Consider the following 144,179-nt stretch of genomic DNA (forward strand, 5'->3'; position numbering starts at 1 on the left):
AAAAACAACAAGTGGCATTGGGCACCATGTCAATAGGTTAGTCCCAAAAAATGATATAAAGTTTCGATAAATTGATCATAAAACATCCAAGAATGATAATATAACAACATGGAACAATAAAAAATTATAGATACATTGGTGACGTATCAACATCTCCAAGCTAATTCATGCCCGTCCTCGAGTAGGTAAATGATAAAGACCGTTTTTTTATGTGGAATGGTGCCTAACATGTTCATCATATTATTATTTTTATTTTTAGAATGGACATATGGACTTGTAGATGATGCAAAGAATATTCTATAATTAGAAATGAAAACTTCAATATTCAAGCATATCAACAAGCAACCAAGTCTTTCAAAATATCAACGCTAAAGAACACTATCCCTAGCCCATCATGCTCCATCATTGATTCTTTCATGTAACACACCCAAATATTAACTACATCCAATGCTCAAGTATCATAATAGTGTTCCTTAGTTGGTGCTTTATAAGAGAAGATGGAGACTCAAATTAAAAATAAAAATTGCATAAAGTAAATAGATAGTCCCTTCACAAAGGGAAGCACAGAGTTGTAGATGTGCCAAAGCTCAAAATGAAAATTTTAGAGATAAAATATTTTGGGTGGTATGCTTTTCCTGCCAACAAAAATGACTAAGGGTTTCCAATATCTCCAATGCTAACCAAATCATAGGAGTTTCCCAAACTGAAAATAAAATTTATTCCTTTTTCCACCATTCTTTCACATTCCACTGCTAGCCGCATCCACGGGTACCGTCCATACCAACACTTCCCAAGGAATTTATTATTTGATAACGTAAAATAAATTTTCTTTTGCATTTTGGGGCTGGGCATCCCTATTACCGCCATGGTCTCGTGCAATGACAAGTGATTGAAAAATCATCCTGAGAATAACCTATTTAACATCGAAGATACCGGTCAACCCTCGCGGCTTCATGAGCGGTATGGGAACACAAAGTAGAAATTTATTTTGAACATTAGAGTTGGCACTTGCAAATTTACTTAGAACGGTGTTGAAATACCGTATATAGGTAGGTATGGTGGACTCATTTGGCACAGCTGTGGGTTAGGATTTGGACGCACAAGCAATATTCCCACTTAGTACAAGTGAAGGCTAGCAAATAGATTGAGAAGCGCCCAACCAAGGAACGAAAATCATCATAAGAGAACATTAAACATAACTAACACTGAATAATGCAACACGAGTAGGATATAATTTCATAGCATGATTACTGACTTCATGTGCATGCATAGGGAATCACAAACCTTAACACCAATATTCATACTAAAGCATAATTACTCATCAATATAACTCTCATGTCACTATCTTCATATCACAAAACTATTGCAAAGAATAAAGTTTAATATCTATTGATCTTCATGAAAGTTTTTATTATATCTCCCTGGATATCTATCACTTTGGGACTAATTTTATTTAAAACAAACTGCCATTGCAAATAACAAGCTCTCAAACAAATATAGGTGAATAAAGAGAGTGCAAGTTTCTTTAAAATTTTCAACTCTCAAAATAATATAAGTGAAGCAAGAGAGGATTTCTTAAAAATTTCTACTAACTCTTAAAATAATCTAAGTGAAGCATGAGAGAAAATTTCTTCAAAAGAACAGTACCACCGTGCTCAAAAAGATATAAGTGAAGCACTAGAGCAATTCCATGGATCTAAAAACAACTAAGTGAAGCATAAAGAGTGATTCTAACAAATCACAACATAATTTAGCTCTCACAAATAGGTGTGTCCATGAAGGTTTATTATGACAAACTAACCAGCACAGCAAGCAAAGACTCATATAATACAAGACGCTCCGAGCAAAACTCATGATATGTGACGAATAAAAATAAAGCTCCAAGTAAAATTACCGATGGTTGTTAGAAGAAAGAGGGGATGCCTTTCGGGTCATCCCCCAGCTTAGTTACTTGGTACTCTTTGGATTTACCTTGGGGTTCCATTTGGAATCCTCAAGCTTAGGATTTTATCACTCCTTATTCCTTCATCCATCGCGATCTCACTCAAAACTTGAAAACTTCAATCACACAAAACTCAACAAAACCTTCGTGCGATCCGTTAGTATAAGAAAACGAAACCTTACTTTAGGTACTGCTGAAAACCTATTCAAATTTTGTTTTTGGATCATACCTATTGTATTCTAAATTTACCATGGCTCATACCCCCCCGATACAAATCATAGAATCGTCAAAATAAGCATATAATGCAAAGAAAAAATAATCTGTCAAAAACAGAATAATATGTAAAGATTTGAATTTTACCCATACTTATGTAAGTCCAAAAGTTCTGAAAAATTAGGACAAAGTAGGGAATTTGTATATACATTTTGTGTAAAACAATCACACACTTTCGACGCTTCTGTGATATTTAGAATTTTTTCTGATGAATGCAAACGTTTCTATTTTTCAACAGGATTAAAGAAACTAACACCCCACATGATCCTAAAGATTTTACTTGGCACAAACGCTAATTAAAACAGAAAAACACAATAATAACAGTAGGATAATTGTGCAAACACTGAAGAATATGAATAGAAAGTGAAAAATAAATTTTATTCATTGGGTTGCCTCCCAACAAGCACTTTCTTTATAGCCATTAAGATAGGCTTGAGATTTTGTTGATGCTCACATGAAAGATAGTAGTTGAAACAGAAAGAGAGCATCATGTATAATAAGACAAACACATTTAAGTCTAACATTCTTCCCGTGAATTGGCATCACATAAGCAAACAAATTATCAAGACAACAAATATCTAACATATGTATGGAAGAAGAAAGAAACAATAGAAATCTCAACATGAAGAGAGATCATTTAGTAACATGAATTTTATATAACCATATTTCAGTCTCTCATAATAATTACATGTAGGATCATATTAAAATTAAACAATATATCTATCACATAAAATATTCTCTTCATGATCCACATGCATAAAGTCTTATAGTCTTCCAAGGTAGTGGGATTAACATTAATTAAAGTCATGACCTCTCCAAACCCACTTTTATCAAAAAAATCATGAGCAAGATAATTCTTCAAAATAGTGGGATCATTGTTACCTAAAGTTGGCACTCTTCCAAATCCACTTTCAGTACTATTGAAAACATTACCATCAATATCATATTCATCATGAGGATTAAATAATTTTCAAGATAATAAGAAGCATCACCCAATCATGATCATTATAATTAGTAGTGGACATGACAAAATTGGCATCCCATATATTATTAGCACAATTGACATTAACAGAATTTATAATAACATCATTGCAATCATGCTTTTCATTCCAGGAGATGTCATGAATCACTTTATAAATTTCTTCTTTTAACAATTCATCACAATATTCAGATTCACAGTTTTCAAGCAAAACTTCACAAAAATAAAAGAGCACTAAACACACTAGGAATTGGTTCATGATAACTATATCTTTTGAGAATGTTAGCAAGTGGATGAGGATCCATATGTCTTTACTTTTCCTGTTTATTTTTCTGTTTTCGGGTGTTGACATGAAGGCAATAGAAGCAAGCAAGCAAGAAAAAGGAAAATGGGAAGAAGGCGAATAAAAAGGCAAATACTTTTGTGAAGTGGGGAGAGGAAAACGAGAGGAAAATGGAAAATAATGTAATTTCAAGAAAATGAGAGTTTGTGTGTAGGAACCTAATACATCTTGACATGATCCTCCCTCGCAACAGCGCTAGAAATATTGACTCCCCGCTGATTTGCGTTGGTTTCCCTCCAAGCTTAAAGGGTGATCTAGAACAACGACGACAATTATTTCCCTGAGTTATGAAACCAAGGTATCAATCCAGTACAAAGATCCACAAGACTATGTAAGCGGTACCTGCACACAAATAACAAATCCTCGCAACCCAACGCGTGTAGGGGTTGTCAATCCCTCGTGGGTAAAGTAAAAGGATAGATTGATAGATGCAAATAAAGTGATGGAAAATAAAAGCAACAAGGTATTTTTATGTTTTTTCATAATATAGAGCAAATAAAATGGGAACACGAATAGCAAAATAGAGATTGCAAATAGATGATGTAAAACAGACCCGGGGTCGTAGGTTTCACTAGTGTCTTATCTTGAGAAAATACCAAATGGTGGATAGACAAATTACAGTTGGGCAATTGATAGAAGAGCAAATAATTATGATGATATCCAAGACAATGATCATGTATATAGGCATCACGTCCAAGACAAGCAGACCGACTTCTGTGTGCATCTACTTCTATTACTCCACACATTGACCACTATCCAACATGCATCTAGTGTATTAAGTTCATGGAGAAACAGAGTAACGCTTTAAGAATGATGACATGATGTAGACAAGATCTATTCATGTAGGAATAGACCCCATCATTTTCTCCTTAATAGCAACAGTACATGCATGCCAAGTCTCTTTTTGTCACTGAGATTGAGCACCGCAAGATCGAACCCATCACAAAGCACCTCTTCCCATTGCGAGATAAAGGATCAAATTGGCCAGACAAAAACCAAATATCAGAGAAGAAATATGAGGCTATAATAATCAAGAATGGAATTTAATTTCATCGATCTAATCATAAACTCACAATTCATCGGATCCCAACAAACACACTGCAAAACATTGAGTTACATCAAATGGATCTTCAAGAGACCATTGTATTGAGACGCAAAACAAGAGAGAAAGCCATCTAGCTACTTCCTATGGACCCGTCGGTCTGATATAAACTACTCACGCATCATTGAAGGAGCACCAATGAGGATGATAAACCCCTCTGTGATCGTGTTCCTCTTTGGAACGGGCTCTAGATTGGATTTCGTGGCTTCTGGAAATTGCGGCGACTAAAACAATTTTTCATCGACTCCTCTATGGTTTCTGGAATATTGGCCACGTATTAATTGAGCTCACATGAAGTGGAGAAGGTGACGGAGTCTCCCACTAGCCACCAGGCGGCGCTAGGGGCCCTTGGTGCACCCTCGTTCTTAGTGGGCCGCCTGGGCCTCCTTTGGTGATTATCCTTGACCCCCAAGTTTCCCTGTGGTCCAAAAAAATCTCCAAAAAGTTTCGCGGAATTTAGACTTCATGTGGTGTTGATTTTCTGTGAAGTAAAAAAGAGAAAAATAGCAACTAGCACTTGGCCCAATGTTAAAAGGTTAGTCGGAAAAATGATATAAAGATGTTATAAAATGATCGTAAAACATCCAAGAATGATAATATAAAAGCATGGAACAATAAAAAAATATAGATATGTTGGAGACGTATCAACCAACCACTAACATGCCATCAGAGGTAAGGACTTGGCTCCTTTGTTCATCTTTTATTATACTTGCTAATGGCTCTAATCTCGAGGGTGATGCCAAATAAAGCTGGGCCAAACATGTTGAGGTAATTACCGTTTCTTCCGGCTCAGAATCCTTGTCTCCAAGGAAAACAAGGCGGGTCATTCGGAAAGTAATTTTTCTCACGGGACGCTTACTTGGATCCCAATTTTATTTTGAAGAAAACTCAGCATGCACGCGGCATCATACTCGGAGTAGCTCTCGGGACCTAGTTACTGGCTTACCCGACAAGTCTACCGCTTGTAAATGGTAGAATGAGGTGCCTCACAGTCAAATTCCTTTTCTTCCAAAAGCTGGCCTTATTCGGCAACATCTTACACCTTCTAATTCAAATTATCAGGAGTCGCCGCCTGCGTTCGGAGACTCTACTGCTACAAATCTGCCACCCCTTGTTATCAATCATGGGTAAGTATTTGCTTTTTGTCATGTATTGCCTATCCATACCCGACTTTACCCATGCTTCTTTCTGATGTCTTGTTTGCAGGGCCAAGTCTAAGAAAAGGAAGAGTGGAGATTCGTCCATGAACCGTGAAATTCCTGAGATGGAAGATCCACCTTTGGTGAATCCTGAAGCTCATAGTGAACACCCTGAAGATCAACCAGACGATCGACAAGAACCACCCCAACATACTAAGCCCCGAAACCACATATGTTGAAGCTATCTCGGCAAATGAACTTCATCCGCCTAGTCCTCGTGTTGCAACTCACAATGTTCCTTCTCCTGAAGGAACGAAGATGACATTACCATCATTGGACGAGTTACACAGCTCTAGAAGACTCCACTGTGGTGACCAAGCTTGCTGCCAAAAATGAGACGCCATTGCTTGACAAAGGGAAAAGGAATCTTGGGATTCCCAATTATGAAGACTTCACTGATGAGGAATTTCATGCCGGCTATATAAACCGCCTCACTAAATTCGGGACATGGAAGTCATCGTGGTTAACATGATGAAGAAAAAATGCGAGGTATATTCAACCTTTACTTTCTCTTGTATATATCCGTATAGCCCCAAGGGCCAGCTCATCTCCATGAGGTGAGTCCGGTCTTGTAAAAATAAAACCTCAGCAAAATCAACCTAGAGCCCCCAACGGACACCTCATCTCCATGAGGTGAGTCGGGTCTTTCAAAAATGAAACCTGTGCAAAATCAACCTGTAGCCCCCAAGGGCCGGCTCATCTACATGAAGTGAGTCAAGTATTTTCACCAGAATAATTTTGTAGAGCTAATCTATAGCCCCAAGGACCGACTCATTTTTCTAAAATGGGTCGGGTATTTTCACCAGAGTACTTTTTAAGAGCTAACTGGTAGCCCAGAGGGCCAGCTCATTTTTATGAAGTGAGCCGGATATTTCCACACCATTTGTAGAAAAAATTTAATATACATTAGCCCCCAAGTGCCAATTATATTCCTTGCAATCGGCTTGGGACTTTTAGAATTTATACTTGTCATAGCCCCTCAAGCAATAATCAGCACCAAGCCGTCGGCTTAAAAATAATACTGGACATTATATCCCTCATTATGTAGGAGGTTGTAAGAGCAATCGAGTCAAATGTGGCCGGCTTTGAAAAAGAATTTGAGATGGAAGAAGCCGCCCGAACCAAGGATGAATTGAACGTGCAATCTTCGTTAGCAGAACTCGGAAAGGTCAAGGCAAACTTTGAAGCCACAAAAAATACTTTCAACACTCAAAGAGTTGGCTTCATCAAGCGCGCCGAAGACACCGATAATCAGTTGAAGACAATTTCCAAAGAACTGAGCCGCCTAAAGCAGCATATCTTTCACATGATCCAAGCCATCTTTAGTAAGTTTTTGTGAACTTGTGATAACTTCCTCTTATGCACTGCACCAATCTAGACCCGCATGGCGGCTCACACATTGCAATTTTTGCACGCATCCGTACTCGCAATCTTGAAGAGAACAGCCTGATGTAGCTAAAGGTTGTATACTCTTTGACTGAACAGTTGTATGTTGGCAGCCTTTGTACCATCAAAGCTGTTATGGGTGATAAAAACCCAGTGAAGTTCATCAAGGATGCACTCAGATGATTATCCACTATCCCAAAATAAATGTAAGAACTGAAAAGGTCAGTCGCCCGAGCAGGTGCAATAACATCTTTAAGCGAGGTCGTGTCTTACTCACTAGACCTGGACCCTGTAGAGATGGTTGGACGGTTTTCTCGGTACAAAGTTGACGAGTCAAACATTACTGAAGTTGATTACCTATGCTGTGTAAGGGCAACTCGAGTATTGGCCAACCAATTGGTTGAAGAGATGGACTTGAAGAGCTATCACGCAACTTACGATGATAAGAACTCGTGAGTTTAATGATACGTCTCCAACGTATCTATAATTTTTGATGGCTCCATGCTATTATCTTGTCTAACTTTGGATGTTTTGTATGCCTTTTATATCTTTTTTCGGACTAACTTATTAACTCAGTGCCAAGTGTTAGTTCCTGTTTTTTCCGTGTTTTTGACCATTTCTAGAGGAGAATGTTAAACGGAGTCCAAACGGAATAAACCTCCGAAAAGATTTTTTTTTCGAAACAGAAGATACGCAGAGAGCTAGAGAACCAAGGCACAGGGTACCAGGGGAGACCACAAGCCCCCTAGCCGCGGCCTGGGGGCGTGCCTAGAAGGCTTGTGAGCCCCTTGTGGCTCTTCTGCCCTACTTCTTCCGCCTATAAATCCCCGAAAAATCTGAAACCACGGGAGAAAGCCACGAAAATACTTTTCCGCCGCCGCAAGCTTTTGTCTCCGCAAGATCCCATCTGGGGCACGTTCTGGTGCCCTGCCGGAGGGGGGATTCGGACACAGAGGGCTTCTTCATCAACACCATTGCCTCTCCGATGATGCATCCATAGCTACCAGCTAGATGGCTTCTTCTCTCTCTTGGATCTTCAATACAAAGTTCTCCATGATCTTCATGGAGATCTATCCGATGTAATCTTCTTTTGCGTTGTGTTTGTCGAGATCCGATGAATTGTGGATTTATGATCAGATTATCTATGAATCTTATTTGAATTTCTTCTCATCTTGTATATGCATGATTTCATATCCTTGTAATTCTCTTCGAGTTGTGGGTTTCGTTTGGCCAACTTGATCTATAATTCTTGCAATGGGAGAAGTGCTTGGTTTTGGGTTCATACCGTGCGGTGACCTCACCCAGTGACAGAAGGGGTAGCGAGGCACGCATCATGTTGTTGCCATCAAGGGTAAAAAGATGGGGTTTATATCTATTGCATGAATTTATCCCTCTACATCATGTCATCTTGCTTAAGGCGTTACTCTGTTTGTCATGAACTCAATACACTAGATGCATGCTGGATAGCGGTCGATGTGTGGAGTAATAGTAGTAGATGCAAAAAGTATCGGTCTACTTGTCTCGGACGTGATGCCTATATGTATGATCATTGCCTTAGATATCGTCATGACTTTGCGCGGTTCTATCAATTGCTCGACAGTAATTCGTTCACCCACCATAATATTTGCTATCTTGAGAGAAGCCTCTAGTAAACACTATGGCCCCCGAGTCTACTTCACATCATATTTTCAGCCCTACACTTTTACTTTGTTAAACTTTTCGCCTTCAGATCTGACCTTGCAATCAATCGTGAAGGGATTGACAACCACTTTGTAGCGTTGGGTGCAAGTTTGCTGTTTTTGCGTAGGTACTTTGGAGACTTCGCTTGACACTCCTACTGGATTGATACCTTGGTTCTCAAACTGAGGGAAATACTTACTGCTACTGTGTTGCATCACCCTTTCCTCTTCAAGGGAAAAACCAATGCAAGCTCAAGAGGTAGTAAGAAGAATTTCTGGCGCCGTTGCTCGGGAGTATCAAGTCAAGAATAGTCTTCCTTCAACGTCTGAATTTTTGGCGCCGGGGACTATTCTAAGTGAAGCTTATCCAAGTAACTGTCGCAACCTCATCTCTTGCATTTACCTTTTTTTCCTTTTGCCTCTCGTTTTCCTCTCCCCCACTTCTGAAAAACAAAAATTACAATTTTTTTGCCTTTTTTGTTTGCCTTTCCTTTGCTTGTGTGCTATGTGCGTTCAATATGCTTGCATCTTCGCTTGCTGGAAATCTATTGATATGGATCCTCATCCACTTGATAATCTCTTTAAGAGATCCAATTATGTTGATCCAATTGCTAGTGAGTTGAGTGCACTTGACTATCTTTATGAAGTTTTGCTTAAGATGCGAGAATCTAAAAATTGTGATGAGAAATTTATGAAGTGATTCACGAGGGCTCCTTGGATGAAAAGCATGATTGCAATGGTTTCATTATAAATTCTATTAATGACAGTCATGCTAAAAAAAATGCAAAACCCTAAGCTTGGGGATGCTAGTTTTGCTATGTACACAACTTGTTGCAATGATCATGATTGGGGTAATGATTTTTTTTATGATCTTGAAAATTTGTTTAAGCCTCATGATGATTATGATATTTGCAATAATATTGAAAGTGGGTTTGTAGAATTCATGACTTTAATTGATGATAATCCCACTATTTTCGAAGAGCGTCAACTTGGCATGCATGTGGATCATGAAAAGAATATCTTATGCGATAGCCATATTGTCGAATTTGAATCTGATCCCACATGTAATTGTTATGAGAGAGGAAAATATTGTGGTAGAAATTTTCATATCACTAAATCACCTCTCGTTATGTTGAGATTTCTATTGTCTCTTTCTTCTTCCTTGCATATGGTCGTTATTGCTTGTCTTGATAATTTGTTTTCCTATAAAATGCCTATGCATAGGAAGTATGTTAGACTTAGATGTGATTTTCACATGCTTTATGATGCTCTCTTCGTGTCCGATTGCTATCTTTTATGTGAGCATCATTGAATTATCAATGCCAAGCTAAAGGGCGTTAAACAATAGCGCTTGTTGGGAGGCAACCCAATGAATTTATCTTTGCTTTGTTGCTTTCTTTTTTGTTGCGTCCACACCATCATAATTCTGTTATGATTGTGTTTTTGTGTTTCTTTTCTGTGTTTGAGACAAGTAAAACCTTTATGACTAGTTTTGGTGATGGTTGTTTGATCATGCTGGAAAAAGACAGAAACTTTTCGCTCACAAAATTATTTTTCATTTTTATCCAGAAAGAGATTTTGAGTTGATTTTTTTTGCTTCTGGTTGACATGCCAATTGCCCAAATTTTCGAAATTGTTCAGAATTTTTAAAATACTATAAGTATACGAAGTATACATATTGCTATAGGCTGGTCTGTTTTCGACATATTCTGTTTTTGTTGTGTTGATTGCTTATTTTGATGAAACTATTGATAGTATCGGGGGGTACTAGCCATGGAAAAGTGAGAATACATTAATCTAACACCAATATAAATAGAAATCAAGTTGGCTAAAATACCTAAAAAGGTGGTAGTTTGTTTTCTTGTTCTAATGATATCACGAGTTTCTGTTTAAGTTTTGTGTTGTGAAGTTTTCAAGTTTTGGGCGATGTTCTCATGGACAATAGGATAAAGAGTGGAAAGAGCTCAAGCTTGGGGATACCCAAGGCATCCCAAGCCGAATTCAAGGACACCAAAAATCCTAAGCTTGGGGATGCCCTCGGAAGGCATCCCCTCTTTCGTCTCCAATCCATCGGTAACATTACTTGGAGCTATATTTTTATTCACCACATGATATGTATTTTGCTTGGAGCGTCGTGTATTATAGGAGTATTTTCTTTTTGTTGCGACACAGTCATCCTTGCTACACACCTTTTGAGAGAGACATGCACTCATCGTGAATTTGCTAGAATACTCTTTGAGCTTCGCTTATATCTTTTGAGTTAGGCAATTTAGCTCACATGTGCTTCACTTATATCTTTTGAGCTAGATAACTTTGCTCTAAGTGCTTCACTTAGATCTTTTAGAGCACGGAGGTGTCATATTTTGGAGAAATAAGAACTCTCGATCTTCACTTATATCTTTTTGAGAGTGCTCTTATTGAGTAACTTGGTAGTTGGCTTGTGCTATGAAAGTAGTCCTAAAGTTGATACGCATCCAAAGAGGATACAATAAAACTTCCATATTATTGTGCATTGATTAGAAAGAGAAGTTCGATTCCTCTCAATTAGTTTTGAGACATGGATTTGGTAATATTAAGAGTCATGTTAGTAGGGTGTTGTGAATCTAGAAATACTTTTGTTCAAGTTAGTGATTCTCGTAACATGCACGTATGGTGAACCGCTATGTTAGGATGTCGGAGCATAGTTGACTTATTGATTGTCATCCTTTGTGTTGCGGCCGGGATCGTGCGATGGTTAATACCTACCAACCCTTCCCCTAGGAGTATGCGTTTAGTACTTTGTTTTGATTACTAATAAAAACTTTCGCAATAAGTATGTGAGTTCCTCATGACTAATGTGAGTCCATGGTATAGATGCACTTTCACCTTCCACCATTGCTAACCTCTCTAGTGTTGCGCAACTTTCGCCGGTACACAAAACCACTATAGACCTTCCTCAAAACAGCCACCATACCTACCTATCATGGCCTTTTCATAGCCATTCCGAGATATATTGCCATGCAACTCCCACCGTTCCGTCTCATGACTTGTGCCGTTACTTTCATATTGCCATTGCATGATCGTAAGATAGCTAGTGTGTCATACGACAAGCTAGATCGTTGCACATCCCGGTACACTGCTCGAGGCATTTCCTAAAAGAGTCATCATTGTTCTAAGCATTGAGCTGTGAGTAAATGAAAGTGTGATGATCATCATTATTAGAGCATTGTCCCATGTGAGAAAATAAATAAAAAGAGGCCAAAGTTGCCCACAAAAAAATATGGAAAGAGGCTAAAGAGCCCAAAAAAGAGAGAGAAAAAGAGAGAAGGGACAGTGCTACTACCTTTTTCCACACTTGTGCTTCATAATAGCACCGTGTTCTTCATGATTGAGAGTCTCTTGTTTTGTCACCACCATATACTAGTGGGAATCTTCATTATGTAACTTGACTTGTATATTCCAATGATGGGCTTCCTCAAAATTGCCCTAGGTCTTCGTGAGCAAGCAAGTTGGATGCCCACTAATACGTCCATTTTGCATCATGTTTTCATGTTGATATTTATCGCTTCATGGCTGTTATTTCATTTCACGGTACAATTCGTATGCCTTTTCTCTCTTATTTTGCAAGGTTTACATGAAGAGGGAGAATGACGACAGCTGGAATTCTGGCCTGAAAGTGGAGCAAAGTTGAGATACCTATTCTGCGCAACTCCAAATGCCGTAAAAATCAACGAGGATTTTTTTCCGGATTTATAAAAAATACTGGGCCGAAGAAGCGCCAGAGGGGCGCCAGGGGTTGGCCACAAGGCTGCACGGCACGGCCACCCCCAGGCCGTGCCATGAGGGCTTGTGGGCAACCTGCTGGCCCACTGCCCCCCTCTTCTGCTATATGAAGGGTTTCGTCCAGGAAAAAATCAGGGAGGAGCTTTTTCGTGGATTCGCCACCGCCACGAGGCGGAACTTGAGCAGAACCAATCTAGAGCTCTGGCAGGACGATCCTGCCGGGGAAACTTCCCTCCCGAAGGGGGAAATGTCGCCATTGACATGAGGAACACTCCTCTCGTCAGAGGGGACTCGTCAGCATCAACATATTCATCAGCACCATCTCATCTCCGAACCCTACTCGTCACTTGTAACCAATCTCCGTCTCGTGACTCCGATTGGTACTTGTAAGGTTGCTAGAAGTGTTGATTATACTTTGTAGTTGATGCTAGTTGGATTACTTGGTGGAAGAGTTTATGTTCAGATCCTTCATGCTACTCATTACCTCTCTGGTCATGAATACGATTATGCTTTATGAGTAGTTACTTTTGTTCCTGAGGACATGGGATAAGTCATGCTAATAGTAGTCATGTGAATATGGTATTCATTCGGTAATTTGATATGTTGTATGTTGTTTTTCCTCTAGTGGTGTTATGTGAACGTTGACTACAAAACACTTCACCATTATTTGGGCCTAGAGGAAGGCATTGGGAAGTAGTAAGTAGATGATGGGTTGCTAGAGTGACAGAAGCTTAAACCCTAGTTTATGCATTGCTTCGTAAGGGGCTGATTTGGATCCACTAGTTTAATGCTATGGTTAGACTTTGTCTTAATTCTTCTTTCGTAGTTGAGGATGCTTGCGAGAGGGGTTAATCATAAGTGGGATGATTGTACAAGTAAGGGCAGTACCCAAGCGCCAGTCCACCCACATATCAAACTATCAAAGTAACGAACGCGAATCATATGAACATGATGAAAACTAGCATGACAGAAATTCCCGTGTGTCCTCGGGAGCATTTTTCCTCCTATAAGACTTTGTCCAGGCTTGTCCCTTGATACAAAAGGGATTGGGCCACTTTGCTGCACCGTTGCTACTTTTGTTACTTGTTGCTTACTACGAATCATCTCACCACACAATCACTTCCACTACAAGGAATATGCTAATACACGACGCTATTTTTTCGTCGCTACATCGTCACGGTTTTTAATTTACGACGATCTCACGACGAAAAACCAAGCGTTGAAAACGGAGAGTCACAAATGAACAGCAGCGATGTTTTGATCAAAATCGTCATAACTTTTACGACGATTCCTAGATTGTCGTAACCTTTACGACGATCCTAAATCTTCGTTGGCAATCAAACCCAGTCCTACGTGGAAAAATTACGACGAAATCAAAACATCATGGTTGAAATCAGCCCAACCCATTTCAATTGATCACATGGGCTGGTTTTATTTTTTTGGGCTTTTTCTTATTGGGCTCCTTTTTGGGCCTTATCCTATTTATAGCCACTTTAGTATTTTTTTTCGATTTTTTATCATTATAATTTGGGTTGTGGCCTTTTAGTGCGCAAATATATTTGGTCCAGTTCAGTTTGGCCTTTTTATATTTTTGGTTTCATTTTATTTGTTGGGCCTTTTCAGCCAAATTATTTGTCGAGTATTAAATCCAACTATATTTCATATTCAAATCAAGAAAACTCCAAGACAAATTAAAATCATCCATCATATAACATCACATAATACATCTCCCAGGTTTAATAACACAATAAGTCATCTCTTGAATACATTTCCTTACACAGGAATATAGCAAGAACAAACCGAATTGCACAATAGAACAATGACACATATGCACAATAAAATGGCACATCAGCACTCAGGCCTTCTCCTTGTCGCTCAGGCTCTGCTGCAACTTCTCCTAGGCGGAGCTGATCCAACCCAGCCCCAGCCTCGATGGTGCTGATCCAGCACAACACTAGCCCCAGCCCAAGGTGCACCACCCCCAGCCCGAGGCAGTCGCATATGTGTGCTTGTCTAGGCATGGCCCTTCTCCTACAAATGCAATTCAGAAGCACACTCTTAGGAAATTTTCTCAAAATAAGCAGTTAACTGAAAATAGCTGTAAAATATAGTAGAAGTAAACATAATCAAGTCGTTACAATCCCACGAGGAGCAAAACATTAAGAATTGTGAGTGCATAATATAATAGTCAATAACTATGAGATTTAGAACTATGAGACTAAATAAACTGATGTGTTGGATTTTCACTTTACAGATTCATTGCATGAGAACAACAAACTACTAGCTTCAGAATACCAACTCTTCCAGTGTTATTCCTTAACATTCAAGTAAGTACAGTGACTTATCAAGCACATTCAAATAAGTACAGTGACTTAAAAGGAATAAGTGCAGTTACGAAAGTACACTGGATTTATCATTTGCACTTGCTCAGGCAGGTCACTGTAGAGCGTAAACTGCGAGAGTTGAAGGCGTAAGTGAATGTCTGCTCGGCAGCAGGATGCGGAGGTGTACATCATTTTGCTCCAGAAAGTTTTAGCATCACAGAAAGGACATGGGGAAGATCCAGTTTGATCGAGTACCACTGCTCACTATAAAACCCTCCCTTGATCTCCTGTTCAAGCGGCTGTGGGATTACCTCCGGAAGATCATCAGGATAGAAAAGCCCGAAACACGGCAGCCCCATCGATAATAACTAGCCGATCGAATATTGACCCCCCCCATTCCCCAGGTCACATGCGCCGCTGTACGAAACAGCAAGTGTCACACAGCATGTAAACACAAGTGCCCACACACTGGCTACCCCAACTCGAGGGGAATCCTATGTTCTGGACTGCTGGTGGTACAAGGCGGCAGCAGCGCAGGCACGTACTCGATGGGGCGAAGAGGAAGGTGGAGCACAGAGGTTGCAGAAACTGGCAAGCAGCCACAAAAAGAAAAGAAAAGAAAACCGAGAGAGACCGCATTGTCACAGTTGACTATGCCCAGCAAGCAAACAAGGGAGGCTTTGGATGCCATGCCACTACCAGGCAGCGAGCATCCAGATCACCTGTGGAGAACCAGAATACTAATAATAAACAATAAACCGTGATCACCCGCCCACTGGTGAATTTTCAATGGGACATCTGCAGACCATGTCAAAGGATAAAAGACAGGCGCGCCGCGAACAAAGGTAAAAAGAAATCAGGGTGGCCAGTGACAAAACCACCTACAAAACAAGCTGTCAGCAGCAGCCAGCAGCCATAGGAAGCCTGCCGAGACACCTAAGGCACATTTCAAGCGACACATCTAGTCCAGGTGAAAGTGAAACGTCCTAGGAGGCAAAGGAAAAAAATCAATTTGACCAGATACTTTGCCTACCATCTTCATTTTTTGGGTGTTCCTGGGTCCTCGCTCTGCATATGCAGCGCTGGATTTCTCCCATGCCATTTATATCAGACAGCTTCTTTACACACCATAAATTCAAGACCGGGTCTCAAAAATATAACATATATATGCTGCTACCACTAGTCTGCATAGCTGTCACGGAGAGAAGCAACTAAGGAACAGACAGACAAGATGAGCCCCATTCCAGCCTATGTCACGGTGGAGCTTATCAGCTAAGATAGCATTGTGGGGGCAGCAAACCAACCAAAAGGTTCATTCACTGCAAGAAATGGTTAACTGATCTTTAATACGTACATGTTTACCTTCAGAATAGATGGAGTCAGAGAACTTGGGCCCCTAGATGAGAAGTATGCAACTTCAGGGCCTATCAATTCTCCAAGAATTGTTTTTGCGAAGCTAAACTGAACTGTTGGGTTCCTGTGTATGTAAAAAACTAATGTCAAGACGGCTCAACACACAGCAACATCATTGATTTAGTTTCTTCACAATCACTGAATCATATATAATACTTTTTAAGGACCTCTTGCTAGTAGTATCGTCACTACTAGCATGGCATTTTCTGGAATGAAGGCTCAAAACTGTCATCCTCCCAGAAAATGTCATGTTCTTCTGAAGAAACTGACATTCCCGATACAACTAAAACTGCCACGAAAAATGTTCAAAATGCCATGCTCTCCCAACAAACGGTCGCCATTTACTTTTCCAAAAGGAAAACTAATTCGATCGCCATATATGGAAAGTATCATCCAAGTCCAATAAGGAAAAGTAAAATGAGTTTGATTGCCATATATGGGGTGTCAATGTCCTTACAACTGCTTCATATGCTCACATGTATATGTATTGCCTTGGATAGTAATAACAAAATAATAAATCGTACACAAAATGGTTACCATGTCCAACTTTCCATCATTAAATTTGGATAGTGCTAACCAATGAGTACAAATCAGCGGCTGCATAATTAAGTGAGATATGCTGTAACAGAAATACCTTCTTCCACAACAAAGTGTTTCGTCTCTCTCGGGTAGACAGTAGATGATCACGCAACCAGGAGGTGACCACCCAAGGCTCGCATTCAGAGTTGCCAACCTTTGCACTTACGGCATTATCTTCAAGGATCTCACATACCTACAAATTTTCAACAAAAGTTCATAGAAGCAGAGAAAATGTATATGCAACAGTAAATGATTCCCCAAAAAAACTTTGGATACACGAAAAAAAAAACTGTAAGTCTCTCCACTTCCACCACCCACTCACGCAGTCATAGTGGGGGAGGTATGCTAGAGGAGCATGTGGAGGAAGTGCTAGTAATTGCACTAAAATAAATGCTAACAGTATAGCCACTCAATCAAACAAGAACATATAAAGCGTATAGTACATTCCCTATTTTGTTATTTACCCCACGTAAATTTAATCTGCTCATCGTGGTGACTTGAAGTATCCTTTTCTCAAATAGCGTGTTGCAGAAGCATAGGGGCAGAGAGTTTCCGTGTCGGATTGAGGATATTGATAATGTAATTGGAGCAATACGCTTGGATATATCAATAGAATCCAAATTCAAATAAATCAAATTTGATTGAAATGGTTCATATGTAGTCTTGGATTAATGATTCAATATATGCAACAAAGGAATCATATAAAACTCTGAAATGTATTAGTATTAGTACTGGGGCGCTGCGGGTTTCGTTGAGAGATAAACCTGTACAAACTACCAAGCAGTAAACTACTACAGGCAGCTGTTGTGTACAGGTCATTGTCCTTTGTCCACTATTTCAGGGATATAGTGGCAGTGGGGATACATGAGACAATTTAAAAACAACGACCATTAGCCTATTCTTAGTACCGTGTTTACCAACGGTACATGACACTACACAACATACTGCATTTACCAATAACACATTGCATCGAATCATTGTAATGCAGAGATCTGGAACAAATGATACTTCAGCGGATAAACACCTGAAGGAATGAAAGAGCAAGTAGGGAAATCACACCTGCTCATATATTTTCTCGGCTCTCTTAGACAATGCGTGTCACATCCCTGACATCTTAAGCAAGTTAGCTTTGTGATCATGTTTTCCTTTGCATTGCATCTAGGAAATTTCCAACAAGAATAAAGCAAGTGATGAAGGAAAATGCTAAAACCCTAGCCACTTCTCAAAATGAAGGAAAATTCAAACTAGTTAAAATTCAAACTATTTGAAAACAGCCCAGTCTTGTCAAAAGAGCCAATATGACCGTCATCATAAGGCTGTGACCTTTGAAGTTGACGAGAAGGCTTACCTTCGGGTTACACCTTTGAAGGGTACCCATCGATTCGGTATCGAGGGCAAGTTGGCTCCTCGTTACATTGGTCCTTTTCGCATTCTTGCCAAACGAGGAGAAGTTGCCTACCAGTTGGAACTTCCTCCACATCTTTCCAAGGTTCATGATGTCTTCCACGTCTCGCAACTCAGGCGTTGCTTTTCGGATCCTATCCGTGAAGTGGACCACGAAACGCTTGATCTCCAAGATAACCTTTCATACCGAGAATACCCCGTGCGTATTCTTGATCAAGCTGAGCGTACCACTCGACGTCGAAACCTCAAGTTTCTTAAAGTTCAATGGTCAAATCATTCTGAAAAAGAGGTAACTTGGGAAAGAGAGGATCGCCTCCGAATTGAATATCCTGCGTTATTCCCGACGACTTCTAAATCTCGGGACGAGATTCTTTTGAGTGCGGGTGAGTTGTCACATCCCTGACATCTTAAGCAAGTCAGCTTTGTGCTCATGTTTTCCTTTGCACTGCATCTAGGAAATTTCCAACAAGAATAAAGCAAGTGATGAAGGAAAATGCAAAAACCCTAGCCACTTTCGAAAATGAAGGAAAATTCAAACTAGTTAAAATCAATGAACCCAAAATGGCCTCAAGAAAAGTTCAAACTTTCTGATAAATCATGAAAGTAAATAAGCAATGAAGAAAACCTTTTTCTTGACACTTTAAGCATTTTAAATAAATGCAAAAATCTACTGGTTTCAAGTTTTAAATTTGAAATCGGAAACTTTAAACTTTCAAAAATATTGAAAACTTTGGGAATGGTTGGAAATATTCCAACAAATATTCTGGTGTGTTTAAAATAGTTTTTACAAACTATTTGGGAGCTGAAATAAATAGCAAGTTAATGAAATAGCAAAACAGAAACAAATCAAAAAAAATGGGAAAACTCTTACGTGACGCTTACCTGGCCCAGCCCAGCTCCCCTGTCGTCTTCCTCCTCGCAAGTAGGAGCAGGAGGTGGCCGCCGCGTCGCCGCGCGCCTCCACACACCTGTGCGCCTGCCTGGTCGCCGCTTCGCACTGGCAAGCACGGGGATAAGCTCCCCGAGTCCGTAGCTACCCATTCCTGTGCGCACTCTTCCCCCTCTCCTCTCGGTTCTCCCGATCCTCTCTGCCGCTATTGACAGGAGCTCGAGCTCGAGCTGCCCGTGCCCCTAGCCATAGGATCCTCATTCTGAGTGTGCCGTTAGCTTCGCCTCGACGAACTGGTCCTCCCTGCAAAAGCCGAAGCCTCCCCGAGCCCTGCAACGGCCACGGCACCGTCATCTTCAACCTTCGGCCGCCGGCGAGCTCTGCTCGATTCGTCGCCCTCATTGCTTCCCCGAGCCGTCTAAGCCCTTCTCTGCACTCCTCGTGAGCTTGCGCTTCTTTCCCCTAAGATCTTCCCGTCGATCCCCTCCTCTAGGCTTAGTTCCATCGGAGCCCGACGAGGACCGCCGCTGCAGCTCGTCCCCTCCGGTGAAGTGTTGGTCCGTCTGAGGCCACCAGCAGCCTCAGGACATCATGTACATGCTTTAGGTGCCCAGCCCCGCGCGTTTTGACCCCGTATTCGATGGCTTCGACGATGGCCGAACTTTGTCGCCGCCAAGCTCGTCGCCGGCGTTGATTCCGGCCACCCCAGCCCCTGGGGCTTGTCCCATCATGCGCGCCGTCGAGTGGTCGTTCTTCCCGTGGTCTCTGCCGTGAGTTTGGCCATCGGAGGCGAGTTTCCGATGCCCTCCACCGTACTGGTGGTCGCGGGAGGCTCCCCGCCGGCGAGGACGACCTCGCCGCCGGTGGATCTCAGCTGGCCTGAGCCACTGACGTGTGGGGCCAGCCTCTGGATAGTTTAGAAATAATAAAAATAAATCAATTAAATTGATAAGTCACTGACATGTGGGTCCAGTGAGTTTCATTAACTAAATAAGATTAATCCTAATCTAAAATTGACCAGAGACACTGACCAGTGGGTCCCACTGGTCAGGTTTGACTTTCAACGGCCAGTTGGACCTGCTGATGTCATGCTGATGCAGTAAAAGGATTTTCCAGTATAGAAATAATTCCAGAAATGTTTAAAACTTCAAAAATCCATAGAAATTAATCTGTAACTCCAATGAAAATAATTTATATATGAAAAAGTATCAGAAAAATTCAAGGAACCTGAATATGCCATTTTCAAACATGTTTGAAAATGTTACAGAACCCAAACATGTAGATTATTGAATAAGTCAATTCTTAGAAATACTTTATAAATGGAATATGGAAAATATTTGAATTTCACTATGATTGACAAGATCAAATACTATCCTAATTACAAACCAGCAACCTAACATGTCATTCCATGCATGTTAACATCAAGTTGATCTGAGCATCAGGTCGAATCAATTAAAATGGTATCCGAGAATACCTCGTTTGAAGTGATATCTGAATTTGATTCAAATCAACTTCAAACCTAAAATATGCTATCTATATTAGGTTATCGCCGTGCATCCTCATGCCATGATCATGCATCATCTTGATTGCATATGCTTGATATTGATTGATGTCATTCCTTTCGGTAGGCTCCGCTCCCCCGGATTCCACCGAATATCCGTCTGAAGGATATTGTCACTCCTCTGAGCAACAAGGCAAGCAACCATTTTGATCAACCCGATAAATCCCATGTTCTTGCTCCCGCACTTCCTTATTGCATTAGGATCAAATGCTTCAACTGCTTTTGCCACGTTAGTCAAACCCACTTCCTTTGCATGACCTATCCTTGTCACAGTAAATAGCCGAACCTTGCAACCTAGCATACCTGGTAGTTGCTTGAGCCATGATGTGTCTTATCCTGCTATGCATGCTATGCTTAGAGTTGTGTATGGTCTGTCATCTGGGAGATGAACAGAATTGTGAGAATGTGTTCGGTAAGCAAGGGCTGTGTGTTGAACCTGATTTGGTAAAGGTACCGGCGAAAGGCTGTGTAGGAGTACATGGCGGGTTGTTTCATTGGAACCGTCCTTAGGAACTGAGTTCCGTGTATGTAATCCAAGGCTAGATACTACCACATGCTGGGCCCTGAAATATGACCCCGCTCGACTTATTAATCGCTTAGTACTCGGTCCAGGAGTTGTTAGTAGTTTCTGGTGTTTATAGTCATGCTGGAGGCCGTGCATGGTGCTGACTTGAGAGGTGGGCTGTGATGCGGTAGGCAGTGGCACGGTGTACCAAGTGGCACCCGGATGGTGGGCTTGGGAACCCTGCGCACATCGTTTGAGGCCGTGGCGGAAACCTCGGCCGGACTTCCGTGCGGGTTAACCTCAGATAGGCGATAAACCTGGACTAGGTACTAGTGTGGTTAACGGTCGTGGCCGACTCCCTCGCTAGGCTTCCGCTTGAAGGTTGCCGAGGTGCATGACGTGCACATGGTGATAAGTGGCGGGAGCATGTGTGATGAAGTACCCCCCCCCCCTGCAGGGTAATGATCTATTCGAATAGCCGCGTCCGCGGATATGGACTACTTGGAGACATATGTTGTTCATAGATAACCTCAATGGCTACTCATAAAATTGTCAAGATAAGCGTTAGTATCGTGGACGGCATTTCCGTATGGAGACGAATGATTCCACGATGGTGTATTGTTGTGGTGTTAGTGGACTCATGTGCGAGAAATCAAGTTGTCAAAATTATTTAAAAGTGCAAGTTGTCTAGCCACGAGTCAAATGCTGGCTTTCCGCATGAAACCCCACCATACCCTGTTGATACATTGCATGAGTAGTTAGTTATCCTAAAGTCTTGCTGAGTACCTTCGTACTCATGTTTGTTTAATAAATGTTGCAGAGGTTGCTAATGACCCTAATGGAGGGTTCTTCGTAGACATCGACGACGACGAGTAGCTGGTGTCCCAGCTACGATCTGGCCCTAGGTTGGGTCTGCAGTATAGTCAGGCCATGTGCCTTTTTGTTGCACCTGTCTGTACTCAGACAGTTTTAAATTCTTCCGCTGGCTTGTAACTGAATGACTGCTATTATGGGTCGTGAGACCCTTAATGTGTAATATTATGTGTGTGGCTCTTCCGAGCTTCTTAAATAAAGCTTGTATGTTTATGGTTATGTTGTGATGCCATAGATGTATCTATACATATCGGTATGCCATGCGTACGTGTGTCGTACTTGATATGTATGGGGTTCGATTACCTAGTCGTGAACTTTAGTAGCACTCCTTACAAGGAAATGCCCCTTTGTGATCCAACGAGCCTGGGTAGCTCGCTACTGCTCCGGAGACATTGGTTGACCGGCATGTGTCCTTCATAGCTGTTGTGTCTGTCCCCTTTGGGGAAATGTCACGCGATGTAATGGAGTCCTTGTAGCTTGCTACGACTCGTCTACATTCGCTGGTGACCGACACCTGCTTTGTTGGGTCATGTATGCCTGTGCTTGTGCGGTACTGCCACTTTGGTTTATGACTAGACTTGTTGATCCGGGTTCTTTGACATTGGAATGCTAGCGACACTATTGCATACGTGAGTCAAAAGACGCAAACGGTCCCGGCTAAGGTAAGGTTGCAGCCGTGGAGTTAACCGTGCATGAGACCGCAAAGGGATGCGATGTGTTACAGGCTGGATTCCTATGGCTTAGGATCGGGGTCCCGACAATGCCCATCTCTGGTAAATGCTCCATAGAATCCTGAGCAATGCTGCAGACTAAGGATTCAGCATCATTTGAGCTGCATTTGAATGGATGCTTCTTTAACACGATAATGTTACAAGCATACCAGGACACAGAAGGTGATCACAAAGAGGATATTGCTAGAGATCCAGTGACGAGCTTGATAAGAAATGGATTCAAATCCCCACTTACTAACTAACGAGGTGGTTAATGCAGGTAAACCAGACCACATTTTTCTAACTGTCCATTACGTATGCCATCATGGAGAATACAAATTCAGAAATTCTCCAACATCAGAAGACGCAAGTTTTGTCCCAAGCCATTATCTATGGTAGCCGAATTATCACTGCTCGTTAGTAGGATGCTACAGGATCAATCTCACAATTCACCATAGATAACAATTTTGGGATTGCGCACATGTAGGATTCTGCACCCAATAAAGACGAGGTTGAGTTCCTACACATTGAGCACCTCTGCGACAGGGGTGCGTACGCAGCGGCCAAATTAGTGCTAGCACAGTACCGCAGTAGTGTTGCTGCTGCTCCTCCTGGCTACCACTGCTACGGGTCAGTGTACCACTGCTACACGCCGCAGAGACAAGGGGAACCGCGCGGTGGGCGGCAGCGGCGGTGGAGCAGACAGGCGGCTCCTCACGCGGCGGAAATCTGGAAACCCTAGACGAGACTGTAATAGTGGGGAGGGAGGCGGGCGGGCTGAGGAGGGGGTGGGGGGTGGGGGCTGTGCGGTACCGTAGTGGTGGAGGAGGGCGGGCGCAGCGCCAGCCATGCCTTGGGAGGGACGCTCGGAGGAGGAGCTCGCGTCCGAGGGTGGCGGCGGCGCTGGTGACTGCCGCTGAGAAGAGAGGTGAAGAGGAGGGCCACAGGTTGTCTCCAGGGAAGCGAAGTCGTTGCCCTCCGTAGTGGCCACCATGCCACCGGCGCCGTTGCCCTCCTGGGCAACAACATCCACATAGACGACGTGATAACTCTACGGAGCAGCACTCCTCTCCGCATCGCCGTCGCGGCCGCCCTGGGACAGATCACGGTGGCGGCTAGGGTTGGTCGATCCGTATCGGGTGGGATCGGGGGAGAGAGGGAGGCACCGACTAGGGTTAGCGCAGAGAGAGGAAGAGGAGGGCACGATGGGTTGGGTGAGGTTTGCTGCGGGTGGATGGATGGCCGGATGTTTGCCATGTCAGCGATCCATGTCAAAACTCATTCCACCAATCAGACTTAAGCTTGTGTAATTTTCTCTTTTCCTTTTGTTTCTCTTATATTTTTCACCCTATTATTCGGGGTAAAAATATAGTTTGTCAAAATTAATCAATATTATGCATATGTGTCTACTTTGGGATGACAAACAATGTGATTTGGGATATTTTCATTTTCTTATAATTCGTGTGAAAACAGATTGTGTGAAAACAGAATTTTATGAAAACAATGTGATTTGGGATATTTTCACAAACTAGGATGAGGTGGGATAGAATGGACCCACGAGTGACATGTCAACATAGCTAGAACATGTTACGCCGTTTTTATAATCGTCGTAAAAGTTATGACGATCTCATCTTATGCGGTTACGACGTTTTTGACTCACATCGTCGTAATTTATATGTAGATTTGCTCCCCTCAAACGGCTTACGACAATCTCGGATGAAATCGTCATAGATTTATGACGAATTCATCAATGATATTTTAAAAAACGTCATGTATGAGCATATTTCTTGTAGTGTTGTTACTGACAATTTCAGTGCCTGCAGATTTTACCTTGCTGAAAACCACTTGTCAGATCCTTCTGCTCCTCGTTGGGTTCGACACTCTTACTTATCAAAACGACTGCCATTGATCCCCTATACTTGTGGGTCATCAAGACTCTTTTCTAGCGCCGTTGCCTGGGAGTGAAGCGCCTTTGGTAAGTGGAACTTGGTAAGGAAACATTCATATAGTGTGCTGAAATTTGTTGTCACTTTTCACTATGGATACTAATCCTTTGAGGGGCTTGTTCGTGGTATCTTCACCTCGAACGGAAGCACAAAGAGTTTCTCCTCAACCTTGTGCACCTACTGAAAATATTTGCTTTGAATTTCCCTCGAGTATGCTTGAGAAACTGCTGGCTGATCCTTTTACAGGAGATGGAATATCACATCCAGACTTGCATCTAATCTATGCAGATAAAGTTTGTGGTTTATTTAAGCTCGCAGGTTTGCCCGAGGATGAGGTCAAGAAGAAGGTATTTCCTTTATCTTTGAAGGATAAGGCGTTGACATGGTATAGGCTATGTGATGATACTGGATCATGGGACTACAATCGGTTGAAATTGGAATTTCATCAAAAGTTTTATCCTATGCATTTAGTGCACCGTGATCGGAATTATATTTATAATTTTTGGCCTCAAGACAGAGAAAGCATCACTCAAGCTTGGGGGAGGCTTAAATCAATGTTATATTCATGCCCCAATCATGAGCTCTCGAGAGAAATTATCATTCAGAACTTCTATGCTCGGCTTTCTCAAGATGATCGCACCATGCTTGACACTTCTTGTACCGGTTCTTTTATGAAGAGAGATATTGACTTCAAATGGAATTTATTGGAGAGAATTAAACGCAACTCTGAAGATTGGGAGCTTGAAGAAGGTAAGGAGTCAGGTATGAATTTCACGTTTGATTGTGTTAAATCCTTTGTTGAGACAAAAACGTTTTGTGACTTTAGCGCTAAGTATGGATTTGACTTTGAGATAGTAGCTTCATTGTGTGAATCTTTTGCTGCTCATATTGATCTCCCCAAAGAGAAGTGCTTTAAATATCATCCTCCCATAGTAGTCAATGTAGTTAAACCTAATCCAGTTGAAGAGAAAGTCATTGCCTATAATGATTCTATTGTTCCCAATGCTTACATTGAGAAACCACCTTTCATTGTTAGGATAAAGGATCATTCTAAAGCTTCAACTGTGATACGTAGAGGCTACATTAGAACACCTACACCCCCTGAGCAAATTAGAGTTGAACCTAGCATTGCTATCATCAAAGATCTTCTGTCCGACGATGTTGAGGGACATAATATTCACTTCTCTGAAGATGCTGCTAGAATTGCTAAACCTCATGCAAGAGACAAACATAGGCCTGTTGTTGGCATGCCTCTGGTTTCTATTAAGATAGGAGATCATTGTTATCATGGTTTATGTGACGTGGGTGCTAGTGTTAGTGCAATACCTCAATCCTTATACGATGAAATCAAAGATGAGATTGCAGCTGTTGAGATAGAGCCTATTGATGTCACTATTCAGCTTGCCAATAGAGATACTATCTGCCGTGTGGGAATTGTTAGGGATGTTGAAGTCTTGTGGGGTAAAATGAAGTATCCTGCTGATTTCCTCGTTCTTGCTACCGCACAATATAGGTTTTGTCCCATCATATTTGCAGAACCCATTGATGTCACTATTACGCTAGCTAATAGAGACACTATCTACCCTCTGGGAATTGTGAGAGATGTAGAAGTCCTGTGTGGTAAGACGAAGTATCCTACTGATTTCCTCGTCCTTGGTACTGCACAAGATAGCTTTTGTCCCATCATATTTGGTAGACCCTTTCTCAACACAGTCAATGCTCACATTGATTGCATTAAGCAGACCGTCACTATTAGTTTCGAGGGTGTGTCTCATGAATTTAACTTCTCCAAGTTTGGAAGACAACCCCATGAAAAAGAGTCGTCTGGTAGGGATGAAATCATTGCTCTTGCCTCTATTGTCGTACCTCCTACGGATCCTTTAGATCAATATCTGCTTGAGCATGAAAAATGATATGCATATGGAGGAGAGAGATGAGATAGATAAAATTGTCTTAGAACAATATCCTATTCTCAAGAATAATCTGCCTGTTGAACTGCTTGGGGATCCTCCCCACCAAAGGGTGATCCTGTGTTCGAGCTTAAACAGTTGCCTGATACTCTTAAGTATGCCTATCTTGATGAGAAGGAGATATATCCTGTTATTATTAGTGCTCTCCTCTCAGAGCATGAAGAGAAGAAGTTACTAAAAACTCTGAGGAAGCACCGTGCTGCTATTGGATATACTCTTGATGATCTTAAGGGCATTAGTCCCACTCTATGCCAGCACAAGACTAAAACTGATCCTGACTTCAAACCAGTTGTTGATCATCAAAGGAGATTAAATCCTAAGATGAAAGAAGTAGTAAGAAAAGAAATACTAAAGTTCCTGGAAGCGGGTATTATCTATCCTGTTGCTCATAGCGGTTGGGTGAGTCCGGTGCATTGTGTCCCCAAGAAGGGAGGCATTACCGTTGTCTCTAATAATAATGATGAGTTGATCCCACAAAGGATTATTACTGGCTATAGGATGGTGATCGATTTTAGGAAATTCAGTAAAACCACTAGGAAAGATCATTACCCTCTGCCTTTTATCGACCAAATGCTAGAAAGGCTATCTAAACACACACACTTCTACTTTCTAGACAGTTATTCTGGTTTCTCCCAAATACCAGTTGCACAATCTGATCAGGATAAAACCACTTTCACCTGCCCTTTCGGTAACTTTGCTTATAGACGTATGCCTTTTGGCTTATGTAATGCACCTGCCACCTTTCAAAGATATATGATGGCTAAATTCTTTGACTTTTGCAAAAAGATTGTCGAGGTTTTCATGGATGACTTTTCCGTTTGCGGGTCTTCTTTTGATGATTGCCTCAGCAATGTTGATCGAGTCTTACAGAGATGTTAAGACACCAATCTTGTCTTGAATTGGGAGAAGTGCCACTTTATGGTTAATGAAGGCATCGTCTTAGGACATAAAATTTCTGAAAGAGGTATTGAAGTCGATAAGGCTAATGTTGATGCAATCGAGAAAATGCCATACCCCACAGATATCAAAGGTATAAGAAGTTTCCTTGGTCATGCTGGTTTCTATAGAAGGTTCATTAAAGAATTCTCTAAGATTTCTAGGCCTCTTACCAATCTCTTGCAAAAGTATATTTCTTTTGTTTTTGACGATGATTGTGAGGAAGCCTTCAAAATACTTAAGAGGGCTTTGATAACTGCACCTATTGTTCAACCACCTAATTGGAACTTGCCTTTTGAAATCATGTGTGATGCTAGTGATTATGCTGTTGATGTTGTTCTATGGCAAAGAGTCGATAAGAAGTTGAATGTTATTCACTACGCTAGTAAAACTCTAGACAGTGCCCAAAGAAACTATGCTACTACGGAGAAGGAATTTTTAGCAGTCGTGTTTGCATGTGAAAAGTTCAGGTCTTACATAGTTGATTCCAAAGTTACTATTCACACTAATCACGCTGTTATTAAGTACCTCACGGAGAAGAAGGACGCGAAACCTAGACTTATCAGATGGGTTCTCTTGCTACAAAAATTTGATTTGCACGTTGTCGACAGAAAGGGTGCTGATAACCCAATAGCAGATAACTTGTCTAGGTTGGAGAAAGTTCTTGATGACCCACAACCTATTGATGATAGCTTTCCCGATGAGCAATTGAATGTCATCAATGCTTCATGTAGTGCACCGTGGTATGCTGATTATGCAAACGATATCGTTGCCAAATACATACCACCTAGTTTCACGTACCAGCAAGAGAAGAAATTCTTCTTTGACTTGAGACATTACTTCTGGGATGATCCTCACCTTTATAAGGATGGAGTAGATGGTGTTATTAGACGTTGTGTACCTGAACATGAACAGGGACATATCCTACTGAACTGTCACTCCGAGGCCTACGGAGGACACCATGCGGGAGATAGAACTGCACACAAGGTATTGCAATCAGGTTTCTATTAGCCCACTCTCTTCAAGGATGCCTGCAAGTTTGTCTTGTCTTGTGACGAATGCCAAAGAATAGGTAATATTAGCAAACGTCAGGAAATGCCTATGAACTATTCACTTGTCATTGAACCATTTGATGTCTGGGGCTTTGATTATATGGGACCTTTTCCAAAATCCAATGGGTATACTCACATCCTATTTGCTGTTGATTACGTCACTAAGTGGGTAGAAGCTATCCCCACTAGTAGTACTGATCACAACACCTCTATCAGGATGCTGGAAGAAGTTATCTTCCCTAGATTTGGAGTCCCTAGATATCTAATGACCGACGGTGGTTCACACTTCATTCATTGTGCTTTCCGTAAAATGCTTGCTAAGTACGATGTCAACCATAGAATTGTGTCTCCCTACAACCCTTAGTCCAGTGGTCAAGTAGAGCTAAGCAACAGAGAGATTAAACTGATTCTGCAAAAGACTGTGAACAGGTCTAGAAAGAATTGGTCTAGGAAGCTCGATGATGCACTGTGGGCTTATAGAACTGCCTATAAGAATCCCATGGGCATGTCTTCGTACAAAATGGTGTACGGTAAAGCATGTCATTTACCTCTTGAGCTAGAGCATAAAGCTTATTGGGCAATCAAAGAGTTCAACTTTGATTTCAAACTTGCCGGTGAGAAGAGGTTGTTTGATATTAGCTCGCTTGATGAATGGAGATCTCAGGCATATGAGAATGCCAAGTTGTTCAAAGAAAAGGTTAAGAGGTGGCATGATAAGAGGATACAAAAGCGTGAGTTTAATGTAGGTGATTATGTCTTGCTATATAACTCTCGTTTAAGATTCTTTGCAGGCAAGATTCTCTCTAAATGGGAAGGTCCCTATGTTGTTGAGGAAGTATATCGTTCCGGTGCTATCAAGATCAACAACACGGAAGGTAATTGTCCGAGAGTTGTAAATGGGCAAAGAATCAAGCATTATATCTCAAGTACTCCCATAAATGTTTAAAGCAATATTATCAATACCATAACTCCGGAAGAATACCTAAGGGATATTTATCATCTTGTTTCAGACTCCGAAAACGAACAGATATGTGATTCGGTAAGAAAACAGAGTCCAAAACTTTTCGAGTAGGAAATTTTCTCCGTTTTGGAATATTTGGAAAAATACAAAAATTGGAAGTAGTCCAGAAAGTGAGCGAGGAGGCGACAAGCTTGCACGGTGCGGCCCCACCCCCTGGCCGCGCTGTGAGGGCTTGTGGCCACCTCGTGCGCCTCCCGGACTCCGTTTTCGTGCACGGTACTCGTTCTGGTCTGGAAAAAAACATTATATATACTCCCGTTTGGTCTGACCTTTGTATCACGCAGATTTCCTCTGTTTTTTGTTTCGAGCCTGTTTTCTGCCGCAGATTTAGAGCAAGATGTCTTCTCAAGATTCAAAGGGGGGAGCTTTGTGGAAGATTACCTTGATAATCACAAGGTCTACGGGGACTTGGATTCATATGGCTGGACCACTGATAAGGAAGAAGATTATGATCCGAAGGAGAAGGAACAAACAAGTCCGATGAAGAGGAGGCTCCTCTACCTCAACCTGGACACACGCATGTGGAGTGCAAGAAGTCGAGCCTCCCTGACTCAAGGAAGAATTCTAAGACTTTGTTTGTCCCTTCTCGTTTCTTGCAGGAGAGTAAGCAGGAATTATGCCAAAGGGTGTTGAAGCTTGAGGAGGAAAATGATGATCTGAGGCAGCAAAATTTTATGGTCAAGTGGAAATTGAACAAGCTCAAGACCTCTGCAACAACTCCTCCACCATCACCACCAAAGGAAGACAACTGAGCATTGCTATGGGCAATCCCCTTGGCTTGTGCCAAGCTTGGGAGAGTTGCCCCGATATCGTATCACCATCACATCTTTTGCCTTTACCTTTGTTTTAGTTTTCCTTTTCAGTTTTCTCTTTCTCTAGTAGTTAAAAAGTCTTAGTGTTTTAGTCTTGAGTTTTGCTTTGTGTCACCCCCATTGTATTCGAGCTCGTGAGCCATACAATAAAGAGTGTCTTATTTGAAGGGCTTTGCCTCTTGCCATGATCAAAAGACTAAGAATAGAACAAAAGCATGAAAGATCATGTAATGATCTTATGGGAAGTGATGGTTTCACATATAAAAAGAATGAGGATTGAAACTTGTTGAGGGTAGGCAAACGTAGACCTTGGTCATTGTTGCAATTAATAGGAAGTGATAAAGAAGGAGAGGTTCACATATAAATATATCATCTCTGACACCATATGTGATTGTGAACACTCACTAAACTATTGCATGCCTAGAAGTAGATGTTGGACAAGGAAGACAACATAATGAATTGTGTTTGCTTAGCTCCGAACAATGTTATATGATTAGAGATCCCTTAGCATGTGACGATTGCTTCCACCTCACATTAGCCAAACCTCCCGCACTATGTAGAGATACTACATGTGCATCCATAAATCGTCAACCCAGTATTGCCATGTGAGTCCACCATACCTACCTATGGATTGAATAAGATCCCTCAAGTAAGTTAGTTCTCATCGGTGCAAGCAATAAAATTTGCTCTCTAATATGTATGATCTATTAGTGTGTGGAAAATAAGCTTTGTATGAAACTGTGATGAGGAAGGCATAAAAGCGACAGACTGCATAATAAAGTTCTTTATCACAGGAGGCAATATAAAGTGACGTTCCTCCGCACTAAGAGGACACGCATCCAAACCTCAAAAGCGCATGACAACCTCTACTTCCCTCTGCGACAGGCCTATCTTGTACCTTTACTTTTTGCCCTTGAAAGAGTCATGGTGATCTTCACCAATTCCCTATCTCGCCTTTATCTTGGCTAACGTCATATGCTTGAGAAAGATCTATATTCATATGTCAACTTGGAGGTAAGTATTCATGAATTATTATTGTTGACATTACCCTTGAGGTAAGCAGTTGGGAGGCAAAACTATAAGCCCCTATCTTTCTCTGTGTCCAGCTGAAACTTTGATCTCATAAGTACGACGTGAGTTGTAGCAATTGTAGAGAACGAAAGAATGATTGAGTATGTGGATTTTCTTTACAAGCTCTTATTTGACTCTTTCTGATGTTGTGATAAATTTCAATTGCTTCAATGACTAAAGGCTGTCGATTGTTACTTCTTGGTAAGGTTCTTGATCCATGCTTTACTTTGTGTAGGAATTATCACTTTAGCATGAGAGATTATATGTTGGTATTGCTGTTCTGATCATGATCATGATGCATGCATGTTCATGTCTTGTTTTGTCGACACCTCTCTCCCTAAACATGTGGACATATTTATTGAGCTAGGCTTTCGCTTGAGGACAAGCGAGGTCTAAGCTTGGGGGAGTTGATACGTCCATTTTGCATCATGTTTTCATATTGATATTTATAGCTTCTTGAGCTGTTATTTCACTTCGCGGTACAATTCTTATGCCTTTTATCTCTTATTTTGCAAGGTTTACATGAAGAGGGAGAATGCCGGCAGCTGGAATTCTGGCCTGAAAGTGGATCAAAGTTGAGATACCTATTCTGCGCAACTCCAAACGCCGTAAAATAAACGAGGATTTTTTTCCGGATTTATAAAAAATACTGGGCCGAAGAAGCGCCGGAGGAGCGCCAGGGGTTGGCCACAAGCCTGCACGGCTCGCCATGAGGGCTTGTGGGCAACCTGCTGGCCCACTGGCCCCACTCTTCTGCTATATGAAGGGTTTCGTCCAGGAAAAAATTAGGGAGGAGCTTTTTCGTGGATTCGCCGCCGCCACGAGGCGGAACTTGAGTAGAACCAATCTAGAGCTTCGGCAGGACGATCCTGCCGGGGAAACTTCCCTCCCAGAGGGGGAAATCGTCGCCATCGTCATCACCAACACTCCTCTCGTCGGATGGGACTCGTCACCATCAACATCTTCATCAGCACCATCTCATCTCCAAAGTCTAGTTCGTCACTTGTAACCAATCTCCGTCTCGCGACTCCGATTGGTACTTGTAAGGTTACTAGTAGTGTTGATTACTCTTTGTAGTTGATGCTAGTTGGATTACTTGGTGAAAGAGTTTATGTTCAGATCGTTGATGCTACTCATTACCTCTCTAGTCATGAATATGATTATGCTTTGTGAGTAGTTACTTTTGTTCCTGAGGACATGGGATAAGTCATGCTAATAGTAGTCATGTGAATTTGGTATTCGTTCGGTAATTTGATATTTTGTATGTTGTTTTTCCTATAGTGGTGTTATATGAACGTCGACTACATAATGCAAGCAGTCCCCGGCAACGGTACTACAAGAATGTTGTTGACGAGCCCCTGACTTGATGCCTTCGCGACAACAAAGCCATAACTGCTCCCAGTTGCTCAACAATTAGCAATTGTCTTGCAATGGCCCACCACCGCGTGGGTTCGCGGCAGTTTTCGAGGGTAGAGTATTCGACCCAAATTTGTTGGTACGCCAGTTAGGATGTGAGAGAATACTCTCGAGTATTAGCAGCTGAATATGTCAGATTCAACCACACCTGAAAGATTAGTATCTGCAACCAAAGTATCAGCAGCAAAGTAAGATGATAACAACAGTGTCAGAAAGGATCTGTTGACGGCAGACTATTCCTAACTGTCGTATCAATGGCGCCAGAAGTTGCCCGTTGACGAAAATTGTCTTTTTCCGTCAACGCCGAGCAAACCAGAATTGTAGCAAGTAGCAGCAGTGTAAAGAATAACTGCAGTATCAAGGAACAGCAGTAGTTACAGCGGTAGCAAGTAGCAACAGTAGCAAGTAGCAGCTGTAGCAAGCGACAGTAGTAACAGCAGTAGCAAGTAGCAACGGTAGTAACAGCAGCAGAGCAAAACAAGTAACAACAGTAACAGCAGTAGAGCAAAACAAGTAACAGCAGCAGAACAAAACAAGTAACAGCAGCAGTGGGACAAACTCGTAGGCAATGGGTCGGTGATTTGTTTGGATGATATTCATCATGCAACAGTTATAACACGGAGAGATATGTGGCTAGCTCCCGTTCATCAATGTGATGTAGGCATGCATTCCGTGCGTATTCATACGTGCTTAGGGAAAAGAACTTGCATGACATCTATTGTCCATCCCTCCCATGGCAGCGGGGTCCAAAAGGATACTACAGGATATTAAGGTTCTCCTTTTAATAAAGAACTAGAACAACGCATTAGCACTTGGTGAACACATGAACTCCTCAAACTATGGTCATCACCGGGAGTGGTTCCGGTTATTATCACTCCGGGGTTGCCGGATCATAACACATAGTAGGTAACTACAACTTGCAAGGTCGGTTCTAAAACACACATGTATTGGTGACAACATAATAATTTCAGATCTGAAATCATGGCACTCGGGCCCTAGTGACAAGCATTAAGCATGGCAAAGTAGTAGCAACATCAATCTCAGAACATAGTGGATACTAGGGATCAATCCCCGTCAAAACTAACTCGATTACATGATAGATCTCATCCTACTCATCACCGCCCAGGGAGCCTACGAATAGATTACCCACGAGCGATGAAGAGATTCATGGAAGTAGAGAGGGAAGAAGGTTGATGATGACGATGGCGATGATTTCCCTTCTCCTCAGCCGAAAACGGACTCCAGATCTGTCCTCCAGATGAAGAACAGGATGTGGCGGCGCCTCCACATCGCAAACGCGATGAAATCTTCTCTTCTAATTTTTTCTGGGCGAAAGTGAATTTATAGAGCTGAGTTTGGGGGTGGTAGAGCCACGTGGGCCCCACAAGCTTGGTTGCAGCGGCCAGGGGGGAGGCCGCAGCAACAGGGCTTGTGGCCCACTCGCCCATCCCCTCCGGTGGATCTTTGCGCAGGTATTTTTCATATTTTCGAGAAAAATTCTCCATAAATTTTCAGGACGTTCCGAGAACTTTCATTTCTGCACAAAAACAACACCATGGCAATTCTACTAAAAACAACGTCAGTCCGGGTTAGTTCCATTCAAATCATGCAAATTAGAGTCCAAAACAAGGGCAAAAGAGTTTTGAAAAGTAGATACGATGGAGACGTATCAACTCCCCCAAGCTTAAAACCTTGCTTGTCCTCAAGCAACTCAGTTGACAAACTAAGAGAGAAAGAAAAACTTTGACAAACTCTGTTTGATCTTGTTGTTGCAACTATGTCTAACTCATAACCAGAATTTCAGCAAGATCACAAGTTAACCACATAAGCAAGTGACACAAAGGTCTCGCGGTAAACTAATATCAATGGCATAATCAGCTAGCGAGCAAATAATAATGAGTTTCAGATACCAACAATTCAATCAAAACAAGCATGAAGCAATATGAATAGGTGGTATCTTGCTAGCTCTTTCTGAGACCGCAAAATATAAATGCAGAGCACTTTGAAAGATCAAGGGCTGACTAAACATTGTAATTCATAGCATTGAAGATCCAGTCACAGTCATACTCAATATCAATCAAAAGCAAAGCATAAAAATGACAGAGGTGCTCTATAATTGGTGCTTATATAAGAAGAGGATGACTCAACCGGAAAATAAATAGACAGGCCCTTCGCAGAGGGAAGCATTGATTTGCAGAAGTGCTAGAGCTCAAACTTTGAAAATAGAGATAATAATTTTTGGGTGGCATGCTTTCATTGTCAACGCAATGACCAAGATTTCTCAATATCTTCCACGCTACTCATGCTATAGGCGGTTCCCAAACAAAAAAGTAAAGTTTTAACTCCCCCACCACCAATCAATCACACTCCACGGCTAGCCGAATCCTCGGGTACCGTCCATACTAACATCAATCCGGGGGGAGTCTTGTTTTACAGTTATGTTTTCGATTTAAGCTTGGAACTGGGCATTCCAATTACCGACCCCTTTCCCGTGAATGACAGTGAATAAACACATGTCGAGGATAACATGTCTAACATGGAAGATATCAATAGCCCCCTGTCACCACATGAGTGGTTCGGGCATGCAAAACAGATTATTTCTTGAAGGTTTAGAGAATGGCACATGCAAATTTACTTGGAATGGCAGGTAAATACTGCACATAGGTAGGTATGGTGGACTCTCATGGAAAAACTTTTGGGTTTATGGATGGGTGCACAAGCAGTATTCCGCTTAGTACAAGTGAAGGCTAGCAAAAGACTAGGAAGCGACCAACTAGAGAGCGACAACAGTCATCAAGATGCAATGAGTCTGACTAACATGGAGTGCAAGCATGAACGGGATATAAATCACCATGAACACGAACATCATAGAGGCTATGTTGATTTTGTTTCAACTACATGCCTGAACATGCGCCAAGTCAAGCCACTTTAATCATTCAAAGGAGAATACCATCCTATCATACTACATCATAGTCATCCCAAAATCTATGTTTGCATTCAAGACAAACCATTATAAGATCCTAGCTAAATAAGCATGGCATCATAAACTATGATCTCTAGGTTGTCATTGCAAACATGGTTCTCTCACAACAAAGCTTAATCTGGGACGACAAGCTAGTCATATTTACAAAACCAAAATAGATAGAGTTCAAACCAGCTTTTCCAGTCTCAGTCACTTCATCATATATCATCATTATTGCCTTTCACTTGCACGATCGAACGATGTGAACAATAATAAGAGTGCTTGTGCATTGGACTAAGCTGAAATCTGCAGGCAAACACAAAGGGGAAGACAAAGTAATATGGCTCTTTGAAAGCTAAATAGGTATGCATGCAAGAGCCACTAAACATTGTAACCAATATCTTCTACCTTGACCCAAAGAAAAGACAACTATTTACACGGGAAAGCTCCCAACAAGCAAAAGAAGAAAGGAAAATCTTATTGGGTTTTCTCAATAGGACACAAAACAAGAAAACAAGAAAACGAAAATAAACTAGCATGGATAATATAGTGGCAAAGTGTAAACATCGGCTAACAAAGTAAAAGCATAAGCATGAATGTAAGGTCGGTGAGAACACGTACTCCCCCAAGCTTAGGATTTTGGCCTAGCTTGGTCTACTCCCAAGGACGGTCCTGGCGAAACCCAAAATCATAATCGGGGTTATACGGGAGCGCTGCAGCCAATGCCTGAATAGCTGTTTCACGAAGACGAGCAGCCGTCGCCTCCCTCTCATACTCCTCTGCTTCTCCTATGGTTATGTAGTATCTCCGTTTTACCTGAAAGTCAAAGAAAGTAGGAGCAGTAAGGGTAATATGGAAGACACGCTACCGGTTAAATATCAATCGGTATAGGAGGGATTCATCATCCCTCTCAAGGAACTGGTAGCGTGTCAAAGCGACGCGGTCAAGGAAAGCTGTATGGAGCGGGGGATCTCCTGCGCGGATGGGTACTCCAAGAAAATTTGCTATGCGAGTGGCATAGATGCCGCCAAAGAAATCTCCCTCAATAGCGTTCTTATTCAGCCTCCTTGCTATAATAGCTCCCATGTTGAAGCTTTTGTCACCCGTAACTGCGCTCTTAAGGATAGTAAGGTCGGATGCGCACATGTGACAATGTTCAACTTTACCGTTAATGCATCTACCTATGAAGAGGGCAAAGTAGTGCAAGGGAGGGAAATGAATGCTTCTTATGGTAGCTTGCGTGATGTCTCTAGTTTCTCCAACAAATATACTAGAGAAAAAAAATCTCTAACCGAAGATTTAATAGGATCTTTAAGATTACCCCTATCGGGTATTTTGCAAATCCTATTAAAATCCTCCAAATCCATGGCATAGGATTTATGATACAAATCACACGGTATGGATGAGTCACGGCCAACTGAAAATTCAAATCTACACACGAAAGAGGCAGTGAGCATAGCATATTGTTCACATTTATCTGATAGGAATTCTTCTAACCCGGCATTGCGGACAAGTGTATCAAACTCATCCTTGAAGCCTGCTTCGATCATGAACTCATCGGAAGGCCATTCACATGGTTGCACCGGTGCGTCGGTTAGTTGATAAAGATCGGGCTCCCGAAAAGAAAGACGGGGACCCTTCTTACTTGAGGAACCACCATGAAACTTCCTCGTGAACATAATTTCTCTTTGCTGAAATTTTGAAGTTCAAGAGAAAAGTGAATAAAGACCAACCACACCTTGTAGCAACCGAATCACGCGCCTAGAGACCGAATCACGCGCTAAAACTACTTGGGACCAGCTAAAATCAACATTTCAAGCTCAAGAACAGGGTCACCAAGGTAGCAAGAATACGTGAAGGATAAGGCATTAGAGCAAAAAACTAATTGGACCAATGGAGGAGTCACTTACCAAGGAGCAATTTCCCCAAAACGGTTTGGAGAATGATGCTTTGAGAAAGGAGATCGAAAATCACAGCCCAATGAGCAAGAACACGGGTTTGAGCTGCGAAACAATTTTTTCTAGAGGAAGAAGAAGAGCATGGGAGCTGGAATGAGTGGTGGGGGGCCCTGTGGGCCCCACAAGCTTGCTTGCCGCGGCCAGGGGGGTGGTCGCGGTGACAAGGCTTGTGGCCCACTGGGGTGGCCCCCAGGCCAGCTCTCTGTCCCAGAATTTTTCAAATATTCCAGAAAAAAATCATACTAGATTTTCAGGACCATCGGAGAACTTTTATTTTCGGGGTATTTTTCTCCGGAACGGTAAAACACAAAAGAGGAAAAACTAAACTAACCCTATCATTTTTCTTCTAAGCAACAGAAAGTGAAAGCCTAAAACAGAGGTATGTGACTCTTTGATTCATCCATTTCATGGTCATAGAAAGAAATCCGTCAATGGGGTTAATCAAATCCTTATGACAAAACTTTCTCGAATCGCAAGAGAGAACGGAGAATTTTCAATAGCCACTAAGTCACCTCAATGGGGATATGAATCTCCCCAAGAAGCAAATCATACTTCATCTTGACACGAGGAATAGGGCATTCAAAGCTCCCAATAAGAATCAATGAAGTCTTTTCGATAGCATTGATGCAATGTACTTGCTATCGTTTCTTTGGAAAGTGCACGACATGCTCATTACCGTTGACATGGAAAGTGACATTGCATTTGTTGCAATCTATAACAGCCCCTGCAGTGTTTAAAAAGGGTCTTCCGAGGATGACAGCCATGGCATCGTCCTCGGGAATATCCAAGATAACAAAGTCTGTTAAGATAGTGGTGTTAGCAACCACGACAGGCACATCCTCTCAAATGCCAACAGGGAAAGCAGTTGATTTGTCGGCCATTTGCAGAGAAATTTTAGTGGGTGTCAACTTATCCAGTTCAGGTCTACGATAAAGAGAGAGAGGCATAACACTAACTCCGGTTCCAAGGTCACATAAGGCAAATCTTACATAGTTTCCTTTAATGGAGCAAGTATAGTGGGCACTCCAGGATCAACAAGTTTCTTAGGAGTTCCACCTTTGAAAGTGTAATCGGCAAGCATGGTGGAGATCTCAAGATATGGTATCTTCCGTTTATTGGTCACGATATCTTTCATGTACTTGGCATATGGAGACATTTTGAGCATATCAACTAACCGCATCTGCAGAAAGACGGGTCTTATCATTTCAATAAAGCGCTCAAAATCCTCATCATCCTTTTTCTTGGGTGGCTTAAGAGGAAAGGGCATAGGTCTTTGAACCCATGGCTCCCTTTCTTTACCATGCTTCCTAGCAGTGAAGTCATTCTTCTCGTATCTCTTAGGTTGTGGGTTATCCGTATTAACCGTAGGTTCAATCTCCACATCCTCATCATTTCTAGGTTGAGCATCTTTATGAACATCGCTGTCCACATTGTCACCATGTTCATGTTCATCACCAGATTGTGCTTCTGCATCAGACGCGGAAATATCATTTGGTTCTTCAGGTGTAACAGTATTTGGTGAACTAACATGCAGGTTTCTATCATCCTTCTTCTTCTCCTTAGGATGAGTGGGTGTATCAGCATTAATTCCTTGAGAATCTTGATCAATTCTCTTAGGATGACCCTCAGGATACAAAGGTTCCTGAGTCATTTTGCCTCCTCTAGTAATGACTCTGACAGAGTTGTCATTTAATTCATTGAGCAAGTCATTCTGGGCTTTAAGTACTTGTTCTACCTGAGTAGTAATCATAGAGGCATGTTTACTCAGAAGCTTCAGATCATTGACATTTCTGTCTACAGAAGCACTTAAATGACTAAGCATACGAGTACTTTGTTCCAAATGTCTGCTAACATAATCATTGAAACTCTGTTGTTTGGCAACAAAGTTGTCAAATTCATCAATGCATAGGCTAGTAGGTTTATCAAAAGGAATATCACTCTCATCAAACCTACACAGAGAGTTTACTTCCACTACCTGTATCGGGTTATCGAGACCATGGATCTCTTTGATAGGTGGTAGATTTTTGACATCTTCAGATCTAATGCCTTTCTCTTGAATAGATTTCTTGGCTTCTTGCATATCTTCGGGACTGAGGAATAGAATACCTCTTTTCTTCGGAGTTGGCTTAGGAGGTGGTTCGGGAATAGTCCAAGCATTATCGTTGATCAAGATGTTATTCAGTAGACTCTCAGCTTGTTCTATAGTTCGTTCCCTAAAAACACAACCGGCACAACTATCTAGGTGGTCTTTAGAGGCATCGGTAAGTCCGTTATAGAAGATATCAAGTATCTCGTTCTTCTTAAGAGGGTGATCAGGCAAAGCATTTTGTAGCTGGACGAGCCTCCCCCAAGCTTGTGGGAAACTCTCTTCTTTGAGTTGAGCAAAGTTGTATATTTCCTGCAAGGCAGCTTGCTTCTTATGGGCGGGGAAATATTTCTCACAGTAGTAATGGACCATATCCTCGGGACTACTCACACATCCAGGAGAAAGAGAAGCAAACCAGGCTTTAGTGTCATCCTTTAGAGAGAAAGGAAACAGCTTAAGGATATAGTAGTGGCGGATCTTCTCCTCACTAGTGAAAAGGGTAGCTATATCGTGTAGTTTGGTAAGATGGGCTACGACCGTCTCAGACTCATAACCGTGGAAAGGATCAGATTCGACTAGAGAGATTGTCTCAGGATCGATGGAGAATTCATAATCCTTGTCGGTGATAAAGATAGGTGAAGTGGCAAACTTCACGTCGTATTTCCTCCTAGCTTTCAGAGATTTTTCCTTCCACTTGAGAAGTAATTTCTCAGCGTCATAGGCATCCTTACACGCAAGAAAATCCTCAGCTATCTCTCCCTCCATAACATAACCCTCAGGTATATTAGGCAATTCATATCTAGGAGAGCTAGATCTAGCAGGAGTAAAAGCAGGTTCTATCTCAATAGTATCGGCAGTTTCAAAAGCATCACGAGCATTGGCAGTAACTCTAGCAATATGAGCATCAAAGAATACCCCTAGTGGCATATCAGGCAAAGTAGTATCTCTAGCAGTATCAAGCATAGCATCATCAGGCAAAATAGCATCTCTAGCATCATCAGGCAAAGCAATATCAGGCATAGCATCTCTAGCAGTATCAGACATAGCATCTCTAGCAGTATCAAGCATAGCATCTCTAGCAATATCAGGCATAACATCTCTAGCGGTATCAGGCATAGCATCATCAAGCATAGGCGACATATCAAGATTTCTAGCAGGAGGTGATGTCGCCAACTTACTCATAACTGAACGTGAATCAAGTGCAGAGCTAGATGACAGTTCCTTACCTCCCCTCGTAGTTGAGGGCAAGACTTTGGTTTTTGGATCCTTCAGATTCTTCATAATGATCAACAGATATAAATCCCAAGTGACTCGGAGATTATAGCAATACCTGCCCGGCAACGGCGCGAGAAAAATGCTGCTAGCAGTCCCCGGCAACGGTACTAGAAGAATGTTGTTGACGAGTCCCTGACTTGATGCCTTTGCGACAACAGAGCCAGAACTGCAACCAGTTGCTCAACAATTAGCAATTGTCTTGCAATGGCCCACCAACGCGTGGGTTCGCGGCAGTTTTCGAGGGTAGAGTATTCGACCCAAATTTGTTCGTACGCCAGTCAGGAGGTGAGAGAATACTCTCGAGTATTAGCAGCTGAATATGTCAGATTCAACCACACCTGAAAGATTAGTATCTGCAAGCAAGGTATGAGCAACAAAGTAGTATCATAACAACGGTGTCAGAAACGATCTGTTGACGGCAGACTATTCCTAACTGTCGTATCAATGGCGCCAGAAGTTGCCCATTGACGGAAATTGTCTTTTCCCGTCAACGCCGAGCGAACCAGAATTGTAGCAAGTAGCAGCAGTGTAACGAGTAACAACAGTAGCAAGGAACAATAGTAGTGACAGCGGTAGCAAGTAGCAACAGTAGCAAGTAGCAGCTGTAGCAAGCGACAGTAGTAACAGCAGCAGAGCAAAACAAGTAACAACAGTAATAGCAGCAGAGCAAAACAAGTAACAACAGTAACAGCAGCAGAGCAAAACAAGTAACAGCAGCAGTGGGACAAACTCGTAGGCAATGGGTCGGTGATTTGTTTGGATGATATTCATCATGCAACAGTTATAACACGGAGAGATATGTGGCTAGCTCCCGTCCGTCAATGTGATGTAGGCATGCATTCCGTGTGTAGTCATACGTGCTTAGGGAAAAGAACTCGCATGACATCTATTGTCCATCCCTCCCGTGGCAGCGGGGTCCAAAAGGATACTATGGGATATTAAGGTTCTCCTTCTAATAAAGAACAGGAACAACGCATTAGCACTTGGTGAACACATGAACTCCTCAAACTATGGTCATCACCGGGAGTGGTTCCGATTATTGTCACTCCGGGGTTGCCGGACCATAACACATAGTAGGTAACTACAACTTGCAAGATCGGATCTAAAACACACATATATTGGTGACAACATAATAATTTCAGATCTGAAATCATGGCACTCGGGCCCTAGTGACAAGCATTAAGCATGGCAAAGTAGTAGCAACATCAATCTCAGAACATAGTGGATACTAGGGATCAATCCCCGTCAAAACTAACTCGATTACATGATAGATCTCATCCTACTCATCACCGCCCAGCGAGCCTACAAATAGATTGCTCACGAACGATGAAGAGCTTCATGGAATTGGAGAGGGAACAAGGTTGATGATGACGATGGCGACGATTTCCCTTCTCCGGAGCCCAAAACGGACTCCAGATCTGTCCTCCAAATGAAGAACAGGATGTGGCGGTGCCTCCGTATCGCAAACGTGACGAAATCTTCTCTTCTGATATTTTCTGGGCGAAAGTGAATTTATAGAGCTGAGTTTGGGGGCGGCAGAGCCACGTGGGCCCCACAAGCTTGGTTGTCGCGGCCAGGGGGAGGCTGCGGCAACAGGGCTTGTGGCCCACTGGCCCATCCCCTCCGATGGATCTTTGCGCAGGTATTTTTCATATGTTCCAGAAAAAATCTCCGTAAATTTTCAGGAAGTTCCGAGAACTTTCATTTCTACACAAAAACAACACCATGGCAATTCTGCTGAAAACAACGTCAGTCCGGGTTAGTTCCATTCAAATCATGCAAATTAGAGTCCAAAACAAGGGCAAAAGAGTTTGGAAAAGTAGATACGATGGAGACATATCACATAACACTTCACCATTATTTGGGCCTAGAGGAAGGCATTGGGAAGTAGTAAGTAGATGATGGGTTGCTAGAGTGACAAAAGCTTAAACCCTAGTTTATGCGTTGCTTCGTAAGGGGCTGATTTGGATCCACTAGTTTAATGCTATGGTTAGACTTTGTCTTAATTATTCTTTCGTAGTTGTGGATGCTTGCGCGAGGGGTTAATCATAAGTGGGATGCTTGTCCAAGTAAGGGCAGTACCCAAGCGCCGGTCCACCCACATATCAAACTATCAAAGTAATGAACGCGAATCATATGAACATGATGAAAACTAGCATGACAGAAATTCCTGTGTGTCCTCGGGAGCGTTTTTCCTCCTATAAGACTTTGTCCAGGCTTGTCCCTTTCTACAAAAGGGATTGGGCCACTTTGCTGCAGCATTGCTACTTTTGTTACTTGTTTCTTGCTATGAATCATCTCACCACACAATCACTTGTTACTGACAATTTCAGTGCCTGCAGATTTTACCTTGCTGAAAACCACTTGTCAGATCCTTCTGCTCCTCGTTGGGTTCGACACTCTTACTTATCGAAAGGGCTGCGTTTGATCCCCTATACTTGTGGGTCATCACACACCCACTAGTTCTCCTTTTGAGCTTTCACACACTTATAGCTCTTAGTGCATCCATTGCATGGTAATCCCTACTCTTTCACATTGATATCTATTGATGGGCATCTCCATAGCCCTTCGATATGCCGAGTCAATGTGACCATCTCCTCCTTTTTGCCTCACAACCTCCACCACACTCTATTCCAACTATAGTTCTATATCTATGGCTCACGCTCATGTATTGCGTGAGAGTTGAAAAAGGTTTGAGAAAGTAAGAGTGCGAAAACAATTACTTGGCCAATACCGGGGTTGTGCATGATTTAAATTCGTTGTGTGGGGACGATGGAGCATAGCCAGACTATATGATTTTGTGGAGATAACTTTCTTTGGCCTTGTTATTTCGAAAGTTCATGATTACCTTGCTAGTTTGCTTGAAGTATTATTGTTTTCATGTCAATAGCAAACTATTGTTTTGAATCTTACGAATCGGAACATTCATGTCACATGAAAGAAGTTACAAAGGACAAATATGCTAGGTAGCATTCCACATGAAAAATTCAGTCTTTATCACTTCCCTACTCGAGGACGGGCAGGAGTTAAGCTTGAGGATGCTTGATACGTCCCCAACGTATCTATAATTTTTGATGGTTCCATGCTATTATCTTGTCAAACTTTGAATGTTTTGTATGCCTTTTATATCTTTTTTGGGACTAACTTATTAACTCAGTGCCAAGTGCCAGTTCCTGTTTTTTCCGTGATTTTGACCTTTTTTAGAGGAGAATATTAAACGGAGTCCAAACGGAATAAAACCTCCGAAAAGATTTTTTCCGGAACAGAAGATACGCAGGGAGCTTGAGAACCAAGGTAGAGGGCACCAGGGGAGACCACAAGCCCCCTAGCCGCGGTGGGGGGACTGCGCCTAGCAGGCTTGTGGGCCCCTTGTGGCTCCTCTGCCCTACTTCTTCCGCCTATAAATCCCCGAAAAATCTGAAACCACGGGAGAGAGCCACGAAAATACTTTTCTGCCGCCGCAAGCTTCTGTCTCCGCAAGATCCCATCAGGGGCACATTCTGGTGCACTGCCGGAGGGGGGATTCGGACACGAAGGGCTTCTTCATCAACACCATTGCCTCTCCGATGATGCGTGAGTAGTTCACCATAGACCTTCGGGTCCCTAGCTAGTAGCTAGATGGCTTCTTCTCTCTCTTGGATCTTTAATACAAAGTTCTCCATGATCTCCATGGAAATCTATCCGATGTAATCTTCTTTTGCGGTGTGTTTGTTGAGATCCGATGAATTGTGGATTTATGATCAGATTATCTATGAATATTATTTGAGTTTCTTCTGATCTCTTATATGCATGATTTCATATCCTTGTAATTCTCTTCGAGTTGTGGGTTTCGTTCGGCCAACTTGATCTATAATTCTTGCAACGGGAGAAGTGCTTGGTTTTGGGTTCATACCATGCGGTCACCTCACCCAGTGACAGAAGGGGTAGCGAGGCACGCATCGTGTTGTTGCCATCAAGGGTAAAAAGATGGGGTTTATATCTATTGCATGAATTTATCCCTCTACATCATGTCATCTTGCTTAAGGCATTACTCTGTTTTTCATGAACTCAATACACTAGATGCATGCTGGATAGCGGTCGATGTGTGGACTAATTGTAGTAAATGCAGAAAGTATCGGTCTACTTGTCTCGGATGTGATCCCTATATGTATGATCATTGCCTTCGATATCGTCATGACTTTGCGCGGTTGTATCAATTGCTCGACAGTAATTCGTTCACCCACCGTAATATTTACTATCTTGAGAGAAGCCTCTAGTGAACACTATGGCCCCTAGGTCTACTTCACATCATATTTTCAGCCTTACACTTTTACTTTGTTGCACTTTCCGCCTTCAAATCTCACCTTGCAATCAATCGTCAAGGGATTGACAACCCCTTTGTAGCGTTGGGTGCAAGTTTTCTGTTTTTACGCACATACTTTGGAGACTTGGCTTGATACTCCTACTGGATTGATACCTTGGTTCTCAAACTAAGGGAAATACTTACTGCTACTATGCTACATCACCCTTTCCTCTTCAAGGGAAAAACCAACGCAAGCTCAAGAGGTAGTATTTAACCGCCTACCTTTGAAGCTGTAGACATGACTCTGCAATGTCGTTATCATATTTTTCCCTTGATGTTGACCCGTCCCCCATCTTGAATGAAGAGGCTCTTTTCAAAGCTTTAACCAATGTCAACTGGGATGTGCACAACCTTCAGATCCAACACCCAGAAGAGACGCACAAGATGACCCGGAGGCAGCACCCGTGAGCAGTTAGCCCAGAGCTAACCCGGATGGTTCAACAGCCGGGTCACATAAGGAGATCCTTTACTCATTTTTAATGTTTTGAATTCTTGCTCAGTTTGAAGCCATGTAATAACTTTACAAATAGTTGGCTGCCTGTGTTGTGCCTTCATGTACGTTATATCTTTTGACCCATCTCAACTTGCTTTTGATCTTGGTTTGGATCTTGTGCAACTTGTTGCTTGCACGTATGTTTGATAAACCGACTTGTAGCAATATTAAAGCACAAATTGCATACGTGCAAAATAAATTCCACCCAAGAACTCTTTGAAGTGGAAAGACCGGTGAGTAATCAATATGGAATGAATTATAAGTCATCTTTTGTGATGCTCAAATCTTACTTCGATGAAACTAGCATGCTAGCCACTAGTTTGCCCTCCCTTTCTGTATGTTGGCCCTCACTTGACCCAATTGATGTTTTAACCTCGTAAGTTTGGATGCGACTTATTGATAGTACACGAGGTCGTAGTAGAAGCTTGCGAACAGGCAGGTTTAACCAGGTTTCTAAGAACGCGGCTCATAAGGCCAAGGAGTATCCTTGCTTTCTGTTTTACCGGCACTCACGTGACACATGTGTGGTTTAACTTGGATAAAGTTAGGGTCCCAACGAATTGACTTATCGAGAGTACACGGGGTCACCTTTTTGGAGAAGCATCTTGCAAACAGATAGGTTTAACCATAAATGTGGCATTGCGTCAGCTCAAGAGGGTAAGAAAGATAAACTTGATGAGTTGGAAGCCCCCAAGTGAACCATATATTGTGGCATTGCGCCGGGTCAAGAGGGTAAGAAAGATAAACTCAATTAGTTGGAAGCCCCCCAGTGACCAATGTATTGTGGCATCATGCCGGCTTATGAGGGTAAGAAAGCTAAGCTCATTGAGCTGGAAGCCCCCAAGTGAACCAATGTATTGTGGCATTGCGCCGACTAAAGAGGATAAGAAAACTAAGCTCAATGAGCTTGAAGTCCCCAAGTGAACCATGTATTTGTGGTATTACACCGAGTTAAGAGGGTAAGAAAGCTAGGCTCAATGAGCTGGAAGCCCCCAAATGACCAATTTATTGTGGCATTGCACCAAGTCAAGAGGGTAAGAAAGCTAAGATCAACGAGATGAAAGCCCGCAAGTGACCCATGATCAGTAAAAGAAGAAATCCATGTATAATTTATGAGATGAAACGAGAGAGGCCTCGAGTTGTGGGGATGTCAGCTTTATTTTTGCTTGATCATAAAAGGTACATGATATAGGTATGTACAATGATTGAAGCCAATGGCTTTTAAGTGTAGTAAGGATGAAGATGAGCAATGTTCCACGGTATGTCGGTATCCACCTCACAGGTACGTGATTTGATGTGCTCACGTATGTCGATCAGATAATACGGTCCATTATGGAGATTATTTCCAACCAAAAAGGGCCCTTCCCAAGGAGGTGAGAGCTTATGCATGCCTGTCTGGTCCTCAATCAAACAAAGCACTAAGTCGCCCTCTTCGAAACTGCGGCTACGAATTCTTTGACTGTGATAACGACGAAGATCGTGCTGATAAATTGTTGACCGAGCCGTTGCGAGATCACGTTCCACCTCCAAGGCATAAATTGAATTTTGTCGAGCCGTCTCATTCTATGTCTCAATGTAAGCTCTGCACCATACACCATGAAGAACGGCGTATAGTGTGTTGACGTGTTAGGAGTGGTCCTTATGCTCCAGAGGACGGTAGGGAGTTCTTCAACCAAGCAACGCGGAGTACGAGCCAAAGGAACAATCAGCCGGGGCTTTATCCCTCACAATATTTCTTGATTAGCACGATTAGCCTGGCCATTAGAGTGTGGATGAGCCACTGCTTAGACACCAAGCTAGATATGCTCTTTTTGACTGAACTTCTACATAGCACCCTTTGACAAATTTGTCCCATTATCAGCGGTGATACTATGAGGGTAACCAAAACGAAAGATCTTCTTTTTCACAAACTGAACCGCCCTTGCCGCCTTGTAGTTGCTTACTCGCTCTGCCTCAACCCACTTGGTAAATTTATCAACTCCTACTAGAAGGTTAGTCTTCTTATTTTTGGACCTCTTGAACGGCCCAACCATATCAAGCCTCCAGACCGCAAACGACCAATTTATTGGAATCATCCGTAACTCTTGAGCCGACACGTGAGCTTGGTGTGCCAATTTCTGACACCCATCGCACTTGCGAACAATGTCCTTTGCATCCGCATGAGCTGTCAGCCAGTAGAAACCATGTCAAAAAGCCTTGGCCACCAAAGACCTTGACCCAACGTGATGACCACGGTCACCTGCATGAATTACATACAAGATCTCCCTGCCTTCATCAGGGAACACAACATTGGAACACGCCAGTTACACTACACCAATGTAACTCGCCATTGATGGTAGTCGTGGACTTAGACCGCTGGATGATCTATCGAGCGAGTAGCTCTTCCTCCTGGAGCTCACTGGTCTGTCTCCGTCGTATCTACTTTTCTGAACTCTTTTCCCTTGTTTTGGACTATAATTTGCATGATTTGAATGGAACTAACCCAGACTAACGATGTTTTCAGCAGAATTGCCATGGTGTTATTTTTGCGCACAAATAAAAGTTCTCAGAATGACTTGAAAACTTATGGAGAATTTCTGTGAAATTTATGAAAAATACTTGCGCAAGAATCAGCAGAAGAAGTGGAGCTGTGAGCCCACAAGCCCACCAGGCGCGGGCCCCCCTGGTCGCGCCTGGCAGGCTTGTGGGGCCCACAACACTCCACGGCCTCCAAATCCAGCTCTATTTAGTCCGTTTCGTCTAGAAAAAAATCAGGGAGAAAAGGTCATCGCGTTTTATGATACGGAGGCGCCGCCACCTCCTGTTCTTCATCTGGAGGGCAGATCTGGAGTCCGTTCTAGGCTCCGGAGAGGGGAGATCATCGCCATCGTCATCACCAACCTTCCTTCATCGCCAATTCCATGATGCTTTTCACCGTTCGTGAGTAATCTCATCGTAGGCTTGCTGGACGGTGATGGGTTGGATGAGATCTATCATGTAATCGAGTTAGTTTTGACGGGGATTTATCCCTAGTATCCTCTATGTTCTGAGATTGATGTTGCTACTACTTTGCCATGCTTAATGCTTGTCACTAGGGCCCGAGTGCCATGATTTCAGATCTGAACCTATTATGTTGTCGCCAATATATGTGTGTTCTTGATCCTATCTTGCAAGTTGTAGTCACCTACTATGTGTTATGACCTGGCAACCCCGGAGTGGCAATAGACGGAACCACTCCCGGAGATGACCATAGTATGAGGAGTTCATGTATTCACTAAGTGTTAATGCGTTGGTCCGGTTCTTTATTAAAAGGAGAACCTTAATATCCCGTAGTTTCCATTAGGACCCCGCTGCCACGGGAGGGATGGACAATATACTTCATGCAAGTTCTTTTCCCTAAGCACGTATGACTACATACGGAATACATGCCTACATTGGATTGACGAACTGGAGCTACTTACATATCTCTCCGTGTTATAACTGTTGCATGATGAATAGCATCCGGCATAATCATCCATCACCGATCCAATGCCTACGACTTTTTCCTACTGGTCCTTGCTACGTTACTTTGCCACTACTGCTGTCACTGCTGCTACTGTTACTCTGTTATTACTGCTGTTACTTTGCTGCTACTGCTGTCACTTTGCTGCTACTGGTTATTGTTGCTACTGCTGCTATCATACTACCTTGCTACTGATACTTTTCTGCAGATACTAACTCTTTCAGGTGTGGTTGAATTTACAATTCAACTGCTAATACTTGAGAATATTCTGTGGCTTCCCCTTGAGTCGAATCAATAAATTTGGGTTGAATACTCTACCTTCGAAAACTGTTGTGATCCCCTATACTTGTGGGTTATCAAGACCTTTTTCTGGCGCCGTTGCCGGGGAAGCACAGCTATATTCTCCGAGTCACTTGGGATTTACGTCTGCTGGTCACTATGAGGAATCCTATAGATCCAAGAACTAAAGTCTTGCTCTCAACTACGAGGACACGTAAGGAACTGCCATCTATCTCTGCACTTGACTCAACTTCAGTTATGAGTAAGTTTGCGACACCACCTCCTGCTAGAAATCTTGATATGTCGCCTATGCTTGATGATGCTACTTCTTCTGCCCATGATGCTTATGATGATGCTATGATTGATACTGCTTTGTGATGACCCACAAGTATAGGGGATCAATCGTAGTCCTTTCGATAAGTAAGAGTGTCGAACCCAACGAGTTGCAGAAGGCTCTGATAAACGGTTTTCAACAAGGTAATAACTGCAAGCACTGAAAGTAGAGGTAGCAAGTGATGGTGTAGTGAGGTGAAATGAAGCAAGTGAAAAGTAAAAAGTAAGAAGACTAGCAACAGTGCAGCAAAGTGGCCCAATCCCTTTTGTAGCAAGGGACAAGGCTGAACAAAGTCTTATAAGAGGAAAAACGCTCCCGAGGACACACGGGAATTTCTGTCATGCTAGTTTCATCATGTTCATATGATGCGTTCGTTACTTTGCTAGTTTGATATGTGGGTGGACCGGCGCTTGGGTACTGCCCTTACTTGGACAAGCATCCCACTTATGATTAACCCCTCTCGCAAGCATCCGCAGCTACGAAAGGAGAATTAAAACAACGCCTAACCATAGCATTAAACTAGTGGATCCAAATCATCCCCTTATGAAGCAACGCATAGACTGGGGTTTAAGCTTCTGTCACTCTAGCAACCCATCATCTACTTAATACTCCCCAATGCCTTCCTCTAGGCCCAAATATGGTGAAGTGTTATGTAGTCAACATTCACATAACACCACTAGAGCAAAAGACAACATACATGATATCAAAATACCGAACGAATACCAAATTCACATGACTATTAATAGAAAGACTTATCCCATGTCCTCAGGAACAAAAGTAACTACTCACAAAGCATAATCATAATCATGATCAGAGGTGTAATGAGTAGCATCAAAGATCTGAACATAAACTCTTCCACCAAGTAATCCAACTAGCATCAACTACAAAGAGTAATCAACACTACTAGCAACCTTACAAGTACCAATCGGAGTCGCGAGATAGAGATTGGTTACAAGAGATGAACTAGGGTTTGGATATGAGATGGTGCTGATGAAGATGTTGATGGAGACGAGACCCTCCGATGAGAGGAGTGTTGGTGATTACGATGGCGACGATTTCCCCCTCCGGGAGGGAAGTTTCCCCATCAGGATCGTCATGCCGGAGCTCTAGATTGGTTCTGCTCAAGTTCCGCCTCGTGGCGGCGAAGAATCCGCGAAAAAGCTCCGTCCTCATTTTTTTCCGGACGAAACCCTTCATATTAATAGTGTCCACAAGCCCCGTTGCCGCAGCCAGGGGGCAAACCGCAGCCACCAGGCCTGTGGGCCCCTGGCAGCTCCCGTGTGGCACTTCTTTCGCCCAGTATTTTTATATATTCCCAAAAAATTCCACGTTGATTTTCAGGGCATTTGGAGTTGCGCAGAATAGAGGACTCAGACTTGCTCCTTTTCCAGTCCAGAATTCCAGCAACCGGTATTCTCCCTCTTCATATAAACCTTGCAAAATAAGAGATAAAAGGCATAAGTATGGTAACACAAAGTATAATAACAGTCCATAAAGAGATAAATATCAACATGAAAGCATGATGCAAAATGGATGTATCAACTCCCCCAAGCTTAGACCTCGCTTGTCCTCAAGCGAAAACCAAGATCCATAAACATGTCCACATGTTTAGGGATGAAGGTGTTGATAAAACATAATACAGACACGAGGGCATCATGATCACACATAGAATAGCAATATATCATAAAGATTCTTATGGGAAAGTAACAATTCCTTCACAAAGCAAAACATGAAACAAAAACCTTACCGAGAAGTAGCCAACAACAGTCCATAGTCATTGAAGCAATTGCAATTTATCCTAACATCACAAAGAGTCATATAAGAGCTTGTAGAGCAAATCCACATACTCAATCATCTCTTTTGTTTTCCACAATTGTTAAAACTCACGTGGTACCATGGTATCAAAGTTTCAGTTGGACACAGAGAAAGATAGGGGCTTATAATTTTGCCTCCCAACCATTTACCTCAAGGGTAAAGTCAACAATAATAAAGCATAAGTACTCATCTCCGAGTTGATATATGAATATTGATCTTTCCCAAGCATATGACGGTAGCCAAGATAAAGGCGAAATAAGGAACTGGTGAAGATCACCATGACTCTTTCAAGGGCAAAAGTAAAGGTACAAGATAGGCCCTTCGCAGAGGGAAGCAGAGGTTGTCATGCGCTTTTTAGGTTTGGATGCGTGTCCTCTTAGTGCGGAGGAACGTCACTTTATATTGCCTCCTGTGATAAAGAACTTTATTATGCAGTCTGTCGCTTTTATGTCTTCCTCATCACAGGTTCATATAAAGCTTATTTTCAACAAACTAATAGATCATACATATTAGAGAGCAATTTTTTATTGCTTGCACCGATGAAAACTTACTTGAGGGATCTTATTCAATCCATAGGTAGGTATGGTGGACTCTCATGGAAAAACTGGGTTGAAGGTTTATGGATGCACAAGTAGTATCTCCACTTGGTGCGGGAGTTTTGGCTAATAAGAGGTGGAAGCAATCGTCACATGCTAAGGGATCTCTAATCATATAACATTGTTTGGAATCAAGCAAACACAATTCATTAATTTGTCTTCCTTGTCCAACATCTACTTCTAAGCATGTAATAGTTTGGTGAGTGCTCACAATTATAGAAAGTGTCTAAGATGATATATTTATATGTGAACCTCTCTTTCCTTATTACTTCTTATTAGTTGCAACAATGACTGGGGTCTATGTTGGTCTATTCTCAACAAGTTTCAATCATCATACTTGTTATATGTGAAGCTATCACTTTCCATAAGATCATCTCATGATCTTTCATGCTATCGTTCCTTTCATACTTTTGATCACGGCACAAAACAAAGCCCTTGACTAAGATACTCTTTATTATATAGCTCGCAAGACCGAATACATCGGGGGAGACACAAGGCAAAAGACTCGAACTAAACACTAAAGACTTATTCCACTAAGAGAAGAAATTAAAACTGAAAAGGAAAGAACTAAAACAAAGGTAAAAGCAAAAGATATAATGGTGATACGATACCACGGCAACTCCCCCAAGCTTGGCAAAAGCCAAGGGGATTGCCCATACCAATGCTTAGTTGTCTTCCTTTGGTGGTGATGGTGGTGGAGTCTTTGCAGAGGTCTTGAGCTTGTTTAATTTCCAATGGAGCATGAAATTCTGCTCCCTCAAATCATCGTTTTCTTCTTCAAGCTTCAACACCCTATGGCATAATTCCTCCTTACTCTCCTGCAGGAAACGAGAAGGGATAAACAAAGTCTTATGCTTCTTCCTGGAGTTGGGGAGGCTTGACTTCTTGAACTCCACATGGGCGTTTGCAGGTTGAGGTAGAGGAGCCTCCTCCTTGTCAGAGCTTGTTTGCTCCTTCCCCTTTGGTTCATGGTCCTCTTCCTCATCCGTGGTCCAACCATAAGGCTCTAAATCCCCATAGACCTTGGGGTTAGCAAGGTAATCAGCCACATAGCTCTCCCCCTCTGAATCCTGAGAAGACATCTTGACCTAGATCTGCGGCAGAAAACAGGCTCGAAACGAAAACAGAGGAAAGCTGCGCGATACGGAGATGAAAACCCTCGGGCGTATATATAATGATTTTTTCTGGACCAGAAGGAGTGCTCCGCAAGAAAACGGAGTCCGGGAGGCACACGAGGTGCCCACAAGCCCTGTCGCCGCGGCCAAGTGGAGGCCGCGGCGACCAAGCTTGTGGCCACCTCGTGCGCTCTCCGGACTTCTTTTTATTTTTCTAATTTTCCATAAATTCCAAAATGGAGAAAATTTCCTACTGGAAAAGTTTTGGAGTCCAATTACTTACCGAAACACATACCTCTTCACTTTCAAAGTCTGAAACGGGCTGATAAACATCCCTTATGTACTCCTCTGGAGTTATGATATTGATGATATTGGTCTCAACATTTATGGGAGTACCAGAGATATAATGCTTGATTCTTTGTCCATTTACCACTCTAGGAAAGTTACCTTCCGTGTTATGGATTTTGATGGCACCGGAATGATATACTTCCTCGACAACGTAGGGACCTTCCCATTTGGAGAGAAGCTTGCCTGCGTAGAATCTTAAGCGAGAATTGTATAGCAGGACATACTCACCTACATTGAACTCTCGTTTTTGTATTCTTTTATCGTGCCATCTCTTAACCTTTTCCTTGAACAACTTGCCATTCTCATATGCCTCGGCCCTCCATTCATCTAATGAGCTGATATCAAACAACCGCTTCTCACCGGCAAGTTTGAAATCGAAGTTGAGCTCTTTGATTGCCCAATAAGCTTTGCGTTCTAGCTCAAGAGGTAAATGACAGGCCTTACCGTAAACCATTTTATACGGTGACATGCCCACGGGATTCTTATAAGCAATCCTATAAGCCCATAGTGCATTGTCAAGTTTGCTAGACCAATTCTTTCGAGATCTATTGACAGTCTTTTGTAAGATCAATTTGATCTTCCTATTACTCAACTCCACTTGACCCCTAGACTGAGGATGATAAGGAGATGCAACTCTATGGTTGATATCATACTTAGCAAGCATCTTGCGGAAAACACCATGAATGAAGTGTGAACCGCCATCAGTCATCAGATATCTAGGGACTCCAAATCTTGGGAAGAAGACTTCTTTAAGCATCTTAATAGAGGTGTGGTGATCAGCATTTCTAGTGGGGATAGCTTCTACCCACTTAGTGACGTAATCCACAACAACTAAGATGTGAGTGTACCCATTGAAACTCGGGAAGGGTCCCATATAATCAAAGCCCCATATATCAAAAGGTTCAATGACAAGTGAATAGTTCATAGGCATTTCCTAACGCTTACTGATGTTCCCTATTCTTTGGCATTCGTCACAAGACAAAATAAACTTACGGGCATCCTTGAATAGAGTGGGCCAGTAGAAACATGATTGCAATACCTTATGAGCAGTTCTATCTCCAGCATGGTGTCCTCCGTAGGCTTTGAAATGACACTTCTGCAGGATCTGTCCCTGTTCATGTTCAGGCACACAACGTCTAATAACACCATCTACTCCTTCCTTATAAATGTGAGGATCATCGCAAAAGTAGTGTCTCAAATCAAAGAAGAATTTATTCTTTTGCTGATAGGTGAAACTGGGTGGTATGTATTTGGCTACGATATAGTTTGTGTAATTAGCATACCACGGTGCACTATGTGAAGTGAGGATGACATTCAATTGCTCATCAGGAAAGCTGTCATCAATAGGTCGTGGGTCATCAAGGACATTCTCTAGCCTCGACAAGTTATGTGCTACACGGTTATCAGCACCCTTTCGGTCAACAACGTGCAAATCAAATTCCTGTAGCAGGAGAACCCATCTGATTAGCCTAGGCTTAGCGTCCTTCTTCTCCATAAGGTACTTAATAGCAGCATGATCAGAGTGAATAATGACTTTGGAGTCAACTATATAAGATCTGAACTTTTCACATGCAAACACGACTGCTAAAAACTCCTTCTCCATAGTAGCATAGTTTCTCTGGGCACTGTCTAGAGTTGTACTAGCGTAGTGATAAAAATTCAACTTCTTGTCAACTCTTTGTCCTAGAACAGCACCAACAGTATAATCACTAGCATCGCACATGATTTCAAAGGGCAAGTTCCAATCAGGTGGTTGAACAATAGGTGCGGTTATCAAGGCCTTCTTAAGTATTTCTAAAGCTTCATCACAATCCTCATCAAAAACAAAAGGAACATCCTTGTGCAAGAGGTTGGTAAGAGGCCTAGAAATCTTAGAGAAGTCTTTAATGAACCTTCTATAGAAACCAGCATGACCTAGGAAACTTCATATACCTCTGATATTTGTGGGGCAAGGAATTCTCTCAATTGCATCAACCTTAGCCTTATCAACTTCAATGCCTTTCTCAAAGATTTTGTGTCCTCAGACGATGCCTTCATTAACCATGAAGTGGCACTTCTCCCAGTTCAAGACGAGGTTGGTATCTTTGCATCTCTGTAAGACTCGATCGAGGTTGTTGAGCCAATCGTCAAAGGAAGAACCGTAAATGGATAAATCATCCATGAAAACCTCAACAATCTTTTCACAAAAGTCAGAGAATATAGCCATCATACATCTTTGAAAAGTGGTAGGTGCATTGCATAAGCCAAAAGGCATACGTCTATAAGCAAAGTTACCGAAGGGGCACGTGAAAGTGGTTTTCTCCTGATCCGATTGTGCAACAGGTATTTGCAAGAAACCCGAATAACCGTCTAGAAAGCAGAAGTGTGTGTGTTTAGATATCCTTTCTAGCATTTGGTCGATAAACGGCAAAGGATAATGGTCTTTCCTGGTTGCCTTGTTCAGTTTGCGGAAGTCTATCACCATCCTATAGCCAGTAATAATCCTCTGTGGGATTAGTTCATTCTTATCATTAGGAACGACGGTGATACATCCCTTCTTAGGTACGCAATGTACTGGACTTACCCAATCACTATAAGTAACAGGATAAATGATTCCTGCTTCCAGAAGCTTTAATATTTCTTTTCTCACGACCTCTTTCATCGTAGGATTTAATCTCCGTTGATGATCAACAACTGGCTTAGAATCAGGATCGGTTTTAATCTTGTGCTGACATAGAGTGGGACTAGTACCCTTAAGATCATCAAGAGTATATCCAATAGCAGCACGGTGCTTCCTCAAAGTATTTAATAACTTCTTCTCTTCGTGATTCGAGAGGTGAGCACTAATTATAACAGGATATATCTCCTTCTCATCAAGATAGGCATACTTAAGTGTATCTGGTAACTGTTTTAGCTCGAACGCAGGATCACCCTTTGGTGGGGGAGGATCCCCAAGCAGTTCAACATGCAGATTATTCTTAACAATAGGATATTGTTCTAAAACAATATTATCTATCTCATCTCTTTCATCCATATGCATATCATTTTCATGCTCGAGCAGATATTGATCTAAAGGATCCGTAGGAGGCACGACAATAGAGGCAAGAGCAATGATTTCATCCCTACCAGACGACTCTTTTTTATGGGGTTGTATTCCAAACTTGGAGAAGTTAAATTCATGAGACACACCCTCGAAACTAACAGTGACAGTTTGTTTAATGCAATCAATATGAGCATTGATAGTGTTGAGAAAGGGTCTGCCAAATATGATGGGGAAAAAGCTATCTTGTGCAGTAGCAAGGACGAGAAAATTAGTAGGATACTTCGTCTTACCACACAGGACTTCTACGTCTCTCACAATTCCCACAGGGCAGATAGTGTCTCTATTAGCTAGCGTAATAGTGACATCAATGGGTTCTAACTCAGCAGGTGCAATCTCATCTTTGATTTCATCATAAAGGGACTATGGTATTGCACTAACACTAGCACCCATATCACATAAACCATGATAACTGTGATCTCCTATGTTGACAGAAACAACGGGTAGGCCAACTACAGGTCCGTATTTGTCTTTCGCGTGAGGTTGAGCAATTCTAGCGGAGTCCTCGCAGAATTTGATAACATGCCCGTCTATGTCTTCGGCTAAGAGATCTTTGATAATAGAAACACTAGGTTTAACTCTAATTTCCTCAAGGGGTGCAAGTGGTCTAATGTAACCCCTACATAACACAGTTGAAGCTTTAGAATAATTCTTTTTCCTAGCAGGGTAAGGTGGTTTCTTAGTGTAGGCACAAGGAACAATAGGATCATTATAGGCAATGACTTTCTCTTCAACTAAATTGGGTTTAACTATGTTGACTTCTACAGGAGGATGATACTTAAACCACTTCTCTTTGGGAAGATCAACATGAGCAGCAAAAGATTCACATAGAGAAGCTACTATCTCAGAGTCAAGTCCATACTTAGCGCTAAAATCTCTGGAAGTGTTTATTTCAACAAAAGATTTAACGCAATCAAACTGGAAATTCATACCTGACTCCTTACCTTCTTCAAGCTCCCAATCTTCAGAGTTACGTTTGATTCTTTCCAATAAATTCCACTTGTTGTCAATATCCTTCTTCATAAAAGAACCGGTACAAGAAGTGTCAAGCATGGTACGATCTTCATAAGAAAGCAGAGCATAAAAGTTTTGAGTGATAATTTCTCTCGAGAGCTCATGATTGGGGCATGAATATAGCATTGATTTAAGCCTCCCCAAGCTTGAGCTATGCTCACCCTGTCACGAGGCCAAAAGTTATAAATATAATACCAATCACGACGTACTAAATGCATAGGATAAAACTTTGGATGAAATTCCAATTTCAACCGATTGTTGTCCCATGATCCAGTATCATCACATAGCCTATACCATGTCAACGCCTTATCCTTCAAAGATAAAGGAAATACTTTCTTCTTTACCTCATCCCCGGGAAAACCTGCAAGCTTAAATAAACCACAAACTTCATCTACATAGATTAGATGCAAGTCTGGATGTGAAGATCCATCTCCTGTAAAAGGATTAGCCAGCAGTTTCTCGAGCATACCCGAAGGAATTACATAAAAGATATTTTCAGTAGGTACCTTAGGTTGAGGAGCAACTCCTCATGCTTCCGTTCATGGTGAAGATACCCCGAACAAATTACTCAAAGGAACAGTTTCCATAGTGACAAGTGACAATAAATTTTAGCATAGTATATAAATGTTTCCTTACCAAATTTGACTTACCAAAGGCGCTTCCCTGCCCGGCAACGGCCCCAGAAAAGAGTCTTGATGACCCACAAGTATAGGGGATCAATCGTAGTCCTTTCGATAAGTAAGAGTGTCGAACCTAACGAGGAGCAGAAGGGTCCGATTAACGGTTTTCAGCAAGGTAATAAGTGCAAGCACTGAAAGTAGTGGTAACAAGTGATGGTGTAGTGAGGTGAAACGTAGCAAGTGAAAATTAACAAGTAACGAGAGTAGCAATGGTGCAGCGAAGTGGCCCAATCCCTGTTGTATCAAGGGATAAGCCTGAACAAAGTCTTATAAGAGGAAAAACGCTCCCAGGACACACGGGAATTTCTGTCATGCTAGTTTCATCATGTTCATATGATTCGCGTTCGTTACTTTGATAGTTTGATATGTTGGTGGACCGGCGCTTGGGTACTGCCCTTACTTGGACAAGCATACCACTTATTATTAACCCCTCTCGCAAGCATCCGCAACTACGGAAGAAGAATTAAGACAACGTCTAACCATAGCATTAAACTAGTGGATCCAAATCAGCCCCTTACGAAGCAACGCATAGACTGGGGTTTAAGCTTCTGTCACTCTAGCAACCCATCATCTACTTACTACTCCACAATGCCTTCCTCTAGGCCCAAGTATGGTGAAGTGTTATGTAGTCGACGTTCACATAACACCACTAGAGAAAAATACAACATACAACATATCAAAATACCGAACGAATACCAAATTCACATGACTATTAATAGCAAGACTTATCCCATGTCCTCGGGAACAAAAGTAACTACTCACAAAGCATAATCATAATCATGATCAGAGGTGTAATGAGTAGCATCAAAGATCTAAACATAAACTCTTCCACCAAGTAATCCAACTAGCATCAACTACAAAGAGTAATCAACACTACTAGCAACCTTACAAGTACCAATCGGAGTCGCGAGACGGAGATTGGTTACAAGAGATGAACTAGGGTTTGGATATGAGATGGTGCTGATGAAGATGTTGATGGAGACGAGTCCCCTCTGATGAGAGGAGTGTTGGTGATGGCGATGGCGACGATTTCCCCCTCCGGGAGGGATGTTTCCCCGACAGGATCGTCTTGCCGGAGCTCTAGATTCGTTCTGCTCAAGTTCCACCTCGTGGCGGCGAAGAATCCATGAAAAAGCTCCGCCCTCATTTTTTTCCGGACGAAACCCTTCATATAGAAAAAGAGGGAGGCCAGTGGGCCACCAGGGTGCCCACAAGCCCTATTGTCGTGGCCAGGGGGGCAGGCCGCGGCCACCAGGCTTTTGGGCCTTGGCAGCTCCCCTTTGGCACTTCTTTCGCCTAGTATTTTTTATATATTCCCAAAAAATTCCACGTTGATTTTCAGGGCATTTGGAGTTGCGCAGAATAGAGGACTCTGACTTGCTCCTTTTCCAGTCCAGAATTCCAGCTGCCGGTATTCTCCCTCTTCAAATAAACCTTGCAAAATAATAGAGAAAAGGCATAAGTATGGTACCACAAAGTATAATAACAGTCCATAAAGCGATAAATATCAACATGAAAGCATGATGCAAAATGGACGTATCACTTTGCCACTAGGTGCATTCCTTGATGCACAAATTGCTAGAGTTGCTGCTAGATGTGATGATACTTCTGAAACTGCAGATACTATTGAAGTAGAACGTGCTATTTTGCTTGCTAGAACTAGCTCTCCTAGACATGAATTGCCTGATATGCCTAAGTGTTATGTTATGGAGGGAGAGATAGCTGAGGATTTTCTTGCGTGTAAGGACAGCTATGATGTTGAGAAATTATTGCTCAAGTGGAATGAAAAATCTTTGAACGCTAGGATGAAATACAACCCGAAGTTTGCTACTTCGCCTATCTTTGTGACCGATAAGGATTATGAATTCTCTGTCGACCCTGAGTTAATCACTCTGGTCGAATCTGATCCTTTTCACGGTTATGAGTCTGAAACGGCTGTAGCCCATCTTACCAAACTGCATGATATAGCCACCCTCTTCATGAGTGAGGAAAAGATCCGCCACTACTATATCCTCAAGCTGTTTCCTTTCTCGCTAAAGGATGATGCTAAGACTTGGTTCACTTATCTTGCTCCTGGTTGTGTGCATAGCCCCGAGGATATGGTCTACTACTTCTCTGAAAAATATTTCCCTGCCCATAAGAAGCAAGCTGCCTTGCAGGAAATATACAACTTTGCTCAAGCTAGAGAAGAGAGTCTCCCACAAGCTTGGGGGAGGCTCGTCCAGCTACTGAATGCTTTGCCTGATCACCCTCTTGAGAAGAATGAAATACTTGATATATTCTATAATGGACTTACCGTTGCTTCTAGAGACCACCTAGATAGTTGTGCTAGTTGTGTTTCTAGGGAACGAACTGTAGAACCAGCTGAGATCCTATTGAATAACATCTTGTGCAATGAGAACGCTTGGACTATTCCTGAACCACCTCCTAAGCCAGCTCCAAAGAAAAGAGGTATACTATTCCTCAGTCCTGAAGATATGCAAGAAACTAAGAAATCTATGAAAGAGGAAGGCATTAAATCTGAAGATGTCAAAAATCTACCACCTATCGAAGAGATCCATGGTCTTGATAACCCGATACAGATAGTAGAAGTAAATTCTATGCGTATGTTTGATGAGAGTGATATTCCTTTTGACAAACCTGCTAGCTTACGCCTGGATGGATTTGATAACTTTGTTGCCAAAAAAGAGAGTTTCAATGATTATGTTAGCAAACAATTGGAACAGAATGCTCGTATGCTTAGTCATTTAAGTGCTTGTGTGGACAGAAATGTCAATGATCTTAAGCTCCTGAGTAAACGTGCCTCTATGGTTACTACTCAGGTAGAACAAGTACTTAAGGCTCAAAATGACTTGCTCAATGAGTTGAATGACAATTCTGTCACAGTCGTCACTAGAGGCGGTAGAATGACTCAGGAACCTTTGTATCCTGAGGGTCATCCTAAGAGAATTGAACAAGATTCTCAAGGAGTTAGCATTGATGCACCTAGTCATCCCAGAAAAAAGAAGAGAGATGATAGGAACTTGCACGCTAGCAACCCAGATGCTGATACACCTGAGAGTCCAAATGATGTCTCTGTTTCTGATGCCGAGACACAATCTGGTGATGAACATGAGCATAATGAAAATATCAATAGTGATGTTCAAGTTGATGCTCAACTTAGCAATGATAAGGATGTGGAGATTGAACCTGTTGATCTTGATAAACCACAGCCTAAGAATAGAAGATACGATAAGAATGACTTCGCTGCTAGGAAGCATGGTAAAGAAAGGGAACCATGGGTTAAGAAACCCATGCCCTTTCCTCCCAAACCATCGAAGAAAAAGGATGATAAGGATTTTGAGCGGGTTGTTGAAATGATTAGACCTGTCTTTCTGCAAATGCGTTTGACAGATATGCTCAAAATGTATCCGTGTGCTAAGTACATGAAAGATATTGTGACTAATAAGAGGAGGATACCTAAGGTTGAGATTTCCACTATGCTCGCTAATTAAACCTTCAAGGGTGGTACTCCTAAGAAACTAGGTGATCCCGGAGTGCCCACTATACCTTGCTCCATTAATGGAAACTACGTTAGAACTGCTTTATGCGACCTTGGAGCCGGTGTTGGTGTTATGCCTCTCTCTCTTTATCGTAGACTTGAACTGGATAAGTTGACACCCACTAAAATCTCTATGCAAATGGCCGACAAATCAACTGCTTTCCCTATCGGCATTGGCGAGGATGTGCGTGTTGTGGATTCTAATGTCACTATCTTAACACACTTTGTTATCTTGGATATTCCCGAGGACGATGCCATGGCGGTCATCCTCGGAAGACCCTTTTTAAACACTGCAGGGGCTGTTATAGATTGCAACAAAGGCAATGTCACTTTCCATGTCAACGGTAATGAGCATGTCGTGCACTTTCCAAAGAAACGATATCAAGTACATTGCATCAATGCTATCGAAAAAACTTCATCGATTCTTATTGGGAGCTTTGAATGCCCTATACCTCCTGTTAAGATGAAGTATGATTTGCTTGTTGGGGAGATACATATCCCCACTGAGGTGACCTAGTGACTATTCGAAAATTCTCCGTCTTCTTTTGTGATTCGAAAAGGTTAGTCAAGGAGACTTGATCAACCTCATTGACGGATTTCTTTCGATGACCATGAGATGGATGAATCCAGGAGTCACAAACCTCTGTTCCAAGCTTTCACCTTCCGTTGCTTAGAAGAAAAATGATAGATTTAGTTTAGTTTTCCCTATTTTCTATTTTAGCGTCCCGTAGAAAAGTACCCCGAAAATAAAAGTTCTCCGAACGTCCTGAAAATCAAGTACGATTTTTTCTGGAATTTTTGAAAAATACTGAGACGAAGAGCTAGTCTGGGGGCTACACCAGTGGGCCACAAGCCCTGGAGGCACGGGCACCCCCTGGCCGCGCCTACCAGGCTTGTGGGGCCCACGTGTTCCCCCTCCACTCATTCTAGCTCTCATCTGCTTCTCCTACCTCCAGAAAAAATCGTTTCGCAGCTCAAACCCGTGTTCTTGCTCTTCTTGCTGGGATTTTCGATCCCCTTGCTCAAAGCACCATTCTCCGAACTGTTTTGGGGAAATTGCTCCTTGGTAAGTGACTCCTCCATTGGTCCAACTAGTTTTTGCTCTAGTTCCTTATACTTCGCATATTTTTGCTGCCTTGGTGACCATGTTCTTGAGCTTTGCATGCTAATTTTAGCTGGTCCCAAGTAGTTTTGATGCGTAATATGGCCTCTAGGCACTTGTTGGAGTAGTTGCTACAAGTTTAGTTGAGCTTTGTTCACTTTTCCATAGAGTCACTAAAAATTTCAGAAATTTTGACAGATAAAAAAGGTATAAGATGAGGAGGTTCTTAAGAGGCTCTTCAAGCCGTGACCCCAAGGATGATGGAAGTGAGAAGAAGCCCAAGTACCTGGTCCCTCGAGTTGCAGAAGTTCGAGCGTGCGAGTGGCCAAGCGATGTGTTCTTACGACCCGCCAGACTTTATGAGGTCTTTTACTACTTGAGTGAGAACGCATGCCTTACTGCCTTCGTTGAAGACGAGTGTCCGCAATACCTCCTCCTCACTAATATCTTCGTACAAAGCTTTAACTTCTATCCGACGAAGAATCCTCCTATGGGTGAGTTCAAACTTTATGATATCCCCTAGCGCATGTCACTCCAGGATTTTTGTAATGTCTGCAAATTACCTTACGTTGGGGATATTCATGAACCTCGTCCATGGGACTTGGAAGCTTTCATCGATACTATTGCTGTAGGAGAGGAGAGAGGAGTGTCTTGCGCTAGAGCTGCTAGCATACATTTTACCGTGCTTCGGTACTTCTCACTTTTTGTGGGAAAATGTTTGATTGGCCGTGGGAAAGCTGGGTCCCTAAGCTCCCCAGATCTCGCGGTCTTGCGCGAAGCCCTTTATAATGATAAAACTTATAGCTTGGGCGCTATAGTAGCTCAATGGTTGAACACGAACCATTCTAAAGGCGTTGTCTATGGAGGTATCTATGCTACTCGTCTTGCTAGACATTTTGAGATACCTATTAGACTGGACGAGGAAGAAGAGATTCTTCTTCCCGAGAGATATATAGGTTATGATAGCATGGTTCGCCATGACTTTCTTGATAGAGATATAAATAGAAGGATGATTTATAACCTGGTATTTAGTCAGGGTACACGTGAGACTATTACTTTGCCTGCTCCTTCTTTGTTCAATCTTCATGCAGGCAGGCACATTATTATGCCCTCGGACATCTACGCATATTGGGGCTTAGCCCAACCACAGGTGCCCGTGCCCGAGCCACCAGTCGTGTACGAGACGTCAGTTTATTAGTGGGAGCCAGAGGAGCTCACACAACAGTGGCATCCTCAATCCACTCCGGAGTACCCCGGACCTGGTTATTTCACTCCTTGGGAGTATACCAACTTAGGCCAAAAGCCTAAGCTTGGGGGAGTACGTGTTTCTCACCGACTTTATATTCTTGCTTATGCTTTCACTTTGTTTGCCGGTGTTCAAACTTTGCCACTGTATCATCCATGTTGGTTTACTTTCTTTTTTGTGTTTTCTTTTCGTGTGTCTGTCTAGTTTGAGAAAATCCAAAAAGATTTCTTGTTCTTCTTTTGCTTGTTGGGAGCTTTCCCGTGTAAATAGTTTTCTTTTTCTTTGGGTCAAGGTAGAAGACCATGGTTACAATGTTTCGTGGCTCTCGCATGCATATCTGTTTATCTGTTAAAGAGTCATATTACTTTGTCTTCTCCTTTGTGCTTGCTTGGAGATTCCAGCTTAGTCCAACGCACGAGCACTCTTATTATTGTTCACATCATTCGGTCGTGCAAGTGAAAGGCAATAATGACGATATATGATGAAGTGACTGAGCCTGGAAAAGCTGGTATGAACTCGATCTATTTTGTTTTTGTAAATATGACTAGCTCATCGTTCCTGATTCAGCTTTGTTGTGAGAGAAACATGTTTGCAATGACAACTTAGAGATCATAGTTGCTGATGCCATGCTTACTTAGCTAGGAGCTTATAATGGTTTGTCTTGGATGCCCACATGAATGTTGAGATGACTATGATGTAGTATGATAGGATGATATCCTCCTTTGAATGATTCAAGTGGGTTGACTTGGCGCATGTTCATGCATGTAGTTGAAATAAAATCAACATAGCCTCTATGATATTCATGTTCATGATGATTTATGTCCTACTCATGCTTGCACTCAATGTTGGTTAATTTCAATGCATATTGATGACTGTTGTCGCTCTCTAGTTGGTCGCTTCCCAGTCTTTTGCAAGCCTTCACTTGTACTAAGCGTGAATACTGCTTGTGCATCCACTTCCATAAACCCAAGTTGTTCCATATGAGTCCACCGTACCTACCTATATGCGATATCTACCTGTCGTTCCAAGTAAATTTGGATGTGCCATTCTCTAAACCTTCAAGTAATAATCTGTTTTGCATGCCCGAACCGCTCATGTGGTGACAGGGGGCTATCAGTATCTTCCATGCTAGGCGTGTTATCCTCGATATGTGTTTATTCACTATCATTCACGAGAAAGGGGCCGGTAATTGGAATTCCTAGTTCCATGCTCAAATCGAAAAGATAATTGCAAACAATACTCCCGCTGGATTAATGTTGGTATGGACGACGCCCGAGTATTTGGCTAGTCGTGGAGTGTGATTGATTGGTGGTGGGGGAGTCAAAACTTTACTTTTCTGTTTGGGAACCGCCTATAGCATGTGTAGCGTGGAAGAAGGTGAGAACTGTTAGTCATTGCGTTGACAATGAAAGCATGCCACCCAAAATTATTATCTGTGTTTTCAAAGCTTGAGCTCTCGCACCTCTGCAAATCGATGCTTCCCTCTGCGAAGGGCCTGTCTATTTATGTTCCTGTTGATTCATCGTCCTCTTATAAAAGCACCAATTAGAAAGCACCTCTGTAATTTTTATGCCTTGCTTTTAACTGTGTTGAGTATGACTGTGACTGGATCTTCATTGCAATGAATTACAATGTTTAGTGAGCCCTTTGTCTTTGAAGGTGCTCTACATTTATGTTTTGCGGTCTCAGAAAGAGCTAGCGTGATACCATCTGTTCGTACTGCTTCATGATTGTCTTGATTGAAGTGCTGACGTTTCAGACTTATTATTATTTGCTCGCTTGTTGATTATGCCATTGATATGAGTTTACCATGAGACCTAGATGTCATTTGCTTATGTGGTTAGCTTGTAATCTTGCTGAAATTCTGGTTATGAGTTAGACATAGTTGCAACAACAAGCTATTTGTTTCAGAAAGAGAGTTCCTAAATTTTTTTCTTTTGTTTCTTCCAGTTTGTCAACTGAATTGCTTGAGGACAAGCAAGGCTTTAAGCTTGGGGGAATTGATACGTCTCCGTCGTATCTACTTTTCCGAACTCTTTTGCCCTTGTTTTGGACTCTAATTTGCATGATTTGAATGGAACTAACCCGGACTAACGTTGTTTTCAGGAGAATTGCCATGGTGTTGTTTTTGCGCACAAATAAAAGTTCTTAGAATGACCTGAAAATTTACGGAGAATTTTTGTGGAATTTATGAAAAATAGTGGCGCTAGAATCAGCGGAAGAAGTGGAGCTGTGAGCCCACAAGCCCACCAGGTGCGGGCCCCCCTGGCCACGCCTGGCAGGCTTGTGGGGCCCACAACGCTCCACCGCCTCCAAATCCAGCTCTATTTAGTCAGTTTCGTCCAGAAAAAAAATCAGGGAGAAGAGTTCATCGCGTTTTATGATATGGAGGCGCCGCCACCTCCTGTTCTTCATCTAGAGGGCAGATCTGGAGTACGTTCTGGGCCCCGGAGAGGGGAGATCGTCGCCATCGTCATAACCAACCTTCCTCCATCGCAAATTCCATGATGCTCTTCACCATTCGTGAGTAATCTCATCGTAGGCTTGTCGGACGGTGATGGGTTGGATGAGATCTATCATGTAATCGAGTTAGTTTTGACGGGGATTGATCCCTAGTTTCCACTATGTTCTGAGATTGATGTTGCTACTACTTTGCCATGCTTAATGCTTGTCACTAGGACCCGAGTGCCATGATTTCATATCCGAACCTATAATGTTGTCGCCAATATATGTGTGTTCTTTATCCTACCTTCGAAGTTGTCGTCACCTACTATGTGTTATGACCCGGCAACCCCGGAGTGACAATAGCCGGAACCACTCCCGGAGATGACCATAGTATGAGGAGTTCATGTATTCACTAAGTGTTAATGCGTTGGTCCGGTTCTTTATTAAAAGGAGAACCTTAATATCCCGTAGTTTACATTAGTACCCCGCTGCCACGGGAGGGATGGACAATAGATGTCATGCAAGTTCTTTTCCCTAAGCACGTATGACTACATACGGAATACATGCCTACATTAGATTGACGAACTAGAGCTAGTTACATATCTCTCCGTGTTATAACTGTTGCATGATGAATAGCATCCGGCATAATCATCCATCACCGATCCAATGCCTACGAGTTTTTCCTACTGGTCCTTGCTACGTTACTTTGCCGCTACTGCTGTCACTGTTGCTACTGTTACTCTGTTGCTACTGTTGTTACTTTGCTGCTACTGCTGTCACTTTGCTGCTACTGGTTACTGTTGCTACTGCTGCTATCATACTACCTTGCTACTGATACTTTTCTGTAGATACTAAGTCTTTCAGGTGTGGTTGAATTGAAAACTCAACTGCTAATAATTGAGAATATTCTTTGGCTTCCCCTTGAGTCGAATCAATAAATTTGGGTTGAATACTCTTCCCTCGAAAACTGTTGCGATCCCCTATACTTGTGGGTTATCACTCACCCCAGGTTAAATACGCTAGATAAGGCAATGACCAATCTGGAGTTGCTCGTAAAGTCGCCACCAATTTCCCTTCTCGGTGTGGGATAGCTAGGTCTTCTTCTGAAGCAATCTTAACATAAGGGTTATGCAACACATCTGGAAACCCATTGGGAGGAACCGGCTTACGCTGAGAACCCAGTCGGGACAATGCGTGTGCCGCCTCATTAAGCTGCCGGTCAATTTGATCTACTTGATATCCTTTAAAGTGACCAACAATATTAGTCACCGCTTGCCGATAAGCCGCCATAAGCGGATCTTTAGAGTCACACGTCCCTGAAACTTGTTGTGCAAGAAGGTTTGAGTCGCCCAAACATCAGACCCGGCTTAAGTTCATTTCCTTAGCCTTGCGGAGCCCATGTAATAAAGCCTCATACTCAACTGCATTGTTAGTACCGAGAAACATAAGCCGTAGGACATAGCAAAATATTTCACCTTGAAGGCAAGATAAAATAACTCCAACCCTCGATCCTTGCAATTGCCTCGATCCATCAAAGTGTATTGTCCAGTACGTATTATCTGGCCTCTGTTCAGGTGCTTGCAACTCTGTCTAGTCATAGATGAAATCAACCAATGCTTGAGATTTGATAGCAGTCTGGGGCACATCTTTGAAATGATGAGGCTCAAGCTCAATTGCCCACTTAGCGATCCGGCATGTAGCTTCTTCATTCTGAATGATATCTCCCATAGGAGATGAACTGACCACCATGATTGGATGCCCAAGGAAGTATTGTTTCAACTTGCGACTAGCCATGAACACTTCAAACACTATTTTTTGCCAATGTGGGTACCTCTGCTTGGACTCTAAAAACACTTCGCTGACATAATAAACCGACAATTGGACTTGGTACTCCTTCCCTACCTCCTTGCATTCCATGAAAGCTGCCATGCTGACGGCCCGATTATTAGCCGCCACGTACAAGAGCATAGGCTCTTTGTCAATTGGAGCCACCAAGACCGGTGGCTCAGCCAACTGCCTCTTAAGCACTTCGAAAGAAGCATTAGCCACATCACTCCACATGAAGTTGTCACTCTTCTTCACCATCTAGTAAAGCGGAATCACCTTTTTGCCCAGGCGGCTTATAAACCGGCTCAAAGCTGCAATGCAGCCCTGCAAGTGATGCACATCATTAATGCATGCCGGTTTAGACAAGGAACTAATAGCCTTAATCTTGTTCGGGTTAGCTTCAATACCCCTCTCTAAGACCAGGAAACCTAGTAGTTTTCCTGCATGTACTCCAAAAAGAAACTTGGTCGGGTTAAGCATCATCTTGTAAAACCGGAGATTGTCAAAGGTTTCCGTCAAATCCTCAAGTAAGGTCTTCTTCTTCCTTGATTTTACCACAATGTCAGCAACATAAGCATGAAAATTGCGCCTAGTTTGTCCATGGAGGCAGTTCTACACGCAACGTTGGTAAGTCGCCTTAGCACTTTTGAGTCCGAAAGGCATAGACACACAACAGAATGCTCCGAAGGCCATGATAAAAGTTGTTTTCTCCTCGTCCTCAATCGCCATCTTTATCTGATGATAACCAGAATATGCATCCAGGAAACAAAGACTCTTGCAACCCGCCATTGCATCAATGATTGGGTGAATACGTGGGGAGGAAAAGGGATCAGCTAGGCAAGCATTATTAAGATCCGTATAATCCACACACATACGCCACGTGCCATTCTTCTTGAGCACAAGCACCGGGTTAGCCAACCACTTAGGATGGAAAACCTCCACAATGAACCCGATAGCTAAGAGCTAGGCCACCTCTTCTCCAATGGCTTTGCGTCTCTCCTCGTTAAAACGAAGGAGGAATTGCTTGACTCGCTTCACCTTAGGATCCACATTAAGGTGGTTCTCGCGCGAGTTTTCTTGGTACACCCCGCATGTCAGAAGGAACAGCAGTAGTGACAGCAGGAGCAAGTAGTAGTAGTAGCGAGTAACAGCAGTAGCAAGTAGCAGCAGTAGAGAGTAACAGCAGTAGCAAGACAAAGCAAGTAATAGTAGCAGCAAGTAACAGTAGCAACAACAGTAGTAACAGTAGCAGCAGGACAAAGCAAGTAATAGTGGCAGCAAGTAACAGTAGCAGCAACAGTAGTAACAGCAGTAGAGCAAAACAAGTAACAGCAGAAGTGGGACGAAGTCGTAGGCAATGGATCGGTGATTTGTTGGATGACATTCATCATGCAACAGTTATAACACGGAGAGATATGTGGCTAGCTCCCGTTCGTCAATGTGATGTAGGCATGCATTCCGTGTGTAGTCATACGTGCTTAGGGAAAGGAACTTGCATGACATCTATTGTCCATCCCTCCCGTGGCAGCGGGGTCCAAATGGATACTACGGGATATTAAGGTTCTCCTTTTAATAAAGAACCGGACCAACGCATTAGCACTTGGTGAACACATGAACTCCTCAAACTATGGTCATCACCGGGATTGGTTCGGGTTATTGTCACTCCGGGGTTGCCGGATCATAACACATAGTAGGTAACTACAACTTGCAAGATCAGATCTAAAACACACATATATTGGTGAAAACATAATAATTTCATATCTGAAATCATGGCACTCGGGCCCTAGTGACAAGCATTAAGCATGGCAAAGTAGTAGCAACATCAATTTCAGAACATAGTGGATACTAGGGAACAATCCCCCTCAAAACTAACTCGATTACATGATATATCTCATCCTACTCATCACCACCCAGCGAGCCTACGAATAGATTACTCATGAACGATGAAGAGCTTCATGGAATTGGAGAGGGAAGAAGGTTGATGATGACGATGGCGACGATCTCCTTGATCCGGAGCCCAAAAAGGACTCCAGATCTGCCCTCCATGGCAAGAACGGGATGTGGCAGCGCCTCTGGATCGTGAAACGCAATGAAATCTTCTCTCCTCATTTTTTCGGGACGAAAGGGAATATATAGAGCTGAGTTTGGAGGCGGCAGAGTCTCGTGGGCCCCAGAAGCCCTGACGGCGCGGCCTGGGGGGTGGTCGCGGCCACAGGGCTTGTGGCCCACTGGCTCACCCCCTCCGGTGAATCTTTGTGCAGGTATTTTTCATATTTTCCAGAAATATTCTCCGTAAATTTTCAGGACGTTCCGAGAACTTTCATTTCTGCACAAAAACAACACCATGGCAATTCTGCTGAAAACAGCGTCGGTCCGGGTTAGTTCCATTCAAATCATGCAAATTAGAGTCCAAAACAAGGGCAAAAGAGTTTGGAAAAGTAGATACGATGGAGACGTATCAACTCCCCCAAGCTTAAAACCTTGTTTGTCCTCAAGCAACTCAGTTGACAAACTCAAAGAGAAAGAAAAACTTTGACAAACTCTGTTTGATCTTGTTGTTGCAACTATGTCTAACTCATAACCAAAATTTCAGCAAGATCACAAGTTAACCACATAAGCAAGTGACACAAAGGTCTCACGGTAAACTAATATCAATGACATAATCAACTAGCGAGCAAATAATATTGAGTTTCAGATACCAACAATTCAATCAAAACAAGCATGAAGCAATATGAATAGGTGGTATCTCGCTAGCTCTTTCTGAGACCACAAAACATAAATGCAGAGCACTTTCAAAGATCAAGGGCTAACTAAACATTGTAATTCATAGCAACGAAGATCCAGTCATAGTCATACTCAATATCAATCAAAAGCAAAGCATAAAAATGACAGAGGTGTTCTCTAATTCGTGATTATATAAGAAGAGGATGACTCAACAGGAAAATAAATAGACAGGCCCTTCGCAGAGGGAAGCATTGATTTGCAGAGGTGCCAGAGCTCAAGCTTTGAAAACAGATATAATAATTTTGGGTGGCATGCTTTCATTGTCAATGCAATGACCAAGAGTTCTCAATATCTTCCATGCTACTCATGCTATAGGCGGTTCCCAAACAGAAAAGTAAAGTTTTAACTCCCACACCACCAATCAATCACACTACACGGCTAGCCGAATCCTCGGGTACCGTCCATACTAACATCAATCCGGGGGGAGTCTTGTTTTACAGTTATGTTTTCGATTTAAGCGTGGAGCTGGGCATTCCAATTACCGGCCCCTTTCTCGTGAATGACAGTGAATAAACACATGTCGAGGATAACACGCCTAACATGGAAGATACCAATAGCCCCCTGTCACCACATGAGCGGTTCGGGCAAGCAAAACAGAATATTTCTTGAAGGTTTAGAGAATGGCACATGCAAATTTACTTGGAACGGCATGTAGATACCGCAGATAGGTAGGTATGGTGGACTCTCGTGGAAAAACTTTTGGGTTTATGGAAGTGAATGCACAAGCAGTATTCCGCTTAGTACAAGTGAAGGCTAGCAAAAGACTGGGAAGCGACCAACTAGAGAGCGACAACAGTCATCAAGATGCAATGAGTTTGACTAACATTGAGTGCAAGCATGAGCAGGATATAAATCACCATGAACACGAACATCATAGAGGCTATGTTGATTTTGTTTCAACTACATGCATGAACATGCGCCAAGTCAAGCCACTTGAATCATTCAAAGGAGAATACCATCCTATCATACTACATCATAGTCATCTCAAAATCTATGTTGGAATTCAAGACAAACCATTACAAGCTCCTAGCTAATTAAGCATGGCATCAGAAACTATGATCTCTAAGTTTTCATTGCAAACATGGTTCTCTCTCAACAAAGCTGAATCTGGGACGACAAGCTAGTCATATTTACAAAAACAAAATAGATAGAGTTCATACCAGCTTTACCAATCTCAGTCACTTCATCATATATCATCATTATTTCCTTTCACTTGCACGATTGAACGATGTGAACAATAATAAGAGTGCTTGTGCATTGGACTAAGCTGATTCTGCAGGCAAACACAAAGGAGAAGACAAAGTAATATGGCTCTTTGAAAGCTAAACACGTATGCATGCAAGAGCCACTAAACATTGTAACCAATATCTTCTACCTTGACCGAAAGAAATATAAAACTATTTACACGGGAAAGCTCCCAACAAGCAAAAGAAGAAAGGAAAATCTTTTTGGGTTTTCTCAAAAGGACACAAAAGAAGAAAACAAGAAAACGAAAATAAACTAGCATGGATAATACAGTGGCAAAGTGTAAACACCGACTAACAAAGTGAAAGCATAAGCAAGAATGTAAAGTCGGTGAGAAACACATACTCCCCCAAGCTTAGGCTTTGGGCCTAAGTTGGTCTACTCCCAAGGAGGGAAATGACCAGTTACGGGATACTCCAGAGCGGACTGTCGATGCCACTGCTGTGTGAGGTCCTCTGGCTCCCACTAATAAACTGGCGTGTGGTACTCGACTGGCGGCTCGGGCACGGACACCTGTGGTTGGGCCAAGCCCCAATACGCGTAGATGTCCGAGGGCATAATAATGTACCTGCATGCATAAAGGTTGAACAAAGAAGGAGCAGGATAAGTAATAGTCTCTCGAGTACCCTGACTAAATTCCAGGTTATAAATCATCCGTCTACTAGCATCTCTATCCAGAAAATCATGGCGAACCATACTGTCATAATCCAGATATTTCTCAGGAAGAAGCATTTCTTCTTCCTCGCGAAGTCTAATAGGTATCTCAAAGTGTCTAGCAAGACGAGTAGCATAGATACCTCCATAGACGACACCTTTGGAACGGTTTGTGTTCAACCGCTGAGCTACTATAGCACCTAGGTTATAAGTCTTATTGTTATAAAAGCCTTCGCGCAAAACCGCAAGGTCTGGAGAGCTAAGTGATCCAGCCTCCCCACTGCCAATCAAACATTTTCCCACAAATAATGAGAAGTACCGAAGCACAGGAAAATGTATGCTAGCAATTCTAGCGTGAGACACTCCTCTCTCTCCTCTCCAACAGCAATAGTACCTATGAAATCCTCCAAGTCCCATGGACGAGGATCATGAATATCCCCAACATAAGGTAATTTGCATAATTGCAAAAATCCTGTAGTGTCAAGCACTGGGGGATATCGTATAACATGAACTCAACCATAGGACCATTCTTCCTAGGATAAAAGTTGAAGCTTTGAACGAAATATTGGTGAGGAGGAGGTATTGTGGGCACTTATCTTCAACGAATGCGGTAAGACATGCGTTCTCCACCAAGTAATAAAAGTCTTCATAAAGCCCAGCGGCGCGCAAAAATTCATCACTTGGCCACTCGCATGCTTGTACTTCTGTGAGTCGAGGAACCACGTACTTGGGGTGGTTCTTCTCATCCTCCTTGGGGTTACGGCTTGAAGAGCCTCTCAAGAACCTCCTCATCTTTTCCTACTAGTGCCTAGAGACCGTATCACGCGCTAAAACTACTTGGGACCAACTAAAATCAACATTTCAAGCTCAAGAACAGGGTCACCAAGGTAGCAAGAATACGCGAAGTTTAAAGCACTAGAGTAGAAATTAATTGGACCAATGGAGGAGTCACTTACCAAGGAGTAATTTCCCCAAAACGGTTCGGAGAATGGTGCTTTGAGCAAGGAGATCGAAAATCACAGCCAAATGAGCAAGAACACGGGTTTGAGCTGCGAAATGATTTTTTATGGAGGTAGAAGAAGAGGATGGGAGCTAGAATGAGTGGAGGGGGTCCCTGTGGGCCCCACAAGCTTGTTGGACGCGTCTAGGGGGCCGCGGCTACAGGGCTTGTAGCCCACTGGTGTGGCCCCCAGGCGAGCTCTCAGACCAGTATTTTTCAAATATTCCAGAAAAAATCATATTTAATTTTCAGGACCATCGGAGAACTTTTATTTTCGGGGTATTTTTCTCCGGGACGCTAAAAGAGGAAACACGGAAAACTAAACTAAACCTATCATTTTTCTTCTAAGCAACATAAAGTGAAAGCTTAAAACAGAGGTTTGTGACTCCTCGATTCATCCATCTCATGGTCATCGAAAGAAATCCGTCAATGGGGTTGATCAAATCCTCATGACAAAACCTTTTCAAATCGCAAAAGGAAACGGAGAATTGTCAATAGACACTAAGTCACCTCAATGGGGATATGAATCTCCCCAACAAGCAAATCATACTTCATCTTGGCACGAGGAATAGGGCATTCAAAGCTCCTAATAAGAATCAACGAAGTTTTTTCGATAGCATTGATGCAATGTACTTGATATCGTTTCTTCGGAAAGTGCACTCTATGCTCATTACCGTTGACATGGAAAGTGACATTGGCTTTGTTGCAATCTATAAAAGCCCCTACAGTGTTTAAAAAGGGTCTTCCGAGGATGACAGCCATGGCATCGTCCTCGGGAATATCCAAGATAACAAAGTCTGTTAAGATAGTGGTGTTAGCAACCACAATAGGCACATCCTCACAAATGCCGACAGGGAAAGCAGTTGATTTGTCGGCCATTTGCAGAGAAATTTTAGTGGGTGTCAACTTATCCAGTTCAAGTCTACGATAAAGAGAGAGAGGCATAACACTAACACCGGCTCCAAGGTCACACAAGGCAGTTCTTACGTAGTTCCTTTAATGGAGCAAGGTATAGTTGGCACTCCGGGATCACCAAGTTTCTTAGGAGTTCCACCTTTGAAAGTATAATTGGCAAGCATGGTGGAGGTCTCAAGATCTGGTATCTTCCGTTTATTGGTCACGATATCTTTCATGTACTTGGCATATGGAGACATTTTGAGCATATCAATTAATCGCATCTGCAGAAAGATGGGTCTCAACATTTCAATAAAGCTCTCAAAATCCTCATCATCCTTTTTCTTGGATGGCTTAGGAGGAAAGGGCATAGGTCTCTGAACCCATGGCTCCTTTTCTTTACCATGCTTCCTAGCAGTGAAGTCATTCTTATCGTATCTCTTAGGTTGTGGGTTATCAGGATTAACCGTAGGTTCAATCTCCACATCCTTATTATTGCTAGGTTGAGCAGTATTATGAACATCGCTGTCCATATTGTCACCAGGTTCGTGTTCATCACCAGATTGTGTTTCTGCATCAGACGCAGAAATATCATTTGGTTCTTCGGGTGTGACAGTATTTGGTGAACTGACATGTAGGTTTCTATCATCATTCTTCTTCTTCTTAGGATGACTAGGTGTATCAGCATCTCTTAGGATGGCCTTCAGGTTACAAAGGTTCCTAAGTCATTTTAACTCCTCTAGTAATGACTCTGACAGAGTTATCATTTAATTCATTGAGCAAGTCATTCTGAGCTTTAAGTACTTGTTCTACCTGAGTAGTAATCATAGAGGCATGTTTACTCAGAAGCTTCACATCATTGACATTTCTGTCTACACAAGCACTTAAATGACTAAGCATACAAGTACTTTGTTCCAATTGTCTGCTAACATAATCATCGAAACTCTGTTGTTTGGCAACAAAGTTGTCAAATTCATCAAAGCATAGGCTAGCAGGTTTGTCAAAAGGAATATCACTCTCATTGAATCTACGCAGAGAATTCACCTCTACTACTTGTATCGGGTTATCGAGGCAATGGATCTCTTCGATGGACGGTAGATTTTTGACTTCTTCAGATCTAATGTCTTTCTCTTGCATAGATTTCTTGGCTTCTTGCATATCTTCAGGGCTGAGGAATAGAATACCTCTTTTCTTAGGAGTTGGCTTAGGAGGTGGTCCGGGAATAGTCCAAGCATTATCGTTGATCAAGATGTTATTCAGTAGAATCTCAGCTTGTTCTATAGTTCGTTCCCTAAAAACACAACCGGCAGAACTATCTAGGTGGTCTGTAGAAGCATCGGTAAGTCCGTTATAGAAGATATCAAGTATCTCATTCTTCTTAAGAGGGTGATCAGGCAAAGCATTTTGTAGCTGGATGAGCCTCCCCCAAGCTTGTGGGAGACTCTCTTCTTTGACTTGAGCGAAGTTGTATATTTCCTGCAAGGCAGCTTGCTTCTTATGGGCAGGGAAATATTTCTCACAGAAGTAATAGACCATATCCTGGGGACAACTCACACATCTAGGAGCAAGAGAAGTGAACCATGCTTTAGCATCATCCTTTAGAGAGAAAGGAAACAGCTTAAGGATATAGTAGTAGCGGATCTTCTCCACACTAGTGAAAAGGGTGGCTATATCGTGTAGTTTGGTAAGATGGGCTACGACCGTCTCAGACTCATAACCGTGGAAAGGATCAGATTCGACTAGAGAGATTATCTCAGGGTCGACAGAGAATTCATAATCCTCATCGGTGATAAAGATAGGTGAAGTGCCAAACTTCGGGTCGTATTTCATCCTAGCTTTCAGAGATTTTTCCTTCCACTTGAGAAGTAATTTCTCAGCGTCATAGGCATCCTTACACGCAAGAAAATCCTCAGCTATCTCTCCCTCCATATCATAACCCTCAGGTATATCAGGCAATTAATATCTAGGTGAGCTAGATCTAGCAGGAGCAAAAGCAGGTTCTATCTCAATAGTATCGGCAATTTCAGAAGCATCACGAGCATTGGCAGTAACTCTAGAAATATGAGCATCAAGGAATACCCCTAGTGGCATATCAGGCAAAGTATTATCTCTAGCAGTATCAAGCATAGCATCATCAGGCAAAATAGCATCTCTAGCATCATCACGCAAAGAAGTATCAAGCATAGAATCAAGGATAGCAGTATCAGGCATAGCATCTCTAGCAGTATCAGGCATAACATCTCTAGCAGTATCAGGCACAGTAGCATCATAAGCATCATCAAGCACGGGCGATATATCAAGATTTCTAGCAGGAGGTGGTGTCACAAACTTACTCATAACTGAAGGTGAATCAAGTGCAGAGCTAGATGGCAGTTCCTTACCTCCCCTCGTAGTTGAGGGCAAGACTTTGGTTCTTGGATCTTTCAGATTATTCATAGTGATCAACACATATAAATCCCAAGTGACTCATAGAATATAGCTACCCCTCCCCGGCAACGGCGCCAGAAAAATGTTGTTGATGTGCAACTATTCCTGACTTGATGCCTCCACGGCAACGGAGCCAGAAAAGAGCTGCTTCCAGTTGCTCAACAATTAGCAATTGTCTTGCAATAGCCCACCAGCGTGTGGGATCGCGGCAGTTTTCGAGGGTAGAGTATTCAACCCAAATTTGTTGGTTCGACACGATGGGAGTGAAAGAATATTCTACAGTATTAGCAGTTGAGGTGTCAGCTCAACCACACCTGAAAGATTAGTATCTGCTAGCAGGATATAAGCAGCAAAAGTAGTATGATAGCAACGGTGCCAGAAACGATCTGTTGACAAGGCAGACTATTCCTGACGGTTGTACCAATGGCGCCAGAAAAGTATTGTAGCAGGTAGTAGCGGTGTAACGAGTAACAGTAGTGGCAAGGAACAGCAGTAGCAAGTAGCAACAGTAGCGAGTAACAGCAGTAGCAAGTAGTAGTAGTAGTAGCGAGTAACACCAGTAGCAAGAAAAAACAAGTAACAGTAGCAACAAGTAACAGTAGCAGCAACAGTAGTAACAGCAGGAGCAGGACAAAGCAAGTAGCAGTGGCAGCAAGTAACAGTAGCAGCAACAGTAGTAACAACAGCAGAGCAAAACAAGTAACAACCGCAGTGGGACCAATTCGTAGGCAACGGATCGGTGATTTGTCGGATGACATTCATCATGCAACAGTTATAACACGGAGAGATATGTGGCTAGCTCCCGTTCATCAATGTGATGTAGGCATGCATTCTGTGTGTAGTCATACGTGCTTAGGGAAAAGAACTTGCATGACAACTATTGTCCATCCCTCCCGTGGCAGCGGGGTCCAAATGGATACTACGGGATATTAAGGTTCTCCTTTTAATAAAAAGCCGGACCAACACATTAGCACTTGGTGAACACATGAACTCCTCAAACTATGGTCATCACCGGGAGTGGTTCCGGTTATTGTCACTCCGGGGTTGCCGGATCATAACACGTAGTAGGTAACTACAACTTGCAAGATCGGATCTAAAACACACATATATTGGTGACAACATAATAATTTCAGATCTGAAATCATGGCACTCGGGCCCTAGAGACAAGCATTAAGCATGGCAAAGTAGTAGCAACATCAATCTCAGAACATAGTGGATACTAGGGATCAATCCCCGTCAAAACTAACTCGATTACATGATAGATCTCATCCTACTCATCACCGCCCAGCGAGCCTACAAATAGATTACTCACGAATGATGAAGAGCTTCATGGAATTGGATAGGGAAGAAGGTTGATGATGACGATGGCGACGATCTCCTTGATCCAGAGCCCAAAACGGACTCCAGATCTGCCCTCGAGGGCAAGAACGGGATGTGGCGGCGCCTCTGGATCATGAAACGCGATGAAATCTTCTCTCCTCATTTTTTTCGGGACGAAAGGGAATATATAGAGTTGAGTTTGGAGGTGGCGGAGTCTCGTGGGCCCCACAAGCCTTGACGGCGCGGCCTGGGGGTGGCCGCGGCCACAGGGCTTGTGGCCCACTGGCTCACCCCCTCTGGTGGATCTTTGCGCAGGTATTTTTCATATTTTCTAGAAATATTCTTTGTAAATTTTCAGGACGTTCCGAGAACTTTCATTTATGCACAAAAACAACACCATGGCAATTCTGCTGAAAACAACGTCAGTCCGGGTTAGTTCCATTCAAATCATGCAAATTAGAGTTCAAAACTAGGGCAAAAGAGTTTGGAAAAGTAGATACGATGGGGACGTATCAGCCACCTCCAAAGAAATCCTTCCCACATGATACAACGATTTTCCAGGTACGACTCCATGAAAGACTGTAGAGGATGGCTTAAGTCCCTTCTCTGTCAGATTCATCCGTCAAAAAGTTTCATAGTAAAATATGTTGACACTGCTGCCACCATCCATAAGTACCTTAGTAAGCTTATGACCACCCACTTGAGGGGCCACCACCAAGGCCAGGTGACTCGGATCATTAACCCGAGGCGCGTGATCCACCTGGCTCCAAGTAATCATGTGCTCTGACCACCTTAAATATTATAGCACGGCCGGCTCAACCATCTGAACCTCCCTTTTGCAGACCTTCTAGTCTCACTTGCAGGTGCCCATAGTAAATACATGGTACTAGCCGCTGCTCAACTGCTTAGGATTACTATGATATCCTGATTGGTTGTGCTGCTGTTGGTTGCCTTGATCAGATTGCTGACTATGACCACCATGGCTCCCCTATCCTTGATAGCCTTAGCTTGAACCGCCATTGCCAAAATCCGATCCTCGGAATCCTCCGAAACCTGACCCGCCACGCAACCCATTGTTATTGCCATGACACTGCTGGAACATCTGGTTAAGGGCTTCCTGCGTGAACATACAATCCTTCCAAGCATGAGTAGATGGCTTGTTAGGATAACTATGCTTTGGACACAACACGTTAAGCACTACCTCATAATTTTTTAGCCTCCCTCCTTTATATGGCGGCTTGCCGTTACGATGCTGCTTCTTAAACACTTCATTGGTGTTAGCCACAAATTTTGACCCACCCTTCAGGAATTTGCATATTCCAGCATTACCCTTGTTATTACCATTATGCCTTGGAGCATTCTGATGCTGACCTTTACCACCGCCATTTTTATTTCCCTTCTCGGACTTGTCATTGTGTGAGTTAGGGTCCTTCGTGCCATTAGAGTCGCATATCTGATAAGCGCGTCCATGAGATTGCCCATGTCGTGGCAGTTACGCTTAAGCCGCCCTAATTTTTGTTTCAAAGGCTGGAAGTGGCAGTTTTTCTCCACAATGAGGACAACTTGAGCCGCCACAATATTATTTGAACAATGTATAATGGTAGTGACCCGATGAGGCAAATGATGGGCCGAATCATTGTCATGCTTCATGCAATGCTCCAAGTCCGCAATTTCCATGGCTTGCTTACAAGTCCCCTGAAAGTTCTTGATGAAGCGCTCCTTCAATTCTGCCTAGGAGTTGATGGAATTGAGTGGCGGGTTCTTCAGCCAGGTATGAGCCGGCCCTTCCAACATCATGGTGAAGTACTTGGCACAAACTGCATGGCTGACGCCCAACATGTCAATAACGAGCTCATAGCTTTCATTCCAAGATGTCGGCTCAAGATGTGCCGTGTAATTCGGCACCTTACGAGGTCGCTTTAAATCCTTAGGTATGTGCTTGTTACGTAGAGCCTACACGAAGCACGAAACTTCGATCATCCTGGTATTTGACCTACCCGCTACCAAGGGTGAAGGAGCCACCGTAGGCGGCTGATGAACCCCCTAGTTTGCTGCCTCTGTTTCTCGACGGGCCCTTGCCTCGTCCACAATTTCCTGAATAGCATTGGGCGGATTATTTGGTGGCGGGTTTCAACGCCGCTTGCTGCTAGATATGGCTGGCGACTTAATGTGTCAGTTGTAGCTATGACTTGGTAGCGGGGTTGAATGTAGGCGTTGCCGATTGTATGAATATTGACCTTGCTGAGCAATCGCTGTATGCAGCAGTTCAATGGCGTTTCGGGCTTTTGTCGTGATTGGTGAATCACCAGCAATAGGGACCACGGTAAGACTGGTCGCCGTTCCCACCATATTATCCACCGGGCTGGAAAAGTGCCCCGGCCACGTCATGAAGCGTTGCAGCATTGTCTCGACTCGGGGCGGGTCTAAGGACGGCTCATCTCTGTGTGTCGGCTTTGGCCGATTAGATTGAGCAGCCTGATGACCCACAAGTATATGGGATCTCTCGTAGTCCTTTCGATAAGTAAGAGTGTTGAACCCAACGAGGAGCAGAAGGAAATGAAAAGTGGTTTTCAGCTAGGTATTCTCTGCAAGCACTGAAATTATCGGTAACAGATAGTTGCGGGATAAGATAATTCGTAACGGGTAACAAGTAACAATAGTAAATAAGGTGCAGCAAGATGGCCTAATCCCTTTTGTAGCAAGGGACAAGCCTGAATGAACTCTTATATAAGGTAAAGTGCTCCTGAGGACACTGTCAAGCTAGTTTTCATCATGTTCATATGATTCGCGTTCGCTACTTTGATAGTTTGATATGTGGGTGGACCGGTGCTTGGGTGTTGTCCTTACTTGGACAAACATCCCACTTATGATTAACCCCTATCATAAGCATCCGCAACTACGAAAGAAGAATTAAGACAAAGTCTAACCATAGCATTAAACTGGTGGATCCAAATCAGCCCCTTGCGAAGCAACGCATAAACTAGGGTTTCAGCTTCTGTCACTCTAGGAACCCATCATCTACTTATTATTTCCCAATGCCTTCCTCTAGGCCCAAATAATGGTGAAGTGTCATGTAGTCGATGTTCACATAACACCATTAGAGGAAATACAACATACAACGCATCAAAATATCGAACGAATACCAAATTCACATGACTAAGGGATCTCTAGTCATATAACATTGTTCGGAACCAAGAAAACATGCTAAGGGATCTCTAGTCATATAACACCATTAGAGCGTCACATGCTAAGGGATCTCTAGTCATATAACATTGTTCGGAACCAAGCAAACATAATTCATTATGTTGTCTTCCTTGTCCAACATCTACTTCTTAGCATGTAATAGTTTAATGAGTGTTCAAAATCATAGACGGTGTCAAAGATGATATATTTATATGTGAACCTCTCTTTCTTTATTACTTTCTATTAATTGCAACAATGACCAAGGTCTACGTTTGTCCACCCACAACAAGTTTCAATCAACATTCTTTTTATATGTGAAGCCACCACTTCCCATAGGATCATCACATGATCTTTCATGCTTTTGTTCTATTATTATTCTTTTCTTTAGATCATGGCATGAAGCAAAGCCCTTAACTAAAACACTCTTTGTTATATAACTCATGAACTCGATTACATTGGGGGTAACACAAAGCAAAACTCAAGCCTAGATCATACTAAGAACTTTATTCTACTAGATAAAGATATTACCAAAAAGGATCGAACTAAGATAAAGGTAAAGGAAAAAGATGTGATGGTGATACGATACCGGGGCAACTCCCCCAAGCTTGGAACAAGCCAATGGGAGTGCCCATACACATGTGTTTAATTGTCTTCCTTCAGAGGTGATGGTGGTGGAGTTGGGGCGGAATGCTTAAGCTTGTTTAGTTTCCTTTTTAGCACAAAGTGCTACTCTTTTAGATCGTTAACTTCCTCTTCAAGCCTCAACACCCTTTGACATAATTCTTGCTTACTCTCCTGCAAAAGAAGAGAAGGGTTAAACAAAATCTTAGGCTTCTTCCTTGAGTTAGGGAGACTCGACTTCTTGAGCTCCACATGCATGTCCCCAGGTTGGGGTAGAGGAACTTCCTCTTCGTCGGAACTTGTTCCTTCCTTTCCCTTAGGATCATAATCTTCTTCCTCATCTGTGGTCCAATCATAAGGATCTAAGTCTCTGTAGACCTTGGGATTAGCTAGGTAATTAGCCACATAGCTCTCCCCCTCTGAATCTTGAGATGACATCTTTGCTCTAAATCTACTGCAGAAACAGGGTCGAAACAAAATCAGAGGATATTTGCGTGATACGAGGGTCAGACCTTTCGGGAGATTATATAATGAATTTTTACTGACCATAAGGAGTATTCCACAAGAAAACGGAGTCCGGGAGACACACGAGCCCCCCAGGCACGCCCAGGGGGTGGGGCGCGCTGTTGGAATTATGCCCTAGAGGCAATAATAAATATAGTTATTATTATAATTCCTGTATCAAGATAATCGTTTATTATCCATGCTATAATTGTATTGAATGAAGACTCATTTACATGTGTGGATACATAGACAAAACACTGTCCCTAGCAAGCCTCTAGTTGGCTAGCCAGTTGATCAAAGATAGTCAGTGTCTTCTGATTATGAACAAGGTGTTGTTGCTTGATAACTGGATCACGTCATTAGGAGAATCACGTGATGGACTAGACCCAAACTAATAGACGTAGCATGTTGATCGTGTCATTTTGTTGCTACTGTTTTTTGCGTGTCAAGTGTTTGTTCCTATGACCATGAGATCATACAACTCACTGACACCGGAGGAATACTTTGTGTGTATCAAACGTCGCAACGTAACTGGGTGACTATAAAGATGCTCTACAGGTATCTCCGAAGGTGTTAGTTGAGTTAGTATGGATCAAGACTGGGATTTGTCACTCCGTGTGATGGAGAGGTATCTCGGGGCCCACTCGGTAATACAACATCACACACAATCCTTGCACGCAATGTGACTTAGTGTAAGTTGCGGGATCTTGTATTACGGAACGAGTAAAGAGAGTTGCCGGTAAACGAGATTGAAATAGGTATTCGGATACTGACGATCGAATCTCGGGCAAGTAACATACCGAAGGACAAAGGGAATGACATACGGGATTATATGAATCCTTGACACTGAGGTTCAAACGATAAGATCTTCGTATAATATGTAGGATCCAATATGGGCATCCAGGTCCCGCTATTGGTTATTGACCGAGAAGTCTCTCGGGTCATGTCTACATAGTTCTCGAACCCGCAGGGTCTGCACACTTAAGGTTCGACGTTGTTTTATGCGTATTTGAGTTATATGGTTGGTTACCGAATGTTGTTCGGAGTCCCGGATGAGATCATGGACGTCACGAGGGTTTCCGGAATGGTCCGGAAACGAATATTGATATATAGGATGACCTCATTTGATTACCGGAAGGTTTTCGGAGTTACCGGGAATGTACCGGGAATGACGAATGGGTTCCGGGAGTTCAACGGGGGGGGCAACCCACCCCGGGGAAGCCCATAGGCCTTGAGGGTGGCACACCAGCCCTTAGTGGGCTGGTGGGACAGCCCAAAAGGGCCCTATGCGCATTGGAAGAAAAATCAAAGAGAAAGAAAAAAAAAGGAGGAGGTGGGAAGGGAAGGAAGGAGTCCCACCCACCAAACCAAGTCCAACTCGGTTTGGGGGGGAGACCTTCCCCCCTTGGCTCGGCCGACCCCCTTGGGGCTCCCCCAAGGCAAGGCCCCCCCTCTCCCACCTATATATATGGAGGTTTTAGGGCTGTTTTGAGACGACTTTTCCACGGCAGCCCGACCATATACCTCCACGGTTTTTCCTCTAGATCGCGTTTCTGCGGAGCTCGGGCGGAGCTCGGGCGGAGCCCTGCTGAGACAAGGTCATCACCAACCTCCGGAGCACCGTCACGCTGCCGGAGAACTCTTCTACCTCTCCGTCTCTCTTGCTGGATCAAGAAGGCCGAGATCATCGTCGAGATGTACGTGTGCTGAACGCGGAGGTGCCGTCCGTTCGGTACTAGATCGTGGGACTGATTGCGGGATTGTTCGCGGGGCGGATCGAGGGACGTGAGGACGTTCCACTACATCAACCGCGCTCACTAACGCTTCTGCTGTACGGTCTACAAGGGTACGTAGATCACTCATCCCCTCTCGTAGATGGACATCACCATGATAGGTCTTCGTGCGCGTAGGGAAATTTTTGTTTCCCATGCGACGTTCCCCAACAGTGGCATCATGAGATAGGTTCATGCGTAGATGTCTTCTCGAGTAGAACACAAAAGTTTTTGTGGGCGGTGATGTGCGTTTTGCTGCCCTCCTTAGTCTTTTCTTGATTCCGCGGTATTGTTGGATTGAAGCGGCTTGGACCGACATTACTCGTACGCTTACGAGAGACTGGTTTCATCGCTACGAGTAACCCCGTTGCTCAAAGATGACTGGCAAGTGTCGGTTTCTCCAACTTTAGTTGAATCGGATTTGACCGAGGAGGTTCTTGGATGAGGTTAAATAGCAACTCATATATCTCCGTTGTGGTGTTTGCGTAAGTAATATGCGATCCTACTAGATACCCATTTTCACCACGTAAAACATGCAACAACAAAATTAGAGGACGTCTAACTTGTTTTTGCAGGGTATGCTTGTGATATGATATGGCCAACGATGTGATGTGATATATTGGATGTATGAGATGATCATGTTGTAATAGATAATATCGACTTGCACGTCGATGGTACGGCAACTGGCAGGAGCCATAGGGTTGTCTTTATACTAATGTTTGTGCTTGCAGATGCGTTTACTATTTTTCTAGGATGTAGCTTTAGTAGTAATAGCATGAGTAGCACGACAACCCTGATGGCGACACGTTGATGGTGATCATGGTGTGGCTCCGGTAACAAGAAGATCGTGTCGGTGCTTTGGTGATGGAGATCAAGAAGCACGTGATGATGGCCATATCATGTCACTTATGAATTGCATGTGATGTTAATCCTTTTATGCACCTTATTTTGCTTAGAACGACGGTAGCATTATGAGATGATCTCTCACTAAAATTTCAAGACGAAATTGTGTTCTCCCCGACAGTGCACCGTTGCTACAGTTCGTCGTTTCGAGACACCACGTGATGATCGGGTGTGATAGACTCAACGTTCACATACAACGGGTGCAAAACAGTTGCCCACGCGGAACACTCGGGTTAAGCTTGACGAGCCTAGCATGTGCAGACATGGCCTCGGAACACGTGAGACCGAAAGGTCGATCATGAATCATATAGATGATATGATTAGCATAGGGATGCTTACCACTGAAACTATACTCAACTCACGTGATGATCGGACTTGAGCTAGTGTAAGTGGATCATGAACCACTCAAATGACTACAGAGATGTACTTTTTGAGTGGGAGTTTAGCAAATAATTTGATTAAGTTAAACTCTAATTATCTTGAACATAGTCTAAGTCCACTTTGAATATATTTATGTTGTAGATCATGGCTCACGCGACAGTCACCCTGAATTTTAATACGTTCCAAGGATAAGCTAAGTTGAAAGATGATGGAAGAAACTTTGTAGACTAGGCTCGTAATCTTAAGCTAATCTTACAAGCTGGGAAGAAGGATTATGTCCTTAATGCTGCGCTAGGAGATGAACCACCCGCTACGGCTGATCAGGATGTTAAGAACGCTTGGTTAGCACGTAAGGAGGACTACTCGGTAGTTCAATGTGCAGTCTTGTATGGCTTAGAACCGGGACTTCAACGTCGCTTTGAGCGTCATGGAGCATTTGAGATGTTCCAGGAGTTGAAGTTTATCTTTCAGAAGAACGCCCGGATCGAGAGGTATGAGACCTCCGATAAACTCTATGCTTGCAAGATGGAGGAGAACTCGTCCGTCAGTGAACATGTGCTCAAAATGTCTGGGTACTCAAACCGTCTAGCTGAGCTGGGGATTGAACTCCCGCAAGAGGCTATCACTAACAGAATCCTTCAATCACTGCCGCCAAGCTATAAAGGCTTTGTGTTGAACTACAACATGCAAGGGATGAACAAGTCTCCCGGCGAGTTGTTTGCGATGCTGAAAGTCGCAGAGTCTGAACTCCGTAAAGAGCATCAAGTGTTGATGGTGAATAAGACCACTAGTTTCAAGAGAAACGGCAAAGGCAAGAAGGGTAATTCAAAGAAGAGCGGCAAGCCTGTTGCCAATCCGACGAAGAAACCCAAAGCTGGACCTAATCCTGAAACAGAGTGTTACTATTGCAAGGGTATGGGTCACTGGAAGCGCAATTGCCCCAATTATCTGGCAGATAAGAAGGCGGCCAAAGAAAAATCAGGTATATTTGATATACATGTTATTGATGTGTACTTAACCGGCTCTCGTAGTAGTGCCTGGGTATTCGATACCAGTTCTATTGCTCATATTTGCAACTCGAAATAGGAACTGCGGAATAGACGAAGGCTGGCGAAAGATGAAGTGACGATGCGCGTAGGAAATGGTTCCAAGGTTGATGCAATCTCCGTCGGCACAGTTTCACTTCAGTTACCATCAAGATTAGTTATGAACTTGAATCATTGTTATTTAGTGCCTGCGTTGAGCATGAACATTATATCTGGATCTTGTTTATTGCGAGACGGTTACTCTTTTAAGTCAGAGAATAATTGTTGTTCTATTTCTATGAGTAACATCTTTTATGGTCATGCACCCAATGTGAGAGGATTGTTCAAATTGAATCTTGATAGCAATACACACATACATAACATTGAGACCAAAAGAGTTAGAGTTAACAATGATAGCGCCATATTTTTGTGGCACTGCCGCTTAGGTCATATTGGTGTAAAGCGCATGAAGAAACTCCATGCCGATGGACTTTTGGAGTCACTTGACTTTGATTCACTTGACACGTGCGAACCATGCCTCATGGGCAAGATGACTAAAACTCCGTTCTCCGGAACAATGGAGCGTGCAAGTGACTTGTTGGAAATCATACATACCGATGCGTGTGGTCCGATGAGCGTAGAGGCACGCGGCGGATATCGTTATTTTCTCACCTTCACTGATGATTTGAGTAGATATGGTTATGTCTACTTAATGAAGCACAAGTCTGAAACATTTGAAAAGTTCAAGCAATTTCAGAGTGAAGTTGAAAATCATCGTAACAAGAAGATCAAGTTCCTACGGTCTGATCGTGGGGGTGAATATCTGAGTTTCGAGTTTGGTGCTCACTTAAGACAATGTGGAATTGTTTCACACTTGACACCGCCTGGAACACCACAGCGTAATGGTGTGTCCGAACGTCGTAATCGTACTTTATTAGAGATGGTGCGATCTATGATGTCTCTTACCGATTTGCCGTTATCGTTTTGGGGTTATGCATTAGAAACAACTGCATTCACTTTAAATAGGGCACCATCAAAATCCGTTGAGACGACACCATACGAACTGTGGTATGGCAAAAGGCCAAAGTTGTCGTTTCTTAAGGTTTGGGGATGTGATGCTTATGTCAAAAAGCTTCAGCCTAAAAAGCTGGAACCCAAAGCGGAAAAGTGCATCTTCATAGGTTACCCAAAAGAGACAGTTGGGTACACCTTCTATCTCAAATCCGAGGGCAAAGTGTTTGTTGCTAAAAACGGAGCTTTTCTCGTGAAAGAGTTTCTCTCGAGAGAATTGAGTGGGAGGAAGATAGAACTTGACGAGGTTGTCAAACCTCTCATCCCTCTGGATGGTGGCGCAGGGCAGGGGGAAACCTCTGTCGTTGCAACGCCGGTTGAGGATGAAGTTAATGATGATGATCATGAAACTCCGGTTCAAGTTTCTGTCGAACCACGCAGGTCGACGAGACCACGTGCTGCTCCAGAGTGGTATGGTAATCCCATCTTATCAATCATGTTGTTGGACAACAATGAACCTGCAAATTATGAAGAAGCAATGGTGGGCCCAGATTCCAACAAATGGCTAGAAGCCATGAAGTCCGAGATAGGATCCATGTATGAGAACAAAGTGTGGACTTTGGAGGTACTCCCTGAGGGCGGCAAGGCCATTCAGAACAAATGGATCTTTAAGAGGAAGACGGACGCTGACGGCAATGTGACCGTTTATAAAGCTCGACTTGTGGCAAAGGGTTTTTCACAAGTTCAAGGAGTTGACTACGACGAGACATTCTCACCCGTAGCGATGCTTAAGTCCGTGAGAATCATGTTAGCAATAGCTGCATTTTTCGATTATGAAATCTGGCAGATGGATATCAAAACGGCGTTCCTTAACGGTTTCCTTAAGGAAGAATTGTATATGATGCAACCCGAAGGTTTTGTCGATCCTAAGAATGTTAACAAGGTGTGCAAGCTCCAGCGATCCATTTATGGACTGGTGCAAGCATCTCGGAGTTGGAACAAACGCTTTGATGAGGTGATCAAAGCATTTGGGTTTATACAAGTGGTTGGAGAATCTTGAATTTACAAGAAAGTGAGTGGGAGCTCTGTGGCGTTTCTAATATTATATGTGGATGACATATTGCTGATTGGAAACAACGTAGAGTTTTCGGAGAGCATAAAGGATTACTTGAATAAAAGTTTCTCTATGAAGGACCTAGGAGAAGTTGCTTACATTCTAGGAATTAAGATCTATAGGGATAGATCAAAACGCCTGATAGGACTTTCACAAAGCACATACCTTGATAAAGTTTTGAAGAGGTTCAAAATGGAACAGTCCAAGAAGGGGTTCTTGCCAGTTTTATAAGGTACGAGATTGAGTAAGACTCAGTGCCCAGCAACTGATGAAGATAGAGAGCATATGCACTCCGTCCCCTATGCTTCAGCCATAGGTTCTATCATGTATGCAATGTTGTGCACTAGACCGGACGTTAGTCTGGCCATAAGTATGGCACGTAGGTTCCAGAGTATTCCAGGAGTGGATCACTGGACAGCGGTCAAGAATATCCTGAAGTACCTGAAAAGGACTAAGGAGATGTTTCTTGTGTATGGAGGTGACGAAGAGCTCGCCGTAAAAGGTTACGTCAATGCAAGCTTTGACACAGATCCGGACGACTCTAAGTCGCAAACCGGATACGTATTTATTCTTAATGGGGGTGCGGTAAGCTGGTGTAGTTCCAAGCAAAGCGTCGTAGCAGATTCTACATGTGAAGCGGAGTACATGGCTGCCTCGGAGGCGGCTAAGGAGGGTGTCTGGATGAAGCAGTTCATGACGGATCTTGGAGTGGTGCCAAGCGCACTGAATCCAATAACCTTGTTCTGTGACAACACGGGTGCCATTGCCTTAGCAAAGGAACCACGGTTTCACAAGAAGTCCAGACGCATCAAACGACGCTTCAACCTCATCCGCGACTACGTCGAAGGGGAGGACGTAAATATATGCAAAGTGCACACGGATCTGAATGTAGCAGACCCGTCGACTAAACCTCTTCCACGGCCAAAGCATGATCAACACCAGAACTGCATGGGTGTTAGATTTATTACAATGTAATTCGCATGATGATGTGAGGGGTAGATTATTGACTCTAGTGCAAGTGGGAGACTGTTGGAATTATGCCCTAGAGGCAATAATAAATATAGTTATTATTATAATTCTTGTATCAAGATAATCGTTTATTATCCATGCTATAATTGTATTGAATGAAGACTCATTTACATGTGTGGATACATAGACAAAACATTGTCCCTAGCAAGCCTCTAGTTGGCTAGCCAGTTGATCAAAGATAGTCAGTGTCTTCTGATTATGAACAAGGTGTTGTTGCTTGATAACTAGATCACGTCATTAGGAGAATCACGTGATGGACTAGACCCAAACTAATAGACGTAGCATGCTGATCGTGTCATTTTGTTGCTACTGTTTTCTGCGTGTCAAGTGTTTGTTCCTATGACCATGAGATCATATAACTCACTGACACCGGAGGAATACTTTGTGTGTATCAAACGTCGCAACGTAACTGGGTGACTATAAAGATGCTCTACAGGTATCTCCGAAGGTGTTAGTTGAGTTAGTATGGATCAAGACTGGGATTTGTAACTCCGTGTGACGAAGAGGTATCTCGAGGCCCACTCGGTAATACAACATCACACACAAGCCTTGCAAGCAATGTGACTTAGTGTAAGTTGCGGGATCTTGTATTACGGAACGAGTAAAGAGACTTGCCGGTAAACAAGATTGAAATAGGTATTCGGATACTGACGATCGAATCTCGGGCAAGTAACATACCGAAGGACAAAGGGAATGACATACGGGATTATATGAATCCTTGACACTGAGGTTCAAACTATAAGATCTTCGTATAATATGTAGGATGCAATATGGGCATCCAGGTCCCGCTATTGGATATTGACCGAGAAGTCTCTCGGGTCATGTCTACATAGTTCTCGAACCCGCAGGGTCTGCACACTTAAGGTTCGACGTTGTTTTATGCGTATTTGAGTTATATGGTTGGTTACCGAATGTTGTTCGGAGTCCCGGATGAGATCACGGACGTCACGAGGGTTTTCGGAATGGTACGGAAACGAAGATTGATATATAGGATGACCTCATTTGATTACCGGAAGGTTTTCGGAGTTACCGGGAATGTACCGGGAATGACGAATGGGTTCCGGGAGTTCACCGCGGGGGCAACCCACCCCGGGGAAGCCCATAGGCCTTGAGGGTGGCACACCAGCCCTTAGTGGGCTGGTGGGACAGCCCAAAAGGGCCCTATGCGCATTGGAAGAAAAATCAAAGAGAAAGAAAAAAAAAGGAGGAGGTGGGAAGGGAAGGAAGGACTCCCACCCACCAAACCAGGTCCAACTCGGTTTGGGGGGGAGACCTTCCCCCCTTGGCTCGTCCGACCCCCTTGGGGCTCCTTGAGCCCCAAGGCAAGGCCCCCCTCTCCCACCTATATATACGGAGGTTTTAGGGCTGTTTTGAGACGACTTTTCCATGGCAGCCCGATCACATACCTCCACGGTTTTTCCTCTAGATCGCGTTTCTGCGGAGCTCGGGCGGAGCCCTGCTGAGACAAGGTCATCACCAACCTCCGGAGCGCCGTCACGCTGCCGGAGAACTCTTCTACCTCTCCGTCTCTCTTGCTGGATCAAGAAGGCCGAGATCATCGTCGAGCTGTACGTGTGCTAAATGCGGAGGTGCCGTCCGTTCGGTACTAGATCGTGGGACTGATCGCGGGATTGTTCGCGGGGCGGATCGAGGGACGTGAGTTCGTTCCACTACATCAACCGCGTTCACTAACGCTTCTGCTGTACGGTCTACAAGGGTACGTAGATCACTCATCCCCTCTCGTAGATGGACATCACCATGATAGGTCTTCGTGCGCGTAGGAAATTTTTTGTTTCCCATGCGACGTTCCCCAACACGCGCCTGGCAGGCTTGTCACCTCCTCGTGCGCTTTCCGGACTACTTGAAATTTTCCTATTTTTCTAAATATTCCAAAACGGAGAAAAATAGCTATTGGAAAAGTTTTGGAGTCGATTTACTTACGTATCACATACCTCTTTGTTTTTGGAGTCTCAAACAAGCTGGTAAATATTCCTTATGTACTCATCCGGAGTTATGGTATTAATAATATTGCTTTCAACATTTATGGGAGTACCTGAGATATAATGCTTGATTCTTTGCCCATTTACAACTCTCGCAAAATTACCTTCCGCATTGTTGACTTTTATGGCACCGGAACGATATACTTCCTCAACAATGTAAGGTCCTTCCCATTTAGAGAGAAGTTTGCCTGCAAAAAATCTTAAACGAGAATTGTATAGCAAGACATACTCACCTACATTGAACTCACGTTTTTGTATCCTTTTATCATGCCACCTCTTAACTTTTTCTTTAAACAACTTGGCATTTTCATATGCCTGAGTTCTCCATTCATCAAGTGAGCTAATATCAAATAACCTCTTCTCACCAGCAATTTTGAAATCAAAGTTGAGCTCTTTGATTGCCCAATAAGCCTTATGCTCTAGCTCAAGAGGTAAATGACATGCTTTACCGTAAACCATTTTATACGGTGACATGCCCATGGGATTCTTATAAGCAGTTCTATAAGCCCACACTGCATCATCAAGTTTCTGAGACCAATTCTTTCTAGACCTGTTAACAGTCTTTTGCAAAATTAATTTAATTTCTCTATTACTTAACTCTTCTTGACCACTAGACTGAGGATGATAAGGAGATGCAATTCTATGGTTGACATCATATTTAGCAAGCATTTTACGGGAAGCACCATGAATAAAATGTGAACCACCATCATTCATTAAATATCTAGGGACTCCAAATCTAGGAAAAATGACTTCTTTAAGCATCTTAATAGAGGTGTTATGATCAGCACTACTAGTTGGAATAGCTTCTACCCACTTAGTGACGTAATGAACAACAACTAGAATATGAGTATACCCGTTGGACTTTGGAAAAGGTCCCATATAATCAAAACCCCAAACATCAAATGGTTCAGTAAAAAGTGAATAATTCATAGGCATTTCCTGACGTTTACTGATATTACCTATTCTTTGACATTCATCACAAGACAAGACAAACTTACGAGTAGGCCAATAAAAACCCGATTGCAATACCTTGTGTGCAGTTCTATCTCCCGCATGGTGTCCTCCGTAAGCCTCGGAGTGACACTTCTGTAGGATCTGTCCCTGTTCATGCTCAGGTACACAACGTCTAATAACACCATCTACTCCTTCTTTATAAAGGTGATGATCATCCCAAAAGTAATGTCTCAAATCATAAAAGAACTTTTTCTTTTGTTGGTACGTGAAACTAGGTGGTATATATTTAGCAACAATATAATTAGCATAATTAGCATACCATGGTGTACTACGTGAAGCATTGATGACATTCAATTGTTCATCAGGAAAGCTATCATCAATAGGTTGTGGGTCATCAAGAACATTCTCTAACCTAGACAAGTTATCTCCTACGGGGTTCTCAGCACCCTTCCTATCAACAATATGCAAATCAAATTCTTGTAGCAAGAGAACGCATCTAATAAGTCTAGGTTTAGCATCTTTCTTTTCCATGATATATTTAATAGCAGCATGATCAGTGTGAATAGTAACTTTGGAATCAACAATATAAGATCTGAACTTATCACATGCAAACACAATTGCTAAAAATTCTTTTTCAATAGTAGCATAGTTTCTTTGGGCACTGCCTAGAGTTTTACTAGAATAATGAAAAACATTTAATTTCTTATCAACTCTTTGTCCTAGAACAACACCAACAGCATAATCACTAGCATCACACATAATTTCAAAAGGTAGGTTCCAATCAGGTGGTTGAACAATAGGTGCAGTTATCAAGGCCTTCTTAAGTATTTCAAATGCTTCTTCACAATCATCATCAAAAACAAATGGAATATCTTTTTGCAAGAGATTGGTGAGAGGCCTAGAAATCTTAGAGAAGTCTTTAATAAACCTTCTACAGAAACCAGCATGACCAAGGAAACTTCTTATACCTTTAATGTCTGTAGGGCATGGCATTTTCTCGATCGCATGAACTTTAGCCTTATCGACTTCAATACCTTTTTCAGAAATTTTATGTCCCAAGACAATGCCTTCATTAACCATAAAGTGGCACTTCTCCCAATTCAAGACAAGGTTAGTATCTTTACATCTCTGCAAAACTCGATCAAGGTTGCTCAAGCAATCAGCAAAAGAAGATACGTAAACGGAGAAATCGTCCATGAAAACCTCAACAATATTTTCACAAAAGTTAGAGAATATAGCCATCATACATCTTTGGAAGGTAGGAGGTGCATTACATAAACCAAAAGGCATACGTCTATAAGCAAAGGTACCTAAAGGGCAAGTAAAAGTGGTTTTCTCCTGATCATATTGTGCAACAGGTATTTCGGAGAAACCAGAATAACCATCTAGAAAGCAAAAGCGTGTATGTTTAGACATCTTTCTAGCATTTGATCAATAAAAGGTAAAGGGTAACGATATTTCTTAGTAGCTTTATTTAATTTCCTAAAATCAATTACCATCCTATAGCCAGTAAAAATTCTTTGTGGGATCAATTCATCTTTATCATTAGGGACAACGGTAATACCTCCCTTCTTAGGGACACAATGCACCGGACTTACCCAATCACTATGAGCAACAGGATAAATAATACATGCTTCCAGGAGCTTTAGTATTTCTTTTCTTACCACCTCTTTCATCTTAGGATTTAATCTTCGTTGGTGATCGGCAACTGGTTTGGAATCACGATCAGTTTTAATTTTATGTTGGCATAGAGTGGGACTAATGCCCTTAAGATCATCAAGAGTATATCCAATAGCAGCACGGTGCTTCCTCAGAGTTTTCAATAATTTCTTTTCTTCATGCTCTGAAAGGTTAGCACTAATAATAACAGGATATATCTCTTTTTCATCAAGATAAGCATACTTAAGAGTATCAGGTAATTGTTTAAGCTCAAACACAGGATCACCCTTTTGGTGGAGGTGGATCTCCAAGTAATTCAACATGCAAATTATTCTTAAGGATAGGACATTGTTCAAAAATAACTCTATCTATCTCATTCCTTTCATCCATATGCATATCATTTTCATGTTCAAGCAAGTATTGCTCTAAAGGATCAGTAGGAGGCACAGCAATAGAAGCAAGAGCAATAATTTCATCCTTACTAGACAATTCTTTTTCATGAGGTTGTCTACCAAACTTAGAAAAATTAACTTCATGTGACACACCTCCAAAGCCAACAGTAACAATTTGTTTCTCACAATCAATTTGAGCATTAACAGTATTGAGGAAAGGTCTACCAAATATGATGGGACAAAATCTATCTTGTGTGGTAGCAAGAACGAGAAAATCAGTAGGATACTTAGTTTTACCACACAAGACTTCAACATCTCTAACAATTCCCAGAGGGCAGATAGTATCTCTATTAGCAAGTTTAATAGTAGCATCAACAAATTCCATCTCGACAGGTGCAATCTCATCTTTAATTTCATTATATAAAGATTGAGGTATTGCACTAACACTAGCACCCATGTCACATAAACCATGATAACAATGATCTCCTATCTTAACAGAAACAAAAGGCATGCCAACAACAGGTTTATGTTTATCTCTAGCATGAGGTTTAGGAATTCTAGCAGCAGCTTCACAGAATTGAATAACAAGCCCATGAACATTATCGGCCAAGATATCTTTAATAATAGCAATAGTAGGTTCAACTTTAATTTTCTTAGGGGGTGTGGGCGTTCTAATGTTGCCCTTACGTATCACAGATGAAGCTTTAGCATGATCCTTTATTCTAACAGGGAAAGGTGGTTACTCAATGTAAACACTAGGAACAATAGAATCATTATATGCAATAACTTTCTCTTCAAATGGAATGGGTTTTACTACATTAACTTCTGTCGGAGGATGATATTTAAACCACTTCTCCTTAGGGAGATTAATGTGAGCAGCAAATGATTCACATAAAGAAGCTACTATCTTAGAGTCAAGTCCATGTTTAGCGCTAAAATCACGAAAAATATTTGTTTCAACGAAGGATTTAACGCAATCGAACTTAAGATTCATACCTGACTTCTTACCTTCATCAAACTCCCAATCTTCAGAGTTGCGTTTAATTCTTTCCAATAAATCCCATTTGAAATCAATATCTCTCTTCATAAAAGAACCGGTACAAGAAGTGTCAAGCATGGTGCGATTGTCATGAGAAAGCCGAGCATAAAAGTTCATAATAATAATTTCTCTAGGGAGCGCATGGTTGGGGCATGAATATAACATTGACTTAAGATTCCCCCAAGCTTGAGCAATACTTTCTCTATCATGAGGCCAAAAATTATAGATATAATTCCGATCACGATGTACCATATGCATAGGATAAAACTTTTGAAGAAATTCCAATTTCAATCGGCTGTAGTTCCATGATCCAGTATCATCAGATAACCTATACCATGTCAATGCTTTATCCCTCAAAGATAAGGGAAAGACCTTCTTCTTGACCTCATCCTCGGGCAAACCTCCAAGCTTAAATAAACCACAAACTTCATCTACATAGATTAGATGCAAGTCAGGATATGATGTTCCATCTCCTGTAAAAGGATTAGCCAACAGTTTCTCTAGCATACCCGAAGGAATTTCATAATAAATATTTTAAGTAGGCGCAGTAGGTTGAGGATCAACTCTTTGTGCTTCTAGTCGAGGTGAAGATACCCCGAACAAGCCCCTGAAAGGATTAGTTTCCATAGTGACAAGTGACAATAAATTTCAGCACACTATATAAATGTTTCCTTACCAAATTCCACTCACCAAAGGCGCTTCACTCCCCGGCAACGGCGCCAGAAAAAAGTCTTGATGACCCACAAGTATAGGGGATCTATCGTAGTCCTTTTGATAAGTAAGAGTGTCGAACTCAACGAGGAGCAGAAGGAAATGACAAGAGGTTTTCAGCAAGGTATTCTCTGCAAGCACTGAAATTATCGGTAACAGATAGTTGCGGGATAAGATAATTCGTAACGGGTAACAAGTAACAATAGTAAAAAATGTGCAGCAAGATGGCCCAATCCCTTTTGTAGCAAGGGACAAGCCTGGACGAACTCTTACATAAGGTAAAGCGCTCCCGCGGACACATGGGAATTTCTGCCAAGCCAGTTTTCATCATTTTCATATGATTCACGTTCGCTACTTTGATAGTTTGATATGTGGGTGGACCGGTGCTTGGATGCTGTCCTTACTTGGACAAACATCCCACTTATGATTAACCCCTCTCGCAAGAATCCGCAATTATGAAAGAAGAATTAAGACAAAGTCTAACCATAGCGTTAAACTGGTGGATTCAAATCAGCCCCTTGCGAAGCAACGCATAAACTAGGGTTTAAGCTTCTGTCACTCTAGCAAACCATCATCTACTTATTATTTCCCAATGCCTTCCTCTAGGCCCAAATAGTGGTGAAGTGTCATGTAGTCGACGTTCACATAACACCACTAGAGGAAAGACAACATACAACGCATCAAAATATCGAACGAATACCAAATTCACATGACTACTTATAGCAAGACTTATCCCATGTCCTCAGGAACAAACGTAACTATTCACAAAGCATAATTATCTTCATGATCAGAGAGGTATTGAATAGCATTAAGTATCTGAACATACGATCTTCCACCAAGTAATCCAACTAGCATCAACTACAAGGAGTAATTAACACTACTGGCAACCTTACAAGTACCAATCGGAGTCGTGAGACGGAGATTGGGTACAAGAGATGAACTAGGGTTTGGAGATGAGATGCTGCTGATGAAGATGTTGATGGAGATGAGTCCCCTCCAATGAGAGGAGTGTTAGTGATGACGATGGCGATGATTTCCCCCTCCGGGAGGGAAGTTTCCTTGGCAGGACGGCCCTGCCGGAGCTCTAGATTGGTTCTGCTCAAGTTCCGCCTCGTGGCGGCGATGTTTGTTCCGGAAAGCTCTCCCTTGATTTTTTTTTTCTGGGACGAAACCCTCCATATAGCAGAAGATGGGAGCCGGAGGGGTAACACGGGGGCCACGAGCCCCCAGGCGCGCCCAGGGGGTGGGGCACGCTTGCCAGGCTCGTGACCTCCTCGTGGCTCCCCTCCAGTATTTCTTCCGCCCAGTATTTTTTATATATTCTAAAATAATTGCTCGCTGATTTTCACGGCTTTTGTAGTTGTGGAGAATAGGTATCTCAAACTTGCTCCTTTTCCAGGCCAGAATTCCAGCTGTCGGCATTCTTCCTCTTCATGTAAACCTTATGAAATAAGAGAGAAAAGGCATAAGTATTGTACCATAATGTGTAATAACAGCCCATAATGCAATAAATATCAATATAAAAGCATGATGCAAAATGTACGTATCACAGCCGCACTTCCTTGGGAACCTTAGGAGTTAATTGTGGTATTGGTTCCTCACTCGGAGTGCTTGGGCTTGCCCCTCGAGAATTGAACAAACATGTCGCATCATAGACCGGGGGTAAATGACTCTGGTGCCTCCTTGGAAGGACCGCATTGGATGCGTTTTGATCAAGATTGAGCATCCACGCCTCCGCCTTTAGACGCTCCGCTTCCTTGTTCAATTGGGCTTGCAGCGCAGCTGTTCAGACATTCTCGGTTTTAATGTCCTTGTGGGCTTTGGTCATCTGTGCCTCGATCCTTGCAATCTGTGCATTGTGCTCTGCCTGGTTTTCCACAGTGATCCCAGTCCCCAATAAAGTTGTGAGGGTAGTCATTAGATCAGCCACCACTTGATTCCGTGGCCTAACCGAAACAGAGCCCCCAGGAGCCGGGGCCAAAAGGTCAGCCGCCACTGCTGCTTCAACCACCATAGAATTGAAAGCAGGCGCCATACTACCATGAATAGGGCGGCTTGGCACGTTGGCTCATAAGGGCCCAAAATATACAGTTGCCATCGGAAAATCCCCCAAGCCCGCCATCTTTGAGTTGATAAACTGAATTTGACTCTCCGATCGAGGACTCGTCATCTGAATAAATAAGTGTCTCTCCTCCAGACACGGAATTTTCCTGCAGTGTTGCGCCTTGCACAAAACCAATAAAAACATGATTTTGGCCGGCTTGATGTCGGGCGGGTTGCGTGTGCCAAGCCAACTCAACAAGTTCGATGCAGTGGTCCGGCTCGGGGCCTGACCCGCCTATCTTGCCGATGAAGACATGAATCTTTCCGAAGGGAACCCGGTACCCATACTCGAATGAGTCGGCCTTGGGCCCTCAGCCACCATCGTCGATGTAGATCTTTCTGCCGTGGCTCTTCATTATCCTGCCAATGGCGTATCCCCTAAGCCATGGGAAAGATCCCTTCAAGAAATCGAAACCACCATGCACAGGCCCCACGGTGGGTACCATATGTCGTGATTTTGTCACGACAGATGTCCTAGGGTGAGGGCATAGATGTGAGGCCATCACAATGGGGTGGTTAGCTTGTCGGGGTTGATCAGAATCGAGAGTGACGGTTTACCCAGGTTCGGCTCCTCACGATCGAGGTAAAAGCCTACGTTGTGCTTTATGTATATTGCTTGGAGTTTAATTACAAGGGAGCGGATTGTCTTGACCTAGGTATTGATTGATTTTCACTTAACCGTTTTGGCCTCACGGACTCGCCTTTATATATAGGTCGAGGCCCTGGATTTACAAGGATCCGAGTCATGGTACAATTCGTGACTGGATATGTTTCTAACTCGCCTTGCCTCCTGAGCAAGGAAACTCTGGACGACCTTCCACCTCTTGGGCCTTGAGTCACCGCCTTCAGGTATTGGGCTGTCGGGCGGCTTAATGAATAAGCCGTCCTGCTCACATTGCTTCTTCATCTTTTCCTATCTTGCGTTCCTCTTGTAAACCGCCATCTGGTGCTTAGGGCCAGTAGGACGGGTTGTATCCCTGATAGGCATGTTACAACATTTAGAGCACGAAGATAAAAAGATGTGGTATGGCACAATTGCAAGAAAAAGATTCATTTCAAGGTTGACCTATAGTGAGTTAAAAACATCATGTAGCATATTCATGTTCCTTGGTACATTGTATTCCTTCAACTTGGCTTTTATGGGCAACTTATGTGTGACTTGATAGCCAATTTGCGAATTAAGTTTCATTGGTTGCATAGGGTCAATAGGCAGGTTTCCTCCCTCCATGAAATTAATATTCATCCTACTTTCTGTCCTTTCAAAGATCTCTTTCTAAGCAATGCGAACAAGTAGGTTCGTGCTCACCTCACCTCTTCTTCTCCTTGGAACGATTTATCCTTTCTATTGGATGTTGATGTGTGTAGATGCACGTAGCTTGGTTTTCCACCTCGGGATTATCTCCTATCTGATTTTATCTGAATTGTCTTCAAGGGAGTTGCTATCTAGTTAGTCGGATTATCTTCTCGCGCGAGGTACAAATTGTGTGTAATGTCTTTTTCATCATTATGTCCAAGCATATGGCAATCATATAGGACATCGTCTATGGCTGCTCTAGATCTTGTACGTACTAGAGTTGGACGAACAGTATCGTCAGTTTGCTTCTCCTATGTTGCATGAAAGATAAGAGTGTACTTAAACACCAACGTAATGCAGCTACAAGATGTTATAAAATTGAAAGGTACTAGAAATGTATATTTTTCTACCTCATCTGCTTGGGGAAACTCTAGGGCGTCATCACCTTCCTTTGGATTATTGTCACTTTTTCATCGTCATTTTCGTGTTCTAAACCCTCTCGTTCATATATAGGGTCATTCGCTATTTTTTTCTCCTCGTGCAAATCACATTTTTCTGCCTGATTTGCCCTTTTTCCCGTGTCTTTCCAACATCACTAGTAGTACCATATACATTTTTTATGCATGTTTGGAGATATTCCCTATAACTGAGTTTGAATCTATTACATTCCAAATGTATTCACTTGTTCGTGGCTCACGAGAAACATCCCTTAGTTTTGTTCATAGGTTGCTTCACGCTATTTCTTGGCTTATAATTTAGATTTGATTCATTCATTCACACCTAGTTGATTTTTCATTTATGTATGTATTGTTGTTCGTGTTAATTACCTTTGGGGATGATTTATAGAATGGACAGTTGTTACACATGTTCCCTATAATGTATCTTACATTCTTGGTTGTATTTTCAAACACTTTGCTTAACTTCTAAGCTACAATTGATCTTTGTGTCAGGCGCAACGGGTCATCTAGTGTTTAGAGTGAGCAACTATGTCAGTATATTGATGAATTGGAGCTAGTTATGTGCCACCCTAGTGTGTAACTGTTACATGATTGATGTCATCTAAATCATTATCCATCATCGTTCCATGTGTCTGCACTTTTCATATACTGAATCTTGCTAAGTTACTATTGCTGCTGCTACTCTTACAATCACTACAAAATTGTTGTTATTACCGTAACAACTACTATTTTTTGCGCTACTAAAATCTTTGTTGTAGAAAGATATCCCACATGTGACTGAATTAACAACTCAGCTGCTAAGACTACTAAATATTCTTTGGCTCCCCTTGTGTCGAAACAACAAATTAGGGTGTAATACTACCCGCGAAGATTGTTGCGATCCCCTATACTTGTGGGTTATCAAGACAATTTTCTGGGCCGTTTCTAGGGAGCAATTCTATTTATTGTGTTCACCTGAGGATATCCAATTGCCACTATGAAGAATCTGAAAGATACTAGAACTAAGATCATAGCCTCTAAGACGAGGGGGGTAAGGAACTGCCATCTAGATCTTCTTTTGATTCACATACTGTTTTGAATCAGCTTATGACACCGCCACTTGCTTTGGTTCTAATATGTCCCTATTACTTGATGATGCTACTTGTGAAATTCATGAAACTTATATTGATGCTGTTGTTATACTTGATAAAGATAAATTTGTGGCAGTTGATGAATTTCTTGATGCTCATATTGCTAGATCTTTAGAAACTGGAAATGCTGAAACTGAAGAAGACTATGATTCACCTATTATGCCTAGCTCTCCTAATAGATATGAATTTTCTGATGTACCCGAGGGTTATGTTATGGATGGGGAGATAGCTATAGGCTTTCTTGCTTGTAATGATGGAGATTATTTGAAGAAACTACTATGCAGACTGAAAAAAACTATGACGGAAAAAGTGAAACATGATCCTAAAGTTGCCATTTCTCCTATATGTGTTACTGATAAGGATTGTGAACTCTCTATTGATCCTAATTTAATCACTATATTAGAATCCGATCCTTTCCGTGGCTATGAAACTGAAACTGTTGTGGGATCTCACTAAATTAAATGATATTGCTACTTTGCTTGCTCATGAGGAAAATATGTGTTACAATTATATCCTTAACCTTTTTTCCTTTTTCGCTAAAAGGTGATGCTAAGAAATGGTTTGCCTCTCTTGCTCTTGGTTGTGTGCGTAGCCCCCAAGATCTGATATATTACTTATGTGGATAATATTTTATTGTTCATAAAAAAGCTCCTATGCAGGAAATATTTAACTTTGTGAAAATTGAAGAAGAGAATCTCCCTCAATCTTGGGGGAGGCTTCTCCACCTACTAAGAGCTTTACCTGATCATCCTCTTGAAAAAATGAAAGACTTGATATCTTTTATAATGGACTAACTCATGCTGCTAACTCATGCTTCTAGGGACTACCTAGATAGTTGTGATGGATGTGTTTTCAGGGAATGAACAGTTGGACAAGCTGAAGTATTATTGAATAATAATTGTAAAATGTTGATAATTGGACACTTCCTGAACCACCACCAAAACATATTCAAAAGAACAGAGGTACTCTATTCCTCGGTCCAAAAGATATGCAAGAAGCTAAGCGAATTATAAGGGAGAAATGTATTAAATCCGAAGACGTCAAGAATTTATCACCTATTGAAGAGATACATGGACTTAGCATCCCTACACAGGTAGTAGAGGTAAATTCTCTTCGAAGATTTCGTGCAAGGGATATACCTTATACTAAAACTCCTAGTCAATGCATGGATGAGTTTTATAATTATGTTGCCAAGCAAGAGCACTTCTATAATTATGTTAAAGATCCCTTACAATGTAATACTATGATGATAGATCGCTTGAGTGACTTGATGTTTATAATTGCTAATGATGTTAAAGGTCTAGGTAAACATGCTTCCATGGTTCATACTCATCTAGACCAAGTTTCTAAGTCACAAAATGATTTGTTTGCCCAATTAAATGAAAACTTGAATGCCCATGATGTTAGAGTAATGACTAGACGGGGTAGAATGACTCGGGAACCTCTTTATCTGGAAGGTCATCCTAAAAGAATTGAAAAAGACTATCAGAGAATTAATGATGATGCAGCTAGTCCTTCTAAAAAGAAAAAGAAAAAGAAATGGCATAGGACTTTGCATGCTTCTAGTGAACCTGTTATAGAAGAATCTACTAAAAACATGATGGTGTTTCTATTTTTGATGATGAGACACAATATAGTAGTGAACATGTACCTAGTGATAATGAGAATGATAATGATAACAATGATGTTCACATAGATGCTCAACCATATGATAATAAAGAATGTGATAATGATGTGGAAATAGAACCTGCTGAAGATCTTGATAACCCACATCCTAAAAGTAAATGATATGAGAAGAAAGAGCTTTGTTGCTAGCAAACATGGTAAGGAAAAAAGATACATGGGTTCAAAAACCCATGCCATTCCCTTGTAAGCCTTCCAAGATTAAGGATGGGGAGTAGTTTGAACGTTGTGCTAAAATGATTAGACTAGTCTTTTTGCGCACTCGCTTGACTGATATTTCAAAAATGCCTCTATAGCTAAGTATATGAAGGACATCATTACCAACAAAAGAAACATACCTAAAATTGAAATTGCTACCATGCTTGCCAATTATTCATTTGATGGTGGAGTGCTTAAGAAGTTGTGAGATCCGGGTATACCCACAATACCTTGCTCCATTAAAGTAAGTTAAATTAAAACTGCTTCATGTGATTTAGGAGTTGGTGTTACTGTTATGCATTTCTATTTATATAAAAGACTTGATTTGAATAATCTCACTCCTACTTAGATATCCTTGCAAATGGCTGATAAATCTACTTCTTTACCTATTGGGATATGTGAGGATCTTCCTGTTGTGGTTGCAAATGTTACTATCTTAACAAACTTTTTCATTCTTGAGATGCTCAATGATGACAAAATGTCGATTTTCCTTGGTAGACCCATTTTAAATATTGTAGGGGTTGTTATCGATTGGAACAAGAGCAAGATTACTTTTATTATAAATGGCAAACAACATACAATACATTTTTCGAAGAAACAAGCTTCAGTAAATAATATTAATGTCATTAAGCCAATTGCAACAATCACTATTGGAAGGTTGAAATTTCCTCTTCCTACTGCCAAGAAGAAATATGATATTCTTATTGTTGGCGATATGAAAATCCCCAATGAGGTAACATAGTGTTATACAAAAATTCTTAGATTTCATGTCAATCAAAAATTGTTATTAATAAGACTTGATCAACCTTATAAATGCATTATTTTTTAAAGACATAGGATTGATGAATATAGTAAGCACAACTTTCTATACCATTAGTTTACTCTCTTTCTTATTCTTAGTTAAGTAAAATAAAATACCATGAGTTCCTGGTCTCCTGAATTTCCCGTGCAATAAAAATGACCTAGAGATAAAATGTCTCAGAATGTCACAAAATTTAAACATGGTTTTTTCTAGAATATTTATAAAAAAAATTGGTGCTCAAAACATATGAAGGAGGTGCACCTGTGGGCCACAAGCCAATAGGGTGTGCCCACCCCCCTAGGCAGTCCCTGATTGCTTGTGGGGGCCACAAGCCCCCTGCATTATCTATTCAACACGTGACTTCTCCTACCTACGACAAAAATTCATAGTCTCTATATCTATCTATCTCTCGTGTTACTACTCCCAAACTTGAGATTTTTGATCTCTTTGCTTAAAACTCCATTTCCTAAACTATTTTGAGGTATTACCTTGAAATTTGTTCATAGGAAGATGAGTTTCTTTAGGAGGTGACATTCAAGGAAACATACTTTTGGTGAGTCATCAAGCAGAAGCTCTATATGACACTGTTGGAATTATGCCCTAGAGGCAATAATAAATGTATAGTTATTATTATAATTCCTGTATCAAGATAATAGTTTATTATCCATGCTATAATTGTATTGAATGAAGACTCATTTACATGTGTGGATACATAGACAAAACACCGTCCCTAGCATGCCTCTAGTTGGCTAGCCAGTTGATCGATGATAGTCAGTGTCTTCTGATTATGAACAAGGTGTTGTTGCTTGATAACTGGATCACGTCATTGGGAGAATCACGTGATGGACTAGACCCAAACTAATAGGCGTAGCATGTTGATCGTGTCATTTTGTTGCTACTGTTTTCTGCGTGTCAAGTATTTATTCCTATGACCATGAGATCATATAACTCACTGACACCGGAGGAATGCTTTGTGTGTATCAAACGTCGCAACGTAACTGGGTGACTATAAAGATGCTCTACAGGTATCTCCGAAGGTGTTAGTTGAGTTAGTATGGATCAAGACTGGGATTTGTCACTCCGTGTGACGGAGAGGTATCTCGGGGCCCACTCGGTAATACAACATCACACACAAGCCTTGCAAGCAATGTAACTTAGTGTAAGTTGCGGGATCTTGTATTACGGAACGAGTAAAGAGACTTGCCGGTAAACGAAATTGAAATAGGTATACGGATACTGACGATCGAATCTCGGGCAAGTAACATACCGAAGGACAAAGGGAATGACATACGGGATTATACGAATCCTTGGCACTGAGGTTCAAACGATAAGATCTTCGTAGAATATGTAGGATCCAATATGGGCATCCAGGTCCCGCTATTGGATATTGACCGAGGAGTCTCTCGGGTCATGTCTACATAGTTCTCGAACCCGCAGGGTCTGCACACTTAAGGTTCGACGTTGTTTTATGCGTATTTGAGTTATATGGTTGGTTACCGAATGTTGTTCGGAGTCCCGGATGAGATCACGGACGTCACGAGGGTTTCCGAAATGGTCCGGAAACGAAGATTGATATATAGGATGACCTCATTTGATTACCTGAAGGTTTTCGGAGTTACCGGGAATGTACCGGGAATGACGAATGTGTTCCGGGAGTTCACCGGGGGGGCAACCCACCCCGGGGAATCCCATAGGCTTTGGGGAGACACACCAGCCCTTAGTGGGCTGGTGGGACAGCCCCAAGGGGGCCTATGCGCCAAGAAAAAGAAATCAAAGGAAAAGAAAAGAAAAAAGAGGGAGGAAGTGGGAAGGGAGGGGGACTCCTCCCACCAAACCAAGTCCAACTCGGTTTGGGGGGGGGAGTCCTCCCCCCCTTGGCTCGGCCGACCCATTGAGGGTCCCTTGGACCCCAAGGCAAGGTCCCCCTCCCTCCTCCTATATATATGGAGCAATTAGGGCTGATTTGAGACGACTTTCTCACGGCTGCCCGACCACATACCTCCATAGTTTTTCCTCTAGATCGCGTTTCTGCGGAGCTCGGGCGGAGCCCTGCTGAGACAAGATCATCACCAACCTCCGGAGCACCGTCACGCTGCCGGAGAACTCTTCTACCTCTCCGTCTCTCTTGATGGATCAAGAAGGCCGAGATCATCGTCGAGCTGTACGTGTGCTGAACGCGGAGGTGTCGTCCGTTCGGTACTAGATCGTGGGACTGATCGCGGGATTGTTCGTGGGGCGGATCGAGGGACGTGAGGACATTCCACTACATCAACCGCGTTCTCTAACGCTTCTGCTGTACGATCTACAAGGGTACGTAGATCACTCATCCCCTCTCATAGATGGACATCACCATGATAGGTCTTCGTGCGCGTAGGAAAATTTTTGTTTCCCATGCGACGTTCCCCAACAGTGGCATCATGAGCTAGGTTCATGCGTAGATGTCTTCTCGAGTAGAACACAAAAGTTTTTGTGGGCGGTGATGTGCGTTTTGCTGCCCTCCTTAGTCTTTTCTTGATTCCGCGGTATTGTTGGATTGAAGCGGCTTGGACCGACATTACTCGTACGCTTACGAGAGACTGGTTTCATCGTTACGAGTAACCCCCTTTGCTCAAAGATGACTGGCAAGTGACGATTTCTCCAACTTTAGTTGAATCGGATTTGACTGAGGAGGTCCTTGTATGAGGTTAAATAGCAACTCATATATCTCCGTTGTGGTGTTTGCGTAAGTAAGATGCGATCCTACTAGATACCCTTGGTCACCACGTAAAACATGCAACAACAAAATTAGAGGACGTCTAACTTGTTTTTGCAGGGTATGATTGTGATGTGATATGGCCAACGATGTGATGTGATATATTGGATGTATGAGATGATCATGTTGTAATAGAAATATCGACTTGCACGTCGATGGTACGGAAACCGGCAGGAGCCATAGGGTTGTCTTTATACTAACATATGTGCTTGCAGATGCGTTTACTATTTTGCTAGGATGTAGCTTTAGTAGTAATAGCATGAGTAGCACGACAACCCCGATGGCAACACGTTGATGGATGATCATGGTGTGGCGCCGGTGACAAGAAGATCGTGCCGGTGCTTTGGTGATGGAGATCAAGAAGCACGTGATGATGGCCATATCATGTCACTTATGAATTGCATGTGATGTTAATCCTTTTATGCACCTTATTTTGCTTAGAACGACGGTAGCATTATGAGGTGATCTCTCACTAAAATTTCAAGACGAAATTGTGTTCTCCCCGACTGTGCACCGTTGCTACAGTTCGTCGTTTCGAGACACCACGTGATGATCGGGTGTGATAGACTCAACGTTCACATACAACGGGTGCAAAACAGTTGCGCACGCGGAACAGTCGGGTTAAGCTTGACGAGCCTAGCATGTGCAGACATGGCCTCGGAACACGTGAGACCGAAAGGTCGATCATGAATCATATAGTTGATATGATTAGCATAGGGATGCTTACCACTGAAACTATACTCAACTCACGTGATGATCGGACTTGGGATAGTGTAAGTGGATCATGAACCACTCAAATGACTAGAGAGATGTACTTTTTGAGTGGGAGTTTAGCATATAATTTGATTAAGTTAAACTCTAATTATCTTGAACATAGTCTAAAGTCCACTTTGAAAATATTTGTGTTGTAGATCATGGCTCACGCGAGTGTCATCCTGAATTTTAATACATTCCTAGAGAAAACTAAGTTGAAAGATGATGGAAGCAACTTTGTAGACTGGGCTCATAATCTTAAGCTAATCTTACAAGCTGGGAAGAAGGATTGTGTCCTTAATGCTGCGCTAGGAGATGAACCACCCGCTACGGCTGATCAGGATGTTAAGAACGCTTGGTTAGCGCGTAAGGAGGACTACTCAATAGTTCAATGTGCAGTCTTGTATGGCTTAGAACCGGGACTTCAACGTCGCTTTGAGCGTCATGGAGCATTTGAGATGTTCCAGGAGTTGAAGTTTATCTTTCAGAAGAACGCCCGGATCGAGAGGTATGAGACCTCCGATAAATTCTATGCTTGCAAGATGGAGGAAAACTCGTCTGTCAGTGAACATGTGCTCAAAATGTCTGGGTACTCAAACCGTCTAGCTGAGCTGGGGATTGAACTCCCTCAAGAGGCTATCACTGACAGAATCCTTCAATCACTGCCGCCAAGCTATAAAGGCTTTGTGTTGAAATACAACATGCAAGGGATGAACAAGTCTCCCGGCGAGTTGTTTGCAATGCTGAAAGTCGCAGAGTCTGAACTCCGTAAAGAGCATCAAGTGTTGATGGTGAGCAAGACCACTAGTTTCAAGAGAAACGGCAAAGGCAAGAAGGGCAATTCGAAGAAGAGCGGCAAGCATGTTGCCAATCCGCCGAAGAAACCCAAGGCTGGACCTAAGCCTGAAACAGAGTGCTTCTATTGCAAGGGTATGGGTCACTGGAAGCGCAATTGCCCCAAGTATCTGGCAGATAAGAAGGCGGGCAAAGAAAAATCAGGTATATTTGATATACATGTTATTGATGTGTACTTAACCGGCTCTCGTAGTAGTGCCTGGGTATTCGGTACCGGTTCTGTTGCTCACATTTGCAACTCGAAACAGGAACTGCGGAATAGACGAAGGCTGGCGAAAGACGAAGTGACGATGCGCGTAGGAAATGGTTCCAAGGTTGATGCAATCTCCGTCGGCACAGTGTCACTTCAGCTACCATCGGGATTAGTGATGAACTTAAATCATTGTTATTTAGTGCCTGCGTTGAGCATGAACATTATATCTGGATCTTGTTTATTGCGAGACGGTTACTCTTTTAAGTCTGAGAATAATGGTTGTTCTATTTCTATGAGTAACATCTTTTATGGTCATGCACCGAATGTGAGAGGATTGTTCATATTGAATCTTGATAGCGATGCGCATATACATAACATTGAGACCAAAAGAGTTAGAGTAAACAATGATAGCGCCATATTTTTGTGGCACTGCCGCTTGGGTCATATTGGTGTAAAGCGCATGAAGAAACTCCATGCTGATGGACTTTTGGAGTCACTTGACTTTGATTCACTTGACACGTGCGAACCATGCCTCATGGGCAAGATGACTAAGACTCCGTTCTCCGGAACAATGGAGCGTGCAAGTGACTTGTTGGAAATCATACATACCGATGTGTGTGGTCCAATGAGCGTGGAGGCACGCGGCGGATATCGTTATTTTCTCACATTCACTGACGATTTAAGTAGATATGGTTATGTCTACTTGATGAAGCACAAGTCTGAAACATTTGAAAAGTTCAAGCAATTTCAGAGTGAAGTGGAAAATCATCGTAACAAGAAGATCAAGTTCCTACGGTCTGATCGTGGGGGTGAATATCTGAGTTTCAAGTTTGGTACTCACTTAAGACAATGTGGAATTGTTTCGCAGTTAACACCGCCTGGAACACCACAGCGTAATGGTGTGTACGAACGTCGTAATCGTACTTTGTTAGAGATGGTGCGATCTATGATGTCTCTTACTGATTTGCCGTTATCATTTTGGGGTTATGCATTAGAAACAGCTGCATTCACTTTAAATAGGGCACCATCAAAATCTGTTGAGATGACACCATACGAACTGTGGTATGGCAAAAGGCCAAAGTTGTCGTTTCTTGAAGTTTGGGGATGTGATGCTTATGTCAAAAAGCTTCAGCCTGAAAAGCTGGAACCCAAAGCGGAAAAATGCGTCTTCATAGGTTACCCAAAAGAGACAGTTGGGTACACCTTCTATCTCAAATCCGAGGGCAAAGTGTTTGTTGCTAAGAACGGAACTTTTCTCGAGAAGGAGTTTCTCTCGAGAGAATTGAGTGGGAGGAAGATAGAACTTGACGAGGTTGTCGAACCTCTCATCCCTCTGGATGGTGGCGCAGGGCAAGGGGAAACCTCTGTCGTTGCGACGCCGGTTGAGGAGGAAGTTAATGATGATGATCATGAAACTCCAGTTCAAGTTTCTGTTGAACCACGCAGGTCGACGAGATCACGCGCTGCTCCAGAGTGGTACGGTAATCCCGTCTTATCAATCATGTTGTTAGAAAACAATGAACCTGCGAATTATGAAGAAGCAATGGTGGGCCCAGATTCCAACAAATGGCTAGAAGCCATGAAATCCGAGATAGGATCCATGTATGAGAACAAAGTGTGGACTTTGGAGATACTACCTGAGGGCCGCAAGGCTATTCAGAACAAATGGATCTTTAAGAAGAAGACGGACGCTGACGGTAATGTGACCGTTTATAAAGCTCGACTTATGGCAAAGGGTTTTTCACAAGTTCGAGGAGTTGACTACGATGAGACCTTCTCACCCGTAGCGATGCTTAAGTCCGTCAGAATCATGTTAGCAATAGCTGCATTTTTCGATTATGAAATCTGGCAGATGGATGTCAAAACGGCGTTCCTTAACGGTTTCCTTAAGGAAGAGTTGTATATGATGCAACCCGAAGGTTTTGTCGATCCTAAAAATGCTGACAAGGTGTGCAAGCTCCAGCGATCCATTTATGGACTGGTGCAAGCATCTCGGAGTTGGAACAAACGCTTTGATGAGGTGATCAAAGCATTTGGGTTTATACAAGTGGTTGGGGAATCTTGTATTTACAAGAAAGTGAGTGGGAGCTCTGTGGCGTTTCTAATATTATATGTGGATGACATATTACTGATTGGAAACAACGTAGAGATTTTGGAGAGCATAAAAGGTTACTTGAATAAAAGTTTCTCTATGAAGGACCTAGGAGAAGCTGCTTACATTCTAGGCATTAAGATCTATAGGGATAGATCAAAACGCCTGATAGGACTTTCACAAAGCACATACCTTGATAAAGTTTTGAAGAGGTTCAAAATGGAACAATCCAAGAAAGGGTTCTTGCGAGTGTTACAAGGTACGAGATTGAGTAAGACTCAGTGCCCAGCAACTGATGAAGATAGAGAGCATATGCGCTCCGTCCCCTATGCTTCAGCCATAGGTTCTATCATGTATGCGATGCTGTGCACTAGACCGGATGTTAGCCTGGCCATAAGTATGGCAGGTAGGTTCCAGAGTAATCCAGGAGTGGATCACTGGACAGCGGTCAAGAATATCCTGAAGTACCTGAAAAGGACTAAGGAGATGTTTCTCGTGTATGGAGGTGACGAAGAGCTCGCCGTAAAAGGTTACGTCGATGCAAGCTTTGACACAGACCCGGACGACTCTAAGTCGCAAAGCGGATACGTATTTATTCTTAATGGGGGTGCAGTAAGCTGGTGCAGTTCCAAGCAAAGCGTCGTAGCAGATTCTACATGTGAAGCAGAGTACATGGCTGCCTCGGAGGCGGCTAAGGAGGGTGTCTGGATGAAGCAGTTCATGACGGATCTTGGAGTGGTGCCAAGTGCACTGGATCCAATAACCTTGTTCTGTGACAACACTGGTGCCATTGCCCTGGCAAAGGAACCAAGGTTTCACAAGAAGACCAGACACATCAAACGACGCTTCAACCTCATCCGCGACTACGTCGAGGAGGAGGACGTAAATATATGCAAGGTGCACACGGATCTGAATGTAGCAGACCCGCTGACAAAACCTCTTCCTCGGCCAAAACATGATCGACACCAGAACTGTATGGGTGTTAGATTTATTACAATGTAAATTCACATGGTGATGTGAAGGCTAGATTATTGACTCTAGTGCAAGTGGGAGACTGTTGGAATTATGCCCTAGAGGCAATAATAAATGTATAGTTATTATTATAATTCCTGTATCAAGATAATAGTTTATTATCCATGCTATAATTGTATTGAATGAAGACTCATTTACATGTGTGGATACATAGACAAAACACCGTCCCTAGCATGCCTCTAGTTGGCTAGCCAGTTGATCGATGATAGTCAGTGTCTTCTGATTATGAACAAGGTGTTGTTGCTTGATAACTGGATCACGTCATTGGGAGAATCACGTGATGGACTAGACCCAAACTAATAGGCGTAGCATGTTGATCGTGTCATTTTGTTGCTACTGTTTTCTGCGTGTCAAGTATTTATTCCTATGACCATGAGATCATATAACTCACTGACACCGGAGGAATGCTTTATGTGTATCAAACGTCGCAACGTAACTGGGTGACTATAAAGATGCTCTATAGGTATCTCCGAAGGTGTTATTGAGTTAGTATGGATCAAGACTGGAATTTGTCACTCCGTGTGACGGAGAGGTATCTGGGGGCCCACTCGGTAATACAACATCACACACAAGCCTTGCAAGCAATGTAACTTAGTGTAAGTTGCGGGATCTTGTATTACGGAACGAGTAAAGAGACTTGCCGGTAAACGAGATTGAAATAGGTATACGGATACTGACGATAGAATCTCGGGCAAGTAACATACCGAAGGACAAAGGGAATGACATACGGGATTATATGAATCCTTGGCACTGAGGTTCAAACGATAAGATCTTCGTAGAATATGTAGGATCCAATATGGGCATCCAGGTCCCGCTATTGGATATTGACCGAGGAGTCTCTCGGGTCATGTCCACATAGTTCTCGAACCCGCAGGGTCTGCACACTTAAGGTTCGACGTTGTTTTATGCGTATTTCAGTTATATGGTTGGTTACCGAATGTTGTTCGGAGTCCCGGATGAGAACACGGACGTCACGAGGGTTTCCGGATTGGTCCGGAAATGAAGATTGATATATAGGATGACCTCATTTGATTACCGGAAGGTTTTCGGAGTTACCGGGAATGTACCGGGAATGACGAATGGGTTCCGGGAGTTCACCGGGGGGGCAACCCACCCCGGGGAAGCCCATAGGCTTTGGGGAGACACACCAGCCCTTAGTGGGCTGGTGGGACAGCCCCAAGGGGGCCTATGCGCCAAGAAAAAGAAATCAAAGGAAAAGAAAAAAAAAGAGGGAGGAAGTGGGAAGGGAGGGGGACTCCTCCCACCAAACCAAGTCCAACTCGGTTTGGGGGGGGAGTCCTCCCCGCCTGGCTCGGGCCGACCCCTGAGGGTCCCGTGGACCCCCAGGCAAGGTCCCCCTCCCTCCTCCTATATTTATTGGAGCAATTAGGGCTGATTTGAGACGACTTTCTCACGGCTGCCCGACCACATACCTCCATAGTTTTTCCACTAGATCGCGTTTCTGCGGAGCTCGGGCGGAGCCCTGCTGAGACAAGATCATCACCAACCTCTGGAGCGCCGTCACGCTGCCGGAGAACTCTTCTACCTCCCCGTCTCTCATGCTGGATCAAGAAGGTCGAGATCATCGTCGAGCTGTACGTGTGCTGAACGCGGAGGTGCCGTCCGTTCGGTACTAGATCGTGGGACTGATCGCGGGATTGTTCGCGGGGCGGATCGAGGGACGTGAGGACGTTCCACTACATCAACCGCGTTCTCTAACGCTTCTGCTGTACGATCTACAAGGGTACGTAGATCACTCATCCCCTCTCGTAGATGGACATCACCATGATAGGTCTTCGTGCGCGTAGGAAATTTTTTGTTTCCCATGCGACGTTCCCCAACAGACACGCATATGTTCAACCTAGCTAGAGGAGCCGGTGCCAAATCCTGTCGTTGGCCGTGTGATGAGTTATTGAGAAGTGCAGGTTTCAAGAAGGAATTTGAGCAATACATTTATAATACTGACCTCACCGACTTCCTTGCACATAAGTGCATCCAACACTATGATCTTAGACATTCATTCACATTAATGTTTAATTATCAATCCCGTACTTCTAGAGTAATGTTTAATTTGTACGGTAAATCTTTCGATATGACTCTAGCTGAATTTTTTGATGCATGCAAACTTCCAAATTGGGGCTCACTTGAAAAACCAATAAAATCTGATTATAATATGTTCCTTGAGACCCTTTGCGTGGGAGAGGATAGATGAGTGACGCATGCTAGAATAAAGAGTGTCTAATTTCCATCTATCTGCTACTTTGCATTATTTAATGGGAAATGTATTGCGGACAAGCAAGATTGTAGTGCACTGTGTGCCCCTGGTCTAAGCATCATTTACATTGGGGTAACACGTATTAAATAATATGACCTTGGGGCGACTATTGCTCGGTGACTGCATCTTAACGTGGGTAATGGTGACTTGTATGGAGGAGTTTATGCTTCCCGTGTAGCTACAAAACTAGGAGTTTTTACCTTGATTTAGTGACCCTATGCCGCGTGAAAGATATTTAAATTGTGAAGCCATGCATTGTCATGATTTTATTAAGGACAGTGCCCAGGTTTATGAGTACCACTTAATATTTGATAGATATAACTCTTTCTATGTTACTTTGAATGCGCCTACTCTCTTTGATTTTTCAGAACAAACGGGGATATTATGTTCATGAGAGCAAAGCACGGGAGCACAATACAGATGTGGAGGCTGCTCGCTTGGCTGAGGAGGCGGCACTCAACGCCTCTACAAAGCTATCACTTTGTTTATTATCAAGGCCAGTCATGGTGATCACCAAGCTAGGAAAATCCTAAGCTTGGGGGAGTACGTATTTCTCGCTGATATTATATTCTTGTTCTCACACTTCATATCAGTTGTCGATGTTCATCCTTTTTCATTATATATCCATGATACCTTTATTTTTCGCTTTCCTCTTGTGTGTTTGAAAAACTTGGAAAATCCAAAAATATTTCTTGCTTCTTTTCGTTATCTCTTTGTTGTTTAGTTAGTTTGCAATATTAAAAGAAAACCCAAAAATATTTCCTTTGCATGTTGGGACCTTTCCCGTGTAAATAATTTTATCTTATTTTTGCTTTTCCTTTGTTCATTTGCTTCCTTCATAAAAAACAAAAATTTCAAAAACTATTCAGTGTGTTTCTCTAAATTTCTTTTTTCTTTTGTTGAGTCATTGAAAGGAGAAGACCACGATGAAAATGTTGAGTGGTTCTCATATGCATTAATGTTGATCTAATAAAGAGCCAATATTATCTTGTCTTCTCCTTTGTATAAACTGTCTCACAGATTCCAACTTAGTGCATGGCACACTTGCACTATTATTATTATCACATGATTCAGTCCTGCAAGTGAAAGGCAATAATGATGATAATTGTTGAGGTGATCGTGGAAAGGAAGCTGGTATGGACTCTTCTTGTTCTCTGTTTTTTGTAAATATGTTTAGCTCGTTCGATCTTGATTCGGCGTATTATGAGTAAACATGTTTATGATGACAATTAGAGATTATAGTTGCTCATGCCATGCTTAAATATCTAGGAGTGGATAATGATTTATCTTATGTGTGCACATGCATTAAAATGATTATGACGTGGTATGGTAGTACGGTAATTCCCCGTGAGTAATTCGAGCGGCTTGACTTGGTCCATGTGAAAACATGTAGTTGATTCAAAACCGATTCAGCCTTCATGATATTTAAATTCAGGGTGTCCATATCCTACTCATGCTAATGTTCAATGTTAATTATTCTCAATGCATGATTATGACCATTTTTGCTCTCTAGCTGGTCACTTCTCAATCTATTGCTAGCCTTCATGTGTACTAAGCGGAAAACCTGCTTATGCTTCCAAATTCCTGAAGCCAAGTTATGTCAAATGTGTCCACCATACCTACCTATATGTGGTATTACCCTGCCGTTCGAAGTAATTTTGATGAATGAGTCCACCATACCTACCTATATGCGGTATCACCGAGCTGTTCGAAGTAAATTTGCACGTGCCACCTCTAAACATTCAAATAAACATCTGTTTTGTGTGCTCGTACCGCTCATGGAGGGATGGGGCGGTCATTATATTCCATGCTAAGCGGGTTATTCTCAAGATGGTCGTTTATTCATCTGTCATTGTACAAGAGAGGTTGTTAACAAGGATGCCCAGTCCTGCAAATCATAAAAAAATTAAACAAAACTCCTGAGTGAGTAGATAGGTTTGAGGGCACTCGTGAATTCGTTCATTATTGGGGATATACCTCATGGGTTGACCCGCCCAACAGGTAATCCGCCTGGGCTATAGCTTGGGTTAGAGGCCCTGAAACACAAAGGACCAGGAGGTTCCCCATAGAGGAGGTTGTCTCATGGCCATCGCCTGGCGGGCCGGCTCATGAGGGAAAATGTGAACATTCTCCCTCGCCCAAGTCAACGGGAGAAGGAATAACTCATGAGTTGTGTTATGACCCGGCTGGAAGCACGTCTTCATTGGTTTTACTCAGCGGGTTGAACTCGGAGATAATTCCATGACCAGCGAGGATACACTCGTTAACTCCGATGGCGAGTCATCGGTCGGAGACACTTAGTCAATTTGCCCCCTCTTTGATGGCGGCTTTGGGGGCTACGGCGACGAACTGGAATTCCTCGAGCCACCGCACCAAGCCGCCATTTACATGACAGGGAACACGAGAGCTCATAATTCCACCGCACCAGGAGCAACCAATAGTCTTGATGGGTCAACGCCAGCTTCGGAGGCTGTCGGCTCGAGCAAAGCCCTGGCCCAAGCCATGACAGACCTAATGATAGATATGATGAATCTCCTGGCCTTGCTATTTACTCCGGAAAATCAAGAAGAGCGCAATGTGGAGCTGACTAAACTTCGTGCGTACATGACCAAGACTAATCGTTCTGTGGACGATCGCATGGCGGATTTACAGGCTCATATCCATAGCAAGACTAACCGTTTGAAGGCGGAAGCATGGAAGGTCGGACTTCGTCGAGACGCCTCGGAGGTTGTTCACCGGAGGAGACAAGAGAGTCACATACACCTTAATCTTGAGCAGGCATGACTATTCAATACTCCACAGCATACGTCAGGGACCGCACAACCTCGGGAGGACCGACCTCGTCACTCGACTCAGCACCACCAGACGGATCAGTCGCCACCGGCTCACGAAACCTTGAAGCACTTCCAATTATAGGAACACTACAATTGAAGTTGAAGCCAGGAACACCATCGAGATGTTAAAAACAGTTGTCACCCAACAGGCACAATATTACTACAGTCGAGACCAGGTTCATTCTACACCTTATGCAAGTCGTAATAAGAGTCGACACGATTCACCAGCAGTGTCTAGTGGTGATCGTAGGGAACAACCCCGAAATTCTCCAACTCGGCATTTGTTTTCGGATGCTCAAGAAATTGTGGATGCGGCTTAGCTTTACGGGAAGCAGAGGCAACAGCAACGGCCAATCAGGTTCCACCTTCCGCAACCCGACATGTCTCCTCGACGGTGGGTCTAAGCAGCAGGACAATTGGAATCCCTTGCCTCGCTCCGGCTCTTCAAAGTGAACACATGCCTAAATATTTTACGAGTCCTCACAAGGTTCCTAATTACACGACGATCTCGAGCCGGTAGCGTGGATTGAAAGTTATGGGTTAGCTATGGACATGCTTGATGTTAGCGATGTCGTATGCGCTAAATATCTAACCATGATGTTAAAAGGTCTGGCTCGCACGTGGTTGGAAAACCTACCGTGCCCCCCTAGTTCTATCAACTCCTCGGCAGAGTTGAAGGAGCGTCTCATCAAGAATTTCCAAGGCACTTGAAAGCGTCCAATGATGATTGCTGATTTACATCACTGCGTCCAGCGTGCGGATGAGTCGGCCCATCACCGAACACGCCAGGTCGCAGAGATCATCCACTATTTTGATAGCATTACAGCCTCCCAAGCCGTTTTGATTTTGGAGAAAAAATCCAGTTCCAACCACTTGTTCAGAACCTTGGATGCCTCAAGTAAAAGGTTCAAGACATGGGAGACCTCATGGATGTCCTCACTAGATATGCCGAGTGGTACATGTAACAACCCGGAACTAGAAGACTCCCCTTTTATTTCGTTGTTGCCCTGTGATTTATTTGGTTGTCGCATTCATCATCATTCGCATCATCTGCATAGCATCAACACTCCGTTGCCATGAGCTTTTAAAACCCTCATCCGTTATTAGTTGCCGTTTCTCCATGTTTTTGCCGTTGACCGTTTCGAGACCCACCACACACGGACCCGCCTGCGGCATCGTTAAAATATTATTTTTAAAAGTGTGTATAAAACTTTTTCGGATTGGGTTGAAACTTGTATGGTCTTATTTTAAAGTAGGTAGGTTGCCTGCCAAATTTCATTACATTTAGAGTGCGTTTGCTACCCGAACGGTCGAGTGTAGAGGCACCGTCATTAATTTATTATCAGACATTTTTTATGTTTTAAATTGCGTGTCACGGGCCACAAACTTCCTCTCATCTCACACCAACCAAATCTACGCAGCCCACTGCAGCCCAATTAAACATTCACCCGACCGGAGCCATATGATCTCGATCGAAGGGCTTAAAAATGGTGCTAACTCCCCTAACCTAATCCCTGCCTATGTAAGCCATCCTCCACTGCCTAATTGCCTAACCGTAGACATTACCCTCGATCCCCGTGCCCTCCATCCTCCTGCGCCACCATGCAGCCACCAGCCACCCCCCTAGGCCGCCTAAGCCCGCGCGCGGCCCGCTCCCGGGCCCGATCCTGCCCGAGCTCTCCTCCGCGAGCCATTGCCATGGCCTGCGCACCGCCCGAGCCTGGTCCTCGCTAGCCCTGCTGGTGACTGCCGGAGCAGCCTCGACGGAGTACCAAGCAGGAGCTCCCCCTCCCTCCTCTCTCTCTTCCTCTCCCCTCAGTCTCTCTCTCTCGTAACCTCTCTCCCTCTCTATCATCTCGCAGGTATGTCCGCCTGTCATGCACCAGCTCCTTCCTCCGCCGGGAGCGGGTTACCGGGGCCAGATCTTCACGGATCCGGTCGAGTCCCGCCGGATCCCACCTCGCCGGCGTCGCTGCTCGCTGGGAGCCACCGCCTCGACCATGCCTCTGCGTGCGGGAGCACGAGGAAGAGCGCCCACATCCAGCGCCCCGTTGACCGCTTGCATGGGACGGCATGCCCCGCGCGCGTGGACTCCGCCACCCGACCGACCCAGCGCGCCTCTGGCCTCGCCTAGCCGTGCCCTTGTCTCGCCCCCGACCACCGCACCGTGCGGCCCAGTTCGCGTGTGCGTGCCACACTCACCCTGCTACAGCCGACCTCGGCCGAGCCCACTCTCGTGAGCTGCCCCAACACCCCGCCCGAGGCACGTGTTAGCTATGTTGCGCACATTAGTTTCAGCGTGCATAGTGTGTTTTTTCTGCTACGAATTTATTCAATTTCCACTGATTCGTATTTACAAGTTATTGCCTAATTTTAAAACGCTCATAACTTTTTTCCCGTGCCTCGTATGAAAAAAAGTTAGATACGTAAAATGTGTTAAATTTCATGTAGATTAATATTATGTCACTTTCATGCATGTTAGAAATATTTAAATGTATTGTTTAATCAAATTTGCGTAGATGCCATATTAAAATCATTTACTTCGTAGCTAATTAACCATACACTGGATTTTAAAACTTTATACATGAAAAGTGCTTAGAATTCTATGTAGGTTCACAATATCTAACTCTCACATGTGTTTAAAATATTTAAATTGTTGTTTTAATTAATTTGCATAAATGCCACACACAATGGTTTATTTTATAGTTAATTAGTCGTAGCTCCGATTAAAATGTTTCATATATGTAACTTGGCTAGATAAATGTGTGGAATAACTTGGTAGCATTTATTTTCCTCTTTAAAAACAATTCTAAAATAAAGAGCAGAGGCAAGATGTTTGGCTACGTTGGTTCGTGTGCATCATGGATTCGGTCTTCTTCCAAGCGAGATCACACGCAAGATGACCATTTTCCTAGTTACCATTACTACCATTTTCATACTACTTGTCTCGTTTCTTTCCCTATGTCTCCTTTCCTATCACGTGTTAATTCAATCTCCCAACATTGCCATGAAAGCCTCTAACCTTTCCACAACCCACCAAAGAACTGTTTGGCTATGTTACCGCTTGATCAGCCTTCTTATAGCATTGCTAGTTGCAGGTGCAATTACCTCAATGTGAAAACATGGGTTCATTTTTATATCACCATATATTGTTATTTAATTTAATGCACCTATATACTTGGTAAAAGGTGGAAAGATTGCCTTTTAGCCTGGTGTTTTGTTCCATCTTTGTCGCCTTAGTTTTGGCTACCGATGTTATGTTCCATAATTGAGTGCTCCTAACATGCTTCGGGTTGTCATAGGGACCCTATTGGTTTTCGTTTTGGGATAAAACTCGTCTAACAAGGCCCAACATTAGTACTATTTGCTTAATAACGACTAAAATATGCATAGAGTCTGATCACCCCATGGATAATTAATCAACCCTCCGGGCCAATGCTTCTCATGAGTGTTGGTCCACCCACCTAATAGTCGGCTGGCCTCCTCGGGGAAACTTGAGGCATTTTCACGCTATCGTTCACTTTGCATAGACGGATGACGCACGTAGATAGAGAGCGCGTGGCTCTAGATGCGGATCTGGCTCACCGGGTGGCCTTGCTTGACTTGTTTTACTCTTTTTAAACGTCTTGTGCGCTGGTTTCTGAGGATACTTTGGGCTATCTCGAGGTCAAGTTTTCCAATAGGAACCCGAGGAGATCACGGGTTTTCCATGGTTGAGGTTATTCTGGTGCAGCGTGTGGTAGTTTGTGATGGAATAGTTGGAGCACCCCTGCAGGGTTAAATCTTTCAGAAATCCGTGCCCGTGGTTATGTGGCAAACTTCGAATCATTGTTTAACATTCGATTCTAGAAAACTTGAAGTAAACTCAATTAAAATTTACCAACTGTGTGCGTAATTGTGACTGTCTCTTCTCATTAGTTCTGTATCCGGAAGAGGACACGGTGGAGTTGTGTATGACGTAAGTAGGTGTTCAGGATCATTCATTTGATCCTTATTAGTTCACGTCTATTATGCGTAGATTATACCCCCTTTTATGTCTTGTACTCGTAAGTTAGCCACCTCAAATAAATGCTTAGTCGCTTCCTGCAGCCTAACCACTTAACCAACCTTTCCCATTAAGCTTTGCTAGTCTTGATACCTTTGGAAATGAGATTGTTAAGTCCATGTGGCTCACAGATTACTACAACAGTTATAGGTACAGGTAGAGTGACACTTTGACATGAGCGCGATGATTGTTCTATTTTGAGCTTCTTCTTCTTCTTCGTCGTCGATCTAGGATGGGTTCCAGGCTAGCACCCAAGGATAGCAAGGATGGACGTCATGTTGGGTAACGTAGCATAAATTCAAAAAAATTCCTACGCCATATTCAGATCTTCCTATGGAGAGACCAGCAACGAGAGAGGGAAGAGTGCATCTTCATACCTTTGAAGATCGTCAAGCAGAAGCGTTGCTAGAATGCGGTTGATGTAGTCGTACTCGCGGCGATTCAGATCGCGGTGTGATTCAGATCTAGTGCCGAACCATGGCACCTCCGCGTTCAACACACGTGCAGCCCGGTGACGTCTCCCGCACCTTGATCCAGCAAGGAGGAGGGAGAGGTTGGGGAAGATCTCCGGCAGCACGACGGCGTGTTGTCGATGGAGAGATGAGGTCTCCCGATAGGGCTTCGCCAAACACCGTGGGAGAGGAGGAAGAACAGGGACAGGGCTCCGCCAAGGGAGAGATCAACTTGTGTCTCCAACAGTCCCAAACCCCTCTCTATTTATAGGAGGAGAGGGGAGGGGTGAGCCACCTCTAGGGTTCCCATCCTAGGGGTGGTGTCAGCCCAGATGGGAGAGGGGGGCGGCGGCTAGGGCAGGAGAGGGGGTGGCGCACCCCCTGGTGGGCCTTAGGCCCACCAGCCCCTAGGGTTCTGATAATCCACAAGTATAGGGGATCGCAACAGTTTTCGAGGGTAGAGTATTCAATCCAAATTTTTTGATTCGATACAAGGGGAAGCCAAAGAATATTCTCGAGTATTAACAGTTGAGTTGTCAATTCAACCACACCTGAAAGACTTAGCATCTGCAACAAAGTATCAGTAGCAAAGTAGTGTGATAGCAACGGTAACAGTAGGAGTAGCGAGAGCAGTAGCGGTAACAATAGCAGTAGTAACAGCAGTAGCGGTAACAGTAGCAGCAGTGACAGCAGTAGCGGCAAAGTAACATAGCAAGGACCAGTAGGAAAATACTCGTAGGCATTGGATCGGTGATGGATAATTATGTTGGATGACATTCATCATGCAACAGTTATAACATGGGGAGATATGTAACTAGCTCCATTTCGTCAATGTAATGTAGGCATGTATTCCGTATATAGTCATACCTGCTTAGGGAAAAGAACTTGCATGACATCTATTGTCCATCCATCCCGTGGCAGCAGGGTCCTAATGGAAACTACGGGATATTAAGGTTATCCTTTTAATAGAGAACCGGAACAAAGCATTAGCACTTAGTGAATACATGAACTCCTCATACTATGGTCATCTTTGGGAGTGGTTCCGGCTATTGTCACTCCGGGGTTGCCGGGTCATAACACATAGTAGGTGACTACAACTTGCAAGATAGGATCAATAACACTCATATATTGACGAGAACATAATAGGTTCAGATCTGAAATTATGGCACTCGGGCCCTAGTGACAAGCATTAAGCATGACAAAGTAGTAGCAGAATCAATCTCAGAACATAGTGGATACTAGGGATCAATCCCCATCAAAACAAACTCGAATACATGATAGATCTCATCCAACCCATCACCGTCCAGCAAGCCTACGATGAGATTATTCAGTTACGGTGAAGAGCATCATGGAATTGGCGAAGAAGGAACGTTGATGATGACGATGGCGAGGATCTCCCCTCTCCGGAGCCCAGAACGGACTCCAGATATGCCCTTCAGAGGAAGAACAGGTGGTGGCGGCGCCTCCGTACCGTAAAACGCGATGAACTCTTGTCCTTGATTTATTTCGGACGAAAGGGACTAAATAGAGCTGGAATTGGAGGCGGTGGAGCCCTGAGGGCCCCACAAGCCTGCTAGGCGCGGCCAGGGGGCCCGCGCTTGGTGGGCTTGTGGGCTCCTCGCTCCACTCCTCCGGTTGATTCTTGCGCCAATATTTTTTATATATTTCATAAAAAATCCTCGTAAATTTTCAGGTCATTCCAAGAACTTTTATTTCTGCGTAAAAACAACACCATGGCAATTCTGCTGAAAACAACGTTAGTCCGGGTTAGTTTCATTCAAATCATGCAAATTAGAGTCCAAAACAAGGGCAAAAGAGTTTGGAAAAGTAGATACGATGGACATGTATCAGCTCCCCCAGCTTAAAACCTTGCTTGTCCTTAAGCAATTCACTTGTCCTTAAGCAATTCACTTGACAAACTGAAAGAGACAAAAGAAAAAAAATTACGAACTTTGTTTGATCCGGTTGTTGTAATTATCTCTAACTCATATTCAGATTTTCAGCAAGATCATAAGCTAACCACATAAGCAATGACATTTAGGTCTCATGATGAACTCATATCAATGGCATAATCAACTAGCGAGCAATAATAATAAGTTTCAAACGTCAACACTTCAATCAAGACAATCATGAAGCAATATGAACAGATGGTATCTCGCTAGCTCTTTCTGAGACCACAAAACATAAATGCAGAGCACCTTCAAAGACCAAGCGCTGACTGAACATTGTAATTCATGGCAAAGAAGATCCAGTCACAGTCATACTCAATAACAATTAATAGCAAAGCATAAAAATGACGGAGGTGCTCTCTAATTGGTGCTTTTTGAAAGAAGAGGATGACTCAACAGAAACATAAATAGATAGGCCATTCGCAGAGGGAAGCATTGATTTGCAGAGGTGCAAGAGCTCAAGCTTTTAGACAGAGAAAATAATTTTGGGTGACATGATTTCATTGTCAACGCAATGACCAAGAGTTTTCACCATCTTTCATGCTACACATACTATAGGCGGTTCCCAAACAGAAAAGTAAAGTTTTGACTCCCCCACCACCGATCAATCACACTCCACGACTAGCCGAATACTCGGGTGCCGTCCATACCAACAACAATCTAGGGGGAGTTTTGTTTTGCAATTATCTTTTCGATTTATGCATGGAACTGGGCATTCCAATTACCGACCCCTTTCTCGTGAGTGATAGTGAATAAACACATATCGAGGATAACACGCCTAGCATGGAAGATACTGATCGCCCCTTGTCACCACATGAGCGGTTCGGGCATGCAAAACAGATTATTTCTTGAAGGTTTAGAGAATGGCACATGCAAATTTACTTGGAACGGCAGATAGATACCGCATATAGGTAGGTATGGTGGACTCATATGGAACAACTTTGGGTTTATGAAAGTGGATGCACAAGCAGTATTCCTTCTTAGTACAAGTGAAGGGTAGCAAAAGACTGGGAAGCGACCAACTAGAGAGCGACAACAGTCATCAATATACATTGAGATTAACCAACATTGAGTGCAAGCATGAGTAGGACCTAAATCACCATAGACATGAATATCATAGAGGCTATGTTGATTTGTTTCAACTACATGCGTAAACATGAGCCAAGTCAAGCCACTTGAATCATTCAAAGGAGGATACCATCCTATCATACTACATCATAATCATCTCAAAATTCATGTTGGCATCCAAGACAAACCATAATAAGATCCTAGCTAATTAAGCATGGCATCAGAAACTATGATCTCTAAGTTGTCATTGCAAACATGTTTCTCTCACAACAAAGCTGAATTAGGATCGATGAGCTAGTCATATTTACAAAAACAAAATAGATCGAGTTCATACGAGCTTTTCCAGGCTCAGTCACTTCATCACATATCGTCACTATTGCCTTTCACTTGCATGACCGAATGATGTGAACAATAATGAGAGTGTTCGTGCATTGGACTAAGCTGGAATCTATAAGCAAACACAAAGGAGAAGACAAAGTAATATGGCTCTTTGACAGATAAACAGATATGCATGCGAGAGCCACTAAACATTGTAACCATGGTCTTCTACCTTGACCCAAAGAAAAAGAAAACTATTTACACGGGAAAGCTCCCAACTAGCAAAAGAAGAACGAGAAATCTTTTCGGGTTTTCTCAAACTAGACCAACACATGAGAATAAAGCGAGAAAAAGAAATAAACTAGCATGGATGATACAGTGGCAAGGTGCGAACACCGACTATCAAAGTGAAAGCGTAAGCAAGAATATAAAGTCGGTGAGAAACACGTACTCCCCCAAGCTTAGGCTTTTGGCCTAAGTTGGTCTACTCCCAAGGAGGGAAATAACCGTCTCCGGGGTACTCCGGAGTGTACTGAGGGTGCCACTGCTAGGTGAGCTCCTTTGGCTCCCACTGATAAACTGGTGTCTGGTACTCGACTGGTAGCTCGGGCACGGGCGCGTGTGGTTGGGCTATGCCCCAATATGCGTACATGTTCGAGGGCATAATAATGTACCTGCCTAGATGAAGATTGAACAAAGAAGGAGCAGGCAAAGTAATAGTCTCATGAGTACCCTGACTAAATACCAGGTTATAAATCATCCTCTTATTTATATCTTTATCAAGAAAGTCATGGCGAACCATGCTATCATAATCTAGATATCTCTCAGGAAGAAGAATCTTTTCTTCCTCGTGAAGTCTAATAGGTATCTCAAAATGTCTAGCAAGACGGGTAGCATAGATACCTCCATAAACAACGCCTTTAGAACAGTTCGTGTTCAACCGTTAAGCTACTATAGCGCCCAAGCTATAAGTTTTATCATTATAAAGGGCTTCGTGCAAAACCGCAAGATCTGGTGACCTAAGGGCCCCAGCTTTCCCACGGCCAATCAAACATTTTCCCACGAATAATGAGAAGTACGGAAGTACGGGAAAATGTATGCTAGCAGATCTAGCGCAAGACACTCCTCTCTCCTCTCCTACAACAATAGTATCTATGAAAGCCTCCAAGTCTCGTGGACGAGGTTCATGAATATCCCCAACATAAGGTAATTTACAAACATTGCAAAAATCCTGAAGTGACATGCGCTGGGGGATATCAAATAACTTGAACTCAACCATAGGAGGACTCTTCCTTGGATAGAAATTAAAGCTTTGCACGAAAATATTAGTGAGGAGGAGGTATTGCACACACTTATCTTCAACGAAGGAAGTAAGGCCTACGTTCTCCACCAAGTAGTAAAAGTTCTCATAAAGTCCCGCCGCGCGTAAGAACGCATCGCTTGGCCACTCGCACGCTCGAACTTCTGCAACTCGGGGGACCAGATACTTGGATTTCTTCTTCTCATTTTCATCATCCTTGGGATGACGGCTTGAAGAGCCTCTTAGGAACCTCCTCATATTTTCCTTTTTCTTTCTCTGAAAATTTCTGAAATTTTTAGTGACTCTAAGGAAAAGTGAACAAGGCCCAACGAAACTCTTAGCAACTAGTCCTACAAGTGCCTAGAGGCCATATCACACATCAAAACTATTTGGGACCAGCTAAAGTTAGCATGCAACGCTCAAGCATGGAGTCACCGAGGCAACAAAAATACGCAACGAATAAGGCACTAGAGAAAAAACTAATTGGACCAATGGAGGAGTCACATACCAAGGAACAATTTCCCCAAAACAGTTTGGTGAATGGGGCTTTGCACAAGGAGATCAAAAATCGCAGCAAGAAGAGCAAGAACATGGGTTTGAGCTATAGAATGAGTTTTTCTGGAGGTAGGAGAAGGAGATGGGAGATGGAATAAGTGGAAGGGGACACGTGGGTCCCACAAGCCTGGTAGGCGCGGCCAGGGGGTGCCCGCGCCTCCTAGGCTTGTGGCCCACTGGTGCATCCCCCTGACTAGCTCTCCGTCTCAGAATTTTTCAAAAATTCTAGAAAAAATCATACTTGATTTTCAAGTCATTTGAAGAACTCTCATTTTCGGGACACTTTTCTATGGGACGCTGTTGGAATTATGCCCTAGAGGCAATAATAAATGTATAGTTATTATTATAATTCCTGTATCAAGATAATAGTTTATTATCCATGCTATAATTGTATTGAATGAAGACTCATTTACATGTGTGGATACATAGACAAAACACCGTCCCTAGCATGCCTCTAGTTGGCTAGCCAGTTGATCGATGATAGTCAGTGTCTTCTAATTATGAACAAGGTGTTGTTGCTTGATAACTGGATCACGTCATTGGGATAATCACGTGATGGACTAGACCCAAACTAATAGACGTAGCATGTTGATCGTGTCATTTTGTTGCTACTGTTTTCTGCGTGTCTAGTATTTATTCCTATGACCATGAGATCATATAACTCACTGACACCGGAGGAATGCTTTGTGTGTATCAAACGTCGCAACGTAACTGGGTGACTATAAAGATGCTCTACACGTATCTCCGAAGGTGTTAGTTGAGTTAGTATGGATCAAGACTGGGATTTGTCACTCCGTGTGACGGAGAGGTATCTCGGGGCCCACTCGGTAATACAACATCACACACAAGCCTTGCAAGCAATGTAACTTAGGTAAGTTGCGGGATCTTGTATTACGGAACGAGTAAAGAGACTTGCCGGTAAACGAGATTGAAATAGGTATACGGATACTGACGATCGAATCTCGGGCAAGTAACATACCGAAGGACAAAGGGAATGACATACGTGATTATATGAATCCTTGGCACTGAGGTTCAAACGATAAGATCTTCGTAGAATATGTAGGATCCAATATGGGCATCCAGGTCCCGCTATTGGATATTGACCGAGGAGTCTCTCGGGTCATGTCTACATAGTTCTCGAACCCGCAGGATCTGCACACTTAAGGTTCGACGTTGTTTTATGCGTATTTGAGTTATATGGTTGGTTACCGAATGTTCTCCGGAGTCCTGGATGAGATCACGGACGTCACGAGGGTTTCCGGAATGGTCTGGAAACGAAGATTGATATATAGGATGACCTCATTTGATTACCGGAAGGTTTTCGGAGTTACCGGGAATGTACCGGGAATGACGAATGGGTTCCGGGAGTTCACCGGGGGGGGGGGGGGGGCAACCCACCCCGGGGAAGCCCATAGGCTTTGGGGAGACACACCAACCCTTAGTGGGCTGGTGGGACAGCCCCAAGGGGGCCTATGCGCCAAGAAAAAGAAATCAAAGGAAAAGAAAGAAAAGAGGGAGGAAGTGGGAAGGGAGGGGGACTCCTCCCACCAAACCAAGTCCAACTCGGTTTGGGGGGGGGGAGTCCTCCCCCCCTTGGCTTGGCCGACCCCTTGAGGGTCCCTTGGACCCCAAGGCAATGTCCCCCTCCCTCCTCCTATATATATGGAGCAATTAGGGCTGATTTGAGACGACTTTCTCACGGCTGCCCGACCACATACCTCCATAGTTTTTCCTCTAGATCGCGTTTCTGCGGAGCTCGGGCGGAGCCCTGCTGAGACAAGATCATCACCAACCTCCGGAGCGCCGTCACGCTGCCGGAGAACTCTTCTACCTCTCCGTCTCTCTTGCTGGATCAAGAAGGCCGAGATCATCGTCGAGCTGTACTTGTGCTGAACGCGGAGGTGCCGTCCGTTCGGTACTAGATCGTGGGACTGATCGCGGGATTGTTCGCGGGGCGGATCGAGGGACGTGAGGACGTTCCACTACATCAACCGCGTTCTCTAACGCTTCTGCTGTACGATCTACAAGGGTACGTAGATCACTCATCCCCTCTCGTAGATGGACATCACCATGATAGGTCTTCGTGCGCGTAGGAAATTTTTTGTTTCCCATGCGACGTTCCCCAGCAGTGGCATCATGAGCTAGGTTCATGCGTAGATGTCTTCTCGAGTAGAACACAAAAGTTTTTGTGGGCGGTGATGTGCGTTTTGCTGCCCTCCTTAGTCTTTCCTTGATTCCGCGGTATTGTTGGATTGAAGCGGCTTGGACCGACATTACTCGTACGCTTACGAGAGACTGGTTTCATCGTCACGAGTAACCCCCTTTGCTCAAAGATGACTGGCAAGTGACGGTTTCTCCAACTTTAGTTGAATCGGATTTGACCGAGGAGGTCCTTGGATGAGGTTAAATAGCAACTCATATATCTCCGTTGTGGTGTTTGCGTAAGTAAGATGCGATCCTACTAGATACCCTTGGTCACCACGTAAAACATGCAACAACAAAATTAGAGGACGTCTAACTTGTTTTTGCAGGGTATGATTGTGATGTGATATGGCCAACGATGTGATGTGATATATTGGATGTATGAGATGATCATGTTGTAATAGAAATATCGACTTGCACGTCGATGGTACGGCAACCGGCAGGAGCCATAGGGTTGTCTTTATACTAACATATGTGCTTGCAGATGCATTTACTATTTTGCTAGGATGTAGCTTTAGTAGTAATAGCATGAGTAGCACGACAACCCCGATGGCAACACGTTGATGGATGATCATGGTGTGGCGCCGGTGACAAGAAGATCGTGTCGGTGCTTTGGTGATGGAGATCAAGAAGCACGTGATGATGGCCATATCATGTCACTTATGAATTGCATGTGATGTTAATCCTTTTATGCACCTTATTTTGCTTAGAACGACGGTAGCATTATGAGGTGATCTCTCACTAAAATTTCAAGACGAAATTGTGTTCTCCCCGACTGTGCACCGTTGCTACAGTTCGTCGTTTCGAGACACCACGTGATGATCGGGTGTGATAGACTCAACGTTCACATACAACGGGTGCAAAACAGTTGCGCACGCGGAACACTCGGGTTAAGCTTGACGAGCCTAGCATGTGCAGACATGGCCTCGGAACACGTGAGACCGAAAGGTCGATCATGAATCATATAGTTGATATGATTAGCATAGGGATGCTTACCACTGAAACTATACTCAACTCACGTGATGATCGGACTTGGGATAGTGTAAGTGGATCATGAACCACTCAAATGACTAGAGAGATGTACTTTTTGAGTGGGAGTTTAGCATATAATTTGATTAAGTTAAACTCTAATTATCTTGAACATAGTCTAAAGTCCACTTTGAATATATTTGTGTTGTAGATCATGGCTCACGCGAGTGTCATCCTGAATTTTAATACGTTCCTAGAGAAAGCTAAGTTGAAAGATGATGGAAGCAACTTTGTAGACTGGGCTCGTAATCTTAAGCTAATCTTACAAGCTGGGAAGAAGGATTATGTCCTTAATGCTGCGCTAGGAGATGAACCATCCGCTACGGCTGATCAGGATGTTACGAACGCTTGGTTAGCGCGTAAGGAGGACTACTCAATAGTTCAATGTGCAGTCTTGTATGGCTTAGAACCGGGACTTCAACGTCGCTTTGAGCGTCATGGAGCATTTGAGATGTTCCAGGAGTTGAAGTTTATCTTTCAGAAGAACGCCCGGATCGAGAGGTATGAGACCTCCGATAAATTCTATGCTTGCAAGATGGAGGAAAACTCGTCTGTCAGTGAACATGTGCTCAAAATGTCTGGGTACTCAAACCGTCTAGCTGAGCTGGGGATTGAACTCCCTCAAGAGGCTATCACTGACAGAATCCTTCAATCACTGCCGCCAAGCTATAAAGGCTTTGTGTTGAACTACAACATGCAAGGGATGAACAAGTCTCCCGACGAGTTGTTTGCGATGCTGAAAGTCACAGAGTCTGAACTCCGTAAAGAGCATCAAGTGTTGATGGTGAGCAAGACCACTAGTTTCAAGAGAAACGGCAAAGGCAAGAAGGGCAATTTGAAGAAGAGCGGCAAGCCTGTTGCCAATCCGCCGAAGAAACCCAAGGCTGGACCTAAGCCTGAAACAGAGTGCTTCTATTGCAAGGGTATGGGTCACTGGAAGCGCAATTGCCCCAAGTATCTGGCAGATAAGAAGGCGGGCAAAGAAAAATCAGGTATATTTGATATACATGTTATTGGTGTGTACTTAACCGGCTCTCGTAGTAGTGCCTGGGTATTCGATATCGGTTCTGTTGCTCACATTTGCAACTCGAAACAGGAACTGCGGAATAGACGAAGGCTGGCGAAAGACGAAGTGACGATGCGCGTAGGAAATGGTTCCAAGGTTGATGCAATCGCCGTCGGCACAGTGTCACTTCAGCTACCATCGGGATTAGTGATGAACTTAAATCATTGTTATTTAGTGCCTGCGTTGAGCATGAACATTATATCTGGATCTTGTTTATTGCGAGACGGTTACTCTTTTAAGTCTGAGAATAATGGTTGTTCTATTTCTATGAGTAACATCTTTTATGGTCATGCACCGAATGTGAGAGGATTGTTCATATTGAATCTTGATAGCGATACGCATATACATAACATTGAGACCAAAAGAGTTAGAGTAAACAATGATAGCGCCATATTTTTGTGGCACTGTCGCTTGGGTCATATTGGTGTAAAGCGCATGAAGAAACTCCATGCTGATGGACTTTTGGAGTCACTTGACTTTGATTCACTTGACATGTGCGAACCATGCCTCATGGGCAAGATGACTAAGACTCCGTTCTCCGGAACAATGGAGCGTGCAAGTGACTTGTTGGAAATCATACATACCGATGTGTGTGGTCCAATGAGCGTGGAGGCACGCGGCGGATATCGTTATTTTCTCACATTCACTGACGATTTAAGTAGATATGGTTATGTCTACTTGATGAAGCACAAGTCTGAAACATTTGAAAAGTTCAAGCAATTTCAGAGTGAAGTGGAAAATCATCGTAACAAGAAGATCAAATTCCTACGGTCTGATCGTGGGGGTGAATATCTGAGTTTCAAGTTTGGTACTCACTTAAGACAATGTGGAATTGTTTCGCAGTTAACACCGCCTGGAACACCACAGCGTAATGGTGTGTCCGAACGTCATAATCGTACTTTGTTAGAGATGGTGCGATCTATGATGTCTCTTACTGATTTGCCGTTATCATTTTGGGGTTATGCATTAGAAACAGCTGCATTCACTTTAAATAGGGCACCATCAAAATCTGTTGAGACGACACCATACGAACTGTGGTATGGCAAAAGGCCAAAGTTGTCGTTTCTTAAAGTTTGGGGATGTGATGCTTATGTCAAAAAGCTTCAGCCTGAAAAGCTGGAACCCAAAGCGGAAAAATGCGTCTTCATAGGTTACCCAAAAGAGACAGTTGGGTACACCTTCTATCTCAAATCCGAGGGCAAAGTGTTTGTTGCTAAGAACGGAACTTTTCTCGAGAAGGAGTTTCTCTCGAGAGAATTGAGTGGGAGGAAGATAGAACTTGACGAGGTTGTCGAACCTCTCATCCCTCTGGATGATGGCGCAGGGCAAGGGGAAACCTGTGTCGTTGCGACGCCGGTTGAGGAGGAAGTTAATGATGATGATCATGAAACTCCAGTTCAAGTTTCTGTTGAACCACGCAGGTCGACGAGATCACGCGCTGCTCCAGAGTGGTACGGTAATCCCGTCTTATCAATCATGTTGTTAGACAACAATGAACCTGTGAATTATGAAGAAGCAATGGTGGGCCCAGATTCCAACAAATGGCTAGAAGCCATGAAATCGGAGATAGGATCCATGTATGAGAACAAAGTGTGGACTTTGGAGATACTACCTGAGGGCCGCAAGGCTATTCAGAACAAATGGATCTTTAAGAAGAAGACGGACGCTGACGGTAATGTGACCGTTTATAAAGCTCGACTTGTGGCAAAGGGTTTTTCACAAGTTCCAGGAGTTGACTACGATGAGACCTTCTCACCCGTAGCGATGCTTAAGTCCGTCAGAATCATGTTAGCAATAGCTGCATTTTTCGATTATGAAATCTGGCAGATGGATGTCAAAACGGCGTTCCTTAACGGTTTCCTTAAGGAAGAGTTGTATATGATGCAACCCGAAGGTTTTGTCGATCCTAAAAATGCTGACAAGGTGTGCAAGCTCCAGCGATCCATTTATGGACTGGTGCAAGCATCTCGGAGTTGGAACAAACGCTTTGATGAGGTGATCAAAGCATTTGGGTTTATACAAGTGGTTGGGGAATCTTGTATTTACAAGAAAGTGAGTGGGAGCTCTGTGGCGTTTCTAATATTATATGTGGATGACATATTACTGATTGGAAACAACGTAGAGCTTTTGGAGAGCATAAAAGGTTACTTGAATAAAAGTTTCTCTATGAAGGACCTAGGAGAAGCTGCTTACATTCTAGGCATTAAGATCTATAGGGATAGATCAAAAAGCCTGATAGGACTTTCACAAAGCACATACCTTGATAAAGTTTTGAAGAGGTTCAAAATGGAACAATCCAAGAAAGGGTTCTTGCCAGTGTTACAAGGTACGAGATTGAGTAAGACTCAGTGCCCAGCAACTGATGAAGATAGAGAGCATATGCGCTCCGTCCCCTATGCTTCAGCCATAGGTTCTATCATGTATGCGATGCTGTGCACTAGACCGGATGTTAGCCTGGCCATAAGTATGGCAGGTAGGTTCCAGAGTAATCCAGGAGTGGATCACTGGACAGCGGTCAAGAATATCCTGAAGTACCTGAAAAGGACTAAGGATATGTTTCTCGTGTATGGAGGTGACGAAGAGCTCACCGTAAAAGGTTACGTCGATGCAAGCTTTGACACAGATCCGGACGACTCTAAGTCGCAAAGCGGATACGTATTTATTCTTAATGGGGGTGCAGTAAGCTGGTGCAGTTCCAAGCAAAGCGTCGTAGCAGATTCTACATGTGAAGCAGAGTACATGGCTGCCTCGGAGGCGGCTAAGGAGGGTGTCTGGATGAAGCAGTTCATGACGGATCTTGGAGTGGTGCCAAGTGCACTGGATCCAATAACCTTGTCCTGTGACAACACTGGTGCCATTGCCCTTGCAAAGGAACCAATGTTTCACAAGAAGACCAGACACATCAAACGACGCTTCAACCTCATCCGCGACTACGTCGAGGAGGAGGACGTAAATATATGCAAGGTGCACACGGATCTGAATGTAGCAGACCCGCTGACTAAACCTCTTCCACGGCCAAAACATGATCGACACCAGAACTGTATGGGTGTTAGATTTATTACAATATAAATTCACATGGTGATGTGAAGGCTAGATTATTGACTCTAGTGCAAGTGGGAGACTGTTGGAATTATGCCCTAGAGGCAATAATAAATGTATAGTTATTATTATAATTCCTGTATCAAGATAATAGTTTATTATCCATGCTATAATTGTATTGAATGAAGACTCATTTACATGTGTGGATACATAGACAAAACACCGTCCCTAGCATGCCTCTAGTTGGCTAGCCAGTTGATCGATGATAGTCAGTGTCTTCTGATTATGAACAAGGTGTTGTTGCTTGATAACTGGATCACGTCATTGGGAGAATCACGTGATGGACTAGACCCAAACTAATAGACGTAGCATGTTGATCGTGTCATTTTGTTGCTACTGTTTTCTGCGTGTGAAGTATTTATTCCTATGACCATGAGATCATATAACTCACTGACACCGGAGGAATGCTTTGTGTGTATCAAACGTCGCAACGTAACTGGTTGACTATAAAGATGCTCTACAGGTATCTCCGAAGGTGTTAGTTGAGTTAGTATGGATCAAGACTGGGATTTGTCACTCCGTGTGACAGAGAGGTATCTCGGGGCCCACTCGGTAATACAACATCACACACAAGCCTTGCAAGCAATGTAACTTAGCGTAAGTTGTGGGATCTTGTATTACGGAACGAGTAAAGAGACTTGCCGGTAAACGAGATTGAAATAGGTATACGGATACTGACGATCGAATCTCGGGCAAGTAACATACCGAAGGACAAAGGGAATGACATACGGGATTATATGAATCCTTGGCACTGAGGTTCAAACGATAAGATCTTCGTAGAATATGTAGGATCCAATATGGGCATCCAGGTCCCTCTATTGGATATTGACCGAGGAGTCTCTCGGGTCATGTCTACATAGTTCTCGAACCCGCAGGGTCTGCACACTTAAGGTTCGACGTTGTTTTATGCGTATTTGAGTTATATGGTTGGTTACCGAATGTTGTTCGGAGTCCGGGATGAGATCACGGACGTCACGAGGGTTTCCGGAATGGTCCAGAAACGAATATTGATATATAGGATGACCTCATTTGATTACCGGAAGGTTTTCGGAGTTACCGGGAATGTACCGGGAATGACGAATGGGTTCCGGGAGTTCACCGGGGGGGGGGGGGGGCAACCCACCCCGGGGAAGCCCATAGGCTTTGGGGAGACACACCAGCCCTTAGTGGGCTGGTGGGACAGCCCCAAGGGGGCCTATGCGCCAAGAAAAAGAAATCAAAGGAAAAGAAAAAAAAAGAGGGAGGAAGTGGGAAGGGAGGGGGACTCCTCCCACCAAACCAAGTCCAACTCGGTTTGGGGGGGGGGGAGTCCTCCCCCCCTTGGCTCGGCCGACCCCTTGAGGGTCCCTTGGACCCCAAGGCAAGGTCCCCCTCCCTCCTCCTATATATATGGAGCAATTAGGGCTGATTTGAGACGACTTTCTCACGGCTGCCCGACCACATACCTCCATAGTTTTTCCTCTAGATCGCGTTTCTGCGGAGCTCGGGCGGAGCCCTGCTGAGACAAGATCATCACCAACCTCTGGAGCGCCGTCACACTGCCGGAGAACTCTTCTACCTCTCCGTCTCTCTTGCTGGATCAAGAAGGCCGAGATCATCGTCGAGCTGTACGTGTGCTGAACGCGGAGGTGCCGTCCGTTCGGTACTATATCGTGGGACTGATCGCGGGATTGTTCGCGGGGCGGATCGAGGGACGTGAGGACGTTCCACTACATCAACCGCGTTCTCTAACGCTTCTGCTGTACGATCTACAAGGGTACGTAGATCACTCATCCCCTCTCGTAGATGGACATCACCATGATAGGTCTTCGTGCGCGTAGGAAATTTTTTGTTTCCCATGCGACGTTCCCCAATAGACGCAAGAAGAAGAAAACAGGGAAATCTAAAGCTAATTCTATCATTTTTCTTCTAAGCAACCGAAGGTAAAGGTTTGGAACAAAGGACTGTGACTCTCAGATTCATCCATCTCATGGTCATCAAAAGAAACCCGTCAATGAGGTTGATCTAGTCTCCTTGACAAACTTTTTTTTGAATCGCGTAAAAACGGAGAATTTTCGAATAGTCACTAGGTTACCTCAATGGGGATGTGCATATCCCAAACAAGCAAATCACACTTCATCTTAACAGTAGGTATAGGGCAGTCGAAGCTCCCAATAAGAATCGATGAAGTTTTTTCAATTGCATTGATGCAATGTACTCGATATTGTTTCTTCGGAAAGTGCACAGTATGCTCATTACCATTGACATCGAAAGTGGCATTGCCTTTGTTGCAATCAATAACAGCCACTATAGTGTTTAAAAAGAGTCTTCCAAGGATGACCGCCATGGCATCATCCTCGGGAATATCCAGAATAACAAAGTCCGTTAAGATAGTAACGTTAGCAACCACAACAGGCACATCCTTGCAAATGCCGATAGGGAAAGCAGTTAATTTGTTGGCCATTTGCAGAGAGATTTCAGTGGATGTCAACTTATCCAATTCAAGTCTAGGATAAAGAGAGAGAGGCATAACACTAACACCGGCTCCAAGATCGCATAAAGCAGTTCTAACGTAGTTTCCTTTAATGGAGCAAGGTATAGTGGGCACTCCGGGATCACCTAGTTTCTTAGGAGTTCCACCCTTGAAGGTATAATTAGCGAGCATGGTGGAAATTTCAACCTCAGGTATCCTTCTCTTATTAGTCACAATATCCTTCATGTTCTTAGCATAGGGAGACATCTTGAGCATATCTGTCAAACGCATTTGCAGAAAGACAGGTCTAATCATTGCAACAAAGCGCTCAAAATCCTGATCATCCTTTTTCTTGGATGGTTTGGGGGGAAAGGGCATGGGTTTCTGAACCCATGGTTCTCTGTCTTTACTATGCTTCCTAGCAATGAAGTCGTTCTTATCGTATCTCCTATTCTTAGGTTGTGGGTTATCAAGATCAACGGGTTCAATCTCCACATCCTTATCATTGCTAGGTTGAGCATCATCATGAACACCACTATTGATATTATCGTTAGGCTCATGTTCATCACCAGATTGTGTTTCGGCATCAGAAACAGAGACATCGTTTGGATTCTCGGGTGTAACAGCAACAGGGTTGCTAGCATGCAAGTTCCTATCATCTTTCTTTTTCTTCCTAGGATGACTAGGTGCATCAGTGCTAACTCCATGAGAATCTTTTTCAATTCTATTGGGATGACCCTCAGGATACAAAGGTTCTTGGGTCATTCTACCGCCTCTAGTGACGACTCTAACAGAATTGTCATTCAACTCATTGAGCAAGTCATTTTGAGCCTTAAGTACTTGTTCTACCTGATAGTAACCATGGAGGCATGTTTACTCAGAAGCTTAAGATCATTGACATTTCTATCCACACAAGCACCTAAATGACTAAGCATACGAGCATTCTGTTCCAATTGTCTGCTAACATAATCATTGAAACTCTATTGTTTGGCAACAAAGTTATCAAATTAATCTAGGCATAAGCTAGCAGGTTTATCAAAAGGAATGTCACTCTCATTGAATGTACGAAGATAATTTACCTCTACTACCTGTGTCGGGTTATCAAGACCATGGATCTCTTCGATAGGTGGTATATTTTTGACATCTTCAGATTTAATGCCTTTCTCTTTCATAGATTTCTTAGCTTCTTGCATATCTTCAGGACTGAGGAATAGGATACTTCTTTACTTCGGAGTTGTCTTAGGAGGTGGTTCAGGAATAGTCCAAGCATTCTCATTGCACAAGATATTATTCAATAGGATCTCAGCTTGTTCCACAGTTCGTTCCTTGAAAACACAACCATCACAACTATCTAGGTGGTCTCTAGAAGCATCTGTTAGTCCATTATATAAGATATCAAGTATTTCATTCTTTTCAAGAGGGTGATCAGGCAAAGCATTCAACAGCTGGACAAGCCTCCCCCAAGCTTGTGGAAGACTCTCTCCATCAACTTGCGCAAATTTATATATTTCCTACAAGGCAGCTTGCTTCTTATGGGCAGGAAAATATTTCTCACAGAAGTAGTAGATCATATCCTAGGGACTACGCACACAACCAGGAGCAAGAGAAGTGAACAAAGTCTTAGAATCATCCTTTAGCGAGAAAGGAAACAGCTTAAGGATATAGTAGTGGCGGACCTTTTCCTCACGCGTGAATAGGGTGGCTATATCGTGCAACTTAGTAAGATGTGCTACAACCGTTTCAGACTCATAACCATGAAAAGGATCAGATTCGACCAAAGTGATTAACTCAGGGTCGACGGAGAATTCATAATCCTTATCGGTCACAAAGATAGGCGAAGTAGCAAAATTCGGGTCGTATTTCATCCTAGCGTTTAAAGATTTTTCTTTCCACTTGCGCAGTAATTTCTCAAGATCATAGCTATCCTTACAAGCAAGAAAGTCCTCATCTATCTCTCCCTCCATAACATAACCCTCAGGTATACCAGGCAATTCATATCTAGGAGAGCTAGTTCTAACAGGTGAAATAGCAGGTTCTACTTCAATAATCTCAGCAGTCTCAGAAGTATCATCACATTCAGCAGCAACTCTAGCAATTTGTCCATCAAGGAATGCACCTAGTGGAAAAGCAGTACCAAGAAAAGCATCATCACAAGCATCATGGATAGCAGAAGTAGCATCATCAAGCATAGGCGACACATCAAAATTTCTAGCAGGAGGTGGTGTCGCAAACTTACTCATTACTGAAGGTGAATCAAGTGCACAGTTAGATGGCAGTTCCTTACCTGTCCTCGTAGTTGAGGGTAAGACTTTAGTTTCTGGATCTCTCGGATTCCTCATAGTGATCAACAGACGTAAATCCCAAGTGACTCAGAGAATAGAGCTATGCCTCCCAGGCAACGGCGCCAGAAAATAGTCTTGATAATCCACAAGTATAGGGGATCGCAACAGTTTTTGAGGGTAGAGTATTCAACCCAAATTTATTGATTCGACACAAGGGGAAGCCAAAGAATATTCTGGAGTATTAGCAGTTGAGTTGTCAATTCAACCACAACTAAAAGACTTAGTATCTGCAGCAAAGTATCAGTAGCAAAGTAGTGTGATAGCAACAGTAGCAACGGTAACAGTAGCGGTAACAATAGCAGCAGTAACAACAGTCGCGGTAACAGTACCAGCAGTGACATCAGTAGCGGCAAAGTAACGTAGCAACGACCGGTAGGAAAAGACTCGTAGGCATTGGATCGGTGATGGATAATTATGCCGGATGACATTCATCATGCAACAGTTATAACATGGGGAGATATGTAACTAGCTCCAGTTCGTCAATGTAATGTAGCATGTATTCCGTATATAGTCATACGTTCTTAGGGAAAAGAACTTGCATGACATCTATTGTCCATCCCTCCTGTGGCAGCGGGGTCCTAATGGAAACTACGGGATATTAAGGTTCTCCTTTTAATAGAGAACTGGAACAAAGCATTAGCACTTAGTGAATAGATGAACTCCTCATACTATGGTCATCTCCGGGAGTGGTTCTGGCTATTATCACTCCGGGGTTTCCGGGTCATAACACATAGTAGGTGACTACAACTTGCAAGATAGGACCAAGAACACACATATAATGACGAGAACATAATAGGTTCAGATCTGAAATCATGGCACTCGGGCCCTAGTGACAAGCATTAAGCATGGCAAAGTAATAGCAGCATCAATCTCAGAACATAGTGGATACTAGGAATCAATCCCCATCAAAACTAACTCGATTACATTATAGATCTCATCCAACCCATCACCATCCAGCAAGCCTACGATGAGATTACTCACGAACGGTGAGGAGCATCATGGACTTGGCAATGAAGGAAGGTTGGTGATGACGATGGCGACGATTTGCCCTCTCCGGAGCCTAGAACAGACTCCAGATCTGCCCTCCAGAGGAAGAACAGGTGGTGGTGGCGCCTCCGTACAATAAAACGCGATGAACTCTTCTCCTTGATTTTTTTGAACGAAAGGGACTAAATAGAGCTGGAATTGGAGGCAGCGGAGCCCTGAGGGCCCCACAAGCCTGCTAGGCGCGGCCAGGGGGGTCGCGCGTGGTGGGCTTGTGGGCTCCTCACTCCACTCCTCCGGTTGATTCTTGCGCCAGTATTTTTTATATATTCCACAAAAAATCCTCATAAATTTCCAGGTCATTCTGAGAACTTTTATTTCTGCGCAAAAACAACACCATGGCAATTCTTCTCAACATTAGTCCGGGTTAGTTCCATTCAAATCAAGCAAATTAGAGTCCAAAACAAGGGCAAAAGAGTTTGGAAAAGTAGATACGATGGAGACGTATCAGGTTCCCCCCTTCCTCTCTAGTGCGCCATGGGCTGGATGTGGGGGGCGCACCAGCCCACCTAGGGGCTGGTTCCCTCCCATACTTGGCTCATATAGCCTTCCGGGGCTTGTGGCCCCTCCCGGTGGGCCTCTAGAACCCTTCCGGTGGTCCCGACACTTTGCAAATGGTGCCCGAGACATTTCCGGTGTCCAAACCCATGCATCATATATATCAATCTTTACCTCCGGACCATTTCGGAGCTCCTCGTGACGTCCGGCATCTCATCCGGGACTCCGAACAACCTTCGGTAACCTCATATAACAATTCCCTATAACCCTAGCGTCATCGAACCTTAAGTGTGTAGACCCTATGGGTTCGGGAGGCATGCAGACATGACCGAGACATTCTCCGGCCAATAACCATCAGCGAGATCTGGATACCCATGGTGGCTCCCACATGTTCCACGATGATCTCATCGGATAAACTACGATGTCAAGGATTCAATCAATCCCGTATACAATTCCCTTTGTTTGTCGGTATAGAACTTGCCCGAGATTCGATCGTCGGTATACCATACCTTGTTCAATCTCATTGCCGGTAAGTCTCTTTACTCGTTCCGTAGCACATCATCCCGTGACTAACTCCTTAGTCACACTGAGCTCATTATGATGATGTTCTACCGAGTGGGCCCAGAGATACCTCTCCGTCACACGGAGTGACAAATCCCGATCTCGATTCGAACCAACCCAACAGACACTTTCGGAGGTACCCGTAGTGCACCTTTATAATCACCCAGTTACGTTGTGATGTTTGATACATCCAAAGCACTCCTACAGTATCCGGGAGTTGCACAATCTCACGGTCGAAGAAAAATACACTTCACATTAGAAAAGCTTTAGCATACGAACAACACGATCTAGTGTTATGCTTAGGATTGGGTCTTGTCCATCACATCATTCTCCCAATGATGTGATCCCGTTATCAATGACATCTAATGTCCAGGATCAGGAAACCATGATCATCTATTGATCAACGAGCTAGCTAACTAGAGGCTTGCTAGGGACACATTGTGATCTATTTATTCACACATGTATTACTGTTTCCTATTAATCAATTATAGCATGAACAATAGATGATTATCATGAACAAGGAAATATGGTAATAACCATTTTATTATTGCCTCTAGGGTATATTTCCAACATTCTCCCACTTGCACTAGAGTCAATAATCTAGTTACATTGTGATGTATCGAACACCCATATCATTGTGGTGTTGATCATGTTTTACTCGAGGAAGAGGTTTAGTCAACGGGTCTCAAATATTCAGATCAGTATGCACTTTACAAATATCTATTACTCCTCTCTGGACCTGGTCCTGGATGAAGTTGTAGCGGCGTTGTATGTGCTTGGTCTTCCGATGAAATCTGGGCTCCTTGGCTATGGCAATGGCTCCAGTGTTATCACGGAAGAGTGTCATCGGACCCGACGCGCTTGGAACCACTCCAAGGTCGGTGATGAGCTCCTTCATCCAAATCCCTTCATGAGCCGCTTCTGAAGCAGCTATGTACTCCGCTTCACATGTAGATGCTGCCACGACGTCTTGCTTGCTGCTGCACCAGCTCACTGCCCCACCATTCAAAACATACACGTATCCGGTCTGTGACTTAGAGTCATCTGGATCTGTGTCGAAGCTAGCATCGGCGTAACCCTTTACGACGAGCTCTTCGTCACCTCCATAAACGAGAAACATCTCCTTAGTCCTTTTCAGGTACTTCAGGATATTCTTGACCACTGTCTAGTGTTCCATACAGGGATCACTTTGGTACCTCCCTACCAAACTTATGGCAAGGTTTATATCAGGTCTGGTACACATCATGGCATACATTAGAGAGCCTACGGCTGAAGCGTAGGGGACAGTACTCATCTTCTCTTTATCTGCTACCGTGGTCGATGACTGCGTCTTACTCAATCTCATACCTTGCAAAACTGGCAAGAACCCCTCTTTTGAGTTTTCCATATTGAACTTCTTCAATATCTTGTCAAGGTATGTACTTTGTGAAAGACCTATGAGCCGCCTCGATCTATCTCTATAGATCTTGATGCCTAATATGTATGCAGCTTCTCCAAGCTCCTTCATTGAAAAACTCTTGTTCAAGTAGGCCTTTATGCTCTCCAATAACTCTATATTATTCCCCATCAATAATATGTCATCCACATATAGTATGAGGAAAGCTATAGAGCTCCCACTCACTTTCTTGTACAGACAGGCTTCTCCATAAACCTGTATGAACCCAAACACTTTAATCACCTCATTAAAGCGAATGTTCCAACTCCGAGCTGCTTGCACCAGCCCATAGATGGAGCGCTGGAGCTTGCATACATTGTTAGCACTCTTAGGATCGACAAAACCTTCTGGTTGCATCATATACAACTCTTTCTTAAGATACCCATTAAGGAACGTTGTTTTGGCGTCCATTTGCAAAATTTCATAATAATGAAAAGCGGCAATTGCTAACATGATTCGGACTGACTTCAGCTTCGCTATGGGAGAGAAAGTCTCATCGTAGTCAACTCCTTGAATTTGTCAA

Source organism: Hordeum vulgare, chromosome 1H, assembly GCF_904849725.1.
Source record: "Hordeum vulgare subsp. vulgare chromosome 1H, MorexV3_pseudomolecules_assembly, whole genome shotgun sequence".
Classification (NCBI taxonomy): domain Eukaryota; kingdom Viridiplantae; phylum Streptophyta; class Magnoliopsida; order Poales; family Poaceae; genus Hordeum; species Hordeum vulgare.